A 144,179-nucleotide genomic window follows, 5' to 3' on the forward strand; every position below is an offset into this window, starting at 1 on the left:
AACTGATCTAAAGACACCAGCAGCCACAAGTGGTGATAATGACAAGACAGGTAAGAGAGACCAGGACAGTCTGCCAACTGTCCTGAATTTGGTGGGTGACTGTCCCGCTTAGTCAGGATTTGGTCTGACTGCAAGGACAGTTGGGAGGTATGTCCTACTTCACATTGTACTGCGTGTGAAGGCAGAACTGTGTGCACCTAATAGTAGTGCTCACAGTATTGCCTATGTATTTGTTGAAAATGTGTCTAATAACCATATTACATCATAGGAGCCCCCTGTCTTAAGTGCCTAGGGCCCCCTGAGACTAAGTCCAGCTCTGGTTAACAGGAGGGAGCAGATAGCTACTCCCAGTCCCTGGATAGGACACAGCCTGCAGAGCAAGCTGAGGAGCTCTAAGTCTCATGAGATTTATTAATCTTGTGAGACTAAGAGTTTCCCTGCTCACTCTACAGGAAGTTCCCATCCTGATGGATGTCAGCAGAATCAGAAGCATAGATAAGTACAGTGGACTGGGGGTGTTGTAATGTGCTTCTGGGGTGGAGGGGTGGCATGATAGGGAGGGCCTGATAAATGTAATGTTTTATTATAATGTATGTAATGTATGTATCAATGCCCCATCTTGACTACGCCCCCAACATAATGTGGCCACGCCCTTAGCGGCACCCAGTTTTTTTCATGCTCATCAACAGAGATGGGCCTGTATGCTTGAAATGCCAGGGCTGATTTTTAGTCCCAGTCCGGCCCTGCTCACAGTCCATTGACCTTAGCCATTTCTGACCACTCTGGAGCAACTAATGTAATGGGTGTAGAACTGTAGTTAAAGTTAGGCAAGAATCTATGGTAGTAATTAATGAACCCCAAAAAGGAGAGAAGCTGGGACATGTCTTTAGGCAGGGGGAGCCTTTCACACAGTTTCCTTTTTTCCTGACATTTGTGCAGTCCATTTGCATCAATAGTATGCCCACAGTATGTGACAGAGTCCATGAAAAACTCATAATTATCTCTTTTGACTCTGAGCCCATAATGTTCAAGCCGCTGCAACACCAGCTTCAGGTTTTGAAGGTGTTCTGTGTCAGACGAGCCTGTCACAATAATGTTATCCAGATAGCATTGGGTACCAAGGACCCCTTGTAACACTTGGTCCATGACTCATTGTCAAAGGGCAGGCGCAGAAGCGATACCAAACACCAAACAATTCCACATGTAAAGTCCTTTGTGTATATTAATGGTAAGGAACACCTTCAAATCATACTCTATCTCCATCTGCAGGAACACATCAGCTAGGTCACTATTACTAAACTTTTCTCCTCCTGCCAGATTTGCTGTTCAAATAACTGTGTGTAGTTGTGGGCAATTGAGTTGTCCGCTTTAAGGCACACATACAAAAGACAGTAACATTTTTATTGCACATTTGAATCACCTGCAGTCCACAGTTCCTTCCTGCTTTATGCCATAGGTCCTTGTCTCCGCATTATGCTCTATTGGCCCCAGCTCTTATCCTCTGCTTTATGCACCATTGAGCTTTACCCACAGCCACAGCTGTCAATAAGGATTGGGGCTATGGGTTAAGCTTGGCGGGTAATAAAATAGAGAGTAGTTCTGTGTGGTCTCCCTCCTTCCTCCATGGGAAAGAGCTGGGTGATTCATGCTCACTTCTTTGAAGCATTATAAGGGATGTTTAGGCAGGTCCTGTTATGCAACAGGGTGGTGAAAAAGTGTCATCTATTTTCCAGGTACACATGTGAACAAGCATTATCTCTATGGGGCACAATAAAAACAACAAGCCCAACAGTTCGATAGATGTAAACCTCTCTACAGGCTTAGATTTTGGCAAAAGCCTAATGGATGATTTGGCTCTGGGTAGGCTTTCTTTGCAAATTTTCTTTCAAACCTGTTAATACCACACTCATAATGGCTAAAAACACAGTCTAATAATTGGTTGTTGATGAAAATAAGAAAGCCTCTTGCACATTTATAAAAAGTGGCTACCAGAAAAAAGACAAATGCACAGACACAGACGAGCACACACATGCACAGACACAGACGAGCACACACATGCACAGATGAGCATACACATGCACAGGGCCTGATTAAGGGTTCTGGCCGCCCTAGGCTAATACGGCCGCAGCGCCCCCCCCCCCCCCCCCTCCCTCCTCCGAATATATAGGTGTATAGGAACACTCCTGAATATGAATGTTCAGGTGTATTCTCCAGCATTCAAATTTAGACAGATTGTGCCATTGTCTCTTACCTGTCCTTGCTCTTCTCTCTTGCAACTTTGTTATCCTCTCGCTGGCTTCTGGAAAGTTGGCGTCCTTTTTTGAAAATGCAAAAATGTATTATAATGCAAACCCTGAATGATTAGGCCCTTTAGTTAAAACAAAACACTCCATTATGGCCAGCTAAAAGTATCCCATTGGACAGGCATATATAAGCAATATCTGAATATTTGTTGTCAATCAAATACAAACCTCTACCAGCCCCATCTCACTAATATTTAGTATTCTAGTGATTGCTGAGACCACCCATGTGACCACCACGCAATCATGAGATTCTGCCCCCCAAAGCTGCTCTATTTTTTAAATACCCCCTGCAGCCATTTTCCTTAACCACAACCCCCCCCCACAGCCATTTACCTTAACCCCTGCTGCAGCCATTTTCTTTACCTCCCACCCTGCATCCATCACCCTTGCAGCTATTTTCCTTACCTCCACTCTGCTAGCTAGCTATCCCCCCCATCACATCAAAAGTCCCCCAGTCACATATATCAGCCCCCCTCCTCTGCCCTCCTTCATACATATCAACCTCTCTACCTCCCTATAGATTTTCATGGCAGCCCCCCCTCCCACCCTATAGATTTGTATGACAGTCCCCCTCTCCCTCCCTATACATATGCATGACAGTCCCCCCTCTCCCTCCCTATAGATATGCAGGGCAGTTCTCCCCCTCCCTATAGATATGCAGGGCAGTTCCGCCCTCCCTATAGATATGCAGGGCAGTTCCCCCCCCCTCCCTATAGATATGCAGGGCAGTTCCCCCCCCTCCCTATAGATATGAAGGGCAGTTCCCCCCCTCCCTATAGATATGCAGGGCAGTTCCCCCCCTCCTCCCTATAGATATGCAGGGCAGTTCCCCCCCCCTCCCTATAGATATGAAGGGCAGTCCCCCCCCCTCCCTATAGATATGCAGGGCAGTCCCCCCCTCCCTATAGATATGCAGGGCAGTTCCCCCCCCTCCCTATAGATATGCAGGGCAGTTCTCCCCCCTCCCTATAGATATGCAGGGCAGTTCCCCCCCTCCCTATAGATATGCAGGGCAGTTCCCCCCTTTACTTACCTGTAGTTGTGCCAGCGTCGCTCCTCTCCTCAGATCAGCAGATAGGAAGTGAAGACGTCCTGCTTCCTGTCTGCTGCACAGCAACAGGCAGCCTGGCGATTGGCTGTGTGTTGCTAACCACTGACCACCAATGCTTTTAAACGTCGAGCCCTCCACCCCCCCGCGGCGACCCCCCACGGCGATGTCCCCCCCCCCTCCCCCACCCCGGAAAAAAAAATGAATGAAGAAAAAAAAAAAATTAAACAAAAAAAAAAATTGTTTCAAAAAATATTTTTTAAAAAAATAAATAAAAAAAAAATACCCACAGTGCCGCGCCCCCCGGGACCCAGCACCCCAGGCTGCAGCCTGGTCAGCCTAGTGGTTGATCAGGCCCTGCACATGCACATACACAGATGAGCACACACATGCACATACACAGACAAGCACACACATGCACATACACAGACGAGCACAAACATGCACATACACAGACAACCACACACATGTACATTCACAGGCAAGCATGCACATACACAAACAAGCATGCACACAACTGCATATTCAAATATACTTTATACATACTTTGTGTAGTTTTTTGACCCAAACTTTTTCAAATACTGGTATAATAACATAGAGATAGAAGTAATACATAAACTGTATTTACACTTACAATTTGAGCTACTATACCACAATTGCTTTTTTGTGTGTAAACATTTCCAAGCAGGATCCTCACGTGCATACAGCCCAAATCAACCATCAGCAAAGCACAGTAATACAAACTGGTTTGAAAACATAAGGTTATAATGTGGTTCTTGTTTCTTTTTTTACACACGTGATTTAGAAAACCAGATTCACCAAGATATTTAATAGCTTTATTCAATCAAGCTTGTAATTGGAGCTATTTTGAAGATGATTGGATTCATCCGGCAATGTGGCAATCCAAGCCCTGTCTTCTGATAGCAAGCACATAATCTTTTAACAGAAAAAAAAAAGAAAATCACCTTAGCTGTAACTAGTAGAAATAGTGGGCTATGTCTTGCTAGAATACACAAATGTTCAAACACAGCATATATAGAGCAACAATAATTTAAAATAAAGATAAATAAAAATGTACATATCAATGAAGTTTATCATTGCTGTAATTATTATAATTTAACATATTTTCATAATAATGACAAAAATGCTTCATTTACTTTTTATTAAGTTTTGTTCTTATGTTTAAATCTAATTTAAATGTATAATTCGACAAATATACATGTGTAATGTTAACAGTGCTATATTTTGGCAATCCTTTGATCTTTTTAAATGCTCTTACAGGTATTTAGTGTTAAGAAACTATATAAAAAAAGATCATATGTCTCAGTGCTGTTTATTAATGCTTTGATCATAATTAATTTAATATCAAACTACCCAAAAAAACAATGATGTAGTTATAAAACTGTAGTGTGATTATTTTCTATTTTACACAGTATTTGTAGTCTTGGCAATCACTAGAACTTGACGTACAAATGTTAGAATGAAAGTTACATTTACAATGCTCTCACACAATTATCAAATCTAAAAATAAATCAGTCCCAATAAAAATCAGTTCCCAAATTGAAGATATGATGGCAATGCGGATTGAAAGCTTCCATACTATAGACCAGTGATGGGCAAACTTTTTCAGGAGCCGGCCAAATAAAAAAGAAAAACTTTAGGCGGGCCAATATAATTTATTAAAAAACTCAAATATCGAAATATATAATACAAATGTTTTGAATGGGACAGGAGGGTGTTATATAGCAGTGTTACCTCTATAAGTGCAGCGATCGTACAGACACAGCACTTATTTCAGCAGGTTGTTGCAGATCCGTCTTTCTGGTGAGCCACTAACTGACAACACAGCAGCCAATCGAAATCCGCCTTAGTATATGGCCCAGCCCATCTCTTCTTGCATGACTTTCAGCCATTAGGGGGCGGGCAGTTGTTTCAGTACTTGACATACGAAGTGTCCTTTTAGGAAGGAGGATGAAGTGTAATGGAGGAAATAGCTGGGAAGGCATAAAAAGGAAGGTTCTGACACACAGGGTCGGCCCTAATAATTTTATGCATATTTTAATGAAATTTTTTAAAATATTGGCGGGCCGGATAGACTCTCTAAGTGGGCCGGATCTGGCCCGCGGGCCGCAGTTTGCCCATCACTGCTATAGACTAACGTCTAATAAAGAAATAATGATTACCATAGCAAACGTCAACGTCACTTGTGTTTAATTTCTAAGGCTGTGATCATGCAATCTAAATATTTTACTGCATCTACAATGTTATTCCAGATATTTCTGACAGACTCTACTTCTGAAGCTCAGACTGTAACTATTGTTTTATTTCTTATCATAAAATTTATATTATAAATACAGAAGTGAAAGGGTATCTGAAGAAATTCTAACTGTAGAAGTGGATCTCTTGAAGACATGCATTTGTTTCCATTTACTGCTTGTCCCTAGAATTATTTTGCAGGACAAATTGACAGTTTCAATATTATAATTTAAATCATTTTAAAAATGTCACATAAGCAAAACGAGGATTCATAAAACTCATGTGCAAAGATGCACATAATTGTAATGATATCTATATAGAGTATGTTGTGAAGATAAAGAAGTTCAGTAGAGGTACACACAAAGCACGCACAATTCACTACTAAAGAGAATAGTTCTATAAATCATATTTTTCTAATAATTCCATCTGCCATGGACGTTTTTTCTCCGGAAAATAATCTGGGATTTGAATTTTTTTAAACTCTTGTATACATTTTTTCATTTCTTCTTCCACACTTGGCTTCTCGTAGACTTTCCTTTTAGAAAGGTTATTATCCCTAGACTTGCTAACAAGTGTTTCAAAGAGTTCACTGTTTCTTCGTTTATCTGGTGGTGGAACCCACTGGACATGACTCTTCTTTGACGGACGATCCAAAGTCAAAGTATTGGGTTGAAGAGCGCTTGACTGTTGAAGCATGGATGTGTTTTCTTGAGGGGTGCTAGCGTCAGATTGGCTATCACAGCTAGATGTCGATAGTTCATTACATGATGTTCTACTTCCACTACCTTTGTCTAATATGTTTTCTTGCTTTACTTCTTCACAGTCTTGTTTTGTAGATACTAGTTTCTGTGGGGATCCTAAGGAGACAAACCAAATGAAAAAAATATTTAAATATACGTATATAACATTATTGAAATCAATCAACTAACGTGCACCACCAATAATTAGAATTAATATGATTAATCATTTAAGTACAGGCCCCACACATACTCCCTCATGGTACAATAAGTCGTTGTATAACTAGTAACATTCAGACATTTCAATGATTTAAAAACCAATATGATCCTTGCCACGCTATAGTGAAATTTGTTTTTTTAGCACAGATATTAGAAAAGTGATTATTTGGAGCATATTGCTGTAATATTATTTCCAGATTTTGTTAGACTTCAATAAGTCTAACAAAAAGTAAAAACAAGATATATAATGGCAAATAAAAAACAATACATTATACAAATAGTAACATGAAAACAAATTTTACTTACTTTGAAATTTCCTCAACAAAGAGCAAATCTCATATTTTATCTCAGTGCCTCAACACATACAATCAATGCAAACAATTTAAAGAAAAATGCTTTACTCAAGGTTCAGCCTGCTGTCAATGCTGCAAGCCAATGACCCCAAAAAGTGCGCATCAATATCTCTCCCATACTCATGTGTGACCTATTTAAAAATACTTTAAGAGCATGTCTATATTGGGTATGGTATGTACCTAACTAACCAGTGCTCCTGACCAATAGACCAGCCAATGCCCATATTCAGCTCCCTCATACCTTACTCTTTAAAGATAAACAGTGATGTCTGGAAAGGTTGTTAAGGTGGTCAATGCTGTGACTATCCAATCAGGTGTTTAATTTTACAGAGGGCTAATGCTCTTTTGTGACATTGCATTCCTAGTTGCAAATACACCTATTTTTCTAGTTAAGGGCATGAATTTGTGGCCAAAATGTTAGTCTAGTTTGCCCTATCCAATAGGAGGAATTCGGCAGATGCACTGCAGGTGAGAAAAATAACATATTGATATTGTGAGTCTCCATTATTTAACTCAGCAGTAATCCCATGTTTTACAGGTAGTAATGCCAGTAGGATAATGTATACAGCAGTTTTATCTTGAAGACCTCCCTTGTTCTGCTTCAACCTTAGACAGGTATTGCTTTAAACATATACTTAACTACCAATTTATTCAAAGCTGCATGATGGCTTTTTTTGCTAGATACAAAAAAGGATATAAACAAATGTATCACATATTGTAATACTTGTAAAATAAATAAATAATATATTTATATATATATAATTAGAATTCAGTGCTTTATGAAATTACATCTTGCAAACTCACAGCAAGCTTATGCAACACATCGGCTAGCATTGTACTTTTCCTATAGCTGACTCATTAGCAATGTACCTCAAGAGACATTAAAACTTTTATGTTTTTCTTTCCAAAATATGGATTCAGAATTTTTCAGTTCTCCAGGTAATTCAGATCACTTTACATGGATTTGTTTTCAGGGATTAGAAGGCATTGAATAGCTTTTAATCACTTAAAGGCAAGACTAACATTCGTATTGGGTTGTGTAGTAATTGTATTCCAAACATAAAGTTAAATAATCACACTATTCTCATAAAAATTTAATTATGTGCAATTTCAGAAAAAATTAAAAACGATAAATATTTAATAGTAAATGCTGTAAGACAAAAAGGAATGTCACTATAAGGAGAGATATATTACGAAAATAAAGGGAATTCAAATTCAAAGAACACACTTGAACGTTAGTTTAATTTACAGTACATAACAGTTACATACAACCAATACCTTAGTCAGTAACATAATGGAAAGCATTTTGTAATATACAATATTAATATTAAAATGATGCACAAACCAGCTTATTATAGAGGTATGAAGAGCTGGAGACATAATTTTCATGGTATGTATTTGCTTTGCCGTTAAATGCAATTCTGCACTGTATTTGCAAATTTACATTTTGCAGAATTGATAGAACAGGACTGGGACAACAGTGCTCATTCATCTTGCTGTGTCGTGTGGTTGACTGAGAAAACATTAAGCAGATTCCGCTGTACAAATTTTGCGGCCAAATGCAGAATGAGGTAAATGTTGAAAATTCTATAGGCAATACTTTAATAGACTAATGTAAAAATAAACATGATACAGGTATAACTAAATGGTTACATATTTATGGTGTAATCAGGGGTAATTTTTATGGGGTCATGCCCAAGGCCTCACTAAATCACATTTACTAAGTAATTTTTTATGAAATTGTCCCAAGTCTGTTGTATCATAAATTTGCTAACAGCATACACATAGTAAACAGATATAGAAATATACGGTACCAGTAAAGGAGAAATAACAGCAAACACATTGATAATGTATAAAGTGTAAAAACTGAATATGGCTATGGTTATGACTACATTTAATCCTTTGCTTCTCCTCTTTTTTTTCCCACTGCATTTGGATAGAATTTAGTCACTAGCTAGTTTATAAGAAAATTCTAAAGTGGAGCATCATAACAATATAATAAACAAAAATTAAATTCTACAATGAATAACGTATGTGAATATATAAAATGCTTTGCATGGATATCTTATTGGTAGTATCACTGTAACTATTTCACTGTGTAGGTGTGAGGATTCAGCACTAGGTCCAGAAGACAACTGTCAGATAACAGTTCTCAATGGCAGCTACAAACACTGTAATCAGCACTCTGCTAAGAACAGCAATCTAGCCTTCACCTCACCTGGATTACTGCACAGCTTTCTTTACTCTGCAATCAGCCTTTCAGTGAAAACGTCAATCAGATCATTTATCTCACTTATTTGTAGTCTTTGTAGGTTCCTCAGCTCTCAAGAAAAGCTTTGCAGGAACAATGTTTTGTTTTGGACTTCTCTGCTTGTGATTTGAAGAATAGTTTTGTTTGACTGTACTTCCTATTCTATCTTCTCCAATCCTTTGACCTTGGCTTTGTTCACCACTATTCTACCTTCTCCAATCCTTTGACTTCAGCTTGTATCTCACTTGCAGTCCCCCCAGGCTAAGCAGCTTGGCTGGATGAAGTGTAACTCTGATTGCTACCCCAGCCAAGTGGCTCATTCCCGGGAAGCTAGCTGCCAGCACCGTGATTTTAGGTTTACTTCTTAAAGTACATTCATCCCCTACACACAGGCAGCTCTTCTGTGGACTGAACCACAATTCATGACAATGCAGTCAGTAAATTCACTTGAAACCAGTGTCGTAAAAAACACAAAAAGCACGGGGATAGTTATGTCAACCAAGATTATTAATTACTGGGGAAAGAAGGAACCATTGAGCTGTTGTTGGAAAGCATAATACCCACATCTTATTATGCAAGGTGTAACGAATGACAGTTTGAATGCTATAGCTATCATATCTGCTTAACAAATAAGATTATGTTCAAATCTATTAATTTGGTTCCTTTTCTGCTAATAATCAAAGCAGAAAATGTAATTTCATAAAAAAAAGTGCTGCCTTCATACAAATCATGTGCAATATGACCCCTCTAGATCCAAGGCCCTTAAAACAGTTCTGATAATAACAAGAGACAATAATGGAATATGAGGCACAACATGGTACCACTCGTATGGCTCTTTATAAGTGAACTCTATGGCAATCGTATTAATAGAACAATTAGCTGAATTAAGCCACGCTTCATACTGGTGGAAATGTTATATAGTATTACAAGTGGTTGAAGCTTTTTCTAATCTGCTTCCTTATGTACATATGTCTGTGTTTCACTCATGTTCTTCTCATTGCATATGAATATTTGCAACGCAATGAGAATCAAGGGTGACATTCAGATTGCACCTTCCATCATAATATTATAACTATTATTATTATTATTATTATTGTAGATTTGTAAGGGGCCATAGTGTTCTGCACTCCACACAGTCAAATAAAATATTTACATTATAGTGATTTGGTTAAAATTAAATTGTGTCTTCTTTTAAAATCATTTAACATGGATATTTAGATGGTGAATTAAAATTATTAATTATTTCCAAGATCATTTTCGATAATAGGATGACCTCCAGAGACATAGATGCCATTTGACCCGACATCATGTTGGTAGTTACCCCTACTAAAAAGTTTAGCACTATTTATACAATTAGACAGCATGTTCCCTTCAATGTTAATAAAATGTTAGTGAAATTATTATCATTTTATGATCCTGCTATGATGTATCTAAAGCAAATGAATCTCAGTGTGCACTGCTAGATATTACTTATTGTAAATAGTGCAATGTGTGTAATATCTGTAGCATGTTACTTAATAGACTACTTAGAAAGTGTATAATGTACTGTGAGATGCCACAGATGATAACTGAATTCAAAATCAGATATAGCAGAGATCAAGAGACACAGAAGTATAAACTTCATTCAAGACACAATTGTAGGGCCAAAAAGTTTTTTTTAAAACATTTCTCATTTTATAGGAATCATTTGCAAAGTACAAAATGACAGAGGCACAGTGCAAAAATCCTTGCAGGGCAGGATGGTGTTTGTGGAGGTGAAGTCTACACTGATTAATAGAAGGAGTTGTGCAGAGCAAAGACATTCCTTTCACAGCATGGACTAGGCACACCAGTAAGCCTTTGTTATTTGCTGTTCAGAAGGGCATACAGCCATTTACACTCCACAGGACTTGATTTTTGTAGCAGCTGTGACCTGGTGAAGATCAGGGGGTAAATGTATCAAGCTAAGAGTTTTCTGGTGGGTATGAAAAACCAATCAGATTCTAGCTATCATTTATTTAGTACATTCTACAAAATGACAGCTAGAATCTGATTGGTTGCTATAGGCAACATCTCCACTTTTCAAACCCGCTGGAAAACTTTCAGCTTGATACATTTACCTCCAGGTCTCATCCTAAATGGATCCTTAATGGATTTATTTCAAATCTTTAAAATTGCCCATTGTCAAGAAAACACATTTCTATGCTTATTTAGCCCAATGTTAAAAACAAATGCTTAAAAGACACAAATGTGACATATGTTATAAAGGCTGACCTCATGTCCGCTCACTCGTATGATTAATTTAAAACATAAATTGAGCAGTATTTTAGGAGAATAACTGAAAAGTTTGATTAGATGTTTTGCACAGTGCACCTCTTCTTCCGACTTTTCAACCTTCTCACAAACCTTGGCACTTTCTAGTTTGTGGAGGCATCTCTTGAGAACATAAGGTAGGCCTGCACGTTGATATAGACTGTAAGAAACCAATGCTTTTTGTGCTGTACATTAGGTTCGGTTCATAAATGAAATCCTGTGAATTTATTTACATTTATTTTTCTTTTTTTTATATCTACTGAACACCATAACAAATCTAAGGAGACTCATCCTTTTCCACCACCATACCTTCCAACGTTTCATGGTGCATAGAAAGGAAAAGATTGTCCAATGCCCTGGTAGTCCATAGCTACAAACTCATTTGTTAAGTCATGCCCCAAATGTGTTAGCTCCATTTGTTTCAGGCCTCAAAAATTTGGATGACACAATTTGCTGGCACCAACAGATCCAAAGTACAGTAGTTTTAATATTAACTAACAAGCCAGCCTGCCTTGATAAGGCAGTTAGAGATGCATGAGCTAGCCAAGTCGATACAGGGAGGAACGACAAGATCAGTCTTTTGGTCTTTGAAATATTGAAAATATATAAAATATGTTATAATAAACTGATTCCTTTTCCAGCCTGTCCACATTTAAATGGATATATATTTCACAGTATTTTTTTTTATTTTTTTAAAAAAAGTAAAATTTGAACAGTGTGTTGAAGTGCGAAGGTTGCGTTCAAAGTTCGGATTCACCGCTTGAATTGAAAAACGTTTACAATGGAGACATTTACGTTAGAACAAACTTAAACAAGGTCTTTCCTGTTTAGCTTTGCTCATATTAAGCTATTGATTTTGAGATCTCGATGTTTCTAACTTAAGAATCTGTCCAAGAAACCACCTTGAAACAATTTTATCTAGTCAGAATTTGACATCAGAAAAACTTCCTTTAATAATGAGAAATTCATTTGTTGTCTGTATGCAGTAAGGACAAATTCAGAAATGAAACAATATGGATTTTGGCCTCCAAGACTGACTTCAGGTTGACAGCTATGAGCATGATACAACTTACACAAGTCCAGCTGCAGGATAAATAATGTGCTGTGTTCGGTACTATTAAAGCAACTAGCACAGTAAGAACATCTGATAGCGGAGTTAATGTACAAAGCATACTAGCCTACTCTCCCTGAAGACGAGGAGACTCCCAAAATTCAGAAGTGCACACGGTCTCGCAAGAAGGTAGGCAACCTTCCCAGATCCTGCATTTCCTTTTTACAAAGTGGAGCAGGGTGGAGTATAGCTGGTCATGTCCTATAACGAGATGCACATCATCATGGTCCCGTTGCGTGTTGAATTTTGGCCCTACCCTTTGGGATCTCCTGGAGAGGGGATCCAAAAAGTGGCAAGTATAGTACAAAGACATTTTTCTTGACACTGTTCTAGGTAATGAGGTGCATCTGGAGTTTTTATAAAGCAAACACATTTTATATAATCTAATGTTGAAAAACTATTCAGTAACTTTTAGATGGTTCGTGCCTCCTAATTATGTTTACATCTGGCTGGTTTTGATAGAGACTTCCCACTTTAGACAAGAACAAACATGTCAACATAAAGCAGAATAATTAAAGAATTAAGTGCACTTGAAGTCACTGGGCAGGTATCACCCTGTACGTATTGCAAGACATAAAATCACTATGCTAAGGTTAAACTTTAATAAATGTTTACCTGAATGATAAATGATTGTTTTTCATTAAACTCAATTTTAAACAGAATATTGTTATAAAAAATATGCTTATGAACTTTAACTTGCCTCAAATAAATCTGCAGTTAGTTACTCATTAGCTCAAAAATATTCTATGTTTTATATAAATGAAAGGAAGTCATGGTATCTGTACTGTAAAATAATCTGTTACTGACACAACTTCTAAGAGGGACCGTAATATTTACAAAATATAAATATATTCTACATAAAAAGTCATCAGACAGAAACACATTTCATTACTGAAAACCCCAAATAAAAATATAGGCATGGAAATTCTGATAAAAGTATAATAAAATTAATATACACAAAATAGAAATTTCAAATTAATAAAACTTACACAAAATGTCAAAAATAATAAACTATGCTTACTGTACACTCATTTAAGTTTGTACAGTTAAGGACTTGGAAAACACCCATGTGATTTATATATTAAACCTTGCACACTAAATCACCAACATCAGCTGATTTTATAAATGCACAGTGTGCTTTACACTCTGCCTAAAGTAGAATTAAACTCCATCAAAGATGCATGTATTCATACTCATTAAAGGGATAAACAGGCATTTCATACAATCCCAGCTTCCGGTGAATGGGGACTGACATGATGATCTTCTGTAAATCGGGTGGTAATGTATTGTATATTCTGAAAACCAATTTACAGATGGAACATGTTTCATTTAGGTGAACATCTGTCATAAGTTGAATACCAGTTACAATCAATGTAGAGGACAAAGTTGATGCGCCACATTCCAGCATATTTGTGGGAGTCGACAGATTGCGCTAAACTTTCAAACCGAATGTGCTCCACCCATAGTTGTACTGAAAGATGATAAATGTTATGAGTTGATGAATCATAAAAAACATGCTAACATAAAGTGAAATAAACATGCTATTCTCCATGTGTTATCCACTAGCCATGGTTACTCAGTACAATTAAATAATACTTGTTAACCGGAATGGAGGACAGCTGGCTAATGTGGGACACTATTGCGTCACCATAGCCCACCCGTCGTGATTTGTGAATTTTGTCATTAAGACCCGCCCTCACCGGGGATCCAGGAGAGTGCCTGCTCTTTCATGTATTCGGGAGATTCGCCCCCGAAATTCATAAACCTCCCAGACATTCCGGGACAGTAGACAAGTATGATAACAAAACAATGTATTATTAACATAGGGATATGAATTTGTTCTTTTTCAATTTAATTGCAAAATATAAATATAAACACCAATAGGTGCATAATAAGTTTATATTTTAATTTCATTGGATAAAAACTCTACTCTAATACTGTATAAAAAGTGAAGTAGTCCATATCGGTGACATTCAGCGACGTACAGAGCTGTAAGTATGTAACACTGATTATGATCGCATAAATGGAAGCTTTAGGATTTTTTTTCCCCCCTGAGTTTAATACAGAATATATAAGATCAAATTTTTTCTGTTTAACTGACAAAAATACTTGAAAAACAGTTTAATGTGCTGAGTGGAATTTGCTAATAAAATAAATCTGCTTATTTCAATTATAATGTAAGATTTACTGCCTGAGGCTAGAATGAGAAAATTATAACAGCATATAGAAGATCAGAATCTCCCTAGAGGGAATTTATGGATTCCCAGATAAATCATGTCAATTTTACCATTAAATATTTATCTGATTTACTACTCAACCTACCGTGGTTTGTGCATCTGTCAGTCAAGATCCTAATATACCTATGAGCTAGATAACCTTAACTGTGTAATAGAATGTAATTACAGTACAAATAGCAAAGTCAAATATTATATCAAATATTGTATAACCTAATCCTCAAATGATTCCTTATATGTAAACCCTTTAAACAAAAAATCTATGGATGCTGTTTTTGGTTGTTCATTTTTTTCTTATAAAGATAACTAATTTTGATTGAATGTGGGTGTTATAACTTTAAAGCCAATTAGCATAAAATACTATTATTTGTAAATATATTTCAGTACATGTCCAGAATATATAGTAAGAAAACTACTTGCCGTAAAATAACTACAACAAAATGGCTGATTACTTACATCTTATTATTGATGCTCAATTTTGTTCTTTCACATACGATGAGATGCTAATCTCTCAGAAAGCCAAAAATACATTGGGTTGGAAATTTGCTCCTAAAAAGTAAAGCGTAGGGCGCTGTAAATATTAGGTACATAAATTTGTCAAATATTCTGCAGCAAAAAAAGTCTTTCTAATGCTGAACAATTTAGATTTGACAGAACACACTAATTTTAATGAAATATTACAGTAACATGATAATGCAATGCCATTTTATTGTACTCATTGAGAGGTCTCAATATTATTAAGGAAGTGATGAAACTGAATGACACCAATGCTATCAGCATTACTGTTTCCCCAAAAACAATGTGTTTTGCAACTACTCTGTATGAGAGACAATCTAGATTTCCTTAAACTGCTTCCACAACACATTATAGGCCTGATGCAGAGTTGACCATACGTCCATGTAAATCAATTGGATACAAAATGTCCCGAAAGTACGCAGAAGCCTATGCAGAGTTGCACATGTCCACACTTGCATTTCCCTTATGTTTCCCTGATAGCAACTCAATTAGCATTTACACAAAACTGTTTTTTGGAAATTATATATATATGTATATATATATATATATATATATATATATATATATATATATATATTTATATATATATATATATATATATATATATATATATATATATATATGGAGTAGTGTGCAAATTAGATTCATAGTATCTGATTAGTCAATTAGTGAAAGCTGTAGGGTAACGGCATTGAGTAGTTAAAAGTAAGGGGGTGACTTATGATTGGTTCATATAATATCCTTTGTGCTTAAAACTGAGGGTTGTGACAAATCATATTCCTGATGAAGTTCAAGAGAGCGAAACATGTAGGGTTTTGTCCTCACGATATTGGTCTTTTTTTTATTGCCAGATAATTGTGGAGCAGTTACATCTGATGATCCGGACAGCTTCACATGTTCCTCCTTGGTATCAACATCACCATGGACTTAGATAAGTGCTGTTTTTATGCCACCTATTTTAAGGGTCTTTAACCTTGTTTAAAATTCAAAATTGTCTTTTTTAAAAGATTTCACACATGGGCGGTTGGCTTCTTGATGTGTATTTCCTTCACAGATAATAAAGTGATTATAAGTGAGAGCTGAGGATCCTGCCCGTAGTACATACATAGAGCATTTGACAGATAAGCTTTATCTTTATTTGAAAAATGTACGCTGCTTTCATTCAATAGTTTTATTGATTGTACATTAATTACTACACCATGAGCGCCCTTTCTTCCTATATATCTTCACTTGCATCTGCTTGTGTCTGAAGAGGCATGACGGGGAAGGGAAGGGACGAGTAAGAGCGTGTTGGAGTAATTGGAATTCGTTTAGACCTGAATGCAAATGCAGATACATCTTTTAAAGCCGCATTATTTGCACCAGTCTAGAGATTGGAGGATGGTGCAAATGCTCGCTGGTGAAGATCGCCAGCACTAGCAAACTGCTTTTGATTGGTTGATTGCAGTTCTACCTCTGAAGCTGCTTTGTGTTTTCTTCGTTGATTGAGTATATATTATAGGATTTTTTGTATGAATTTAAAAAAATGTTTTTGTTTTTTGTTACCTTCATTCCTACGCACAAAGGAAGGTTACATCTACTGTATTATATGGTAAATGCATTTTTTCCTATGAAACAAAATGTTCAAAAGTTTTATTATGCTTACATCCTGGTCCTGTGTGTGTTGTGGGTGTAAGTACACCTGCCTTAAACTAGACGGATATGCTTGAGATGCTTTTGACTCAGCATATGCTATTTGTGTGTGCCTTTTTGCATTCAACTCTGCATGCAGTCATATAAGTGTAACTGGAACCATACAAAAAATACAAATCATTTACTATACTAACTTATTAAATAAAACAAAAACACAGATATGAAATTAAGTAAAAATCAAATATAAGTAACATGCATGTGTTCTTTATAAATATTGTGCTGTGCTGAGATACCCATTGCTGAAAAATGCACAACAACAAAATGCACCACAAAACACTCATCAATTAAACAAATACAGAGTTACAGGAGGAGACACATAACCTTGGGGGTAAATGTATCAAGATGCGAGTTTCCGGCGGGTTTGAAAAGTGGAGATGTTGCCTATAGCAACCAATCAGATTTTAGATGTAATTTTGTAGAATGTACTAACTAAATGATAGCTTGGATCTGATTGGTTGCTATAGGCAACATCTCCACTTTTCAAACCTGCCGGTAACTTATAGCTTGATACATTTACCCCCTGGAGTAATGTTTTCCAGTTGGGGGAGGGTAAGGGATGACTTTCTCAATTATTTAACCTTTAGGATTAGGTTCTAATTCTGGTATTCCAATGAAAGCATGAATCATTAATATGGCCACACTTTTAGCAATTTAGTGTTTTTGCTTCTGTGCAATCACATCAATATAAATTTGAGGCAAACATAATGCAATCCAATTTTAATGAGATCATACGTTCTATATTGTGTATCCATTGCAATTGTTTTTGCGTGTGTCTTGTCACATAAAAACTGAAATATGTGTGAAGCTCCACACACAGTTCAGTTTTAATGTGACAAATCAAAAAACATAATTTGCGATGGATGCACAATATAGAACAGTTTTATGTTTGTTAGACTTTTATCACACAATTATAATACACACCCTTCAATCAGCTTCAATTCCATCCTTTTGAAAATCTCCGACCTAATCTGACTGGACCTCAGATATAATGAATTTTGCCATCTAAATTTTCTTTGCATTAGATCCACCCTCATCCACTGATGGTTTGATTCTTTAGCAAGTTGATAAAAAATGATTGCATTGAATAAATACATTGTATCTTAATGGTAATTTTACCATCACCATTGAAAGTGTTCAATGACATTGCCGTGTGAATAACAGATATTACATTATGACATTAACAGATACCAATTGTCCTCTGTCTGTTCCTATATACAGCTCCCCATTTTCTCTGAAGCCCTTCTATTGGATTGTACTGCTGACTTACATAGCTGTCAACAGCTATTACAGAGGAAGAAAGTGTAGCTGCTCCCCAACCTTCTCTGGGTTTGTTCTCTATTACCCTGCTCACACTTTCTGTATCTTGAAACAGCTAATCTAATTTAAAATATTTCTAATAACATGTAAACAATTAAAAAACAGCTAATCTAGTATAAAACACTTCTACTAACATATAAATCAATTACCAAACTACATCAACATACATCACTTCACTCAAAATATTTCCCAACTCAACCCCTCCACTCTACCCAAGATCTGCACCTCATGTCCTCAACCACAACTTGCTCCTATTCTCAGATACAAGACTTTTTTGGGCTACATTTATTCTGTGGCATTCTCTCCCTCATACGACAAAACTTTCCCCTAACCTCCAAAGCTTCTAGAGTTGTCTGAAAGTTGGCCTCTTTTGGGAACCTTGCGAAACCTTCCTAGGCTATTCTACCTGGTATCTATCTCTCTACTCAGAGTGACACTTACGGTAACTTCATGGTTCAAACTCCTATTTCCTACAGATGTAAACTTGTGAGCAGGGACCTGTTACTTCCATGTTTTTTTTGGTCTGTTTGTTTTCGCTAGAATGTGTTCCTAATTGTAAAGTTCTTCAGGATATGCTGATGCTATATAACATGTTAATAACTAATAGTAATAAATAAAGGGCATAGCATGGACAGATAAAGTATCCATAGGTGAGAGCAATGGCCAGGGACTTATCAGACATGCCAGAGTCACGTGGCCAGAGCAGGTAATCATACAGTTAATGCAAAAGCCAAAACAGGTAAACAGCCATGGAGGGTCAATGACAATACAAACATAAACAGTACAAAGACATAACAAAGGATATCAGAGATGAATAAGGCTGAAATTATTCAAGCATGAGAAAAGACCCTGAATGAACATGCTCTCGGGCCTATAGCATCTTCCTTTACCCAAGGACATTGGACCCCCCAGGACTTGGATAGCACAAGGAACTTGGACACAAAAGCATGGAAAACTGGGGCTGACAGGAACAGGACAAAGAGACAAGGCAAGGTTAGCAACAGAAACTGCACAAGGCAGACACAGGGTAAAAAAACGGGACATGATACATGTGAACACAGGAACAAGAGGGAGATAGAGACTGGATAAAAAAAGCCGAAAACTAAGAGAGGAATGGAAGGCAAAAGGCAAAAATATTATAAAGATTAAAGCAAGAATGTAGCAAACACAAATCAAAAAATCCATTGATGGTATCAGCCACAAAATGCTTCAGCTACCTCCGATGTACTAACAAGCCTGACATATTCCTGGAGCTTGCTGGAAATTTGCTACAGTTTTGCTGTTAATGTACTAAAGAAAAATATCTGCAATGTGTTGCTATCTGGGTTGCAGGAGCTGCATGAAATTCAAGGTTTCCCACCTTGAATACAATCAAATACAAAAAGCAAATCATGCTCTCATTATATTAATTTGTAAATACAGATAATCCCTGTCTCTGTAATGGGTACAATTATCACAGAAGAGGAAGTTGCTCAATCAATTTATAGGTTCAAGGCAGGTGCTTGAAAGCGTGGGGTCATCCAAATGGAAAAAAGACAGAGAACATCCCCCAGCACACTGCTATAACCAGCAAATGAGTTGTGATTTCTACTTGTACTTTAAAGTGCAGAATTCTCAGTTGTACACATTTGCAAATGTATGTTAAGCCACACACCCCATCAAAATGCCTCTGCTAATAGGGTGTTCTTAACTCTAAACAGTGAGAGTCCCTATTTTTGGCCCATACATATATGTGTTATAAATTGAGAGCTAACTCACCAAGAGCTACACAAAAAGATTACAATTATATCAAAAATTGTGGTTGGATTCAGTAACTGTTTTAGAGCTGGGTTAATACTGGAAAGCATGCTCTTGTTGTGATAAAAACAGATAGAGACAGGAATCAAGGAGTATTGGCTCTATATGGCAGTATGTGTTAAAATGACTAAAGAACAAAGCTAATCAAATAGAATGTGTTCATCACAATTTAATATACTTTAAAAACGCATATATGTGATATTCATATTCCCATATGTGCATAGATTGTATCTTTGGATACATACTCCTCTGATGAAATTGTCGAACAGCAACGAAACTGGTCAGGATGGTTTTCAAAAACTTACTGCTTTCACATTAAGACCTTTGTATGATATTGGATTGATCATTGTCTATTTTGCTTATTGTTGTTAATACGTGACGGATTATCATTTGTACTACGCATTTCAGCTACTGGCCACAGACAGAGTTAATGACCACACCAGCTGTGTATCTCTTTAAAACCATCATGGATCTTACAAACTGCTACAGTGCCAATTATTGTGATCACCCAGTGTAAAATCCGGGAAGCGTGAAATTTATCGCCCACTGGCACTCGCCACTTCATTTGTAGCTGTCAACTGACTTACTATTTCAACTGCCTCTTTTCGGATAAGAAGCTGCTATCATTGTGTTCAACAGCGGTAACAGACCCTTACTAGATCGGGTCTTCATTGCCTGTCTGTGTATATTCAAATTTTACCAGTGTGGGGATTACATCTCTAGTCGACCTACTACCGGTAACTTGATTGAAACTAATGTCCTTTCAAGGGACACATTCACTGACTTTCTATGGTTGTAGTAGTTTCATATTGATGTGGTTCATTATTTATCAGATAATTTAGGATGATTTAATTCACTCACCATTTTGTGAGTGACAGCAATCTCACTCCATGATAGTGCTGAAAATGCAGCTAACCACAGGATGTGATGGCCATACCATGTCTGTATTGCGCAAGGAACACGTTTATTAAGGTTTCTGCCTTAATCGTCGTAATTTCATTGCTTTTTGGAGTTTGAGTGGAAGAGTTTCAATCGTTTTCTTACATTCTAAATGGTGTGTAAGCGTAAGAAACCTTAATCGGACATGTTAAACCGTAAGGCTTTTGTCTATGGAATTTCATAGCTTTTTTTAAAGTTAAAATGTTTCTGAAAACAAATTCAGAAACGTGAAGACAAAAATTTGATGGCAGATAAGAACCACTTGGCTCATCTACTTTCCACTATTATATTTAATCCATAATAAACAAGTGTGTTTAAGTTGCTCTATTATATTAACCTCTACCACATATCCACTAATGTTTTGGCAAAGTAATTTCTCCTCAGATTTCCTCTAAACTTAGTACCCTCCATTGCATGTCTTTTTCTCACACATTCCCCACTGCCCACCAGCTATGTGTTCATATGCATACATGTCACTGCCAAGGGCAGCTGCTTTTCTCATGTCACTTCATATGTACCACCCTCTCTCACATGACACCCCATTATCACTGTTATTCTTGTACATGTAACCTCCCTGTGCACCAGCTTTACTTTCAACTGTCACCACCTTTACACCAAAGTTTCTTTCAAATGTCACACCTTCGCACCAGATTTTGGTACACGTCAACCCTTATGCCCACCAACATTCTCAAACATGCCATCAAATATGCCCACCAGCTTTTCTGTCATGTGCCACCTCATATGCCCGTGAGCTTTTTTCTCATATAACCCTGTATGCCCACAACCCTAGTGAGGTGCAGTATGTATGTCCTGGCTGTAGTGAGGTATGGTATGTATGTCCTGGCAGTGGTGAGGTGTGGTATATATGCCCACAACCTTAGTGAGGTGCAGTATGTATGTCCTGGGTGTAGTGAGGTGCAGTATGTATGTACTGGCAGTAGCGAAGGGCAGTATGTATGTCCTGGCAGTGGTAAAGTGCAGTATGTATGTCCTGGCAGTAGTGAGGTGCGGTATGTATGTCCTTGCAGTAGTGAGGTGCAGTATGTATGTCCTGGCAGTGGTTATGTGCGGTATGTATGTCCTGGTAGTAGTGAAGTCACTCCCCCTCTTCTCCTCTCATCCGCTCCCCCTCTCCTCCTGTCATCCGCTCCCCCTCTCCTCCAGTCATCCGCTCCCCCTCTCCTCCAGTCATCTGCTCCCCCTCTCCTCCAGTCATCCACTCCCCCTCTTCTCCTCTCATCCGCTCCCCCTCTCCTCCTGTCATCTGCTCCCCCTCTCCTCCAGTCATCCGCTCCCCCTCTCCTCCTGTCATCTGCTCCCCCTCTCCACCAGTCATCTACTCCCCCTCTCTGCCAGTCATCCGCTCCCCCTCTCCGCCAGTCATCTGCTCCCCCTCTCCGCCAGTCATTCACTCCACCTCTCCGTCAGTCATTCGCTCCCCCTCTCCACCAATCATTCGCTCCCCCTCTATTTCTGTCATCCGCTCCCCCTCTTCTCAAAACATTGCGAAATACAGATTCCGATACAGGCAGGACGGAGGTGTGTGGGCTGCTATAAGGAGAGCTGTTCTGTTACTCGCACTTATTCAAAGCATACCTCATTGGCTTTGGGCACAGAACACAGACAATAGGTAGGTGAACACTGCAGAACTACAGATCACTTTTAAATCTCCCGCCCCAAGCTTAGTGCAGTGAATAAATTAACTGATGTCACTGAGGGGCGGGAAGTTTAAATAGGCTCTGCTACAGCTGCCTCTGACACCGCACAGACCCATTAAACTTTAAAAGGAACGCTGAGCCAGGGCTAAAATTTCTAGTGTGTGTCCCCCGCAGCCCCAAAACCCCAGCCATCTCTCCAGTATCCGGCAAATATGGTCAATTTCTTCTGCTAATAGAAGGAAAATTCTTAGCAAGAGAGAGTTCAGCCATATTTGTACTTTCAAGTGAAGCCACTCTGAGTACACCCAGCACACACCTCTATTTGACATGCGCAGCTTTATGAAAATTCTATAAAATCCCCTATCTTTAAAATGAGGCATATTTTTCCAAATTGTAAAAAAACTGTAACTTTGCCAAACTTGTGAACCCTCAAAGGCACTCCTCAGCCCTAATAGCTTTCTAACAAAACATACCCCAGGTCTTCAAACCTCCTGTACACTGAGTTACGCTCTCCCAAATAAACAGAAAAACTATGACTTTTTGCGAAACAGGAAGCAGAAAAAAAACAAAAAAACAGCGAGATTTTCATCTTTAGATTTTTCCTAATTTGTAATTTTTTATTCTTTATTTCTGAAATTTGGTATGCGTCACCAATGGATGGTTCTCCATTTTCATGCCAAATTTCAGCTTAATAGCTTTAATATTTTTTAAAATGTAGCCCCTCAAACACCATGTCCCCTCTCTCACAGAGTTAAAATTGCGGAATGCTGTTTATTAGATGCAACCTTAATATAAGGGCACGACTGTGTCCTTATAATATAAGGCGAACGCTGCTCCTCAACTTTATAAATGGATATGCAAAACACACAAACAAATTTAGTAAAATGTTTGCAAATTACACTTTCGTGTACTTCACTATTCCTACTGACTAGATTTTCCTAATTTATTTTTTGTTTGGTTTATTTATTTAGGTTTTGGGGGGCAGTTACCATTTATAATGACCTTTGCTATAACAAATTGACTTGATTTTCTATCTATTCGTTTATTTTGTACTTAGTGTTAATTTAATAGATATATACTAATTAATTTAAGCAACAAAGTGTAACTGCTATGCCACCTAAAAGGCAAATGTCTACTCTGGGATTAACTGCACAGCAAAAAGACACAGGGCGGAGCGGGATAAAGCACGAAGACAAACTATCACCGATGACCAAAGAGAACGTGAATGTGATTATCATCGCCATGCAAATACGTCTCCTTAGGAAATTGCCCGTCACAGAGAGAACAATCGAAGAGCGAGTCAGTGAACAAGATGCCACGTCATTCTTGATGTCGGTAACTTTGATGAAACAAATGACTTTTTTTCCATCAGTTTGACAGGCTTTTAACTAATATACACTATATAGCTAAATTAAAGTCTTTGGGAGCAATGCCTAATCATTTGATAAATGGCAATGGGAAGGTAAGGGTTAATACATCCAAAATAACACTCTTTAAATTTTCTCCCATTAAGATAAAAATGCCACACCTATATACGTTGTTTTTTCTGCATGATCTCTGTTAATTTTAAAAATCCCTGAAATTAAGTAGGACCCTAATCACACTGCCATACTTACAGTTAGATACTTACCAGTAGTTGGTATCTATTGGTATTTAGCTGGTATCTATTACTATAATTGATGACCGACAATACTGGCAAAAGGCTGATTAAGGCATATAGGCCTCCTGACCACAATTTTTCACTAGGTTCTGCTCCAAGTGATTCTACTGTCACAATATGAGTGCAGCACATTTACACACATTCTGTAGCAGGTTTGTCCACTACCAGATAGGGATATAACTTCCAGTGGAAATAAAGACCAGCATCCTATGTTAGGAGCCAGAAAGTGAAGAGAGATTTGTCTTCAGTTGCCATTATTACATTTTATTCCCCTATACATACCTGTTTTTTACTAAGTTATAGAAAACAAAAATGTGTTTGTCAGGTGTTGTCTCCGGACTTCCCCTCGGTGCTGGCAACGGACATCTGAATCTTCTTTCTGCCCGCATCCCATTGCCTAGCAACAGGACGTTCTTCCGGGTTTCGCAGCGTGCACATGCACAGTGATGTCTGCGTCCCATTGCTAGGCAACGGGATACTCTCCCTCGTTTGCCGAATCTGTTACCCTGCCTATCAGGGACAACTTCCTCTTTTTTTAAGGAACCTCCCTACAGCTGGCTAGTGCCAGAGTTTTGGTTTACACCAGCTCCAGCGTTCCTGTTATCTTTATCCTGCATCTGTGTTTCAGCTCCTGATCCTTGGCTTGACTCTTGAGCTTCTCTTTCTTGTTTATCCCTGGTACTGCATTTCCAGTTCTGGCTTGACCTTTGGCTTCTTCTGACCTCCCCTTGGATCATCCTTGTGTACTTCACTATTAGTTGGCTTTGACCCAGACCGTTTGACCATTTCTGTTCACTACGCTACCACACTAGTGACTAACTCGAAGAACCTTGACCTGCGTACTTCACGCAGCCAAGTACATACCTCCTTGAGGTGGTCCCTGGTGAACACCATGGGGTGCAGTAGACTCCGTGCCTCCCTGTTTAGTAGTGCCAATACCAGTCAATGGTGAATCCAGCATAAATATTGTGACAATGTTATATAATATTACTGCCATCTGTAGGCATTTGTATTTGAATATATTTTGGCTAACATCCAGGCAGCACCAATCCAATATAACTCCTCCATAGAATTGTCATAAGAGTGGGATAAATTACCATAAATAATAGCAGTATTTTGCATCAGTGCTCGAAGTGTGCCAGTATGAGACAGTATTACATACCGGCACTTCTACATTCGCACTGTAAGTATTATGAAGGGGAAAATGTGTGATGAAGGGAGCACAGTGTAATGAAAGATGAGTCACAGTGTAATGAAGGAGGAGTCACAGTGTGATGAAGGAGGAGTCACAGTGGGATGAAGGAGGGAGCACAATGTGATGAAGGAGGGTGAAGTATGATGATGGAGGGGCAAAAGTGTGAATTCACTAGTGAAAGGGAATGATAGGAGCAACAACAGGGATAGATAGAGAGGATAGTGTCATAAACTTACCTATAAAATATTACGATTTTACTATATTATATTAAAATATTTCTATTAGCATAAAAACATCATAATATCATGCACATGTGCAACAATGGGAACTGCATGCTAGTATTCAGAGACAATCAGCTCTCCATATAGGGAAAAGGTGGTCGACCAAACACTGAAGTGCTCTGATAATGCAACTACATGTACGAAAGTAAACACTTATTATTGGAATTCCAAGGTACAACTCAGTGGGACTGACTGCACACACTGAGGTATAGCTAAACAAAGAAGATCTAAATGTAGATTACTAAAAATATATGTTGGAACATTCTCAAGTAATAACAGTCACGGTAGGATAAGCACTGGAGTAAAAGAAGATGTATCCAATTTCCAGCCCGACACACTACATCAATGGCGTTTCGAATGTAAATAGCTCTTTATGTAAAGCAGATTGATAGATGCTGTTAATTGCTGTACAAGCACAGTCCAGTAAGAATAGCAAACAAATGATTATGTCCAATGTTAGGAGCCTGGATGCTGTTATAATCTTACCAGTATCTTAGCTGGCTTGTAGCTGGAATCAGGAGCATAGTGTATTACTCTTGTATAATTAACCTCCGTCGGCTTAGGAGGTGCAGCAGATGATTAACTTCTCCAGCTAACTGGGATATTCAGACAGGTTCCTACCTCTTCTTGTGTAGCGAGCTCCAGGTAAATAACAGTATATTGAGCGAAAAAGCACAGCTTGAAAATACATGCTTGATCCAAGGTGAAAAAGACCATTATAAATCCACATAGAGATCCAAAGTCAACACATGTGTCACAGCTAAGAATGGCTGACGCGTTTCAATGCTGAATTGCGATTTCCTCAGAGACATAGTCCTTGTGTGCTTGCACTTACTTATATACCTAGTGCATTCAATTATCAAACACCGGTTTAGGTTTAACCCTTCATTATCCATAGGTCTCAATATATTTATATGTATAGTTTAATACAATACAGCCCTTAATGGGCACAGAAAATCATATTATAACAATGCTCCTCTCGTATCACGGCCAAAATACAGGGGAGTATAGTACCATAAATATCAATTAAATCCCTAAAGGAAAAAGCAGACAATCTAAAAAAAAAAAAAAATCAATAAAATATATATACATATAAATATTGAATGTTATAAAGACCCAAGACAAAATAAATAAAAATAAAAATAAGAATAATTGCTTGTGGGAAAACCCAACTAAACCAACATCAGGCAAAAAAAGAAATATAAAAAATATATAAATAAAATATATATAAACATCCATGTCAACTAATATTGCAAACCAGTTATCGTGGGGGTTATTAGATTTCAAAAAGCTACCAAGTCAATTACATGATTAATATAAAATCTAAGGGAAAGCTACCATGTTAGTCACATATTGAAGACAAAAAGGAAAAAATATTTACAAATATGTGTAGAAGTACTGTTCGATTTATAAACAGCTCACTTCATTGTTTGGTCGACTACCTTTTCACTATATAGAGAGCTGATTGTCTCTGAATAATACCATGTAGTTCCCATTGTTGTACATGTGTATGATATTATGATGTTTTTATGCTAATAGGAATATTTTAATATAATATAGTAAAATCGTTATATTTTATAGGTAACTTTATGACACTATCCTCTCTATCTATCCCTGTTGTTGCTCCTATCATTCCCTCTCACTAGTGAATTCACACTAGTGAATTTGCCCCTCCATCATCATACTGCACCCTCCTTCATCACACTGTGTCTCCTCCTTCATCACACTGTGCCCCCTCCTTCATTACACTTTGCCCCCTCCTTTATCACATTGAGCCCCCTCCTTCATCACACTGTGCCCACTCCTTCATTATACTGTGCCTCCTCCTTCATAACACTGTGACTCATCTTTCATTACACTGTGCTCCCTCCATCACACTGTTCCCCTTCCTTCATCAAACTGTACTCCCGTAATATTTTATTTTTGTGTACGGTCTTTTGTGGTTACAGGCTTACAATTGCATTATTATTTTTTATTACATTATTTTATGTGGAGGAGGCAGACCTCTCGCGATTTGTGAGTAGTGTCCATAGCCATATCTAGCGCATAAGGGAATTTCTCTGTTGTTTTATATCATAAACTTACCTGTCCACGCTCCAGCGCCGCTTGCTCCCTGCTGTCGTAAGTCGCGTTTCCGGGTATTGGCAGTCACATGACTGCAACTCTGGACGGGGATTTTAAACTTGCTTGGCTATTTAAACTTCCTTCCTAAGCGTCTGGGAAACATCAAGGTCTAACGAGTTGTGGAGAGGTATCGTTGGGCCTTCCTGGTCAGACTCTCTCCACTCAGCAATGTAAAGACAGCTTTGTTTTTCCAATTCTCTTACAGATAGGGTCCTCCACTAAATCCCTGTCAGCTCTTCTCAACTCTGGAACAGCGAGTAATTTAATTTCGACCGCTTTGGTGAAACAATATGCCATTCCCCTTCTGCCCACTTCATATCAAGCTTTTGCTGATGCCTTTTGTGAACATGAAGCCACTAAATTACCTCCTCATAGAATTTGGGATTGCAGCATTGACCTCATACCCGGCAAACCCATTCCCAAGGGTCGTGTATACCCTCTATCCATTCCCAAATCTGAAGTATTGACAGAGTACATCCAAGAGAATTTAAAGAGGGGCTTAATACGTAAGTCTTCCACTCCCGCTGGAGCAGACTTGCTGGGGGTCTTTGCCCTTGCATTGACTATAGAGGACTCAATGCCATCACGGTGATTTCTGAAATGTGCGATCACATTAAAGGAGCTGTCATCTTTTCCAAGCTTGATCTCAGAGGGGCTTATAATCTCATACAAACAAAGGAGGGGGATATGTGGAAAACAGCCTTTAACGCGCGAGATGGCCATTTTGAATATCTGGTCATGCCCTTTGGGCTATGTAATGCTCCAGCGGTATTCCAAGGCTTTATGAATGAGCTCTTCCGAGATCTTCTATATCAATCCGTGGTCATCTACTTAGACGACATCCTCAGTTTTTCCAAAGACTTGCTATCCCATTGTAAACATGTGGCGGAGGTTCTGTCTCATCTTAGGGAGAATCGATTATTTTGCAAATTGGAAAAATACACCTTTGAACAGAAGCAGTTACCCCTTTTGGGCTATATCATTTCTGGGACCGGACTCCAGATGAATCCGACCAAATTAAGATCCACACTTGACTGGCCCCAACCCTTAAAGCCACTCAGCGTTTTCTGGGATTCCTAACTATTACCGGCAGTTTATTAAAGGATACTCCTCCCTGGTAGCACCCATCACAGCATTGACTCGTAAAACTGCCAACGCCAAGGTATGGTCTCCAGAGGTTATTGAGGCTTTCAAGAAACTTAAGTCTCTTTTCTCCTCAGCTCCCATTCTTGAACAGCCTGATTGCCAACGCCCCTTCTTCCTTGAAGTTTATGCGTCATCTGTTGGTACTGGAGCTGTGTTGTCCCAACAGAATTCCTCTGATAAACTCCATCCATGTGGGTTCTTCTCTCGTCACCTGTTACCAGCTGAAAATAATTACGGAATAGGCGATAAGGAACTCCTGGCCATTAAGTTAGCTTTTTCCAAATGTACACATCTCTTGGAGGGTGCACAATTTCCTATAACCATTTATACAGATCATAAAAATCTCTTATATCTAATGTCAGCACGTTTTTTAAACCCACGGCAAACAAGCTGGTCCTTATTCTTCTCTTGTTTTGACTTTAACATCACCTTCCATTCTGGATCTAAGAATATAAAGGCGGATGCCCTGTCTTGCTCATTCGATCCAGGTGATTTGGAGACTTTTGAGGAGAATAAACCTATTCTGGACCCCAACTGTATTCTTGCGGTTACACGTATCGTTAATAGAGGATTCTGGTGTCCGACCGTGTACCGAACCCAGAATCCCTTCATGCTGAGACCGCCTCCTGATTCTGTACTGTGCTGTCCGAATGTGTACCAGATCCGGTTGTCTAACTGCGAGTGCCTTACTCTCTACCTTCAACTACTATTTGTACGTCTCCTTCGCCAAGTGCTACATCCAGAGGCAGGCCAGGGGACAGCGAACTGCGAACTCATGGCTTCTAAGTCCATCCCGCCGTGTGGCGGTTCTTGGTGAACACCGGGGAGTTCATTAGACTCCACACCTCTGGTCGGCCAGCTCCAATCTAGATTAGCCCTAGATCCAAACAAATCCGTTACAGATAGATAGAGAGGATAGATAGAAAAGCAAGATGTGAGCCAGGTAGTAAGGGAGAGAAAGGGATACCTGCAATGAAGATAGAGGAACATAGGAACAGAAAAAAGAAACAGATAAGGGAAAGATAAAGGGTAACAGGGAAGATATAAGGGAAATATTTTGCAAAATGTATTATAATATTATGATGAAAAACAGTGTTTGAAGTGGGGCGGTATGTGCTGGTATATACCGGCAGTTCTTCTCCCCACTTCAATTAAGCTGCACACATGCTCTGCTACCCTGTGTGCATTAGACCTGCAGCTGATCCGTCCCCCTGTCCCTCTCTAACCCTATGTGTGTTTTTGTGTCTGTCTCCTCCCTGCTCTACGTGTGTGTGTGTGTGTGTGTGTGTGTGTGTCTGTGTCCCTGCTCCCCATGTGTATGTGTCTGTGTCAGTTTTCCTTGCCTTCCTTGTGTGTCTCTGACAAGTGACATGACTAGCTGCCGTCACATGTGTGCTGGCTTCCAGAGAGGCAGAGTCTCCTACTCAGCACTGCTGAATGCAGGTAAGTGTGAGGGAAGGGGGGTTATTTTCTTAATGCGATAAGGGAGCGGTGGGGGATTTGTCTTACAGTAATGAGAGAAGAAGGAGTTATTTTTTAAAGTATTGAGGGAAGGTTTGTTTATGTAATGAGGGAAGAAGGGAGGGGTGATTTGCCTTAATGTAATGAGGAAGAAGGGGCTGTTTTAAAGTAATGAAGGAAGCCGGTTTCTTAATTTAATTAGGGAAGAGGGGGGGTTGTCTGAATGTAATTAGGGAGGGGGGTTGGGTTTTTATTAATGTAATGAGAAATGACCTATTAATTTAATGGTGGACTGTGGGTGGAGGCTAACTTTGGGAAGTAGGAGGGCTATTTATTAAATGTGATTACAATTTATTTAATGTCAGGGATGGTTGAGGGAAAATGCTATTAATGTATTACCAGGGATGTTTGGAGGGAGGGAAATAGATTTATTATTAAATGGGAATAATATTTTTGGGGCTGGTTGGGGGGGAATAGGGCTATTTATTAAATGTGTGCTACTAAATTTACATCAGAACTGGTTGGAGGGGAATAGGTTTTTTTATTAAGTTTGAATACTATTCAGTTTATTTCATTTAATATGGCTGGTTCCAGGGAGGGGGGCCTAATTATAAAATGTGGGTGTTACTGATTTGACACCAGGGTTTTCTATATTTCATGTACATGTTTTTTCCAAGTAGGGCACCACCAATCCGGGATCCAGATAGGCAGCACCTGAGCATAAGCCACCAGCTGCCGCAGGTAGTGAAGACTGCAAGAACAGGTAAGGTGACATACTAATAAAAGCAAATAGCTATTTTCCTTTTTAAGTGACCTAACATATGACTTTGTCTCAGCTGATGTCAGGACCCTATAATTAGTAATATGTATTATAATTAGAAAACAACATCACCCCCACCCCCGCGCGCACGCACACACACACACACACACACACACACACACATATCTCACTTCCCCGCAATAGACATTTATATAAATAATATAGAAAAAATCTAAAGCATTTATTATATATTCCTAAATTCACTAGTGAGAGGGAAATATAGGAGTAGGGACAGGTTTATATAGATGGGAGCAGGGGGATAAAGGACATAGTGAGAGAAGCAGGGGGTAATTGAGAAGTGAGAGGAGCAGAGGATGAGGAAACAGAGGAGAGGAGGTGGATGGAGAGAGAGGGAGATACCTTGGATCACGATAGTGGCACATGGGCAGAATGGACAGATAATAGATAAGGGAAAGTTGAAGGGTTGCAAGGAAGACATGAGGGAGAGGTGAAGAAAAACAGGATTGATGGGGGACACAGGGTGGTTAGCCTTGCATTATTTAATGTTTTACAATATACTGTATACTGCAAAAATGCATCTAAAATTAATTTTACACCATCAAAATCCCCAAAAGCTCTAGGCAGCCCCCAGACTTTCATTTCAAATTTCCATACCTGCTCTTCTACATTCCCACTTTGACCACTGATGAAAAATATAAAGTACACAAAGGAAGTCATGAGGGATAGGTGGAGAGACACAGAGGAGACGTAATTGGACACAGGAGAAGTGGGGGATACTGTTAAAATGCATCTGAAAAGAATTTCACTTTATCAAAACCTCTAAACCTTCGGGGGCTTACGCTGCCATTCATTTCAAATTGACTGTTCTATACCAGCACTTCTAAATTTCCACTTCGACCACTGATTTTGCATACAAATTGTATGTTTCTCAATAAAATAATCGTATAATATATACATATATATATATATATATATATATATATATATATATATTTATATATATATATGATCATTCCATGTTATTTATTATATACTGATAACTTGTTCCTTCTACTTCTGTAATTTATATTTTAAGGGCATTGCGTGTGTTCTGTGGAAGTAAGCTACTTACAAGAATTGCAGTTTTCTACTGGATTAGTGCAATTTGCTTTGTATGCACTATTTTTGCTGACCTGTATGTCTAAAGAAGTTCAGTTTATCTGAAATTATTAACTTTCTTATAGAAGTCTCTTTTAACCCCTTTTTCTTTAATACTACAATACTGACACTGAGGTCACAATTCATACATAGCTGTATTATCCGTATTTGTAAAAATAATGCTTACTGAACTTAATTTATGTAAATGTAGTTTAATTTTGTGACATGTATTAAAATATAGTACATTGCAATTTACAGGTTTTCTTTTAAATTTTATTTTATTACGCTCCAAATGCACAGATATATAGCATAAGCTGAGCCTGATATGCATGATTCCATGAATTTGACGGGACTGTATGTAAGGCAGTGAACTTGTCATAAGCACGTCTAACAAAGCTCCTGACTCCAATGTTAGGCCCATTGATTAATAATGGAATATTCTATATAATATATGTATGTCTCTTTTATTGCCCTTAAATGGCAGATTAACAACTGACTTTTTACAACATTATATATTACTATAAAGGCTTGCTTACATGCTGAGTAATTTTACATTACTGCAGTGGTTCCCAAACTTTTTGATATTAATTTTTTCATGACACACCACTGTGTGCTTAAAAATCAGATATAATTACAGCTAATGGGCTTGAGTCATTATGGAGAACAAAGCATAAAAAAGGAGTAAAAAAAGGAGTAACTTTGCACCTGGGCAAAACCATGTTGCATTGGAGGGGGAGGTAAATTTAAAATGTGGGGACAGACTTATAGTTAGGGCATGTCCTAGATCAACTTTAAATTTCAGTGTAAAAATAAAGCTATCAAGTATTAGTGTGCTGCATGAAAAAACTGCCAGTATTTAACTTATGTGCAAAATAATAAACTAAATTGCACCCCTTGCATTGTAAGATGTTTTGTCCAGGAGCACACTTAATACTTTTTTTGCTTTGCTCTCCTTAATGACTCAGGCCCAATGTGTTTCATGTTCAATTAAAATATAGGTCACCTCTCCAACATCCTAATACTCAGAAGTCCTTCTGTTTTATAGCTTCCTACCACTTTTTATCCAGTCCAGAATAATTGTTTTTCAAAGATTAATCCTCTCTATAATAGTTCCTTATATGGCGAGAGATATGTCTGGTCATTCCCACTGTGGTTAACTGTTGATTTTACTATGTCAAGAGGCCAAAAAATCTGAAAATGTAGTCCATTCTGGTTAGCATTAATGGGAGAGTGTTCTAAATTGGTTGTGCAAAGAGAAGGCTATATCTCCAGTAATATACAGAAGTTGGGTCCATCCATACTTTGGGATGCATTCAAAGTTATTTTTGAGGGGTACCATTACAGTGGCTGGCATACAATTTTCAAATGAAATGAAACTGACTTAGACCAAAAGTGGCGAGGCCTAGAGCAGAAATCTATATTTTCATAGGCTGCTCTTTACCAGATACGCACAATATACTCAGGTGGATAGAACCCTTTAGGATGTAAGCTCTCACGAGTAGGGCCCTCTTCCCTCCTGCCTCTCTTATTCTTCTGCTCCATCTTCAATTTGTAAGCTATGTTTGGAGCTTTGAAGTCCTGGTATTTTTCACCTATTGTTCTGTATGTTTTTACCCTGTATGGTCCACTGTCTGTAATTTGTACGGCGCAGCGGAAACCTTGTGGCTCTCTATAAATAAAGATTAATAATAATAACAATAATAATAATAATAGGTACAAGTCTGAATGTCTAATAAATCACAGCTTACTATATGCACTAAGATCACAAATCAAGAATATGTATGATGTATGCTATGACAGTTTGAGGAGCCCAAAATGCAACTTTGTATGGAGATGTAATGTAATATGTAAGTTAAGCTGGCACTGACTCTGCCAAATTGTACTCTTAAGGACCAAAGTTTTGTTTTAAAACCAATTTTTTCTCTCTAGGAGTAGTGCAGGCTGGCTGCAGTCTGCACTTACTAATCTTATATTTGTCCAACTGAACTGTGTAGACTCGAAGAATCCCTTATTGAAAACTTTACATTTTTTATTGAAAGAAAAAAAAATTCCACCTATTAAGTTTATGACATGTAAATAATTTTTTTATGATTAAAAACCTATGATCACATTGACTAAAGACTGTCAGAATAATTCTGATGTGTTTTTCTTTAAAGGGACTGTAACTTTGTAAAATGAATTTTCTAAACTGTTCCTCGCACAGGGAAATGTATATATTAGACATATTTTTTTATATCTCTTCGTAGGTCTATGACCACATTTATGGGGTTATATCTGCTATCACTTTTCTTGCTTTGTGTTTTTTAATTGATCTAAAATTCAAAAACTTCATAAGAATCTTTAAATTTTAGAACCAATTCATCAAACTAGTTTGAGAATCGATATGCGGCCAGTTTGAGTATCACTACACATTGACTTTTATTAATAATGTAGCTGATAAATGAATTGGTTATAAACTATACATGAGCAGTTCAATCCCCGACCATAATAAAGCTTATATTAATTCCAGAGTAGAAAGAGCAGTGAACTGTTTGCACATGCATGGCGCAATAACTCAGGGTGAGAAATAGATGACATGCCAGTGACATTCTGTCTATCAGTGGTTTTCACATCCAAACCTCATTTACTTTAATCACATCTTTATTTCAGCACAGGTGGCATAGCTACAATTACTATTCTAATTATTCTCTAATCAGCTACTGTAGGAATGCTGTATCTGCAGTGGAAAGCGGCTACACAGCGATGGAACTAACAGTGCAGCAAAGTACATTGCTCTGCCAAGGACAGAAAAGGGCCATCGCAGCACAAATTTCACCTACATTTTCAGAGTTGCTTGACTGAATTTTCCTGGATCTTACCAGAGTTTCTAACTGCATTGTGCCACAAAAGCCAAAATACAACTTGCTGCATTGATATAATTATGTACATCCTTTGTGTGACATATATACATGCACACAGGCACCAGGCACCCAATCGTACATATATACACTTATATATATATATATATACTTGTGACACCTTGCAACACTGACACCCCGCACCGATCAGACACCAACAGCTGCTTGTTTGAAATCAAAATGGTGCTTTATTGTTCACATCACATTAACGGCATGCATTCTTGTCAGGATGACACCACTAAGCATTACGAGTTGCCTACACCTCCTGGTGACCCTAATGCTAACTATCACATTCCAGCTCTCTATCCACTGGCCGACTTATTTAGCATCAGTCACCCCTTGCCCCTTACAACTGAAAAGACAGGCTTAAAAACACAAGTTTTCCCCCTCTGGTCTAATTTCCTCATTAAACAACCTGTGTGCAGCTTTTCCCTGCTGACTTCCCAGGATCTCATCTGCCCCTATAAAGGAGAGGTGTGGAAAATAGTCCTCTTTGCCACTATATATATATACAGTCAAGTCCATAAATATTGGGACATTGACTCAATTCTCATATTTTGGGCTCTATACACCACCACAATGGATTTGAAATTACACAAACAAGATGTGCTTTAACTGCAGACTTTCAGCTTTAATTTGAGGGTATTTACATCCAAATCAGGTGAATGGTGTAGGAATTACAACAGTTTCTATATGTGCCTCACACTTTTTAAGGGACCAAAAGTAATGGGACAAACTAAACAATCCTACATCAAACTTTCACTTTTTAATACTTTGTTGCAAATCCTTTGCAGTCAATTACAGCCTGAAGTCTGGAAGGCATAGTCATCACCAGACGCTGGGTTTCATCCCTGGTGATTTGCAGGCCTCTACTGCAAATGTCTTCAGTTCCTGCTTGTTCTTGGGGCATTTTCCCTTCAGTTTTGTCTTCATCAAGTAAAATGCATGCTCAATCGGATTCAGGTCATGTGATTGACTTGGCCATTGCATAACATTCCACTTGTTAGCCTTAAAAAACTCTTTGGTTGCTCTTGCAGTATGCTTCGGGTCATTGTCCATCTGCACTGTGAAGCGCCGTCCAATGAGTTCTGAAGCATTTGACTGATTATGAGCAGATAATATTGCCCGAAACACTTCAGTTTTTATCCTGTTGCTTTTGTCAGCAGTCACATCATCAATAAATACAAGGGAACCAGTTCCATTGGCAGCCATACATGCCCACGCCAAAACACTTCCACCACCATGCTTCACTGATGAGGTGGTATGTTTTGGATCATGAGCAGTTCCTTTCCTTCTCCATACTCTTCTCTTCCCATCACTCTGGTACAAGTTGATCTTTGTCTCATCTGTCCATAAGATGTTGTTCCAGAAGTGTAATTTTTTAGATGTTGTTTGCCAAACTCCAATTTGGTCTTCCTGTTTTTGTGGCTCATAAATGGTTTACATCTTGTTGTGAACCCTCTATATTCACTCTTGTGAAGTCTTCTCTTGATTGTTGACTTTGACACATATACACCTACCTCCTGGAGAATGTTCTTGATTTGGCCAACTGTTGTGAAGGGGTTTTTCTTCACCAAGGAAAAAATTCTTCTGTCATCAACCACAGTTGTTTTCCGTGGTCTTCCGGGTCTTTTGGTGTTGCTGAGCTCTCCGGTGCGTTCTTTCTTTTTAAGAAAGTTCCAAACAGTTGATTTGGCCACACCTAATGTTTTTGCTATCTCTCTGATGGGTTTGTTTTGATTTTTCAGCCTAATGATGGCTTGCTTCACTGATAGTGACAGCTCTTTGGATCTTATACTGAGAGACGACAGCAACAGATTCCAAATGCAAATGTCACACCTAGAATCAACTCCAGACCTTTTACCTGCTTAATTGATGATGAAATAACGAGGTAATAGCCCACACAAGTCCATGAATTAGGTTTAGAGTCGATTGTCCCATTACTTTTGGTCCCTTAAAAAGTGTGAGGCACATATAGAAACCGTTGTAATTCCTACACCGTTCACCTGATTTGGATGTAAATACCCTCCAATTAAAGCTGAAAGTCTGCAGTTAAAGCATATCTTGTTAGTTTCATTTCCAATCAATTGTGGTGGTGTATACAGCCCAAAATATGAGAATTGTGTTGATGTTCCAATATTTATGGACTTGACTATATATATATATATATATATATATATATATATATATCCACAGTATGTATCATTATACATTGATAGAACTTAACAGATTCTTCTTCTATTTTTGATATAAGGAATTTACTACTTAACCCATTCCTGCATCTGAACGTAGATCTAGCTCATGGTAGGCTGGTACTTTGAGGACAGGGCCGGACTGGCCATCGGGCACTTCTGGCAAATGCCAGAAGGGCCGATGGCTAATTGGGCTGATCCGATGGGGGCACCATGCCCACCCGAGCAGCGCAGCTCACTGTGCGCTGCTCGGCGGAGGGAGTTCAATGTGATGTGCGGTCATGTGATATTAATCACATGGGACAGCACCTGTCACATGGTGCGCATCCCATGTGATCACTGGCAACAGCCGCACATCACATTGAGCTCCCTCCGCCGAGCAACAAGGTAAGTGTATATTACTGAGGGGAGCTGTGTATATTACTGAGGGGGGCTGTGTATATTACTGAGGGGAGCTGTGTATATTACTGAGGGGGGCTGTGTATATTACTGAGGGGAGCTGTGTATATTACTGAGGGGGGCTGTGTATATTACTGAGGGGGGCTGTGTATATTACTGAGGGGAGCTGTGTATATTACTGAGGGGAGCTGTGTATATTACTGAGGGGGGCTGTGTGTATTACTGAGGGGGTCTGTGTATATTACTGAGGGGGGCTGTGTATTACTGAGGGGGGCTGTGTATATTACTGAGGGGGAGCTGTGTATATTACTGAGGGGGGCTGTGTATATTACTGAGGGGGGCTGTGTGTATTACTGAGGGGGGCTGTGTATATTACTGAGGGGGCTGTGTATTACTGAGGTGGGCTGTGTATATTACTGAGGGGGGCTGTGTATATTACTGAGGGGAGCTGTGTATATTACTGAGGGGAGCTGTGTATATTACTGAGGGGGGCTGTGTATATTACTGAGGGGAGCTGTGTATATTACTGAGGGGGGGCTGTGTATATTACTGAGGGGGGCTGTGTATATTACTGAGGGGAGCTGTGTATATTACTGAGGGGAGCTGTGTATATTACTGAGGGGGGCTGTGTGTATTACTGAGGGGGTCTGTGTATATTACTGAGGGGGGCTGTGTATTACTGAGGGGGGCTGTGTATATTACTGAGGGGGAGCTGTGTATATTACTGAGGGGGGCTGTGTATATTACTGAGGGGGGCTGTGTGTATTACTGAGGGGGGCTGTGTATATTACTGAGGGGGGCTGTGTATATTACTGAGGGGGGCTGTGTATTACTGAGGTGGGCTGTGTATATTACTGAGGGGGGCTGTGTATATTACTGAGGGGAGCTGTGTATATTACTGAGGGGAGCTGTGTATATTACTGAGGGGGGCTGTGTATATTACTGAGGGGAGCTGTGTATATTACTGAGGGGAGCTGTGTATATTACTGAGGGGGCTGTGTGTATTACTGAGGGGGGCTGTGTGTATTACTGAGGGGGGCTGTGTATATTACTGAGGGGGGCTGTGTATTACTGAGGGGGGCTGTGTATATTACTGAGGGGGAGCTGTGTATATTACTGAGGGGGGCTGTGTGTATTACTGAGGGGGGCTGTGTATATTACTGAGGGGGGCTGTGTATTACTGAGGTGGGCTGTGTATATTACTGAGGGGGGCTGTGTATTACTGAGGTGGGCTGTGTATATTACTGAGGGGGGCTGTGTATTACTGAGGGGGGCTGTGTATATTACTGAGGGGAGCTGTGTATATTACTGAGGGGGGCTGTGTATATTACTGAGGGGGGCTGTGTATATTACTGAGGGGGTCTGTGTATATTACTGAGGGGGGCTGTGTATTACTGAGGGGGGCTGTGTATATTACTGAGGTGGGGCTGTGTATATTACTGAGGGGAGCTGTGTATATTACTGAGGGGGGCTGTGTGTATTACTGAGGGGGGCTGTGTATTACTGAGTGGGGGCTGTGTATATTACTGAGGGGGGCTGTGTATATTACTGAGGGGGGCTGTGTATATTACTGAGTGGGGGCTGTGTATATTACTGAGGGGGGGTTGTGTGTCTCACTGACTCGGGCTGTGTGTATTACTGAGGGGGGCTGTGTATCTCACTGACTGGGGCTGTGTTTCACTGAGGGGGGCCTTTGTTTCACTGAGGGGGGCTGTGATAAATGTAATGTTTTATTATAATGTATGTATGAATGCCCCATGTTGGCCACACCCACAAAACAATGAAGTCACGCCCTTTTCGGTGCTGCCGCTGCGCGGCGGCACAAAGCTTCTTCCATGCTTGAACTGAGGTGGGCCTCTGTATTTTAAATGTCAGGGCTGATTTTTAGTCCCAGTCCGGCCCTGTTTGAGGACCTTGATATAGATCTACCTCCTGTCTAAGCAAGGGCGTAACTTGAAACTAATGGGCCCAATAACAAGTATATCAAAAGGACTACTATAACTCTAAGGCCAGTTCCTCTCTATCGCTTATGAGATCTAGCCCATCCCAAAACATAACTATTAAAATAACTTATTAATCAAAATAACTTATTAATCAAGCTATAACTCCATGTGATGTACCTGTAAAAAATATAGCATAGAAAGGTTGCTGTATAATAAAATCACAATGTATTAATGTGATCATAACTTGAATTCCAAAACACCATTTTTCAGAAGCTCCTCAAACGCATATCAGTTCCATTCACCACTTTATCATGATTGTGGCTTGTCAATGGTGCTTCTCTCATACCCCTCAGTTTACAACTTTTGAGAATATTCAGAGGAGTCCCAGAGATTCATAAAATGGTTGTGTAGCTATAAGCAGTCTGATGAAGCAGTTCCTAGTTTGTACCACTAAATTACAATGTAACAGCTGCATTTCATGAAATAAGAATATGGTAACTTGTAACCAAGATATATTTAAAACTACATTAAACTCTTGCTGGAGACATTTAATAAAAACACAAACCACAGTTATATGTAAAACAATGCACTGCTGGCATATTTAATAGCACAAACTGAAGCAGACAATAAGCTAAAAAGAAATCATTTTATGCATTTTCATGTTTCACTGTCTCTTTATAATTTGCAGGAACAAACTTTTAAATGGATTCCCTTATCAGTTTTAACAGCTGAATACTATTACAGACATAGTTTAAACCTGCTTTCCCTGTAAAACCCATGGGTACATAAAATCTGTAAGTTGGCAGTAAAAATGTCTACTTGCCACTGTAAGGGATAATTAATCTAATTAATAAACGCAGCAGCAAGCTGCTATTGGATTTGACTGTCCATTGCAAAAAAGCAAAGGTAATTTATTTGCAACTACTATTTATATCAAGCAAAATGATCACACTAGTTTCCTTATTTGTTTTAAATAGCCATTTTCAGAGAGAGAGAGAGAAAGAAAAAAAAAAGGTCATCTATCTATCTATCTATCCATCTATCTATCTATCTATCTATCTATCTATCCATCTATCCATCTATCCATCTATCCATCCATCCATCTATCTATCTATCTATCTATCTATCTATCTATCTATCTATCTATCTATCTATCTATCTATCTATCTATCCATCCATCTACCCATCTATCCATCTATCTATCTATCTATCTATCTATCTATCTATCTATCTATCTATCTATACAACTTAAGAGATGATACACATAGTAAAGCAAGATTGTGTGACCTTTAGCGCAGTCAGGTGTATCAGCTGTATGGTGAATGCCATTCATACACCTGTTATTATAGTGATCATTGATTTACATTGTAATACCATCTTCCAGACTAAAAATGTATTGTGATTGGTCGTGAGTCCTAGAAGCAGATTGTATATGATATGATCAACTGACATTCTAGCCTGGGACTCTTTCACCTTGGTACACTTACTGCTGCCAGGCCTTAAACCCAATAGCAATAAATAAGCAGGGTTTCCCACGGGTTTCAATCTGATTTAAGCATTGAATGCACCAAACATATAATATAGAACTTTCAGTTTTGTCCAGTGCTTCAGTGAGTTTAAAGAAACTGGTTACCACCAAGATTATTGATCTCCATGATTGCCGACCGCCCAGTAGTTGCACCTAACTTCACTGCAAGCAAAACTTTCTTCTTTTATTTATCATATATGAGATTTTATGGTTTTAAATATACCGTCCAATTATTAATTTTAGAAAAATTAAGTATACATTTAGGGCCTGATTCATTATGGCACGCAAAATGAATGTAATGTGCATTTTTCTAAAAATGCACATGAAACGGGTACAGGGGCGGATTGGGAACTGTAAGTGGTCCTGGAAATTTTTTTTAAAATGGCCTAATGTGGGCAGGGCCAAATGAACTGTAGGTGGGGCCACGAGGGAATGTGGGGGCTGTGGGGTATTTAGAACTACTAGAATTTGAGTGTAATAACATTTACGAAAGCCTAGATGTGATGACTTAAGACACAGTGGGTAATTTCTAAAGTATTGCAGGGAAAAGCTACCAGTCCTGTGTTTGACAAATACATGAATGCTTTTTCATTGTCTGCAACTGGCTAATGCCTCTGTGGTCCTACTTGTTTAGTTGCCTACTAACACATCCTTCCAAAATTCCCTTGATAGAAACATATCTGACTTTGTTTAATAAGTTTAACTATTACAAAGCGTGTTGGCTCAATCGTATTTAATCAGTCTGCCAGAGCAGCATATGAACAGCTCACCGCACTGTTGCACCTTTCCCTGACATCATGAGATGCAAACCACCAGTCAAATCTGTCTCTCTATAATATATTATATATATATATATATATATATATATATATATATATATATATATATATATATGTGTGTGTGTACTGTCTGTTTCAAAAAATGCATTTAAAGTAAATCTTATAATAAATGGCTTTCCAGGTGCGATCAAGTTGAAATGCTTTAAGCATCTGAATCAAAACACTTCTTTTGAAACAACTGTGAGTGGTTTGAATTAATAACAGTGCAGGGAGGGTTGGTAATGAGATCAGTACAGTGGTAGGCTGAGAATGGTATAAGTGAAGGGGAGAGCTATTTCAAGGGATTGCTGGCGATACAGTAAGTGTAAAGGAGGCAAAGCAGTACAGTGTGAACCAGGACATACCTCCCAGCTGTCTTTGAAGTCGGACCAAATCCAGACTGAGACAGTCACTCAAATTCTGAACTGCCCCTTCAGATTCAGGACAGTTAGCAGACTGTCCTGCTCTTTCCTACCGCTTCTTGTCACTTTCACTCCCTGTAGCTGCTGGTGTCTTTAGCTCAGTTGCTGCTTGTCTGGATCCTGGAATGTTTTGGGCTCTATTTGGAAAAAATAATGGGTACATGAAATTTAGAATACTCCAACCAGCCCCAGCCTTAAATTCATAGCATTCATTTTCAATAATTAGGCCTACCTCCAGCCTCAACATTAAAATAATAGTACTCACATTTGATAAAAAGATCTCTTTCCATCCAACCAGCCCCAATATTAAATTAATAGTATTCCTATTTAATAAATAAACCTATTTCACTCCCTACAAACATTTTTAGCAATAAATTAATAGTATCTATGTTTAATAAATATAACCATTTCCCACAACCATCCCTGGTATTAAATAATTCATATTCACATTTAATAAATAGCCCTGTTACCCAACCTCAGCCCCATATTCATTTAATAGCCCTAAACCACGCCAGCATTAAATGAAATGTCCTATCACCTCACATTAAATTAATAGGGCCCACTATTAAATTAAATAGCCCCAATATCACCCTAGAAATAAATGAAAAGCACCACCATTAAATAATTACCTCCAACCCACAGTCCAAAATTAAAATTATAGCCTACCTCCCACCCAAATTACAGTAGACACAGTATGGGGGGGCAGCTATATTTCTGTTCTATGTGAAGGAATGGAGGGATTGCTATATTATTACAATGTGCAAGGGGATGGAGAGCTATAAACGTAAAAGTTATTAATTTATTGCTGAGCGGGTAATAGTTTTAACGCCACGTTAATTCGGGGGGAATTGAATTCCCCCCTTAGACTAGATCTATAGCTGGAGCAAGAGAAATGGCTGAATAACAAGTACCTTAGAGATGACCAGAGCTTGAACCGGACGCTGCTGCTTAAACTGCCGTAAGTGTCCTTTGCACTCGAAGATGAACTGGAAACTGCTGCCCTCTGTGGCGTATGGTCGTATTCTGGGCATGTGCAAAGTGATTATGCACATTATATGCAAAAAATCGCCAGTAACGCGAATAAAAGAATTAGGCCATTAATGGTTTTCTAAGTGTTTTCTTAAAATGGAATTACCAGGGCTCATCGACTAATATTGCATTTAGTTGCACAACTCACTCTGAAACTTAGCAACTGAACAAACACTTGCTTTCATTGTATAATTTGCACTAGACAGATAAACGCTCATTGCTGATTGATTGTCGTGGTTCAGTGCAAGCTGTGTGCCTAAATGCAATGTTCTATACCATAGGACCTATAGTGTGCAAAGGTACAATATTAGTAAGGCTTTTGCGTCATCATTCATTTGCACTGCTATTCCGCACTACATTTGTAAATTTGCATTTCACATATTGTATAGCATATAGAAAGACAATAATTGTCTATTCATTCTGCTGTGTGATGTGTTTGATGGTAGGGCTGGGACCACTTAAGGTGAAATTCTGCCACTGAAACATGCTAAATTTTGTGGCCAAATTCCGAATGAGGCAAAATATGTCACACAATTCATCTCTCGTTCATTGGTTTAACTAATGATTGAATGAAATTTGTGATTTTAGTAAAAAAATTGGAGGGAGACCCTAAAAAATGTGAAGGAAGACAGCACAATTATAATAAAACCAGCAGATAAAGGGGGGAGAGGGTTGGTGATTATAAACACATGTGATTACAAAACAAAAGCACAAAGGATCCTTAGTGATGAAGTCACCTATTGTTTGCTAGATAGAGACCCTACAGCTAGATTTCAGGACGCATTAGTGCATTTACTTAATCACCAAATAAGAATATTAAACAAGAAAGAATAGGAATACCTTAAAACCATTAGTCCCATTATACCAGTATTTTACCATCTGCCAAAGATGCACAAGGATCCCCTTAACATCCCTGGCAGGCCCATTATTTTGGGAATCAGCTCTTTGACGTCTAACCTTTCCCATTATCTAGATACTACACAGGCTTTGCAATCACTCCAGGGTATAGTATGGACATCGGATATGTGGCTCGCTTCGAGCGATATCACTTCATTATATACAATTATCGATCATGAGATGGGTATTGCCATTGTACACCAGTTCCTCACAGAGGATAATACCCTTAAGCAAGAACATTTCAATTGTATACTTCAAGGGATAAGATTTATCCTGGAACACAATTATGTGTGGTTTGAGGGTAGTTATTACCTACAGCTCCATGGAACAGCCATGGGGACCAGATTTGCGCCGAATTACGTAAACTTATCCATGTGCAGATGTTAAGATGAGTTCATCTGGTGTGGTCGGGAGCTGGGTGCGAATCTGGTCATAAATGACGTCCTCTTTATTTGGTGAGGCGATCATGCCTCACTACAAGATTTTCTTGGTTATTTGAACATTAATGGTAGGAACCTCAAGTTTACAACTCAATACAGTAAGGAACGCATAGAATTTCTAGACTTGAACATTTTTATTAAGGATAACAAAATTGAAACCAAAGTATACAAGAAGAAGGTCGATATAATAGCTATTAACTGGCAAGTAGTCATCACCACCCTAACTGGCTGGCCAATATACCGACTGGCCAGTTTACATGAGTACATAGGAACTGTTCAGATATACAAAAATTATGAGACACAAGGTTAAGAACTGCAAAAACAGTTCATAGACAAAGGTTATGATGCAACTAACGTGGAGGAAGCATTCAATAAGGGTAAGAACATAGATAGGGAGACTCTTCTCATTTATAAATCAAAGAACCTTAAGGAGAAACAAGCAGATATTGTTTATTTCATTACTACATATTCCAGCTAATCAGATAAACCGGATGCTAAGTAAACATTGGCACATATTAATGAAAGATCCTATTCTACAAACCATTTTGCCACCAAAACCAAAAGTGGTCTACAGAAAGGCCCCTAATTTAAATTCCAAGCTGGTTCGAAATCATAATCCTACTAAACAACGTAATAACACTTTGCTCAGCAATATACAACAACAACAATGGACTGGTTTTTACTACTGTAGAAAATGCATTAATTGCAGAAATTTGCACTATGATAGCACACAAGCTATCAGAACATTTGAATCTATGGCAATAAAGGAATCTTTCAAAATACAACAGTTTTTGACATGTAACAGTACAAATGTGATCTACTTTAGATTAAGGACTAGAGTCAGTATAATATGCACCTTTAATAAATTATACATATAAGTCATTGAGTATTATATTGAACTGCATGGATTTGTATGAATAATACTTTTCTAGATTTTTCATGGTCCATTAGGGTTCATTAGTTGAATCACACATGGGAGCGCTATTAAGATGTTGCAGTGATTGTGGTTAATAAGACATCATTGGTTTCATACTAATCATGCAATGTATAGGGCGCATATACATAGATTAAATCTTACTACAATAGGTTTTTCATGCCATTTTGGAAATTTTTACTATGAATTTTTATTATGATATTTTATTTTAGCTTTTTCACTATAAGCTTTTTTTGTAGTTCTAATTATGTTTATATATTTTTAAAACTGATCACATATTGGCTAGATTGCATGATTTTAACAAAGTTAAGTAAGAAACATGAGAATGAACTTGATATAACTGGTAGATTGATATGTATCTGTTTATAATGGAGAAGATAATTTATGCATGTAACATGGATTCACAACTCCCTTCCTCTAATATGCATCGATGATCAGAAAACCTAGAGGAGGAACCTACACTCAACATATGACAGGAGAGAGATCAGTGGATCAGCTGACTAGCAATAATAATGAGACAGCGGGCACACAGGATCACCGCCGGAGTTCACCGACACTGCCTGGACAAGTGTACCAGCCAAGCAGCATACCCGGTTTGAGAATCAGGTAATTAGATAGGCATCTTATATTACCCATGGACGGCTGCATATCCATGGTCCCGCCATCAATGCATGCAAACTGATTGCAACCTGCGTTTAGTATTAAATACACGTATTTAGGTTTTGCGAATTCCCGAATTCACCAAGGCACTGATCTCAAGATACATGTGCTGTTGAAAATGGGTGCAGGTCTGCTGTGCTTTACTACATAAGACGCTGTAGGATACATCCAATACCTATGTTGATTAAATATTCGCAAAAGAAAGCACAGAAAAAAAATATATTTTTTTTCTATGAAATACATTTATTAGTATGTTCTCAATGTCTAATGTGCATAAAATACATATTTACAGTTGCTCATCATTGCAAACACATGTTATAGCATACATACAACTGATAAGGAGTTAGACTAGCCCTCTAGATGGAGCAAGAGATACAAGTAACTTTAAGATGGCCAGAGCTGGATTCGAACGTGGTTGAGTTTATCACACTCTTACTGTACATTGACTACAGCAAAACACCCCTTCCCCGACCCGTTCCCTCTCCGAAATCGTAGACTGTAGTAAGTGTTCTTTGCATTCGAAGACGGAACAGACAGGGCTGCATTCATGGACCTATCTCCCGATTCTGGGCATGTGCAGAGTGATTTTACATACGATACGCTCAGAATCGGCAGATACATGTCTTGATGAATCAGGCCCTATATAGTCTTCTATTCTTTTTTGTTTTCCATTCTGCTTTGAGGGATATTTTCTTGCTGTTGCAATTAGAGCAATTAGAGCACTGTATTAGATCTCTCCGCCTATGGAGAGAGCCAATCAGCACCAAAGGTGGTTTGCAGAGGTCCTGACTATATTTAGATGCCAGGGTCCTGCTATATGCAGCAAATGGTGATTATACCTTACTTGTATTGGTATTGGTAAGTAAATTAGTAACATTTCTTTTTAGAGCAGAAAATCCCTTCAAGTTTGAAAAGATCTGTATAACACTAAGGGCCAGTCCAACAACATGGCAGGATAAATCCTCACACACTAGACACCTTTATTAACAATGCGCATTTCATGACAATAAAAAAGTTATCCTGTGCATGCCATGTGCCCCAATACAACAAAAATGTAAATGCTTACAGGAACATAGATATTTTCAATTTAACAATTCGTAACACTTAAATAGCCATGGTTTCACAACTTTCCTGACCAGGTCAATCTTTAAATTTTTGTGATGTCCTGATTTTACTGAGGATAACAGTTTGTTTTTATTTTCACATATTTAAGTAAATTTTTGTTTTATTTTTGCATAACTGCTAGTGCTTTGTTTTGGTATGTCTAACCACACCTTGTTACTTCTTCTTGCTTCATTTGGTGGCAGATTATTTTTGTGTTGCAGCTGTTTCCTCATTCCAAAAATATCCAGGAATGTATGGCTTATGGAACCACTTGTACATGTACACAACGAATCTTTTATAACACAATTAAATATTAATATATTAGTAAATAAATAATAGTGATTACAATATTGTACATGTATTATTGAATATTCTTTAAATGTTGGGGCATTATGTTATAGATTCAGTTTAGAATAGCCCAATATGAATGCTTCACATATGCACATGTAACAAGTTTACCTGTGCACACATTTATGTTAACGCCATGTGGTAACCATTATAGATTTTGATTGGATGAAGTGTATTTAAAAATGGCCACCATTGTGTTGAGATATATGCTTTACATCTGACACCTACAGTTTCGATAAGTTACTATAAACTTGCAAGTGCTTGATGTAACCATCAAACCATGTGTGCTTTTACGTACAAAATATATGTTTCCAAATACTGAGATGACACTGCATACAAATTAAACTGACAGGAAGAGCAGACTCAGTAGAATGAGAGGTTAATAAAAATATCCAAGTGGCACAGCCCGACATTTCTTAATAATAACGTAAGAAGATGACATTGAACGTAAATGACACAGTTGAAAAGAGAAGTCCAAGCTATATAGTAGGATGGCAATTTAATAAAAATATACACCTAAGCAAAGCCCGTCATTTCTTAATAATATTACAAGACGGTGGCATTGGACATATAAACGAAATAGATGAATAGAACAGGCTCAGATAAATATTAGGATGACATTTTAATAAAGAAGCCCAAAAAAGATTATGGTTTTTGAAGTATGGATGAGGGTACAATCATCTTCCTCAATTTGCTCATCATACTTATCACTATCAGCTCTGATATCAACAAGATCACTACATACTATAACAGCGTCAGGCTCTGAAATGTCAGATGTACAACTTGTGTCCCAAATGCCTTTTTTTCATTATTCTCCTTCTGGTTCTTGGATAAGCCTGTTTTGGATGTGAGAGACATGTATAATTAGAACTAGAAGGTGACTTACGAGAAGTTACAGAACATGACCCTGGTGGGCATGCACTTTTACACTGGGCAGTCTAATATGAGCAAAAGCATGACTATTACTATTACATAATGGCCATGGTCTGAGACTTTTCTTGCCACAGCAAGCAAGTAATCACAATCACTTTTGTTATCATGGTGTTTTACCTTAATGCTTAAAAGAGCTGTCGTTTTGAAAGGGATTATCAAGTGTTTTTTTATAGGGCTCGGGCAGACTTTCTTACATGAAGTTCACTAGTAGTAATTCTGCTAGTACTAGTACGAAGATATATCTGTTCTATAGATTGATTCATGACAACAACAGTGAAATAAATCAAATGACAATATTCTGTTTTAGCTACCACCACAAACGGTGAATGCACAATAAGGTAAAGAAAGGAGGGACTACATAATTGTTTCATAGCTTTTGTCTGCTCTCTGTTTACTGTCCTCGGCATATCATACATTTATTTAGTCTTTGGCATTTGCTTGCTTGGTTAAGTACTCTCTCTATCGGCCTGAGTCATTAAGGAAAGTAAGGCAAAAGAAGGAGTAAATGTTCTCTGGGACAAACCATGTTACAATGCAAGGGGTGTAAAGTAGTTAATTATTTTGCACATAAGTTAAATACTGGCTGTTCTTCATCTAGCACACAAATACATGATAGCTTTATTTTTACACTGAATTATAAAGTTGATCTAGGACATACCTTTTCCTAACTAGAAATCTGTCCCCACATTTTAAAATTACCCCCCCCCCCCCCCTCCAATGCAACATGGTTTTGCCCAGGTGCAAGTTACTCCTTTTTTATTCTTTGCTCTCCTTAATGACTCAGGCCCTATATGTTTTTTTCCCAATCACTGTGTATATTTCAGTTGTTTTAATTTGCTTTGAACTGCAGATTTAGCTGCACTGCCATCTGCTGCAGAATCAGAGCACTCCAGACTCTCTTCCATCTGTTTCCCAACACATAATGAGGATAAGTGGACATTGCAGAAATTGTTACTTTTAGCCTTGCTTTAATAGATGAAGTTTGCTAGAAATTCTGAATCAATTTGTACATCAGACACCCATCTGCTTGCATCACATTTCCTGGGCATCTATTTTGAACCTCACTGAATAGGTGAACCTTTGTGGTAGGTTCCAGACAGCTGTGAAAAAGGGACCATAACTAATGAGGACAATAAAACTACTTTAGGAAGAATATGTTCTGGAGGATGGGGGTAATGCTTCCAAGGTCTCAAACTGGTGTAACGGTAAATCCACTTTTTTACTGTGAAAGTCATACTAGTATGTTACATGAAGCTGAAATCATGCAAAAACAGGGCCCCCATGCCTGACAATAGTTAAGTCATTTATCAGGTTTAAGATATTCTAGGTTCTTATGATTAGTAAAGCTGGTAAACAGAACTGAAGATCCTTCCAACAGTTGTCATCACTCTTTAAAAGTAGCTTTAATGACAAGATGCATTGTTTGGATGGTAGTAATTTCCAGGAATAGTAGGCTCTAGGCTGGAGAATCATTTTATCTCATTGTCTTTGTGATAGAATGGCTCCTATGGATTTGTCTGAGGCATCTATCTCCTGGTTATGTAAGCTCTAGAAGAGCTAGGACCAGAGCTCTGTTAAAGGTTATTATAGAATGGTGAAGGCATGTTAAGTCTCTATAGTCCATTTAAAAGCATGACTCTTGTGGGCCAATGTAGTAATAGGAATCATATCTTATAACCGATCAGAATGAAGAAATGCTATTTATTGGTGAAGCCAATGAAGCGTTGAACCAATTTGACAACTTTTGGTATAGGACATTCATCAATGGCTCTGGTTTTGGCAGGGTTCATCTGCAAGCCTTGCATGTGACAAAGAACTCCAATGATTCTTGACTCAAAGCAAATTTTTCCAGTTTTAGCAAAAAGATTATGCCGAAGGAGATATGAGATGTATGAGACAGTTCATAGATGTTTTGAGCATTCTAAGAAAGACTGCAAATAAACCAGGATGTCATCCAAGTATACCACTAAAACTGGTCCAGTAAATCTGATAACACATTATTAATTAAATGCTGAAAGGTGTCAGGGTGTGATACTCACCTCTCCCCGTTCCATGCGCTGCCGGCCATCAGACACTTCCAGGTCTCGGCAGCTCCGATCACATGACCCCTCGGCGGGGAATTCAAACCCTGCCCGTCTGTATATATTCTGCACTCTGACACAAGCCTGTGTCAGAGCAACAAGTTGTTATTCCTGACTATTATCAGCTCTCCAGTGTACCAGACCCACCTTAACCCACACTACTCCTTTGGATTCTCCTCTGGCTTGACGGACATCGGATTTCGTGTACCACACCTGGCTTGACCCTCACTACTCCCTTGGATTTTCCTCTGGCTTGACGGACATCGGATTATGTGTACCAGTCCCGGTTTGACCTCACTACCCTTTTAAACTTTCCCTTTGGCATGACAGTCAACTGCTTTCGTGTACCAGACACGGCAGTGCCACACCAACCTCCGCAAGGATCTCGCTGTGCTCCGGACCCTGCCCCAGGTACTGCTTTCATATCACACACTGCTGTTTGTCTATCCTTTCCCCCACGTCTGTAAGCTCAGTAGGGGCCGTGACCTGCAATTTCTCAGCAGCCAAGCCCATCCTGCTTGCGGCAGTTCTTGGTGAAGACCTGAGAGGCTGCTAGACTCCGTGCCCTACTGAGCTGGTGGCAATATAAACTGAGGGACTCCCCTTGGCATAACACAGGGGCATTGAAAAGACCAAAGTGCATGGCACAGTATTTGTGAATGTCATGTTGAGTGAGGAAAACTGTTTTCCATTTATCAGCTGCACCTGAACCAGATTGCGTTCCAACCTGGTAAATATTTTAGCGGCTCAAAATCATTCCAGTAGCTCTGTAATTAGAGGTTGTGAATATTGAATCTTCATGTGATCAGAATCAAGTCAGTGAAGACAATGCAGTTGGTTTTTCCAACAAAAACATGAGGGTCCCCACTAGGGAGGTAGAATGCTGTATGAACCGCCATTTCAGGTTATTGTCTATATATTCTCTCAAAATTTGTAGTTTGGGTACTGATATGGAATAGATTTGGCAAAATGGAAATTGAGTCCCGATTTGAAGGACAATGGGACAGTCATATTGCCTATTTTTTCTGTCTGATATATATTGGAAAGGTCTGTAAAGTCAAGATAATATCCAGAATACAAGCCAATATCCAAAATGTGAGTAACTTATACTTCACGGCAATATATATGAAGTTATAGATTTTTAGAGCAAACCAAATAAAACCATGACTGGGTATTGCATAAAGGTTGCTTTGGTGTGCAACAGAAACGTTGTATTTTGGACTAAAAATAGATAAAGGGGACAAATTGGTAGAAGTCAGGCAGTACTCCTTTTCTTTGCTAGAGTCAGGGTTTCTCATGGCCCATGTCTAGATTTGTCATGCACTCATGAAGAAAAATTGAATTGTTATCCCAGTATATGCAGATATTTTTACTCCACTGCCAGGTTCATTGTAGCTTTGTTAATGGGCCATGGTGACAGCATGCCTGCAATGGGAATTGGATGATAAAAAGTGGAGGTGGCTATGGAGAGTTGACAATCTCTTTTCTTTTCCTCCCTTCATATCTATTGACTCTCTGTAATATGGGTATCAATAGTTATGCGCCACAATTTCTCCAATTTCTCATGAGGGTCCATGTATGTCAGTTTACCCATGCTCTTGTCAATGAGGCCTAAACGAAACTGTGACATTTGGCTGTGATGTTCCAGTGGGTGTCAACAATCCATCTCCAAAATTCGGTAGTATATTATATCAAGGATCTTGAACCTTGCCGTAACTTGGTTGAGATGCAAAAGTCTGGAAAACATGGGTAGATAATTAAGAATTAAATCTCCTTATTACAGATAGAGGGTTGCCCAAGTTGGGGAATTCCCTTTCAGAAATGTGTGTATCATCCCCACTTTCAGCGGATCTGTAGAGTAAGTGCGTGGCTTCATAATGAATAGCAAATTACATTGACTTCCAGTAATACATGAATAGGGGGTCCCGCTGAAGGAACTGGAGATGTCTACCCATGATCTAAAGCTTATCCAAATTATGTTGCATAAGGTTTTGTGTCTGAATTTGCTGGATTATTTGTATTAAAGATAGTTTGATAATATTAGCTACTCTGGAATTCATATGTGTCCAGTTTACTTTTTAAGGACTTGAATATTTTGTGATAGCAAATAGAAGGAGGAGGTAATAACAGTCTCAACTAATGAATAAATTCAATAGGTGATATATCTTTAAGTGCAAACAATGAAATCAGGAATGGAGAGTTGAAACTCAGGAAATAGAATAGTCCAAAGGATAGCCAGGGATCAAGAGCCAGAGAAGTAGTTATCCAAAGCCAAGAGGTTATATATAGGTAAGCAGTAAGAGGAAATAAAGTCAGGAATACTGGCCTAGAGAAACTGGCTCAATAAACTGGTGGTTTGCTAGTAATCATCTTATATGACATATGTCTATGACATATGTAATACCCAATGAAACACTGGTATCTACATGTGGAAATCTAGATATTTATTTCTACTGAAAAACTACAAAAAGAGGTTTTACAACATTATCATAACATATTAACTGCTGCACAGTTAGGGGTCCTTAAAACTCAGGAATTAATAAATTGACACAATTGGCGGGAAACTATCTGACAAACAATGCAACAATATGCATCTAGTTTGGGCTGTGACAAGAATAATATCCCTCACACTAGTAAGGTTTCTTACAGTCTCTACCTCTATACTTCTAGCTCTATACTGATTATAATACTATATTTGTAATTGTTCACAGATTCACCAAACTGAGTTATTTTGTTGTTTTGAAGGGCCTTCACTCAGTTCATCTCACAGCCTAGACACTTATTAAAGAACTTTACTACGTTCATGGGTGTCCAGAAGCTATTATATCAGACTTGGGCATTCAATTCACTGAAAGGTTTTGGAAGTCTTCTGTGATATGCTCCAAATAAAAAGTTTGGTTAGTTCACTGCCAACCAACCATAGCGAAACAGACAAGCAGATCGAGTAAACCAGACGTTAGAACAGTATCTCAGTACATATATTCATTTTTAACTGTACTGGTCTCAGTTACTACAGATAAATGCATTTGTGTATGATTGCTCTGAATCAGTCCACCAGTCAAACATTACGCTTCACCATATAAGGTTTCTACCCAAAGGTTTACCTTACTTCCTGGACTGGATTTTCTCTGTCAACTATTTCCTAAATGCATCAAACTATCCATAAAACTCATAAATCCTTAATCCATACTTTGCAAACAGCCTAGTGATCCTACAAGATCCAAACAAATAAGATTTGGTCTGCTCCATACTCATACCCAACAACCTAGTGGGTCAACCTTCGCATAAATTAGCAGAGTAATATTTTATTTCTTTGTAAACTATAAAGAGTCTTTCGACTTTTAATTTTGAACTCTAGTTGTTGAATTCCATGCAATGAATACATCTAGTATTTCATATATCCTTACGTATCTGTCCACCTATGTCATAACAGGACACAGATCATCATCATCATCATCATCATCATCATCATTTATTTATATAGCGCCAACATATTCCGTAGCGCTTTACAATTGGGGACAAACGTAATAAACTAATAAACAAACTGGGTAAAACAGACAAAGAGGTGAGAAGGCCCTGCTCGCAAGCTTACAATCTATGGGACAATGGGAGATTGACACATGAGGTTAAGTATACATTTTGCATCTTGGCCCAGCCAGACTGCAAAGGTAGGGTGACTCATAAGCTAAATGATCCTGTCACACAACAATGTTATTCCGGGGGTAGTTGTCTTGTGTGAAATTGTGTAACAGGCTAAAGGTAGTGAGGTTAAGATGGTGGTTGAGGAATATTATAAGCTTGTCTGAATAGGTAGGTTTTCAGAGAACGCTTGAAAGTTTGTAGAACAGAGGAGAGTCTTATTGTGCGAGGGAGAGAGTTCCATAGAGTGGGTGCAGCCCGAAAAAAGTCCTGTAACCGGGAATGGGAGGATGTAATGAGGGTGGATGAGAGACGCAGATCTTTTGCAGAACGGAGTTGCCGAGTTGGGAGATATTTTGAGACAAGAGAGGAGATGTATGTTGGTGCAGCTTTGTTGATGGCCTTGTAGGTTAGTAAAAGTATTTTATATTGGATTCGGTAGAAGACAGGCAGCCAGTGTAGAGACATACAGAGTGATTCAACAGAGGAATAGCTATTTGCAAGGAAAATCAGTCTTGCCGAAGCATGCAAAATAGATTTTAGGGGTTTGAGTCTGTTTTTGGGAAGACCAGTAAGGAGGGAATTGCAATAGTCAATGCGGGAGATGATTAGTGCATGAATTAAGGTTTTAGCAGTGTCTTGTGTGAGATATGTGCGGATTCTGGAAATGTTCTTTAGATGTATGTAACATGATTTAGATATAGAGTCAATGTGGGGAACAAAGGATAGGCGTGAATCAAGGATTACACCTAGGCAGCGAGCTTGTGGGGTGGGATTTATGGGCATGTTATCAACAGAGATAGAAATGTCAGGTATGCTCTTGTTGGCGGGTGGGAATATTATTAACTCTGTTTTAGAAAGATTAAGTTTGAGTTGACGAGAGGCCATCCAAGATGAAATGGCAGAAAGACAGTCAGTTACACGGGACAACACAGATGTCGAGATATCAGGAGAGGATAGATAGATTTGGGTATCATCCGCATAGAGATGATACTGAAAGCCAAAGGAACTTATTAGATTTCCAAGAGAAGCGGTATAGATAGAGAACAGCAGAGGACCTAGCACCGAGCCTTGTGGTACTCCAACTGATAGGGGAAGCGGAGCAGAGGTGGCTCCAGAGAAATTAACAGTGAAAGAGCGATTAGAGAGGTAAGATGAGAACCAGGATAGAACTGTGTCTTGAAGACCTAGGGATTGCAGTGTTTGTATGAGAAGAGAGTGGTCAACGGTGTCAAATGCAGCCGAGAGATCAAGGAGAATTAGGAGAGAGTAATGGCGTTCAGTCTTAGCAGTGATCAGATCATTAACAACCTTGGTCAGCGCAGTCTCTGTGGAGTGTTGAGAACGAAAGCCAGACTGAAGAGGATCCAACAGGTTGTTTGCGGAAAGAAAGCGTGTGAGGCGAGTGTAGGCAAGTCTCTCTAGAAGCTTGGAGGGGCAAGGGAGCTGAGAGATGGGACGGTAATTTGAGAGAGAGTTTGGGTCGGAGTTTTGTTTTTTTAGAATAGGAGTAATCACTGCATGCTTGTATAGTGATGGAAAGATGCCAGTAGAGAGTGAGAGATTACAGATTTGAGTTAGAGGTGAAATGAGCACAGAAGACAGGGATCTACCAATTTGCAAAGGAATAGGATCAAGAGGACAGGAGGTAGAGTAGGAAGATAAGAAGAGCGTAGAAATTTCCTCTTCATTTGTGGGGTCAAATGAAGAAAGGGTGTCAGAGGGTAGTGGGAAGGAAATGAGCTGATGGCTTGTTGAGGAAGAGGATACCATTTCTAGTCTGATCTTGTCAATCTTGTCCTTGAAGTAGGAAGCAAGATCCTGAGCACTGATAGTAGATGGAGGGTTCGGGGTGGGAGGATTGAGAAGATGATTAAATGTATTGAAAAGGCGTTTGGGGTTAGAAGCCTGAGCATAGATAAGAGATTGAAAGTATGTTTGTTTTGCAGTGTCCAGAGCATTTCGATAGGAGTGGTAGACAGAAGTATATGTGAAGAAGTCATTAGAGCTTCGAGATTTACGCCAGTGACGTTCTGCTTTACGGGACAGTTTTTGAAGATTTCGTGTTGCTTTGGTGTGCCACGGTTGACATCGAAGTCGACGTGTAGTATGAAGTGTCGCTGGAGCCACTTGATCAAGGGCCGTTGCTAAGGTTAGGTGAAAATGAGGTACTGCCATCTCAGGGGATGAGAATGTAGAGATAGGGGAGAGAAGGTGTTGGAGAGAGGTGGAAAATTGTTGAAGATTAATAGAATTAAGATTTCTACGAGTATGAGGAGGCTTGGTTGAGTTAGACAGTAGAGAGGTTAGAGCAGTGGGGGTGAGAGTGTAGCTGATAAGGTGATGATCCGAGAGGGGGAAGGGTGTATTAATAAAATTAGAAACTGAGCATAGTCTAGAGAAAACAAGATCAAGGCAGTGGCCATCCTTATGAGTAGATGATTCAATCCACTGGGAGAGGTCAAGTGAGGATGTTAGAGAGAGTAGTTTGGAAGCAGCTTTGGAAGGTGGGTTATCAATGGGGATGTTGAAGTCACCCATGATGATGGTGGGGATGTCTGAAGATAAGAAGTGAGGGAGCCATGCAGAGAAATCCTCAATAAATTGTTGGTGTGCTCCAGGGGGACGATAGATCACCGCAACACGTAGGGAGAATGGATTAAAAATGCGAATAGCATGTACTTCAAAAGATGTGAACGTGAGTGATGGGACATTTGGTAGAACTGTGTATGTGCACTGTGGGGAGAGAAGTAGTCCAACCCCACCTCCTTGTCTGCCTTCAGGTCTGGAGGTGTGGGTGAGATGGAGGCCACCATGTGAAAGTGCTGCAGGTGAGGCAGTGTCTGATTGCATAAGCCATGTTTCTGTTATTGCCAGAAGGTTGAGGTTTTTTGAGAGGAAGAGATCATGAACGGAGGTAAGTTTGTTACAAACAGAGCGTGCATTCCAAAGGGCACATTTAAAGGACTTGGGAAGAGAGGGGAGACAGGTGATGTGTTTGAGGTTTGCTATAGAACGGTAGTGTTCTGATGTATGTGTGTGTGAGGAGTGTGGGGGACCTGGATTAGGTGATATATCACCAGCTAATAGAAGCAGAGTGAGCGAAAGATAGGCAAGGGGATTGTAAGATGTGTGGCCTTTTATTTTCTGGCGACAGGTGGAGGCTGTACTTGTTAGAGATAATAAATAGGACAACAGTTCATGGGTGTTAAATAGAGGTGAGTGGAGTAATGCAGGTGCAATATGAACAAATTTGTGTGTTGGTGGAGGGGTGAAAGATGACACAGTCCTAAAGATCATGCCATGAAATGAGACTAAGAAAAGCAATTTGTGAAACATTGTGATAAAAGGGGTAAAAGCAAAAAGCAAGGGTATTTTAAGAATTACCTCTTAGCAGTATTCCATATAAATAGACAAGTAGTGCTGAAATAGGCTGTGGCAGATGTTGCTTATTGATGGGAGTAAAATCAAGTCAAATGTAGTCCAATGTTTGTCCAACTGTGTTGTCTAACTGTGCATTTTCGTCCACTTTGTGAGAAAATCCCACTTAGTGCAGAAATCACACACGTCTAACCCCACATACGTCTCCCCATATGCATTCTATTTCTGCTTATGTGCAACGTCTGCGAATAAAAAGATCCCACTTTTTCGTGTATAGGCACAAGTTTTCCCAAGCATCTTCTCCGTCATAGTTTGGCATCCAAAAAGGATCTAAGTAATCCTCTCAACCTACCTTGTATATGAAGTGAGTTATAGGAAACAAATCTTCCTGTCTGCCTTCTCTTCTTCCTGCATCAATCTGTCAGAAATATGGTAAAGACAGGTGTAGAAAATTGTCCAACGGCTGAATGCTTGTAGAGCAGACTCAGTAAGTTAATTGTCTTTGGCCCTGAGCAGTGCTGTGTCCCCTTCCTAACAATTCTAGATTACTTTTCTCCTGGTACTTTACACTTGGCAGATCTGATTTCAGATCTGCCAAGTAACTATACATTCTTTAGTAAATCACTCTTTTACTATGTGCTTATGTGGGCCTAAATAATTGTGTGTGTTTAAAAGAAAAATCACTCCAAGTAGGGTATGGACTATTGGATACTTAGACAACAATCATATATCATTTCAAGTGTACAAATATTTTCAAATAGTAAATGAGTTTAAATGTGTATAATGTACGTCAGCGGTTGAGGTTTTATTGAGCTTGGGACTGTTGCCTCACAATTAAGCCATACTTGCCCATTCGCATCACTTCTGCCCTCTCACCACCTCCCCTCTGGGATCTCTCAGAGCGGAGGTGTAAAAGTTTGTAAGTATGATTTAATAACCAATAATTATTATGCGCTCTATTCACTTTACGGATCAGACAAGTATAGTGTTTATTCTAAAATGGAGGTGTTTAAGAGTAGAACACCACTGAAAATAATCTGTGTAATATGCATATATTTATATCACCATGTATCTCTACTTTTTAACAGTAAATATCTGATGATAAGTGATTATAACAATTCTGCTTTTATTGTGCTATATTTAACTAAAAGGTTACACACTATATATAAAATAACTTTTTGAATTACAAGATTGAAATTAAAATACAGTGGCAAATCAAACATATAACTTAAAATTTAAAATATTGCAATAAAATACTGGTCATCACATGATGACAACCTAAAGTAACCCTGTAGAAATATCTGCAAGACAGATGAAACGCGTTGGGTCAAACCCCTTATTGACATCATACAGGAAGTAACACAGAACTTGCGTTCCACAGTGTAACATACACAGAGATCATTTTTCATCCATCCGCTAATCTGGATGCTGGGATAGGACTTATTGGCTGGTTATTACCTTTCTTCGAATCTGGTCATGATCTACATCTGAAAGATCAGTGAGTTCTTAGGCTACAAGCCCTGTTCCTATTTCAACACCTTTGCACCATCCATAGGTTTTCCACCGCTTATCCTTTCACCCATACTAATGTGGATTTTTCGATAACCAATGAATGGTTGCTTTAGGTTGGCATCACGTTATGACCGGTACTTTATTGCAAGATTTTAAATTTTAAATTATAAGTTTGATTTGCCACTGTATTTAATTGGTTATATAATACTTTATCAGGGAGGGAAGCCATGTATTATTGCAGCTCTTGCAAATTTGGAGGAGAGCGCGATCCTACTGTAATTTCGTAAGTATGATTTAAGCCAGTTATAAAGGGATAATTTTAATGGAATCCATATGTGAGGGGTGGGGCTTAGAGAAGTTTTCTTGTAGATATATTTATAACTGGAGCTGATAGCAAGGTCAAACACAGTTACCAGTAACATGGATTTATTATTGAACAACAGTTTGAAGTGCCTTCTTTCTATCAACACTTTTAAATAAAGTTTGAAAGCAATTTTCATTCTTTCACTTTTCTTTGTTTATTTTGCAATGCTTTTCTTAAAAATCAATTCTTTACACTAAGTGAATAATTTAAAATAGTTTAATTCTTCATAAGGCTGTGTTAGTTTATTAGTTTATTTTACTTTTTAAAACTTTTTTTTAGTTGAGTAAATAATTTGCAATTTCATTTAATAATGCCATCAACAAAATATAGCTTACTCTTCTTTCCTTTCTACTAGTCTTTTCTCTTTCACTTTTTCGTTTACCAGTTTATATTTAAACTATTTTTCATAACAGGCAATGTAGCGACATTTTGCACAAATCTAATTTTGTGGAGGAACAGACCGTTTTGCAGATGTGTGAAGTTCCAGCAATAATGTCATCAAGTTCCTCTTTTGCGTCGCCATTCCAAGGAATGGAATTTAAATTAATAGTTTATATAGTTTATATTCTTTGAAGTAGGGTATGTTTTTATTTGTAATTTCACTTTTGTAGGGTGTCTACAGGATACACTGTACTCCATCCCCCTATCTATTAATGAACATAAATGCAATTAAATTTGGATACTGTTTCTATTTTCTATTCAACGTACTCACTCTCCTTATATCCTACCCATATCAGTTCTTTGCCTACTCTGTTTTGCTGCAGTAGTGTTCTCTCTCTCTCTCTTGTGTTCTTATCTCTCTGCCCTGGACAATGGGAATGTTATTATCTCTCTGTTTTTCCGTAGTTTATTATTTGCTTTAGTCTCTTGTCCGTTATTCTCATATCCTACAATGTTTAATAAACTGCTTTTCTTACTATCCTTCCATGGCATAATCCTTAAAACTATAACACATTTCTTCTTGTCTGCATCATGCTCCTTCATCCATATTGCCCCATAACTACTCCACTTCCCTCTACTTAATACTACTTTTTATCTATATTCCTTTACTGTAACATCCTCAGCCTGTCACCAGATAATAAATGCTCACACATCTTACAGTCATCTTCTCTCTTTCTACCTATATTAATTGGTTATATAGCACAAAATCTGGGTCCCCCACATCCACAATAATCTTAAATTTGGCTCAAAATACTAAAGAAATTCAGTAAACCTCAATCCCATCACCTGTCTCTAATCCCTTTCAAAGTCTTTTATTGGATTCATGCCCTGTTTGTAAGAAACCTACCTCCATCCATGTCCTTTTCATCTCAAACAGCCTCTATCTTCAGGAAATAACAGAAACATGGCTCCCACAATCAGGCAACTGCCTCACCTGCAATCCTTTTACATTTTGGTCCCCATTGCACCCACATCTGCAGGATGGAAGCAGATAAAGTTCTACCAAATGACCCATCACTCATGTTCACATCTTTTGAAGTAGTTACTATGTAGGTTTTCAACCCACACTACTTGCATTTTGATGTGACCCCCCTGGACCATTCCAACAATTACTTGAAAATCTTCACCATCATCATTGGAGATGTCAATATCCCCTTTGATAATCCACATTCTCTATGTGCCTCCAAACTATTCTCTCAAGCTCCTCTCCCATTCTCTGCCAGTGGACTGACACTTCTACTTATTTGGTTGGCCACTGCCTCGATCTTGTATTTTCAGTTTCTGATTTATTTAACTTGTTTACCCTCTCAGATCATTACGTTATCACCTGCAACCTCTCATCCATTGTTTTAACTTATCTGCTATCAAACTCTAGCAAGCCTCCACATAATCACAGAGTTATCAGTTCTATTAATTATGAACAGCTTTTCTAATCTCTGCAACAATGCTCCCCAATTTATACATTCTCCACACCTGATATGGCAGTACCACATACCAAACCTTAACAACATGTGATCAAGTGACTCTTCACACTGTGCATTGATCGCACTAAAGTAACACAATGCCTTCAAAAACTTTCTTGCAAAGTAGAACAACATTGGTGAAAGTCTCGTACTTCTAATTACTTCCAAAAATGCTCTGGACACTGCCTAACTAATATACTCTCATCTCGGCTCAGGTGTCTTACCGCAAGTGCCTTTCTAGTACATTTAAATCTGTTCTCAACCCTCCCACACCCAAACATTTGACTACCATTAGTGCCTTTGATCTTGCTTCCCATTTCAAGGATGAAATTGATAAGATATGACTCAAAAGGGTATCCTCTTCTTTGAGAAACAACCTGCTCAATTTCTTTCCTGCACCCTGACATAAATTTGATCCCACAAATGAATATATGTGTATACATTGTTTCTTATCTCCTTAATCTACTCAAAATCCTCTAGATCCCATTTCTTCACAAATTAGTCGACCCCCTTCTCCTGTGCTTATCCCAGACTTAAATAAAATCATCTCTCCCTCTCTCTCCCTCTCCCTCTCTTCCTCCACGCAGTGATTTTTCCTATTCTGAAAAAAACTAAATTCTGATCCAAACTGTCTCTGAAATGACTGTCCCTTCTCTCAGATCCCTTGCCCCTCAACATTTCTTGAGAGCTTGCCTACACTCACCTCTCTCCCAGGGAAGGGCTGGCACAAATTTTAGCCCAGGGGCAAGACTAGACCTATGCAGCCTATTATGATGGTTTTAAAGGGAAAAAAATGCAGGTGGCCCAGTGACTCAGCCCAAGGTAGACCACTACGGGACAGTACCAGGAGCAGATGCCCCCCTGCCCCCAGAGCAGCCTGCCCCTGCTTTCTCCTCAACTTTCTTTCCTCCCACAACCTATTGGAACCTCTTCAGTTAGGCTTATTTTCTCAACACCCAACAAAGACTGCACTGACTAAGGTGTAAAATGATTTGATCACTGCTATATCTAAAGGCCATTCTCACTTCTAATTCTCCTGAACCTTTTAGATGCATTTGACACTGTTGTCCACTCTTTTCTCATACCAAGGCTACATTCCCTAGGCCTCTAGGGCTACATTTACAGAAGTCATACATATCTCATAGAAGACATTGCTAAAACTTAATTTTAAATTAATGCACTTATTATAATCTCTCTCTCTCTGTCTCTGTCTCTGTCTCTCTCTCTGTCTCTCTCTGTCTCTGTCTCTCTCTCCCTCTCTCTTTTTCTTTCTCTCTCTCTGTATATAACGTCATCAGATCGGGATAGGGATACCATCTCCTGGGGTTAGACGACTGTACTTCACTCACTTCAGCCAGATAAAGCACACTAGTCCTATGCTTCAGTTTAAATAGCCTCAGCTAGTTTTATTCACTAGCATGAAAACAAACAAAACATAAATAAAATCCTTGCGGTTTGGCTTAGTTAAAATAGAGGAACTTCCTCTCTAAAGTGAGGGACCTAGTGTCGCACACACATACAAAAAAGCAGAACTTATAGGTCATAAATTACGGTAACTCTCAGGAGCCATCTGACCTCCTCCCCAGGCATTGAGAGACTGAATGAACTGCTTAGCAGCCTTTTAACAGCACCTCATCAGGTGCAACTGCTGATTAGTCAGCAACTTGCTAGCTCTCTGGAAAACCTGAGATGGGCTATGTGAATGGATCCCACCCTTTTTTCTCCATTTATTCCCCAGGGAATCTTATATCAGTTTTTCCTAAAGCTGAAAACAAATCTTGAGAAAGTTTTCCCAAACACAACAATCTCCCTGGAGTTTTAAAACATACATACAAGCCTATGAGATATATATCTGCCTTTAATAACTTTCCCAGCGCTTATATCACATATCCCCATTACTTGTTTCAACTTGAGGGGTGGAACACTAGAAGACCCCAAACAATAAACTCAGGACATGGCATCTGCATTGAACAGTTGGCTTCATGATAGTAGCCGTTAGCCAGAACAACCAGTTGCCTAATACAGCACACACCAGTAATATTCAACCATTCATCCCACAGGTTGGAGTGCATCTCTCGGTTCAGTAGCTAACTCTGTTTTAGGGTGTAGTCTCTCTCACTATCTGCTCTGCTCCACTACAGCTTACACTCTAATGACTTACATGCCCATGTATAGCTGTGGAGTGAATTAATTGGTCCTATCTACATCTGTTACTAGTCTGGGGGGCTGATACATATAAAATAGAGTTTTTTTTCCCTAAGTTAGCACCCTTACTCACAATTACCTGAATGTCATTTGTATCTTCAAGACCTCTGTCTCGCTTTAGGGTCTCACTGGACTCCACCTCTTCATTTCACAGTATGTCTCTTGAAACTCAGAAACTCTCAAACCAATGCATGATTATACTCAAAGCAGGCACCATAAGCCTGGACACAGAAACTTGCTTGTTTCTACAGACATCTTCATGCACTTGTAAACAGTAGGGTCCTTCTGTCACTCTCACCGCTTACCTCACAAGTCACAATAGGCATTAAACTCACCCTCTCTTGTCTCTGGGGGCGTTAGAGTTGTAGTAAAAAAAATAATTGTACAAGCTACAAGAGTGTAAGTATTAGCTAATAAATTAATGGATAACTACACTTTTGTTGACTTTTTTCAGGGCCCCTTCCACCATGTCATCTTGACAATGTCACTGATTTGAATGAAAAAGCCATTTACACCTTTCCTTTGAATCATCATGCTAAAGACTCATTAGGCTCGGCACACTGAAATTGGAAAAGCTGCATATACATCTAGGAAATGACAAGACAAAGGAAAAGAGTTATATTTGCAAAATAGACCCTTTGGGTATATCTGCTAAATATGTATTTTCAGATGGACTTTAAAAACAACTTAAAGGTAAAAACATCTTTAATAAAATGACCACCAATATCAGCTTAAGGTGAACCTGACCCACTTACTCATTGAGCTGTTTAAAATATGGCATAACGAGATCTTTTCATACAATGCTTTTTCAGTGCAGTCTAATTTTGCTGATTTAGGACATATAGTAGATCATACACCGATGAAAAGGAAGATGTATCACTTGCTTATCTATCGAAGTTACAATCATTCCTAACTACATTTTACTAATCTTACATAATTATACATTAACATCTCTTTCAAGGAATACAGATATCTCATAAATTATACTACTAAGCAAAATGTTTGTTATTTGTTATTTGCAATAAAGTATATCATGTATTAAACTGAATTAATACTGATACCTTATATAATGAAAATTATAGTAGTTAGTAGTTATGCTGCAACAGAGGTCATTTAAAGTTGAAATCTACTGTTTTTAAGCTAAGTATTTATCTAATCAATTTATTTAATAGTGATATTTAATAATCAAATATCTCCAGCAGTAATAATGTTTCAATGGTGTTTTAAATTTGTTGTCCACTTGTTTAATACTAGTTCCTCATCCTTGTTCATATTCCAGCAGCAGCCATGACTGCATTTAGCAATGCACCAATGTCTGCAAATGTCCGACTCCCTCCTATAACACACAAGTGTTGTCCACTTGGTGAAGAGCCTTATTGCTGGTGAAAATGAGTGTTTTCATCATCACCCAATATATGAAAAGAGTTACTGCTGGCAATAGAATTGTTATCACCGGGGATCTTACTCTGCCAGTTATAACATTTTCTGGCTTTTGAATGAAGAAGTCTATTTAATGTGTACCATAAAATTGCAATAACACATCAAAATACTTTATACTCTGAATACAGTATTTTTTAATGTATAAATTGTTTTTAAATATGTTTTAAATATAAATTTGATCTATTTTTAAACTGTGTTTTTTTGTTGTGAAGCTGAAGCTGGCTCACACATGCACACAACTGCAGAGACTGGTTGTGCCAAGTGCCAAGGTAACCCTTTCCACTCCAGACCAGTGTAACCAGGACAGATGGGCATCACTCAGCAATATCTTTCTTTATAAATTTAGGTGATAAAATATCTTGTCTTCATCGAGGGATACTTAAAAATAAAAAGGCTCTTTAGACCCTGATCGCTTTGTTTATTGCTATATGTTCAAGGTAATACACTTGGGAGATGACAGCATGTTTAGAAAGTATCTAAACATAGAGATGGTGGGGTTTGTCTATATGCAAATTTTTATTAACGACCTCACGATGGACTAGTATCTGTGAGGAAAAGGGAAATGTAATCCTTACGGGTGGATATACACTGAGACAAAGACAACAATAAAGTATTGATTGGAACTGGAGTTCATCAAGTATAACATAGTTTGTGGGACGTCAAGTTGATAATGCAAATGCAGAAAGCACTAAGCAAAAAGGATTCCTATGATGGCATGTTTCAACTTTACTGGGATACTGAAACTAGTAGACCTGGTAAAGGAAGCAGCTTATTTATCAATAGTGAAAAACAATTCCCCATCTCAAAAGGTGAAGCAACTAGAGAAGGAACAGTACTGGACCTAGTATTTCTCTGATAGGACTCATCTTTTAGTTAAGTACGGTAAGGGTGCATTTAGGTAATAGCTATCATAGTATATGACTTGTGTTTTAAAAAGTCATTTGGGGGAGATTTACTAATATGCAGTTTATTCAAACTGCAGGTTTTCATGTGCTTTGATCTGCGGTTTTAAAACTGTGTGATTTGCAATCCCGATTTTAATAAATGGAAGATATACAAACCGTTTCATGTATTAAGCCATTGTTTGCCAAACTGCATGGCGAACCACCACTTATTAGTAAAAAAGAAAAAAAATCGAGGTGGTTCAGACAGTTGAGAATCTCAAATCAAATGCTGTTTCAGCTATTGTAACTGTCAAACTGGTAAGATTCCAGGAGAGAAGGCAACTATGAGCAGAGTCGTGTCACTGCAGATAAATAATCAAACAGTAATCAAACATAGTTCCACCACTCTCGTGAGGGTAGAAAATATAACTCCAATGCCCTGCTTTCTACATAGTTCCTAACGCTCCAGATTTTGGAGACTGTTGGAAGGTATGTGAGTAATTTTTCTTTACTAGCCCACATTAGAGGGCATAGTCAATATCAATTTTAAAGATTCGTCCCTAAAAATGTCTTCAGGTTTTTTTTCGACCACTTGCAATTCTTAGTGTATATTCTTACTCTCTGGGTTTTAAAAGTGAATCTCCATCAACAGAAGTATTTAATGTATAAAATTACATTATATTCATATTGGGAATGGGGATAGTAGTGGACCAAAGATCGCAGAGACTGCATTATTGGTAAGATGCTTACATTCACCGCTATCATTCCTGTAAACTGTTAGGGAATATGCCATGTTGATGCATTAAGCACTGAACCTGTATAGAAAGGAGAATTTTTACAAAAATAAGGGCATGACATCGCAAAACGCCATGTGCACTGTAAGGGTGCATTTTTACTCTTAAATGAATGACCCTGTATTCCAGAAACGTGCACAAACAAACACATGCAGGTCACATTTTCTGCTATTATTAGTATTATTATTGTTGTTATTATAGCTTAGGTTTGTTTTATAGTGATTGTCTACCTAAACCCCTATCTGTTTTCTGCTATATAATGTAGCACAATCCCACAGTGATCTGGATATTCCGCCATCTCTTGGACATTCTTGTCTTCTTGTTTCTAATCCATTATTTGTTTTTTTAAAAAGCCTCTTATCTCTGGCGTGGCAGTAATATAATGCTGTAAAAATGTGTGCAAAATTAGAATTTATTAACATGCAGAAGTTCATGTAAATGTACTCGATCACTGCTATCAAGAAGATGTTGTACTTATCTGCATATGGAAAAGAGTCTAATGTCTGATTACATTTTACTAAACTAAAACAGCTGCAGTATATATTTTCCAAGGAATATTCCTGAATGACTCACATTTAATATGGGATAATAGGAGCAAATTAGTTTTTCAAATCAACCTTTCAAAACAAGATGTATGATAATCAGGAAATAAGCATGAAATGTATATAAAGCACGTACAGGTGTACTGAATATTAATAAACAAGAATACATTTGGTTTGATATCAAAACCACACCCACTAAATTATTTCTCCTACGTGTTATTTATAGTAACATAAAGCCTCCCAAACACCAGAGATTTCTCAGAGATGACAGGACACCACTGATGGTCTGAAATTAAGACCTCTCAGCTAGCAATAATGTTAGAATATTGAGCCCATAACAGGCTCCTTAGTGATGTCAAGCATTAACTGAGGATCATGGCAGGTCAGAGGACTATCATATTCCTCTGCCCAAACCACTGAATGCATGTGCCCAAGATGGTATGACTCTATCATTCACACGCATTAGGCACAACAGAGCAGACTGTTGCCTGTTATTCCCCCTAGACTAAGCTCTGCACACTGTAATATACTTTCAATTAGGTCAAGTGGGGGACAGCAAAATCAAGGTCAGCTGAAATGTAAAATACACATCTACCTGTTTAGGGCCTATCAGTTTAACCACTTTCCATCTGTATATATTTCCATATACAATGGTCTAACTGTCTTGGTACATGGTGGTTTTATCCTACTGCTTTGATTGTAAAACTATCAAATTCCATAAAATATATGTCCTGTCAGGTGGCATGTTACATTAACGGCCAATCAAAATGACAACCATGCAGTATGCTCAAACCCGCTGCCTTTGGACCCAGGCAGACACTGATTCCAGGTCTGTGACAGGGAACCAAATCTAAAAAGTTCCAAATAACAGAGCAGCAAACAGAGGCTGCTGTACATAGTTTCAGGCTGCCTTCCCTGCTTGTCCGCCGGCACAAAAAAAATAAAGAGAAAAAAATCCGGCAGTGCCAGCGCACCACCTCCCCCTCCCTTCTTCCACCTTCCTACTGACGATGTCGGCTGTGACATCATTATGTCCCGACACTGTCAGTGAGCAGCGCGCAAAAGGAGAGGGAGGGACAGGACGGTTGAAAAAGGAGAGGGGGTTATTATTATTATTATTATTATCCTTTATTTGTTAGGCGCCACAAGATTTCCGCAGCGCCGTACACCATAAAAACAGTACACTATACAGGGTGAAACAGTACAAAACAATAAACAGAGATACCAGTACTTCAGGAACTCCAGGCAGGTTAAAGCAATAAACATGGAGCAGAAGAACGGGTGTGGAGACAGAAGGAAAGATGGCCCTGCTCAAGTGAGCTTAGATCCTAAGGGAGGGAAAACAGAACAGGCACAAGGGGAGCCAGATGAGGCAAGGGAGAGAGGGCAAGGGAGAGAGCGAGTGGAGGAGATGAAGGGCTTATGCGGATGGTTGGTAGGCTTTAAGGAAGAGGTGGGTTTTCAGTGCACGTTTGAAGGAGCACAGAGTAGGAGAGAGACGGATGGAATGAGGGAGGTCATTCCAGTGAAGGGGGGCAGCACTGGAAAAATCTTGGATTCTGGAGTAGGAAGAGGTGATAAGAGTGGAGGAGAGGCGTCGATCATTGGATGAGCGCAGGGAGAGGGCAGGAGTGTGAATGGAGAGGAGGTTAGAGATGTAGGGGGCTGTAGAGTGGGAGAGAGCCTTGTAAGTGGTGGTGAGGAGTTTGAAAAGGATTCTGTAGGGGAAGGGAAGCCAGTGTAAGGTGAGGCAGAGAGGGGAGGCAGAGGAGGAGCGGCGTGAGAGGAAGATGAGTCTTGTGGCCGCATTGAGTACAGAGCGGAGGAGGGGTTACAGGAAAGGTTGAAAAAGAAGAAGGGGGTGGGACAGCAAGGAAGAAAAAGGAGAGGGGTGACAGCGTGTGGTGGAGGAGAGGAGGGACAGCATGTGGTGGAGGAGAGGGGGGGCAGCATGTGGAGGAGGAGAGGGGTGGAGGAGAGGGGGTCAGCAATGTGGATGAGGGGAGGGAGCAGTGTGTGAAGGTGGAGAGGGGGCAGCATTTGGTGGAGAAGAGGGGGGACAGCGTGTGGTGGAGGAGAGGGGGGCAGCGTGTGACAAGGGGGCACCGTGTGTTGAACGAGGGGGAACCATGTGATGAAGGGAGCACAAACTAATTTGCCAAAAATTTTAAATCTTATTACAAAGAATACATATTCTTCATTTATATTATTCATAAATCAATTAATGTTTGCCGATTAATGTATTTATTTGTATTACTCTCTTTATTAAAGTGTATTATATGATTTGTATTAAAAGAAAAAGCAGTATTGAATGAACATATAATTTATAAAAGAGGATGGCACAATTTTTTTTTTTTGAAGGGGGACGCACAACATGCTAGCACCGGGCTTGCATACTTTAAACACAATTTAAGCATTGTTTTCCCCAGTGTAGGAATCAGGGCCTGCTTCTCCAATAGTCTAACTTGGCTGCAGACAAGGGTACAATGCTTTTGGCAAGGGGTGCAAAATTTTTGGGGTTGCAAAGGAGCTTATAAACTGAAATTAATTTTAAAATATAAGACAATAATTGATCACCAAAGAAAATGGTTAAGAATGAGTATAAGAGTATAGGAGAGACAAGTAAGGCGACAGGCGCAGCGTGACATCCCCCCTCCACCTTCATATCTTCACCTTTAGTAGCGCTCATTCATGTCTGATATACAGTCCTGATTTTAATGAAAACTAAATGAGTGTCACATATTACCACTATTATCTTTTAAAAATTCAAGTGACTTTCGAACACACAGACACATAAATATTGAGATAAACATTTTAAATTAATGACAGGTTAATTTTTGCCTACTGCATAATAGCCTGACATGGAAGGAGAGGATGTGCTATGAGTGTATTAGCCTAGGGCTGCCTGAACACTTAAGTAAGACCTGGTAGTAACACTGGGTTATCTTCATATCATAGCAACATCACTGGTACATCCATCAAGAGGGGCAGGCCAAGTAAAAAAGTAAAATGAAAGAGAAAAAAGTTAAATGTAAAAAAATAGAAATAAAATAAAAAAATATAAAAGAAAGATGGAAAACATAAAATGTCCTAATCACCTATCCAACTCCCTACTCAGCGCATCAAAACTGCATCAATCCATCATGTGAGGTGCAGATGAGGTACATAGGTGCCACATGCGCATGCATGAATGCATCAAAGTCATGCAGAATTTATTTTAACCTAAACACAGAAAGAAATCTCCATTTCCCAACATCTATCTGTACATTCCCTGCTCTATTTCCTCTTACTTCTACTTTAAATGTTTCTGTGCACAGGTGTTTGTAGGATTAATATATCCAATTGGGGCTATTTCTAAAAACTGCTAAACAGGAAAGGGAGGCAGTGTATCATCATTTCCCCTATTCATTTCCCCAATGAGGCATGCCACCAAGTTCACTCTGAAATGTATTCAAAATTGGCTAACTTCAGATTTTACTGTGGATCTCTACGGTACATGAAAATAAGCACAAAGACTGCAAATATACTTGCAACATCATGTACAGGAATCTGCTGTATATCCAGGTCATAAATAACCCCACTGATATGTATAGCCTTTAAACCAATAACGACCAACAGGCAGCTCTCCGAACCTTCAACAGGGTCCAAGCTCTTTCCTGCTTTATTGTTAGATTTGTTTGTTTATAGATGGTAACACTTGTTTAAATTGCCTGCATAGATGTTATTACAGGTGTTTATTTCTTTAATTAAGTGTATTTTTTTTAATTATTGCTGAGTTAATGCGCGGCCCTTTTGAAGGTTAGAGGCGCGCTCATTCGGCCCCTGAAGTGTTTTAGGTTGCTTATCGCTACACTAAGGTCCTCTCCTAGGCCCTACCCCACCTTCATCATCCTCATATATATGCTCTTTTTTTATTTATTTTCCGTTGTTACTGTATTTTGTATCATTTGGAACTCTGACTGCCCAACACTGCAAAGTTTTGTAACACCTTACAAATAAACAATAATAATGATACTGATGATTTAACGCAAGCACACATCCAGTAAAAAATAAAATTTCTAGAGTAAGATGTATTGTTTGTTAATCTGCACATATGACTTGATAGCGTACTGTATCTATTTCTACGAAATTGAAATCTGTGTACTTTCCAGGCTGTTGCATTGAATAATGCAACCCTGTACTTTGCTGATATTAAAATAATGAAAACAAATCAGGTCACTTCATTTGTATGAATATCAATTTACCCTAGGTTTTATAAATATAGATTAATAACTAGAATAAGCAATACATGAACATGAATATGTCCACTATTTCTTAATATTCCACCAGTCTCTCTCCAGAGTATGCAGCATGATAAATTAGACTTGTCTTGAGAACAATGTCCTAGGAAGCTTTCATGAGTGATAGTAATATTATCACTAATGTTTCGCATATAGCTCATCTGTCATGTCTAGATCACAGCCATTTACCAGATGACTTTATTTCATAGTTGAAGTAATATATTACTTTTATATCTGCATAGCTACTTACAACATATTGGTTCTCTGTTGGGACAAGGAGAAATGAAATTTGGCTTTGAAAATGCCCTCTGAATCTCTCATTGGCTGTTTAGCCCTTCATGACTAGGGTTTTTATACCTTTGGGACCAGACCTATTTTTAAAATTGTATGATGTGTCAATTAAACTAATAAATAAGTTTAAACACTTGTTAAATGGCTAGATCCCTGGGGAATATGGATATCAAATATGTGTACTGTATGAAAAGCAAGATATAATTATAAGGCCTCAATGCAAATATTAAAACATTCTATTTTTTTCCATCTTTTTTAATGGAATGCCTTTACCGGGAAGACTACGTTAGGTCCTTGTGGATTCAAAGCAACTGACATACAAGTCACTGTTGGATCCAGGTTACACTGGATCAAACTGTGCTGACAGGCAGAGGTCTGAGAAAGCTCTTTCCTGAAGCTCCTTTACCTATAGTACTTTCAGAGAATTCTATGATGAAATCATCTTTTTTATCATGGATTTTCTTTTATCAATACATTTATCAATGCTTCCATTTGTAGCAGAGCTCTAACCAGCCTTCACTTTAAATACTGTAAAAAGCAATTAGGCAGCCAAGAGTCATAAACAACAGTTTCTTCACTGTAACAATCTGTTTCAATGTATTAAATATCTGTAAAGCTGTTTCAGCCAGCATTGAGAGCACTGAAAATTGCTGTAATAAAACCGATGCTTATGTAGACTCAGTGTACAATGCAAACAGCCAACGAGTCAAGGGGTCACTCTCTCCCATTTCACTCATGGGCTCACCGCACCCATTGTGAAACAGCTAAGGAGGTAGGCACTCAATTTGGGGCCTGGCCATTACGACTACGGATCCCCCCTCAAGGAAGTCCTAAACTGACAATAGAATGAACAGGAGGATATTTCATATTATCCAATCATAGTTGTCAATTTAATTTCCAAGCACACACACACACATATATATATATATATATATATATATATATATATATATATATGTACATATATATATATTGAGAGATATAATTCCAACTTGTGTCAGGTGAGTCCCAGGTCTCCCATGGCTGCTAGTTCTTGGGAAAGACTTGCCTGCCTTTAAAGCTATGTGCAGGTAAGCCTTTATCTCAGATAAAGCAGCATAGCATCTGATCATGTTAGGATTGACCAGAAAGGGAAGACTTTGGCGTGAGTTGGTCAGCTTAACATATATTGCAATATATGGAACTAACATTCCCTGTTTTAATATAGAAAAGTAGCTAATACAGCATTAATTATGTGTTTGGTTGAGTGCAGAGTATCTCTGCTTTTTGTCTATATAGCGAGATAGAGAGAGATGAAGAGATAGAGAAGGTATCAGACAGCAATCAAGACTTGTAGAAAAATAAAAAATGTGTTCCATGTGCAGTAACATTTTGAAAGGTCTCGTTGCTGCTGCACATGAAATAAATATTGCCTAAAACACTACTTTGACTGGGACACCAAACCTGAAGTTTCATAGGGTGAGTCCCCATTTTGTTTAAATTGTATGTATATAGAGAGAGATGTTGCAGACAATATCTAGACACAGGAGGATGCGTGTTCTGAGAACAACAGACAAGACACAGGCAGGAATAGGAGTCATTCAGTTACATTTTCCATGCTGCCACTTCTGCATCCTCACTTCGACTACTGGGAAAGGGAATTTTTTTTCATGCTTTAAGCAACAAGGAATCACTTTCTCAAGATCTAAGCGATTGCTCAAAATGTTGAATACCTCTATATGTTTTTTTGCATTTAGATGTTTTTATCGGAGTGCACCTTCATCTTCTCTTAGGCTTCACTGCAGGTTTCACTGAAAATCACTGTATAATTTTCTTTTAATTGCTGTCGCCCCCTGTGTGTGCTGGCCTCATGTCCTACGTGGGCTGGCCATATCCCCTCCAGCAGCACTCACCGTTTCTTCACACCAGAATATGCTATTTTGTGAGCAACTATCATTGGTTTACCCATGGGCACTTCATGCCCCAGTCCAAAAATGCCCAATTCATTAAATGCTGGATACCATTCTCAACGGGATATTTGAATTAAACATGTAATATTCTATTAAAGATAATGTATATTTTGCAAACTGAGAAATACTCTTTTAGCATACAGCGAGGAAATGATATTACTCATTAACAGAAGCAAATTAGTATGATGACACTTTTAAGATATAACTGATTACTTTAATCTGATGTGTGTTGAAGGTAAAATAAAGGTCACTCATAGTTCATTAAACACTCATTAAATTACATTAAATTAATATTGAGAGTGAAAAAAATTTGCACAGCTTTTAAATGTTAAATGATGCTTAATTTGTGAACATATAACCAAGCATCCAATAATTTTTATTAGGGAGATAATTACTGCCTTCAGATGAAACTGCGTTATATCTGGCTGTAAATATGCTGCTAACTGGTTATTTCAAAAGCAGGTGGAATTGTATCTTAAGCTGACACTCCAAGGAATTAAACTAACTGCTTTCAAAGATCAACAGGTGTTACTACACATCCATTACAGGGATCAATAACACAATCCACTAATAAAATAGCAAGGTGAATATTGAATTGACAGTCCAGGTAATCCTGTTCTCCTAAAATCTCAAATAGTTTCTTAGGATGAAGTGTGTAAGAACCTCATTGTCCATATGGGGGTAATTCAATTGGCCGCGCTACTGCCAAAAGTAACGCGGCCTGCACATTATTACCGATATTACGGTAATAGTACATATAATTACCGTTAATACGGTAATCTGTAACGTTGGTTTTTGCTCACAGCTCAGGGAGCCGCAGGCAGAAATCAGGGTTAAAAATTACCATATTAACGGTAATAGATTGGGCGCCACGTTACTCGCAGCTAAGTGAATTCTCCCTATAAATTGATTCAAATGTTTTTTTATCCACCCAATGTGTTAACACAATTTGGTTAATGTACTTTTTGTCCATTAAACACATTAAATCTATTGTTGTTATACCCGATATTGTCAATTTTGCCCCCTCATGTAGCGTAGTTGCTGGATTCTGAATGAACAGTAGCCTCAAGCAAATATATGCTTGTCATGTAGAGAGATCTGGAACTACCTTCAACATTCTCCCAATATTCTCACTGTAAGTGTCCACCAATACCATAAAAAAAGCTGTTTTAAGTATGTCAGCCTAATTTTAAATAAATAATGATTTTAAGTTTTAACAAAAGGATAAAACTCTAGGACCGCCGCCCTGTCTGTCGCTTTTATCCCTTTAAATGAAATACTGATGGGTGGAAGTTTGCTGGCTTGTGAGGTACGCTCTTAGAGAAGATTAACACAACTAGTATTACTCGGTGGACATGTGCAGTGAGGAAATTGAGAGAACATTGAAGGGAGTTTTGAACTCTCTACATCTGAAGCATTTTTTTTTCCTATAATACTACATATATTTGCTATACTACTGCTGGTAAGGAGGAGTGGGTGTACCACAAAAAAATGGCCACCACTCTCCAGCACACTGTGTAGAAGGTGAAAGAGGGGCCTGCATCCAAAGTATATATGTTCCACCTGGTGGTGCTGGGCACTCCCCTGGATGGCACTAGATATAACCATGGGTGGAGCTAGACATGCCACGCTACAGCACCGCCTAGGTGTTACATGCACCATCAAAACTAGCCAAATATGGTGTTACGTCCACAAACAAAGAAGAAAAGAGATACATCTTTTATGGTACAATTCTATAAATCTTGGTTTGGTTAAAATTTAACCTTTATTTAACATTTCATAACACTTGTATGTCTTGTTCTGTCAGAATGTCACAAAAAAACAGCTAAATAGTAAAACAAGAATAGATTTTGGTTCTGATTTTGTTAAAAAATCCTCATGTGTTATTGTTTTGGAGTTAATAAAAAATTGTGAAAATAGGTGTTTTTGTTCCTACATACTATTTATAGAATTAACATTCATTTACAGTCATTTACAGTCTATTTTCTTATGATCCCTTCATAGCTGTCAATTTTCATCAATTTTAGCCAAAGGCTGCAGCAAGCTGATTGACTAAAATTAGTGACAGATTAGCGGCACAAATACATTGCAGTTTAATTGCAGTTTAATAAAAGATACAAACTCTATGAATCATAGTAGTACAACAGTGTGGTCACTACAGCATACAGCAACAGCGCAATGTTTTCTCTCTACTAAATACTTCACACTAACTGATACTGCCCCTCACAAAATGGCTTTCAGCTCTAAACACTTTGGATTTAAAGTGAAAGAAATATATTTGGTTTTTTTGGAGTGTGCTAATCACAGTCAAAGAACACCCTGTTTTTTGCCCACTTACGATCATCATCATCACCATTTATTTATATAGCGCCACTAATTCCGCAGGGCTGTGCAGAGAACTCACTCACATCAGTCCCTGCCCCATTGGGGCTTACAGTCTAAATTCCCTAAGAGACACACACACACATAGACACACAGACACACAGGGTCAATTTGTTAGCAGCCAATTAACCTACCAGTATGTTTTTGGAGTGTGGGAGGAAACCCACGCAAACACGGGGAGAACATACAAACTCCTCACAGATAAGGCCATAGTTGGGAAATGAACTCATGACCCCAGTGCTGTAAGGCAGAAGTGCTATCAACTTAGCCAACGTGCTGCCAATGATGTTACTGAGACTCACAAAATGGCTTCCAGCTAGAAACATATACATATTGTTTGGGGTGTAGTGCTTAGACTCATACAGCACCATGCTTTTTCCACTAAATATTTCAGATGTCTTTACTTTTAATAACAATTAGTAGCCACTACTCTAAACTCTCGGACACCCAATTGATCAGCACACAATTCTAGCAGTCTGATCTCTACATAAACTGCAGTAAAATCACAGCTATTGCTTGTTATATAAATTGCCTATTTCACCCTGTCTAAAGCTAGGTGCACACTACAGAAAATTTCTCCTGATGCGATATCTTTAATGATTCTACCAATGACAGAAAATCCCGAACAGCATGCCGATTCATGAGTACACACTAACATGATTTACCTTCAGACCTGTGCTCTTCATCTATTGTAAACATCTGCTGAAAAGATTGTGACTCTGTAAACTCTATGGAGATCTGCCTGCACTGCTGGTCACGAGTGCATACCCACTTCAGAATTTGCCCGACATCTTTCCATCGTTTATAGAGATTTTTAATCTGGTTATAAAATCAGATTAAATGATACGATGTGCTTTGGTACTATAAAACATGATCGTGAGAGCATACAGACTAATGTAATATCGGACCTACCAGTTGTTTATCGTGTGATTGGCATGGTAATCAACTGAAAAAAATTGTAGTGTGTACCTAGCTTAACCCTCTAAAAGCGATTATATGAGCACAGCATTGCAGCCACCCTCCTCCCTACATGTTACCTAAAAAAGCAGATGAGAACAGGAGAGCGGTATATATGTATAAAAGATATCAATGTGAATGAGTTCTCTGTACAGCCCTGCTTACTTAGTGGCGCTATATAAATAAATGGTGAGGATGATGATGATGATGATGATGATGATGATATCAATCCAAAACTCACGAGATTCCACATTTTACCATAAATTATGTTTTGCCTCGTTTCCAGATCCGAATTTGGCGTGAGAAACCAAGTCATGGCTCACTTCGACTCGGCACTGCAAAATTCGTATCTGTCAGAATTCACAGAATCCGAAACGCTCATCTCTAATATTTCAACAGCGCTCAACTTCATGTATTTGTTCTGTTATTATTCAGGTGCACAAATATGGTGCATTTCCTCAAAAAACCCTCCTTTTATGTATAGTCATCATGGAGCTTATCATACGTAGCTTCCAACAATGCTGTTAAGGTTATTCGAACCTGCTGTGTTATTGAGGTACAGATATCTACAATTATACTACTCTGATTTAACACCATTTATGTCCTATCCTTATTAAGGAATTGCATAGGTTTTGCATGTTTCAACCAGTCATAAGTTAATGCAGTTGCTCTATTAATATTCAAGGGTATAAAATGATAGCTTTATTAACATATAGTTACTCCCCAATAAACCTCCTTTTATTTATAGTCATAGTGAAGCCTACTGTTCGAAGCTCCCAGCAGCATTGTTAAGGTTAATGGAGCCTGCTGTTTAAACTCCCAGCAGAGTTATTGAGCTTTACGTGAAACAATGTTGACAGTTAACCTTAGCGTTCAATAATCATTCAGTATTCAGTGATCCACAACTGATTCTACCTAGATTCCCTTTCCCATTCTTATAACCAAAAGATCCTTCTATTAGTAATGAAAGATTTTTGATTTTTAGCGAGTAAGGACGGTAACACAGGTAACGCTGACACGCGTTTCGCTGTAATGCTTTAACAAAGCATTTACAGTCATCTGTGGCCGTTGGGTCTTTAAATGCTCAGCAGCCAATAAAATGTGTACACCACCTAGCCAATAGGCTAATTCATAATGAGCGAAAGCTTCCTTGTTACCCAGCAACCTATCCAGGGTCCGGAAGTCTGTTTCTATTGCCACAATCTGAGCTATTGATTCTTATAGCAGACATGAATCACAGTGTGTTTGTAAGAAGCAGTTGATGCAGGAATCAAAATTAGGTGAAATAATACTATTGTTTATTATAATTAACCCACGTGATGGCAGAATAGCAGAGCCCTTAGACTGGACAGTAATAAAACATAGTGCACAGCAAACAGTCTCGGTTACAGAATAAAAATAATAACAGTCACTATAAAAACAAAAGCAAAATCATTTAAGTGCAGGTAAGCTCAACTTGAAATTATAATATGGAGTGGCAGGCTGACAAGGTAAAAGCTGGAAAATGCAATGATGAAATAATCCATTCAATTAGAAACATCCAAGATCAGGAACCTGAAGAGATGCAGGAAAATAGGAACAAGCTGGTGGGTCACTGGGACAGTAGACTGGATCAAACTGGAGATCGGGATAACGTTCTGTACATAGGCTCAAACAATGACCAGCCATGAACAGAGCATAGGACAGGAATATAAAACAGGGAGGCAGGTGCATTGATCAGGCAAGGGGGGAGCAGGGTCACATCTAGGCTGGGACAGCAGGGACAGTGCCCTGGGGCATGGGCTAAAAAGGGTCCCTAATAGACAGCACTTTAACATTTATGCTAGTAGGCGAAATTGGACTTCATGTGTTATTTATGTTTGAAAGCAATGGATTTTGCTGATGTTTAAGAATTTAGCAACTGTTTCGACTTCCTGGGTTTGGGTACTACTTGTTTCACGGGTTTGGACACCCTCGCTCCGTGTATGGATATTTCCAACTAAATTATAGTTAAGTTTATATTTTAAAAGTATCCAGTTATTGGGCCTGATTCATTAAGGAACTTAGGCAAGAATTTGAGCAAGTTTTCTTGCTTAAGTTTTCTGGATAAAACCATGTTGCAATGCTTGGGGTGTAAATTAGTTTATTGTTTTGCATATAAGTTAAATACTGTCTGTTTTTTGATGTAGCACACAAATATCAACTTTAAATTTCAGTGTACAAATAAGCATTTGTGTGCTACATGAAAAAACAGCCAGTATTTAACTTATGTGCAAAATACAAAACTAATTTGTACCCTTTGCATTGTAACATGGTTTTGTCCAGAAAACTTAAGTAAGAAAACTTACTCAATTTCTTGCCTAAGTTCCTTAATGAATCAGGCCCATCATCACTACGCCATCTCGACAAATCACTAATAGTATAAAATTTTTACCTGCCTCTCCAATTGTTGATATTTATTTAAGTGTGTGCTAAACATTGTGAATGGCTGATAGTGATAATACTCCTGCAGTTCATTCATAACACATATCTTATGTATACATTCATAACATATATCTTATGTTACTAGTGTTTTTTTCTCTTATACACAAAATTACAGTATCTGTTAAACTGAGCAGTTTGGAATGGATAGAGTTAAAAACTGATCTTGTTTACAGCCGTGCAGGGCTGCAATGAACAGCAGATTCACTTTATGGCAGAGTTTTCATTAGATTAAGATTTGTCATTTGCAAGTTGCTGAATTTAGAGAGTACATTGGATAAGACACTTGCGACTAAACAATTCAAAACAGCAACAACAGGCTTTTGGCTACATATTATCAACTTCTATCTTACTTGAGATTAACTCCTTCTTTACCATGTTTATTATTAAGCCAATTGAACCATCTACACATTTTTATCCAATTAAGTAAAATCTGTTATAACCACTATTTGCAACAATAACAGAAGACTTATCAGAGCAATTTACCATTACATTTATGCCAGGATTGAGCATCCAATAAGAAGATGATTATGCCCCATTGAAACCTCCTTTCTCACTTGCTTTTTGTTGAAAGATGGAACTTCTGAGTTTCGATCAAGTTCCTCTCTGGCGAAGTTGTAGCCTATAGTCAGGGGCAGGCTGGACTGGGGCTCAGGAGGGCATCTGCCCCCCAGGCTGGTTCCATAAGGGGCTAACTTGGGCTGGGTCACGGGGTCACCTGCATATTTTTTCATTTAAAATAGGCTGCCGAGTCGAGTCTGCCCCCCCCCCCCGGGCTAAAATTTGCCAGCCCTCCCCTGCCTATAGTCTACAGCGGATAATACCATTCTGAGATGGCGATAACCATAGGGGTCAGGCTCTGAAAAACAAAGCTTTTCAGAACTTGTTAAAATTACTGCTGACCAATTATAGGGACTGCACTACTATTCTGCATTAGTTCTCCAAGTGCAGGAGATATCTCTAATTTTCTTAAATAGCCCTGATACCTACTTTTGTCTAAACCATGCAGAAACAGTAATTTCTGCATGGGTTAAGCTTGATAATTAGACCCGTAATATTAATTTTATTACTACATGAAACTAGTTTGTGTCGTTTTGCAAAGATGTTAGTCAAAATCTGTTTTTAGCAACTTACGACACTTCAGCAATATTCCCAATTCGCCAAAACAGGACATTGCACACAGCCTTATTAAATACTGATATTAGTGTCCCAGTTTGTTAACATGTGTGTCATGTTTCTATCATTGCTGTTCACAGCAGTGTGGTATATACTGCTCTATATCAATACAAAGTGAAAAAAATACTAAAAACATAATATACGATTTTGTCACAACATAATTAAGAACATTTTTTCCGTACAGTTAACCAGCATTAGAACATATTCCAAACAGCACTTCAAGCTTCTAAAGTTCAGCAATTACATTTTGTCCTAGGGCATGAAATCATTCAGAGTGCACATCTATCTCCAAATACTGAGATTTCAACAACAACAAATCTTATCTGAATTGCTATAGAAGTTGTACTTTTACTGGAAAATCCCAATGGGGAATGGAATGGTTTCTTGGTTTTTTATCTTGTTTTAGAGTGAACTTTTACTGTGAGAGTTCATCTGCTTTCTGTGTGTGTATAAAGCTGCGCTACCATCTACATAAAAGATTTGTACAAAGATGCCCTCCTTCTGGTCGGAGCCCTGGGGCTACTCCATGCAGCCATTTCTCCCAGTGATCTGCTGATCTGCGTGATGTACAGTCAAACAAAAAAAGTCTTCTTCAAAGCAAAAGCACAGAAATCCAACAGAAAACTTTGCTCCTGATAGAACTGACTTTATAGAGGCAACAAACAAGTAAGATAAACTGTACTGATGAACATTTCATTGAAAAGTTAATTTGAGAGTAAAGAAAGTTGTTCAGTAGTCCAGGTGAGGTGACCAGCTAGATTCTTGTTCTTAGCAGAGTGCTATTTACAAGAACTGAGAGCAGGTGTTTGTAGCTTTTATTTGGAATTGTTTTCTAACAGTTGTCATTTGGAGCTAGTGTTGTGAATCCTCACAGTAAATGTTTTCTGACAGCTGTCATCTGGAGCTAGTGTTGTGAATCCTCACAGTAATTATTTTCTGACAGCTGTCCCCTGGGTTTTCAGTTGGTGCTGTAAGAGGAATGTAGGAGCCCTGGGAAAAATGACTGCATGTAGCAGCGCCCAGGGCTCTGGCAAGTGAGAGATGTCTGTTAGTAAATTCTTTTATATAGGTGTTAGTACAATAGCAGTGTTCATAAAATTATAATTTTTTCTTAGTTATTAATTTATAAAAAAAAACATTTGATATGTGCTCCAATTTAAATAATATTTTCTTTCATTTGAAATCAAATATGATTAATATATTTTTAAATTAAATAACTTAATAAGTCCATAAAAAAAATAGTTTTGGGCAAAGTTCAATGAAATACAATAAAAAAAATTACTTCCCTTGCATGCTCCGCTCCCTGGACCCCCAAGGTCCCTTATGAGTTTACCAGTCCCATACTGCACTCTAATCATCCACAAGCACAGCTAGATCTGATGATAAATATGGAACATTGAACATCTACAGCAAACAGATTATCAATTCTCACACTGGTACTTTATTCATAACCATATGTAATACTTTATTCATGGATATTTTATTGCCCCAGGTGGTAATTTATTCATGAGCATGGCTTAAATGGTAAACTGGAGAGGTGGCAAAATAATATTCCTATCAAATTACTGAGATATGGACTTTCAGAGGTTTATCTAGCTGAAAACTCATCATTTGGCACATAGTGAAACACTTTCAGCTTACCTCTCATAACATCAGTAAAAGCATAACCCCAACACTTTGTACAATAACAGGGGATGAGCTGTCAGTCGCTTCAGGTGCTGTCAAATGGAAATAGAGAGCGTGCTCCCAAATCATCAATGATAGTGATTTTGTAGAAGGTAAGGTTTTTGTTCTTAGCCAAGGATTGGCCCTATAGGGAGAAGGGGGAACCTATAATTGATTGTGAAGGGGGCAAGATAGCATCAAAGACATCTACTTCAGGCCCCAGACTAAGTGGGTCCATTGTATGATCAATGAATGGCTATAGTGAGGTGAGCATCTATGAGAATCACATCTTCATTTGCAGAGGTTTCTAGACAGTCCCATGGTAGTCCTGATGGACAGGGAAATAGGCTCCTGAGAGGAATTAGAGTGACACAAGAGTGTTGTATGTATATTCAAATGTTCCGAAAGCTCTGCATAATCAAGATAGAAGGCATGGAAGTTGAAGTAGCTAACTCCATATAATAATATAATAACAAAAACCATGGCTTGGCAGCAATTACGGATGGTCTCACTCCACTTGTGCTCCATCAAGCATCCAGCGTTACCAGCCTCTATTAATGTGCCAGCAAGAATGGGACAGATTGAAGCCTTTGCAACAGAATATACCCTAGTATCCATTGTGAGAAGTCTGGTGCACTGCGTGGGTGAACTGGACTGGAGGACGCGTCTTGTGGCCTTCCCGCTCACCATTTTGCAGCAGTCCCAGAGGCTGCCTACCTGTCTTTCCCCACTGTAAATGATCCTTGGTCCTCTTCTCTCCCTGTATCGACCTGGTCGAGAGGCCAGATATAAAACAACAAAGGTTATTGATCTGATTTACCTAGCTTCACATTTGTCTCTTTCATTTCTGTTACTGTCTAAAGATGCCAAAAAGGCTTTTGACAGGATAGATTCGATGTTTATGCAGTGCCTGCTTGGTAACTCGGGACTGGACCTAACAACTCTTCACAGGATTCTTGCTAGCATCCTGTGGCCAGGATTAAAATTAATGGTGCTTTCTCTGATTCCGTGGAAATCACTAACGACACCAAAGATGCCCAGTGTCGTGACTTATATTTGTTTTATGCATGGAAGCTCTGGCTCAGTCTATTAGAGCAAACTTCAACATCTCTGGCATTTGTGTCGGTGGTGTTGATCACTCTTAGTGGACGATCTGTTAGCTGTGGTTACTCACCCAGTAGTCTCAGTTCCAAATTTGGTAACAGAGTTTCAAAAGTTTGGGACTTTTCCAACTCAAAATAAATAATTCAAAATCTGTGGCACTCAACATCACTACCCCCCTACCACAGTGGCTGGCCTACAACATTCTTTTGCCTTCAAACGGCACTTCATTCATCTTAAATATCTAGGGGTTATCATTAATAAGGATATTTCAATGCTGTACAAAGATCATTTCCATCCCATTATAAACAAAATCCATACTGAGTGGAAGAAGAAAAATTTTCTTGTTTAGGGAGGAAAAATATTATCAAGAAGAATATGGTCCAGAGGATTTATACCTCTTATAAACCCTCCCCATTCATATCACAAACTCTTGGTTCCTAGGTTTACATCGCTTGATGCAAGACTTTGTGTGGTGTAGGAGAAAAACATATTTTAAGCATGAAATACTGTATAGGCATAGACATTTGGCAGGTTTCCAACTTCTCATTTCTCCACTTTTTATGATGTAATTATGCTTGGCAGGATCCTGTAGTGGACGAAGTCGGAGATGGACAAACAATGGGTTGCAATAGAAGAATGCCCTCTTCCATCTCCTGCAGCCCTACTACCCTGGTTGCCCAAGTTACCTCTTATTCATCATCTAACCAATAGTCCTACCTGTGCTAGATGGGGTAAACTGTGGATACAAAAGTACATTTCCTAATTCTCCACTGACACCGCTGCTTGCCAGAGAATTTCGGTCAGAGTCTTTAAACTTTGGGCCCAAGCAGGGCTCACACATGTCGGCCAACTGGTGAGTGCTTTGGGTGTGGCCTCTTTTGGAGAGATTCAAACAAATTGGGCATTACCTAATTTCGAAATTATCTACAGTTAAAACATTTCTGGAACTCTGCAGAAAATCATAGGGAGACAGGTACAGAGCGAACTCTATTTGAACAGATGTGTATTGCACAAATGTTTCCAACTCATTTGCATTCCTACATCTACAAACTGCTCATAGAGATTCTTTTCTGCTTGCTCCCTAAATTTAAGAGGCACTGGGAATGGGATTTGTGTGGTCTAGCTGGGAAACGAGATGGGTCCACTATTTTCTGAATGGCACATGAGTGATCCATCAGCACAGGGATTACAGAAACTCGGTATAAAGTCCTCACCATATGGTACCAGCCCCTAACCTACTTTCTAAGTTGTGTTCAAGGGTACCCACCACATGCTGGAGGTGCAATGAGGCAGAGGGGACACCTCTACATATTTGGTGGGACTGTCTCAAAATACATTCTATTTGGGAAGGGGTGATTACCACCTTGAAATTTTTTTTAGGAAGTCCCTGAGAGCCCAAGTTTCTGGCTACTCAATATGATCCATATGCCTATGGCTCAGTTGAAAAAAAAAGCTTAGTTTAAGTACCTGAAATGTGCTGCTAAAGCAATGATGCCAGTTCACTTTAAAGTCTCCTTTCCCTCTGACTGTCAGGTGCCGCAGATGGACACCTTCTCTCCGCAATCCTCGTCCTGTTGCCTAGCAGCAGAACTCTATATCTACTCACCTGTCTGCAGCCAGCATGTCTTTACCGCCTAAATCTCCCTAACCCTATCAGGAGGCACCTTAGAGTACTTAAAGCAGCCTCTGACACATGTCTAGTGCCAGAGTATTGGTTCTAACCAGCTCCAGCATTTAGTTTATGTTCCTGTTCCTGACCTCCTATGTATTTGACTCCTTGGCTTGTTTGACCTCTCTTCCGGATATCCCTTGTACTTTGCTGCCCGCATTGGTATTGACCTTTGGACCGTTCCTGACTACTCTTGTCTACTCTCCGTGGTACCTCGCTTCCTTGGTTTTGACTCGGCCTGTTGACTACCCTCTAATCGCTGCACTGGTGACTTCCTGGGAGAACCGCGACCTGCACATCGCATGCAGCAAAGCCCAAACCGCCTTGCGGGGGTCCCTGGTGTACACCGGGGGTGTGTTAGACTCCGCGCCTTAGTAGCGCTAATACCAGTCAGTGATATTCCTTGTGTAAAAGTGTGACACTGACCTTAAAATAAATGTCAGGCTGAAATATTATATGGACATGGATGATCTTATATTATGATAATTTCTGCGCCAACTGGTGTCTCTGGTTGAAATTTAAGAACACTGTGCGATATACAGCGATATCATCATCATCAGCAGCCGCAGCTATTTATATAGCGCTACTAATTCCGCAGCGACGTACAGAGAACTCACTCACATCAGACCCAGCCCTGCGATATATATGTAATGGCCTCAATGATGGCACAATGTACTGATCCCGCCTTCCTTTGTTTCTATTCCCTATCATCTCCCTTGGCTGTCTTGTCTTGTTGTGTGTCTGGACCATTTGTACTATTTCAGCCGTTACCATCTATCCTCTCTTCTCTTCCTACTCACCCCCCCCCCCTCCATTTAATGTGCTACATTGTTATGTATCCTAATTGTAGTTTCATTGTTCTTACTAGGTATAGTACGCTCGTTTTACTGATTTTCTGACAGTGATCCATTTTACCTCAAGGTGAGAACCAGATGCTGAATACCATTTGTTTCGTTTTCCATGAAATTTGTTGTATCACTTTGTATTGTTCATAACAGTCTTTTTGTTCACTCGGATGCTCCTACACTTTGTACAGGATTAAAGAATCTAAAGCAGTATAGGAGTGGGTGTAGGCAGTAAACGATTGAGATTTGGCAAATTCTGACTGTTATGAAAGATTTCACAGGATCTGATATATACCATTAGAACACTATATACTGAATAGGTATTAAATAGCAGATTTTGTATTAGAGTAATAGTTCAAGAAAATTTCAATGTATTAAAAGGAATAAAGGAGAACTGTAATAAATAATTTCCAAAAAAAACTTAGAAGGGTTTCCAGTGTAAAACCCATGGAAATAAATGCTTATAAATAGCAGAAAAAATGTGATTAGTTTGTGTTCAAAAATCCCTGTATATCACATGGACACAGCATGACTTAACAGTCACTGTTACTATTTAAAACTATATTACTTTGTTTTATTATTATGGGTTTTAACCGCTGCCTTCTTCTTGGTAAATATATACATATTGGATCTTATTCATGTTCAGACATAAGTCCCTCTGCATGCCGTCATCTAGCGTGAAATAGCTCTGCACATGCTCAGAAATAGACCTTACAGCAATGAACGCAATTACATGCAATTCTTTTCTGAACTCAAATGGCACTTGCGAACATATTATTAGATAAAGGTAAGGTAGTCTTAAGGTCCCTAATAACAACAAGTGATGTAACTGATATAATGTGAAGTTTGGCCCATAAAACTAGTAATTGGTAGTGAAATATGATTTTTAAAAATATGATGTCTGCAGGTAGGCAAAATATCAATGTCTGCATGAAGTGAAAGACACCTGGGGGTATATTTACTAAACTACGGGTTTGAAAAAAGTGGAGATGTTGTCTATAGCAACCAATCAGATTCTAGTTATCATTTATTTAGTAAATTCTACAAAAGTACAGCTAGAATCTGATTGGTTGCTATAGGCAAAATCTCCACTTTTTCAAACATGCAGTTTAGCAAATATACCCCCTGAAGTGAAATCATTATTTACCATCAGAAAGGCTGATGGTAAATAATGAATTAATCACTAAATCTAAAGAGAAGTCTTCACAGAAAGGTATTTCATGTTTTTCTCCCTATATGACTAATAAAGTAAAGGATGGCTTGGCATAATATTAGAAAAATATGGTGAGAATATAAAGGAAGCTGTTTCCATCCCTACTCGGTGTTGATATTAAAAGGGTGCCCATCTGTAGTAGATATTATATGTGGCAAATGGCAGAATAGCTTATTGGAGGACCTGAAGGAACACAGAATGGCAGGACATTGGACACAGATGCTGCTCATGCAGAAATAAAAGAGGCCTGTACCAGATGCATAAAATGCTGTGCCTTGCAAGGGGTTATGCACGCCATGGAAGAAGATGCCAAAATACAGAGATTGGATATTCTAGAACTTTTTATTTCAAGTGTTGCAGAACAATTTTTATTTTTATGGGCAACAGTATACCTGAGGGGGAATAGGTGTTTTTACACCTTGGTATGTGCATAGGTTTTTCATATTGTCAATCAAGGCAGAAAGTTTTTCACTATTGTATGGGGGGACAGGAGATATGAGAGAGCAGTCTCTGTTTTCTCTCTCCTTGTTAACTTTTATGAATTTCTAACTGAAGCAATGTGTTTCCAATTGACCACCAGTTCTAACCCAATCACATATCTATATATATAAAAAAAGAAGCTTGTTGGTTTATTTGTTGGTGAATATCTTCAACACCCCTGCACCGATTAGGATGAAACCAATGCAAGGTAGTCCAGTTGGATCCTGGCCAGGTTTATTGGGGTTAGGGTCCCAGTCGGACATCCTGTTGGTGTACGCTGGGTAGAACTGTGACCCAGATGTTAGGACCATGGCTATTGATTAACCTTTAGAACCGGACTAGTAGAGGTCTTCACCTTTAGCAGCCGCATTTTTCGTAGATCTATATACGTTTGCAGGAACTCGGATGCCCCCAGGACTTATCTCTATGGTGGTAGAGGCTTATCAGAATAACCGTAGCACAGAGTAGAGAAGACTGGAGACGGAAATCCAGGGACAGGCCTATGTCATGGGTCCGTAGCAAGCATGAAGGTTACGGTACAGGACAGAGGTCGGGCTGGCAGCAAACAAGCAGGTCCAGTATTCGAGCAAAGGTCAGGGTCACAAGCAAAGTGGCAAAATCCAATATTCAGGCAAAAGTTCGGGTCAACAGGCAATCAGGCAAGGTCCAAAAGTTCAGGCAAGGTCACAACAGAAGATCAATCACAAATGTCAGAAGACAGAGCAGGTCCACAACAACACAGACAGGGAACACTATAACCGGCAGGGAGGCTAAGCCTTAAATTCATGGAAGAGCCAATCCAAAACTAGGAGGCACACCAGGGAGAAATCAGCCTCAGGAGGCTAATAATTAATTGAGACCCATTTGCGCACGTGCCCGGCTGTCCCTCCTGCCGGGACAAGGCAGTTTGACAGCTGTGGGACACGACTGTTGTCATGGAGATGGCTGGGATGCAACTAGACAGGCACACCAAGTCACGGTGCCTTGAGGCACCGCATCGGCTTGTATCACCAGGGAGCCTGTTCTGATCCTTTCACTGGATTGATTTGGTCGAAAACTTCCCAGACTAGTCAAATTGGATCCCAAAAGACATACTAGGGGTTTGAGGTCCTGGTCGGACCTTCGGTTGGTGTACACTGGGAAGAGCTTTAACCCGCGGAGCCTGTTCTGAGCTTTCCACTGGATGGATTGGGTTTGTTTGTCTGTCCGGTTATGCAGTCAGACATCCCTGCACCGATTGGGATGAAACCAATGCAACGTGGTTCCGTTGAATCCTGGACAGGGTTTAGGGGGGTTAGGTTCCCAGTCGTGCCTCCCTTTGGTGTGCGCTTGGGATAACTTTGACCCGGGGAGCCTGTTCTGGGTCTTCCACTGGATGGATTTGGATGACATCTTATATATAAAATTAATTGGTCTGTTTGTTTGTCTGTCCGGTTATGCAGTCGGTCACCCATACAACAATTGGGATTAAACCAATGCGTGGTGGTCCAGTTGGATCCTGGCAAGGTTTTAGTGGGGTTAGGGTCGGACCTCCTGTTGGTGTACGCTGGGCAGAACCTTGACCTGTGAAGCCTGTTCTGGGCCTTCCATTGGATGGATTTGGATGAAAACTTCCCAGAAGAACATTGGATCCAAGAAGACACACTAGGGGGTTGAGGTCCCAGTCAGACCTCCCATTGGTGTATGCTGGCCAGAACTTTGACCTGGGGAGCCTGTTCTGGGCCTTCCACTGGATGTATTTGAATGGCATTTAATATAAAAACAAAAACAACACTGGGCAACCACCTCATGGGTGTGTTGGAAGAGTTGCTAAGCTGCTATTTTTAAAAAAAAATTGAGTCATATCCAACTTATTGATAACGTAATAACCCAGTACATCTGCTAGTATATTTATAAAAATTCTGACCAGAACAGTGTGTTCTCCTTCTTTTTGCATGTGTTTCCTCTGTTTGCTCTGTTTTCCCTCACACCAAAAACATGCTGACTAAAATGTGTGTGGTGTTTTTTTGTCAGGGAATTTAGACTGTAAGGTCCAATGAGGCAGGGACTGATGTGAATGATAATATTCTCTGTACAGTGCTGTGTGATATTGTGGTGCTGTATAAAGAGATAGTAATAAATATATAATAGTGTCTACTACCTTCTGAAGGAAAATTACACATTCATCCTGGCATGTAACACCTTTAATTCTGAGATGTGGTGGTAGTTTGGGGAGCAGTGGTGATATAGCTGATTGCTAAGATATGGGTTACTGCTGTAATGTGGAAGGTCTGATGGGTAGTTCTGTAATGTGGTGGAGTATATTGATGTAATGGGGGTGCTAATAATGTAATGCTGGAGATCGTTAGGAGAAATAGGCCTTGTTAAATGTGAATGCTGCTGATTTAATATTAAGTTGTTTGGGGTGCCTAGAGTATTTGTTTTTTACTAGGCTCCCATGAAATGAATAATCAGGGTCCCAACATTCGAGGACTTGGCCAAGCAACAACTGAATTTAAGACACTAGCAGGTAGAGAAACCTGCAAGAACAGATAGGAGAGAGACTGTCTACCAACTTTATCAATTGTGGTGGGACTGTCTTGTACATTCAGGACTTTGTCTCGACTGCAGAGAGTTATTTCCCTCTTCATGCTTGTCTGCTGTAAGGGGGAGTCACATGCACCAAACAGAGGTGCAGGTAGCATTGCCAATGTGTTTGAAGGAGAAGGGGGTGGCTGATAAACAATAGCTGCACCCCTTGTGTACTGGTTATCCCACATCTGATGCATGTTGGCACCCACAGTGGCGGCTCGTCTCTTGTTGATTGGACCCCGCCCACTGACAATTTGGCCATATCTGCCACATGAGGCCATTTTCAGAAATTTTTCCAAGGCCACTTTAAAATTCCCCTGGAAACATGCATAGGTGAACATGTCTCTGGACACGGCGAGCACACAGCAGGCCTGAATCATTAAGGAAAGTAAGGCAGAAAAATTTTGTTTTCTCCTGGTCAAAACCATGTACAAAGCAAGGGGTGCAAATTAGTTTTTTATTTTGCATATAAGATAAATACTAACTTTTTTTTTCATGTAGCACACAAATACTTGATAGCTTATTAGTAAATTTCCTGTTGATCTAGAACATGTCCTACCGCAAATATAAATCTGACATCACATTTTAAATTTACATCCCGCTCCAATGCAACATGGTTTTACCAAGGTGAAAAGTTACTCATTTTTTATTTTGCATTACTTTCTATAATGAATCAGGCCCAGCATGATTAGCTCATAATGGCTTCAGGCCAGAAAAACAGGAGGACTTTGGGGATGGACTTTGTTTTATATATTTATTTATATATATATTTGCTTTATAGAGCAGCAGATTAGAAACAGGGGAATTTCTACAAAAATGAATTTCCTCTTTAAGTGACAGCAACACTGTAATCTACACATGTCACCGATTATGGATGAGTTTCGGTAACGTGACAAATTTTAATGGTATCATAATAATTTTGCTATAAACCTACATTATTTGTGTGCCTAGCATTGCCATTTTTAAATGTTTCCCATGTGCATAAAACATTTTTAAAAAATACAAGTGCTTAGGCACATTTAATAAACTGCGTGGAGGTCAGCTGGAGATTTCTAATAGTAACGTCCAAAAAATGACTGTGCATAGTTCTTCCAGCATGTTATTAGCTAAGATACAGTGGTTTGTGAATTTACTACACGCTCAGAGCAAGATAAAAATTTAGAAACATGCCAAAGACAGATATGCTAAGCACAGGGAGAAGGCAATTAAGCTGTCATTGGGCTACTAGTTCCATCATACACAGACAGCTTTGTCTTCTAGTTCAGTAGCAGTTTGTCAGCCAGCAGGAAAAACACTTGTCAAGGTGTGATCATGAACGGAAAAAAACTAACTTTGCACCACCAGAGTTGTGGCAAATAAAGTTGTTATGTGCCTTTTGTCGCTAACCAATAACGATTGTCGAACCTCGATTTGTGTTTCCAAAGCACAAAGATTTATTCGCAATAAGTAGAATAAATATGCTCAAGCGAAGTAATAGTAAATACAGCCGTTACTTATCGCAGGCGCTCTGGATCCAGTGCAGTCATTCAATCCTGAAGTCTGGGGACAAGATGTCTGCATACTGGATCACAAGCTGCTGCTTATATACACAATCAAATACAGTAATACAATGGAGATGGTATAGCTTGCATCTATTGGTCCAGGTCTCAGGAATGTCCAAGGGGTTGTCAATCATTGGCTGGTTCATCCTAAGGAATCCAAAGGAGGGGGTCATCTCTGCAGGGGGTATGCTCTGCTCTTTCCGCCCGGATTCCTTAGTCTTAAGTAGTTCATAATTCCCTATCATTCATAACTTGTGTATGCACTCTGCGATTCCCTCGCAGAGTGAACCAAACAGTAGGATATGTGACAAGGTTCATTATGATACCACTCATGATGTTATTCCTTCAACCCGTTCCGTGTATTTCACTAATATGCATGTAACTCTGATATAACATATAAATACTACTATATTTCGACATAACTGACTATGTGTTGCAATTACCATTAATGTGTACTATTTTATAAGTATGCGTGTTTGTGCGAATATATGGTAAAAGACCAATTACTGTTGCTGCCACGTGTAGTGGATGCGTACGCCCTTTCACGCCGTAGCGTGCCCTTGTACGTCGATGCGTACCGTACGCATCTTTTCAGACAAAGACAACCAAGTTTGCTAGACTTTAATTGATATGACTTTATCCAATTTGCTGACTTCGACAAAGTCTACTAATTCAATACTGAATACCAGGGGCATAACAATTGTGGATGCAGGGAGTGTGGAGTCCTGTTCTGATACTACACATGCACAGAAGCGTTCTCCTCTCTATTCAATTGAGAGTAGAGAGGGTTGCCCGCGAAGTGAGAACGACATCATCGAGCCCCTACCCTAATTTTGCTAAGGGGCCCAGTGGTGCACTGTTCTTTCTCTGCTGGATAATAATATGCAAAAGTACTTGGGGGAGAAAACATAGCAGATATAAAATACATTCTGAGAGCCATCAAAAATTAAAAGACGTATCATTCAAAATGCAAGGAGCGGCTGTAATTAATTACACAGTGTGTAGCATGAAAACAGACTGAAATTCCACAAAATGGCAATAAAAAGGCACAGATCTACAGTTGTGTGTAAATAGGTAATTAGTATAATGATTTTGCAGTAACCCACTGAAAAACATCATTATCTTTTTATGTTCATAATGTAATGTGTAGGGAATTATGTGTATTGATCCTGCTGAGAAAGGAATGAAAGTCATGTCAGCCCTGTTGTCATTGCATTAAACTAGCAATTCTTAGGACAAAAAGAATAATTATATAATCAGTAGATATGTTTTTATGTCAGCGCTTACTTTGTGCATAAGAAAGAAATGGAATTCCTATGAATACTGCACCAAAACTAATAAATGACTTGTTAAGTGCTACTCACACACACTTCATGACTAATCTGGAATAAGCATAACCAGCACTTAACAACCACTAGCCACCTCCAGCCCCCTGCATTATCTCTTGTAATGCTGGGTGCAACATTCATCATCATCATCATCATCAACATTTATTTATATAGTGCCAGCAAATTCCGTAGCGCTTTACAATTGGGAACAAACATTAATAAGACAACACTGGGCAATACATACAGACAGAGAGGTAAGAGAACCCTGCTCGCAAGCTTAAAATCTATAGGACATGCGACTCACTCTTCATGGTGCCCTGCATTGACTAATATACAATACAGAGAGCATTATGATCAATATACGGTTCACGTAACATTCTATTGACTTCTATACAATACAGAGAGCAATGTAGTTATACCTACAATCCAGAAAGCATTCCATTGATCGATAGACAAAGAGCATCTATGCCTCATCCTTGGAACACCCTCTTATCTCCCTTGCCCCATGTCTCTCTCCATTCATTACTCTTCTTCTCAACTTGCATCATGTCTGTTAATGTTTTTGTTTCGCTTATGTCTTATCTGCCACCTTGCTTCACTCTGTAGTGTCTATTTTGCTTCCTGTTTATTATTTTCAGATCTGGTCCTGCCATTAGTTATGTCTTACTATGCCTTTGTGTCTCATGTCTTATTTGTCATTTCTGCCTCATTTGTTTTGGTCCTCTGCCTGCACCCTTGTGGCCCTCTGCTTGCACCCTTGTCTTCCATATGTTTGTTCTTCACTTGCTTATGTCTGCCGATGTGATTCTCCCCCCCTAGTCGTCTAATCTATTCCACTTGTCTCCATTGTCCTGCTATACTACTTACATAACTGGTGCACCTACTGTGCACCTGATGTAGCCTACTGTCTTTATGAGCTGTACTCATATGTGTCATGGGAGCTCAGTCTTCTTCGAGTAATGTCATATTTTTTCTCTTCCAATGAGAACAGAGAATATGAAATGTCCATATATCATACGGTCCAGGGTCTGAATCCAGGGAATGTGCCAACCAAAAGAAAGGGGGAGTGGCCTGACCACAAAAATTTAAACAAGGTTAAAAATTATTACAAAAAGGTTTCCCCTTACATTTAGCCTCTCCTCTAATGGTCTAGCCCAAATTAAGCCCTTTTCTAGGAATACTAGTGATTTTTAGGTATTCATTTTTTACTGAACAAGTCTTTTAGAACATTCGTAAAGTTCAGGTGATACAATGCCATACAACACATTTGTAAAATCACATTTTGCATAATTTACAGTTTATGAATACAATAGAGACGACGGCGGTCAATTTATTCAGAGTGGCCAAACTGCTGCGGTGAAACGCGTGCAATTTTTCAGACAAACACGTAATGAGGAAAATATTTTTTATAACACTTTTGACAATTTTGCTCATCTCTACCTCTGGTAAAAAATCCTCTGAAAATAAATACTGCAGAAAGAAAATGTTCAAAGTTGACGTTCAAAACATTTTAAAACAATTTCCCCAACAATCTTTTTACAAAAATTTTTTATAAACTCTCTGGAGGAGTGAATCATTCATTATTTATACAGTAGAACTGATTATGGGCTGTGCATCTGTGTAGTTTAACTCTAAACACAAAGTTTGACAGGTGCAGGTGCACACTATACAGGGAAAGAAAATTGCATACTACAAACAACATTATAATTGTACAGTTTGCCAAGAAACCAGCTGAAATAAATAATTAAACTCACAGAATATACACCAGAAAGCTATAGCGGCATGACACATTGCACTAAAATACACGTGGCTGAAAATGCAACACAGTAGACTAGTTATAAGTCATATATTGAAACATTACCTTAAAATCTAGATCTAATTTAATGCTTGTTAAAATGTTAAGTGGAGATGGCTAAAACCTCTTATGTGGCAGCCAGTAATGGCAACGTAAATGCAACCTATAAAGTAAAAGTGATCTGTACAGATGGAGGAACAAGCTGGCTGTGAATTATTTATTATTTTAGGACCATCACATACTGTATTTTATACACAGTAAAAGTGTTTTCCTAGGTAATTTATTCACACCAATGTTTATTTCCTTACAAAATACAAAAAAGGAATAAAACAAAACCATTTGTGTCTCAGTAAAAAAAGATAATATAAAGATAAGACAAAAATGCATGTCCTTGCATTAACTTACATATGCCCATGCCTAAGCATTTGAACAGGATTTCCTGCCATCTGAGATAGGATTCCAGCTCCTTTGCCTATTCTACTTGTATGCTACATGAGAAGGTGCAAAGGAGTGTACAAACAATGGAGGTCATCTTTGGCGCACAAAATAACAGATGCACAGGACAAAATTCAGTTGGTTGTGCTGTGTAACCGGATCTGCTCAAGTGTGCCTAGATGTCCGCCAAAACAAGGAGGTAAGTAGAACTGGTATGCAGAAGATCAAAATTTGTAATGACTAATTGGAGGTGCTGGGCAGAGTGAGAATGTTGCAAGTATAGAGTATACACAGAGTTTAGTGCAGCAGTGCAAAAAGAAGATTCTATCTTATGCAGCAATATTAATACAATTAAAGGAGTGGACAGTATACATTCGTAGGGATTTTCTTTTCACTCCATGAAAGGAATTAATTTTTGATTGAGCTTACAGCTGGTCGAGGTCAAGCCTCACTCACACTTCCAATGGGGCGCATGTAGAGTCTTTTAATTGCAGTTTCAGTGGGAAAGCACATTTCTTGATGTAAATCAAACCTTCAAAGACACATAAATACCACATGTAATCAAGAGTGTCCTGATGTCCTCTCACTCCGATAAACAATGTAAGCCATAAATGATGCTAACAGAGCAGAACTTCAGGAAAAAACTGAAAAGTTTAATTCAATAGGGCATATTTATTATTAAATGCATTTTGAACACAATCCATTTAAATCCTTATCACAATGATAAGGATTGAAATATCGTGACTATTTATTAAAAATCTTCACTAGGAACAGCAGTCATGAAAAACTTCTGTTCCTGTGAAGACCTGTCCCCTATCTCCTCTATGGTCACCACTTTGCGATAGTAACTGGAGGGAAGAGCAGTAGGATGCATTGCGGGATCCAAAAATCTCTCAACCGCAATGCTTTCCCTTAGGCTTCAAAGGCTAATGCCAGCTTCAGCTGGCGTTAGTCATCGTGCACAAGTTTCCGCAAATCATTGATTTTCGGAACTTGTTAAATTGTGCAAATAGCAGTCCCCATATAAACCTTTGGGGACTGCTTTTGTATTCGAGGTGTCAGGGAATGCAGCAGGTATCGGAGAGATGCCCTAGTCATAAATTAAGGGGAGACGTTAATATGCCGTGAAAAATGTCTTTAATAACTATGCACCAATGAAAGGGGTGGATCTAAAGTTGTAAGTCTATTATACTTTTGCATAGTTCTTTTTTATTACTTTTTTATACGTTTGCACTTCTAATTTGTGCTTCTTCGACATTTCCAAAGTGAGGAAAGTAGACATGTGGGAAGATACTAAGTTTTTTGACCCAATTTTACCCATTTCACTCTGGCTGGCCACCCACGAGTGCCTTCCTAGGCCAGGGAAGCCTACCCAGTACCTTCTAAGGTTCTTATTAGTCACTCAGGCAAATGCATTTAGAAAGTAAATCTTATATCTAGGGCTAGATTTACTAAGCTGCGGGTTTGAAAAAGTGGGGATGTTGCCTATAGCAACCAATCAGATTCTAGTTGTCATTTTGTAGAAGGTACTAAATAAATGAAAGCTAGAATCTGATTGGTTGCTATAGGCAACATCCCCACTTTTTCAAACTCGCAGCTTAGTAAATCTAGCCCCTAGGGTCAAATTTCCACAGTTCTTTCCCCTCCCTGGGCAAACCCCTGGGCCTCTCCTTGTTGAACATTGGTGAGTCCTGGACTAGGGGGGTTGGAGAGGGGAGTGGAGATGAACTGTTCTTCCACAGAATCTCCCCTACCAGATTGTAGACCGAATGTCTAGAGTAGTCTTGTGAAACAATGGTTACAAATTAGCCTTCCCCATGACCAGTATCTTGCAACCTGATCCCTACCTATAACCCCCCTGACTTCACTTTAAGGACAATAAATAACAACCTCACTGCCACATTAACCATATACAATAACCAATATACATATTCACAACGAGCTACAATGTCCCCTTATCCACATGTAATTAGACACTGCAGTTGTACTCTGTTGAGCTGGGAAACAAAAGCAAAGGATATAAAAAGTACTTGCTATAATCCACCATATGTGAGAAACAAGGGACAGACTGGTTAAAGTGTTATCAAACTCGTTTCATCACAGCATGCATCTTGAGGTGCACTGGACAGACCACCTGGGTACACTAGCATACAACCAAGGTATTTTGCAGTATGCATCGAGAATGTTTCATAAATCACCTCTTCATCAAAGCAAAACTACCAAAGTATTCTCATTTATCTACTCATTTTAAAGAGTTATTAAATTAAGTAAAGGATAAAGGAGATAAAGGAATGTGTCTTAAGGGAGCCACACAAGCACTGATATAAGTGTAGATATGAGAAGAATTGCTGAATATCGGTACATGACATAATTGGAGTCTATAATCACACAATCTATCTTCTGCATTAGCCATATATTTTATTAAGAACATCCTGTGTATTTTTTTCTCTTGACTTTTCTCATTCTTTCAGTTTTTTTTCTCTATCTGGTAAAAAAAAACAAGTTTCACTTATGTATTGTGCTTACAAACCTCTGCCATCCCTATGCAGTCTATTATTCCAAATCCTACATTTTTCTCGTAGAACATGTGTGCCCCAAAAATGATCACATTCCAAGAATGCTCCAATCAAAATCAAATGCTTGAAAATGTGTCATCTGCACTAACAGGTCCCCAGGCTCCCATTTTATGCTGAACAGATGGATCTGTCAAATGTGACAATCCACATGGGTGGTACAATTGGAAGCTAACTCTGTCAAGTGTTCTAGGGTATAGCTCTAGCAGCTTGACACACTCAGCAACTAAACTGCTCAAATCACAAATTATTTAAGTCAGCTTTTTTCAAGATAAGTAGTAGTAAGAAAGACCAACAATTAGCATTTTTAGTCTAGTGATTTTCCAGCTATAAAAATAAATATAGAAAACTGCCAGCCCTAAGGGTTTTGCACAGCCTTCTTTTGAAAATCTGAGTTCACAAGTAATCTGAAGAGGTACACCTCTAAAATGAATTATTCAGTCAAGCAAATCAAGTGCAAAGTGCAAAAATAGACACTATGTGTCACGAAGAAGGTAATGGCACCTGCAAGTATTGGCACAGCTACACAAGAAGGCGTGGAGTCTAACACGCCACCGGTTTTCACCAGGGACCCCCGCAAGGAAGTTTGGACTTTGCGGCAAACGACGTGCAGGTCGCGGCCCTCCTAGGTAGCTCCTTGCGAGGTGGCGGAGATATTCGTGGTCGTACAGGCAGGAGTCAGGAACCAAGCTGGCAGATAAGGTACCAAATCAGGAAGCGAAGAATAGTCAACAGGCCAAGGTCAAAACCGGAGAATACAATGCAGGACAACAGGAGGATCCAAAAGCGAGGTCAGGGAGAGCCGGGTCAGTAACTGGAATCAGACAGGATATACATATATAGGTATATATAACTAACAAACGCTGGAGGCTAGAATAACTAGTTGCTCTGGCACCCTAGTGGTGTCAGAGCAGGGTATATATAGGAAGTGGCCAACCCTCACTGGTGGGCAGTGGTTCGGCGGTCAGACGCGCTGACCGCCAACAGGGAATCCAAATGCGCGTCCCGTTGCTATGGCGACGGGCGCGCATGCGCACAGTGCTGCCGGAAGGAGCGTCCCCGTTGCTTATCAACAGGGTGCTCCAAAGAGAACAGACGTCCGTTCCCGATTAGCGAGGAGGCGCGGGGACGGCGTCTGATACTATGATTGCATGCATCATGTAACAATGTAAGATGGTGTCACGAACGCCCAGCCTATCCCAGTTACAGCAATCTTAATACACCTTTTCTGCCACCACAAAGGATTTATTATGGTGTACTTACGTTCACTGAAACCACTTATTAATGTTTCACACTTAAATCAGATACTAAAATCTGTAGCCTCTCTGGGCTTCACCAGTTCGCAAAGAGTCACTGAGAACACGCTAGATTAAATGTATTTAATCTGAAAAATGTTTCCAAGGCGTAGTTACAAAACAATTAATAACAATACATACAATAAGTTGCACAAATACGTTTCAGAAAATAAAATAGGAAATAAAACCAGAGGTACTACTTACTACTTAAACTTGGGGGTATATTTACTAAATGGCAGGTTTGAAAAATTGGAAATGTTTCCTATAGCAACCAATCAGATTCGAATTGGTTGCTATAGGCAACATCTCCACTTTTCAAACCCGCCATTTAGTAAATATACCCCTTGGTATGTGTGAGGAAACACAACTGAGAAAAAAGGGACATTTTAGTCTTGATAGACTCCCTCATGAAAATGCACAATGCAATGTCTAAAGCAGAAGATTTTAAACCCTTCTTACAGGACTCTTCACCCCACCTTAGGAATTACATTTTCAATTAAGTGAGATTGATTTCCAAAATGTCACAGGGCTTTCGAAGTAAATTATTACTACGATATATGTTGGCACCTCAGAGAATCTTTCACCTCTGCTCTGCTTGAGTGGCTAGATGGTTTACAACTTTGGGGCTTCAAACTTCTCTGAGATGCTTATCTATCTGGCTATTTTTAAAGGACTCTTGGTTCATTGCACAGGTCATCTAGGTCAGTTAGCAAAGCATACCTTGAGAGGTTACATAAAATATACACACTGTCATACATGAATTCAACAGAAAATAACGATCATTAGATATACTACATAATCGTCACTGGTGGTATATTGGTAAATTTTGCCTTCATGCAAAAAAAGAGCAATCAGTTAAAGGCCATAATGGTTTTCTATATAATAATGTAAGAATTCAAAAATGTTGAAGACTTTTTAAGATTTAAAATGTAACTATTTGGTTCATATTATTCCTACTCTATTAGCAGAATGAAAATACCAAACATGTTACGCCCAGCTATCTGGAGGCTGGCTCAAAATACAGGCCAATGTAAGATCACAAGTAGGTCAAGAATGGATGCAATGGTTGCAAAAGGATAAGCCAGAAGCAAAGTCAGTAACAAGCTGGATTTGGTACACAGGCAAACAATCAAAGCTTCACTGAATGCAGCAGAGCACAATAAGTAGATTACAGACTGTACAATAATCTGGCAAAGAAGAGGATGAAGAGGATACTGTCTGAAATTGGAATAAGGAGGCGGAACCTTAAGAACTGGAACACTCAAACCAGTAGTTTACCAAGTGGTTGGAGCAGGCCCTACAGCCTTCATGTTCCCAGTTGCCACCACAAGTGTTAAGCCTGATTTACCGCAACATGTCGTAGCAGAAAGCAAGTTGAGGTGGTTCTTCTTCTTCTTCAACCTACTTTTACCTCCTTCAACTTCACAGTAATTGCTACATTTGAAAGTAGCCAGTCTTTGAGGAATTAACAGTGCCACATAATGACGAACTAGCAAAGCTAAGTTTTAGGCTGATAGGTGACTCTCCTGTACCTGATGATATCATGACTTTTATGATTAAATCCTAATCAGAAATTAAGGAAACAGTATATTAATATGGTTAGGATCTCTCCCAAGGATATGAAATGTTATAAAAACCTATGAAATCACTGTGTGCCAGTAAACAAAGGGTTAATAATAATAACTATGTAAACTATGTTTTATTGTGCAGCTCCACTGATGCTAACAGTTTGTAAATTCCTTTGTAATCACAAACAATAATAGTTGTGTTGCCTTCAACAGTGGACATGTATTTATAGGGAAAATATATCAAAAACATTTCTAAATAATCCATGTTTCAGGAAACCTCTGTATATTTGTAACCACTGGAACTAGTCACATGACATGTGTCATCAATAAGTAGCAGCCTCATAAGGAAGCATGAAAAAATTGTATCTCTCCAAGGGATCCATATAACATATTCATGTTTCCTATGCATATATGAGGAAAGAGAAAACCTGTTTAATATACTTATCATCATAACTCTGTTATGTTTTAGAATATACCTAAAATATGTACAGAACTTGGCTAGAGTTACTAGAAGTGGGAACAAAAAGAACAGTAAAACCAGTTTTATAACATATTGACATACCTACAAAGTAATCTCACATAGGAAATGGCTGGAAAGTATTTTAGGAATTATCAATATTTGAGGGACAGTCTGCTAATGAGGAACTGTCCACCTTCTACTCTTCTCCCATGCAGCATTTTACAAGAACAGTTTGTGAGTGTGGAAATTCTATTTCTCTTTTTATTCCTGTTTTAATAAAACTGTTTTGCATTTATATTTCTTTATGTCAATTTGTTATCACCATTTATATTCAATAAGCATTGTGATTTTTTTTATCATATTAAACACAATTTAATAACAACCTGTCTTTGTATTCTTAAATAATGTTTGTGTCAGATAGATCTGCATCTGTAGCAAAATGCTGTCCAAAGGCGAGAAGGATCTGAATACATACCACTCTGTCTTATACTATCTTTTATGTGTGGACCACCTTGCCACATTCTTCCAGTTGGATTTACCAGCAGTCACTATAGAGCCTTTACAAGCTGTGTGGCTGATTTTATCTGCGCTCCCTGTTCCTAAATCACAAGACTCATTGTCTAAATAAGAATCACCTTCTGCAACTATTTGTACAAATTCCTTTCCTTTCTGATCCTGATTGATGCTGGTATATTGTCAATAGTTCACAAAGGGTCTAAAGTTAATAATATGCTGGTATTAAGATTATAGTTCGGCACATGACACCACGGTTTTTTGTTGAGTTTGTTTTTATTTTGTTGAGTTTGGGTTTGTGGTGTGAAGCCCATAAAATAATGGTGTGCTGTATGATACATGATCCCTTATTTTCTTTAAAAACAATTATAACCAGTTCCGCATTGTGCCAGTTTCAATCACTTCCCAAAAAAATACTTTTACTCTCTTTACACTATGTCTCTATTACGCCATCTTTTGTGAAATAAAAACATTTTCTTAATCTAAAATTCCTGTAGTTTGCAATGTTCTTGCCATTTTATGTTTATTTAAACTATGCAATGCATCATATGCTAATAGTTGATGCACTATGTAAAGCAACGGGCATGGTGTATGGTGTTACAGCCCCTTAATCTAATCCTAACCGGTCTGCACTTTTTAGCCAGGAAGTATCAGTGATGGAACTATAACATCTCCTTGGAAAAATACTTCAGGGGCTAAATTCCACCTCCACAGGGAACACTCAGGAGTTGAGTGAATTAAGCTACCATTGTTTTTTCTGTTTGCTCCCTATTGTCCACTAGTGAGCTCTACAGGCAGCCAGGAGTCGGACCCAGCAGGGGTCACCTGAGGGAAGACAGCTGGGGAGGTCGGGGAGGGGGCTGGATAGTGTGAGAAGCCCACCAGTCAAGACCTTTTGCAACTCCCGGGCAGGCAGTTCACAAGGTGGGATTATGAGGTGATAAAAGAGGCTACCCTGGGAGCTGGACATGTATGTGACTGACTTTGGCCAAGAGGTGATGCTCTGCAGGAGATGTGCTGTGGAATCTCTCACTGAATATATTTGAACTGATTTCTTCACTTATTGGACCTGCTATCATTAAGGGTCTGTGCTGTATTTAATCCTGTTCTGCAGAATAAATCATCCTTCTATTTTTCCTCTAATACCGTGTCTGAGTGATTTCGGACAACGTATCTTCACACACTACATTTTCACTAAAGATGTCTGATCCTTTTAATTCAATCCTTATAATGGACACCTATAGGAATGAGGAAGGTAGCTAAGCATTCATTTAAAATAGACAATTTAACTGTATAACCTAATTTATAATCCAGAAGTATATGCCAACAAGTAAAAAATAAAAAAAGATTTCTGAGGTGGTCATAGTTTTTGTGAGAATTGGAACTATATTTACGATCTGTGGTTTATTTGACTTGGGGAGCTGCTCAAGTTCGGGGATTACTATTTTGATAGTCATGGCATTGTTGGCGACAGTAAGGTCTTCATTCATTGAACATAAGGCTAAAGCTGGATACATACCTAATCAATCTTACCTGAGATGCAATTTCTGTAACAATTTCACCAAAATTTGAAAGTCCCGATGAGCATGCCAATTCTATTGTAGACACCCCCACAATACACCTTCAGATCTGTGAACTTCATCTCTCATAACCATCTGCTGAAAAGATTGTGACCCTGTACACACTCTAGAGATATCTGCCTATGCTGCTGGTTGTGAATGCATACATACTTTCACATTTGCCTGACAACGTTCCATCATTGATCGTGATTTTTAGGAAGTTTAGAAAACCAAACCAACAGATGCGATGAGTTTTGGTATGATAAAACATGATTGTGGGAGTGTACATACTCTTGCAATATCTGAACAAATGATTGTGAATCTTGTGATCTACATGGTAATTGTAACCAGAGTAGGATCTAGATCTCCACAACGCGAATCAGCAGGCAGCATAAGTCCTGCATGATTTGCCATTGCCTAGGATATCAATAGGCACTTTCTTGCTCAAATGCATAGTAAATGTCTCTTGCGGAACTAATTTGTTCTTTTGGTCTCCAGTACCACCTCTACGCTGACGACACTCAAATCAATATCTCTTCCCCTGACCTTTCCCTGTACTGTCTCGTGTAACCAACTGTCTTTCACCCATGGATGCCCCAACACTGCCAAAAGCTCCACATGACCAAAACAGAATTTATAATCTTCTCTCCTGCCACAGTCAACACCTCCCCTCAAATCTCCCTCACTGTCAAGAGCACCACAATTGTCTCAGTCTCCCAAGCCCCACTGCCTTGGTGTCACACTTGACTTCACTCTCTGCCTTATTTATCACATCCAGACTCTCTCCATGTCTTGTCAACTCCACCTTAAAAACATTGCTATAATATACCCTTTTCTTACTCAACATGCTACTAAAACTCTTATCCAATCACTCATCATCTCATGTCTTGACTGCTGCAAACTCCTGCTATCTTGCATTTCCACCACCCATGTATCCCAATTCAATGCATCCTAAATGCTCCTGCAAGACTGATTTTCCTCTCACCACTCCACATCTGCTGCACCACTATATAAAGTCCTACACTGGCTCCTTGTATCTTCTAGAATCCAATTCAAATTACTTACCCTTACCTTCAAAGCCCTCAGCAGTACACCTACATACATCTCAAATCACACATCAATGCTGTGACCTACTGATGGAACCTACTCACTTACAGATATCTGCTATGCCCAATCAGGCTTTCCCACAGTCTTCAAATCTTTAGACACTGAAGACCCAACTCTTTTTAGAGATTGTCTTATCCCTAATGATACTATTCAAACTAATGCACCCTCACAACTGTCCCATACTCCACTCTGAGCCACATTTGCTCCTTTTGTTTCAACTGTGTCCTCTTCTACCTCTTACAGAATGTGAGTTCTCTAATGAGCAGAGTCCTTTATACCCTTTGTTTTCATGTCTGCATTGTATGTATGTCCTTTTTTCCCACGCTGCGGAACACTGTGGCGCCTTACAAGTCTATAATGATTATTATAACAATAATAATAATTGGCAGTACTTTATGATGTGCTAAAAATATAGTTTTCAAGCATTTTGAACAAATTCTGCATATTCAGCATCTAAAAGTAACATTCTTAAAAATGTTTATTTTCAAAATGTTAAATCAACGACAAAAAGTAAGGAAAAATAAAACAAACTCCCAAATTTCTGTTCCCCTTTCACATTTCAGAATGCCTTTAAAAATTCAACATATTCAACATACTGTGGTTGCTTTTTTTTTATTGATTGACACCCTCTTCACGCAATTTAGAACACGCAATAAAATGCATTTAAACTGCAAGTAGAAGGTAGTGCTAAACATATGCACAAACAAGTCAGCTTACCAACATATGAAGAATTGGAAAATAGTATTTATAATTAAAGGTATCGGGGAGATTGGCTGCATGTATAACTCAACCAGTAATTGTCAGTGTCAGGAAGGGAAACTATTTTATTTTAGCTATGTGGTCTTTTTCTAAACCAAGAGTATATTATGGTATGAAATTTGAATAGGTATTCCATTCAAATGGACAAAGATAGATAAAATGAGTTGCAGTGGCGGATCCAGGGGGAAGGGGGGGGCGATCGGGGCATTCGCCCCCCTAGCAGCAAAAAGCTAGGTCCCAGCCGTCGATTAAAACGGGAGGGGCGGGGCTAAGCACGAGCGGGTGGCGGGGCTAAATGTGGGCCAGCCAATCAGAGTGGTCCCAGCCGGCGGCAACAACGGGAGGGGGTGGGGCCAATCACGGGTGGAAGGCGGGGTTAACGCAGGCCAGCCAATCAGAGCAAAGGAGGGGGCGTGATTATGCAAAATCGCCCCCCCTAAACATAAAGTCTAGATCCGCCCCTGATGAGTTGTTGAATGTATGGTTTGGAAAAATGTTTAGTGATTTCAATTAATGATAATATACCAGATTTATATATACATATTAACCGAATATAGAGAGCTATATTAGTAACCATGTAAAAAGGAATTAATGTTCATAGCGGTAACAGTACATTAAACATTCTAATGTCATACAGTAGTTTGTAGAAACTGATTAGCTGAAGTAGAGAACATTTAGAAAGACAGGGTTTTTTTAACAACGAGTTGGGGCTATGGCCTTTTTGACATATTTAAGGTCAAGACAGACTAAAGACTATGGCAGTGCATTTTCTTTTGTAGATAATGCGCAGTTTGAGCTGTTTTTAGCCAGGAAAAGATAACATTAGTTGACCACTATGGGCCTGATTTGTTAAGGATGTAAACTTAAGAAACTCCTTATTTCTGTCTCCTGGACAAAACCATGTTACAATGCAAGGGGTGCAAATTAGTTTTCTGTTTTGCACATAAGTTAAATACTGACTGTTTTTTAATGTAGCACACAAATACTTGATAGCTTATTTGTACACTGAAATTTAAAGTTGATATTTGTGTGCTACATGAAAAAACACTCAGTATTTAACTTATGTGCAAAACAGAATTGCACCCCTTGCATTGTAACATGGTTTTGTCCAGGAGACTGAAATAAGAAGTTTCTTAAGTTAAGATCCTTAATAAATCAGGCCCTATGTATTTGAACAAAATGTGGGAAATTTGTAACTATTCTAAAAGTAAAGGTAATTATGTTTTCACAAGACACAGTTTGGTATACATCTAGGAATAACCTATAGGGTATATTTAGTTTACATAATGATTGTCTAGTTTTTGCCCTTTCAGGTAATGTGTCTGTTTTATAGAGAATCATTTTTCTACCTTTTAGTCTATTCAAACAAATATATATGTATGAATATATCATATTTCCTTTATGGAAACATTTTTGGTTTCCTAATGTAGAATAACCTTCTCAAATGATAAGCAGTGTATATATACTTTCATAGATAAAATGCTGATCTTGATTTTTTTGTTTTCATTACACTACCTAAGTGCTGATTTATTGTAAAGCTAATCTTAAAGATCCTTTAAAAGGTGCTTGTATCTAACACATAAACATAAGTCAGCATTGTATAACTGTAAAAGCACACTACAAATCTTGGAAGGAACATTTTGACTTTAAACAATAGTTTAAATATGCTATCTCTTAAGGGGCCTAATTCATTAAGGATCTTAACTTGAGAAACTTCTTATTTCAGTCTCCTGGACAAAACCATGTTACAATGCAAGGGGTGCAAATTAGGATTTTGTTTTGCACATAAGTTAAATACTGACTGTTTTTTCACAAATATCAACTTTAAATTTCAGTGTACAAATAAGCTATCAAGTATTTGTGTGATAGATGAAAAAACAGTCAGTATTTAAAATAAAATCCTAATTTGTACTTACATTGTAACATGGTTTTGTCCAGGAGACTGAAATAAGATGTTTCTCAAGTTAAGATCCTTAATGAATCAGGCCCTATGGGCCATAGTCTTTGTTCTCACCCTGTGAGATTAGAATGATCACTGTATTTTGTATCATTCCCTCATTGCAGTAAATATACCTAACTGGAGTAAATAAAGTTTCTTTGACACTGATATAGGTGTTCAAATATCCAGAGGATGAATTGCTTGCTTTATCAACTGGTACATTTTTTACATTGCACTGACTGGACCAAGACATTACAATATTTTTTCCTCTACTCATCGAGCTATTAGCTGTTTAAGTGTACAAATAACTAGTCAATCAATACATTGTCATCTGAAATAGTGCAAAAACATATTTTTCTGCAGTTGTCAATATCACCAGTCTATACATCTTCTCTAATTATTGTATTATATTATTTTCATGTTTATTGTACTGAATGTCAGTTACTTTATATAGAATTGGGTCTTGTTTGAAAAGAAGTACCCCCACAACAAGTGACACACTTTGCTTAAGTAAAAGTGGTGGTTTTGTAGATATGAGTCAAATATATGAAATTATGGACTCGCCCATATTGACAGTCCAGATGATAGTGAAATGCGTGAGTCTCTATCACCCCCTTTATCGTGACAAAGAGGGTCCTTTGTTTAGTCAAACCTTTGCAGACTTCGAAAACGAAATGTCAGGTCGTAGAAGTTGTGAAAACAAAGAACATTTGAATATACACTAAGTAGTCAGTGACTACTCACTGCAGCTTGAGTATGAGCATGATTAATCAGTGGTACTGAAGTAGTCAACTACAGAGGGGTGATGAGGAATATTTACTCTGGTCCCATGCCCAAAGGTAGTCAGATGAGGTTAAATTTACCACCAAGCAATACGCCTCTGGTTTCTGGCTTTGGCAAAAAACAGCCAAATGTGCTCAGGCAACGCATGATTGCAAAGTACAAGAAAAGAAGCATTGAGGTAAAAAAGCAATGCTGACGCATCCTCATCCAATTTACTTAAATACAACTTATTTAGAATTTTGTCAATCGTGTGTAATACAAAGCAATCTGTCCTTGCAGATTCTGGTGACACAGTCTCACAAACTGAAATGACATTAGCTAACCTATTTTCAAAAACTGCTTGCGAAGTTGTATCAAGTGTTGATGATGAAGGAAAACAGTCTCATAAATGTAGCTGCTGTTTAGCAGGAACATGTAAAGCATAAAAAATACCTGCCCCACCAACTGCATCTGACAAGGAAAGTAGCATTTAACATAGAGTAAGTGAAATTGATAAAGCAATACCAAACAGTGCCATAGCTGGTAGATCTCCATCACTTACAACCTTCCAAACAACTGGAAAGTCAGGTGATGGAGAACTACAACTACAAATACCCAATTCGGGCAAACATTATTTTAAAAGGACAGTTACCACTGCAAGACAAAAACCAATGGTTTGGATATTTTTCACAGATAAGGACAGTATGCAATGGTCAAGTGCTCAGTGGGCTTCATTAAGTGTTAAATATATGCCTTATTGCTTAAGATATGTATTTTTGTACTGCACATTTGCACAGAAACATCTTAGACTTGCAGTCCCTTATAGAGGTGAAAGGTGGCAGACAATCATAAGGTGATTATAGTAAAGGCATCAATTAAGATATCTGCGCTGCATCTTAGCTACTTGTGATGCTAAGGAGGCTTTTTTTTAACACACATGCTGCCACCAACTTATACCCTTCAGTTACAGTAACACTACTGTGCGTTCTCAAGAACAGGGACAGATTGCTTTGTTTTACACACGATTGACAAATTTCTAAATAAGTTGTAGTTAAGTAAATTGGATGAGGATACTATAGAAAGTGTGTATTCACAATAGCACTGCATCATTAGATGTGAGCACATCCCTAGATACGCCTCTTATGAGTCTCTTGCGGGAGTTCTAGAAGGCTGGTGCAAAGATATGGAATGATAATAATAACCAGCAGCAGCACTTTTTAACAGCTTTAGATTGGCTGCTTGTAACCTTTCCAGCATTGCAACTATATTATATCAAGTTGAGGTCATTTATTCATATTACTTGTTATCTCCATTTGGATCGCTGCAGTAAAGAAGATTCCCACTGGATTTTTTAAACAAATATTAGCACCTCCAATGGATGTGGAGGTGTTTGTATTTCATTACATTTTAAATGGAAAATGGGACTTTCGTATTTATTAATAACTATCAAGACACTATTCTGTCTTGTGTATATGATTCTTTATGACATTATTATGTTGTGCACAAAAAGGGTAATGAGAATTTACTACTAATACTGTGAAACCTAACCTCTATGGAAGAAGGATCAGAATATCAGCACTCGTCCAACATATTGAAAGTAGAATGAGCAATATTTTCAAAACTGTTCTGAGGAATATTTGAAATGTCTCTGTGTGTTGTATTCTTAGCACCATCATTTTCCACTGAACCAGTCCCAGCAGAGACAGTATGACATTATACCCTGCCTAGCCCAACTCAGTCACCATCCTCTGACCAATAGCAGCCCTTTCCCTTTCCTGGGAGCTTATGTTAACAGTCAGCAGGGGAAGCATGGGAAAAGACTTTGGTTTAAAAGTGGTGGTTATATGAAAGGAGACAGAATGAGGAATAAGACTGGGTACTGTGTCCCAGGGCTAGATTTACTAAGCTGCGGGTTTGAAAAAGTGGGAATGTTGCCTATAGCAACCAATCAGATTCTAGCTTTCATTTATTTAGTACATTCTACAAAATTACAGCTAGAATCTGATTGGTTGCTATAGGCAACATCCCCACTTTTTCAAACCCGCAGCTTAGTAAATCTAGTCCCCAGTCTGGCTGGAATTCTAAGAGTTCATGCATAATTGGACAAGGTTCTTAAGTCCTGGTGTGCTGGATGGATTGAAAGCAAAGTCACAGGGTAATCCAAGTACTTTGCAAATCAGAGGATTGCTTACCACCAGGACTCCGTAATATTTACGTTTTTTCATTTTCCAGAAGTATTTGCACCATCTGTTATTTGTTTCACTTTTGTGTATTTATGCATACCAGTTATATCAGTGTACTATTTGTATAGTCAGTTGTGAGTAACTATGCTACTAAATAAATAAGTTTTGTCCTAGTTTTCTACCAATGCAAAGTTACCCCCTTGCCCTGTATCACCACAGATGCATTTTGAAGTTTGCAAAATCATCATAATTTCAGAAATTGTAAAAGCTCATTGGAAGTGGGTAGATGATTCAGAGGTGTGATTTCACAAAACTCGCTAATCAGAAAAACTGAAGCAAATAGAAATAATAAAAAAAAAAAATGTTCCGCAAATTGCAAATTTTAAACCAAATATTTCTGGTGTTTTCTGCAACCATATTAAAATATGTGGTGGACAAAAATAGGTGGTTTGTTCTTATTATTTTACATGCCCATTGCATATTGTGGTCTCCAACTTTAAAGCTTGTGGGTATTTAACAAAATATAACTTTACAGCACTTCCTACATACACATGTGGATTACTCACTTTATTAATTAGCTGAATTCTCCCAAAGTAGAGTTTGTTTAATACTCACTTGGCTATGAAATTACTTATGCTACTGAGTGGATATTAGAACTGTCTGTGCTTCACTTTTTCATCTACATTGGTTTTATTCCCATTTTTTTTTAAATTGAGCACTTGCTTTATTTCATGAAAATGTTACCCAATTGATAATAGTGACTATCTCTTCTGGCAGTGAAATCAAGAGCATTTGCAAAGCGTCTGAGATACGAAATTTGATGTGTTTAGAACAAAATTAGATTCAACAAGTTAGAAACGCAGATGGTTGCAAAATGTTAACTAAATTGTAAACTATAGGAACACCCCAATTTTGCTTGTATATAACTCCAGTGCAAAAAACTTTGGACAACAGTGATGGTGCAGCACAATTTCTCTGGCTAGTTCTGTGCCAATTGATTTCCGGGCAGATGTGCCTAGATTTCTGACAAAGTGCATAGGAGCAAGATGGCAGCATATATAGAGGCACATAAGTTTGCTCTAACCAGTAAGTGGTATTGGCACACTGGTGTACCTACTTTTGTGGAGCAGTGAAGAAAGGTTACTTCATTTTGTAAAGTGAGATTATTAAAACAAGATAAAGGGTGAGTAGGGCACTTTTTTTTAGTTGTGCTGGAGAGGTGCACAGATATTTCCTCTCTGCAAAACGACTTGATTTTTGTACCAGCTTTAAGCTAGAGTAGACATTTTGTGCATTCCAGTTGCACTTCTATGGAGATGTGCATTTCTATACACAATATAATAAAACGGAAGTCCTGATGTCCTCTCACTGTTATTATTCAATTAACTCATGAATAAATAATAATTTAAATAATAATAATGAAAGGAGTGTTTATAAAGCAGTAGGAATTTGATGTAACATTTGCCCATATCTACAGAGCACCGCCATAAGAATTTTCCACCTCTCCACAAACCTAGGTGAACTTCTGGTTTGAGGAGGTTTCCCCCGACAGCGAAGAATAGTCATGCACCTTCATGTGCCCAGACCCTGAGACATATTGGTGCAAAACTAAGGCATATTGTGTTGCACATTCAGGGGCTCATAAAATTTTGTAAGATTATTATAATTATTAATATTAATATTTATTTATTAGACGCCACAAAGGGTCTGCAGTGCCGTATATGACATATACAGAAAGCAGTGATCCATAACACATTACATGATGCAGGAAGAACAAAATACAAAAGCCCATACATACTGCATGAATACAAATACTGGTAACATGGTAATGCAGATCAAATTATTTGCAGGACAGTGAGTGAGAATGATGGCAGTGAACAGCGAGAATTAGGCCTAGGCTTAAGTAAACAGGGCTAGGCAAGCAGGCCAAGAGGTACAGAGGGTGGTGAAATATTAGAAGGAGAACGCAAGGAAAGAGGGACCTGCTTGCGATAGCTTACATCCTAAAGGAAAGGGAGAGAGACACAAATAGGGTGATATGGACTAGGGGGGGTGAAGGGGAAAGCCAGGACAATAGAGTTAGGAGGAAGACTGATAGGCTTGAATAAAGAAATGAGTCTTAAGAGCACATTTCAAGCCTCTGATAGTAGAGGCTAACCTGTTGGAATGTAGAAGATCATAGAACAGCTGGGGAGCAGCCCCGGCAAAGTCCTGAAAGCGGGCGTGGGAAGAGGTGACCAGTGAAGTAGTGAGGCAGCGATCATTGGCAGAGCAGAGGGGTGGCAAGGTATTTAGGTAGAGATGAGGTTGAAGATGTAGGAGAGGTGGATTCATTGAGAGCTTTGAAGGTGAGGGTGAGGAGTTTAAATTTATTTTGGCCATGGGGAGCCAATGTAGCAACTGGTGGAGGATGACAGCAGAGATAGAGTAGTGGGAGAGAAAAATGAGGTGGTAAGCAGCATTGAGGATAGACTTAAGAGGAGCAAGGTGAGAGTCAGGCAGGCCAGAGAGAAGGAGGTTACAGTAGTCAAGGCAAGATGTTACAAGAGAGTGAATAAGAGTTTTGCTGGCTTCCGAGGGGAGATAAGGCCAAATCTTGGATATATTCCGAAGGTGGAAGTAGCAGGATTTTGAGAGGAACAGAATATGTGGTTTGAAGGATAGGAAAATCTTAAGGATGACCCCAAGGCATCTGACTTGAAGGACAGAAAGTAGGGTAGTATTATTAACATAAATAGAGGGGGGGGATCCATGGGAGGGGGGCTGATTATTTCAGTCTTGGAATTATTGAGTTGAGAAAATGCTGGGAAAACCACGATGAGATAGTGGAGAGACAGCAGGAGATCTGAGACATAAGGGAAGGGGAAAGGTCAGGAGATGAAGGATACATTTGGGTATCATCAGCAGAGAGGTGATACTGGAGCCCAAAGAAGTGGATGAGAACACTGAGGGAAGAGGTGTAGAGGGAGAAGAGCAGGGGGCCAAGAACGGAACCTTGGGAAACTCTGACAGGTAAGGGAGGAGGGGGGGATGTGGAGTCATGTGTTGAGACTGAAAAGGAGCAGTTGGTGAGGTGAGAGGAAAACCAGGAGAGGACAGTCTTACAGAGGCCTATAGATTTGAGAGTTTGCAAAAGGAGGGTGTGGTCAATGGTGTCAAAGGCAGCAGAGAGGTTGAGAAGGATAAGAAAGGAAAAGTGTCTTTTAGATTTAAAGTAGAGAAGGTTATTAGTGACCTTAGTGAGGTACAAGTACAAGTACAATAAGGGCATGTTCACATAATTGGGACTTGATAGCAGTACTACCAACTTCCATTTGGCTGATTTTGTATTGACCCGTTCACATGATAGTACGTAAATTCATTATATGCCGCTACCATTTAGTCATGTTACTCAATTGACATTTCCATTTCAACTACTGCACGAAAGAAGATTCACATTTGATATTTAAAGTAAAAAATCATCAGAAATTTGTATTTAATTTAATTTGTATTTGTATTTAATTGTATTTTATATTGAAAATGCAACTTTCACATTTATTTATAATAGTAAAGTCGCTATCCTTTCTTCTGTGTATGACACTTCATTACATTATTATATTGTGTACAAATAAGGTAATGCGACTTTAACATTTACTACTTACATTGTCAAGCCACATCTACACTAGCTTTATGCTATTGCAGAGTGTAAGTAAGTATACACTTGTATGCCTGACATACATCTGGCACAAATGTTATTATTTTTGAGTAGGCTCCATCTCAGGATTTGTCTGACAGACCATATGAATGCAAATATACATTTTCTTGTGTGCATTATTTCCTACGTATGTTCGTATGCATCCAACTCTACATGATCCCGTCAGTGCTCTCTGTAAAATAGGTCAAAAATGTTCACAGTTAAATACAACAAGTCTTAGAGCACATAAGTCATATGACTACAAAGCACATGGCAAATAGCTTTAGCATTGCCATTGTTTCTGCTTTGCAAGTGACAACCAATATGTTATAGAAAACTAACAAAACGTATTCAAGATAAATTTCTATGTGACAATGTGTGAAACTATTATAAATACACCAGACATTATAAAATTATAATAATAAGTCTAGATATAAATAATATAAATACATCACATTTAAAGCTTAAGATTCCAAACTTTTACTCACAGGATCCACAATCTGAGTATTAAAACGCACAGATCAACATTCTTACCAGTCAAAAATTTAAGCATTATATTATATATCTTTAAACACTGCAATTTTACACACAATATGTAATTAAAAAAACATGTGTTCCATATTTCTGTATATTTTTACTTTAAATGGCACATGACAAGATAAATTGATAATATATGTGAAATATACATATTTTCATTGCCCACCTTATACACAAATCATTAAATAAATTATGTTTGGTTATTAGAGACTAAATATAATGTATATATGAATGTATGTACATATATACATACAGGTACCTGGTATGGACTCTATTATCTATTGGGACCTAGGCTCTCCATAATTTGAAGCACCATGATGCACCATGCCTTAAATTTACTAAAATGCATTCTGTATTTTGGAACTTCCTGGATAATAGATTCATGGGGAGAGAGAGAGGGAGAGAGAGAGAGAGAGAGAGGTGCAGTGAGAGACAGGGAGAGGGAGAGGGGTAGGAAAAGAGAGAGGGGGAGGGAGGGAGGGAGGGAGGAAGGAAGGGTGATATAGACAGAGAGAGAGAGAGAGAGAGAGAGAGAGAGAGGGAGGGAGGGTGATATAGACAGAGAGAGAGAGAGGGAGAGAGGGGGAGGGAGGGAGAGAGGGAGGGAGGGAGGATGGGTGATATAGACAGAGAGAGAGAGTGAGAGAGAGAGGTGCAGTGAGAGACAGAGAGAGGGAGAGAGGGGGAGGGAGAGAGGGGGAGGGAGGAAGGGTGATATAGACAGAGAGATAGAGTGAGAGAGAGAGAGAGAGAGAGAGAGAGAGAGAGAGAGAGAGAGAGAGAGAGAGAGAGAGAGAGAGAGAGAGAGAGAGAGAAAGAGAGAGAAGATGAATTATATGCCTCAGTATAATAGCTTGATCTGCATTAAGTTTCAGATTTAGCCACTGGTCAACACCTAATCTACTATTACTCTTATCGCTGTTCTCAGCCTCAAAAATTTTATTCCCAAAGCTTTGTATTTTACTACCTTTTCTTAGAGAATTATAGCAGTAATTGCTACTTTAAGCTGCAGATATAAATTGTTGGGTTCCACAATTCCCCCTCTTTCATAAGCTGTGAAAATAGCAAATCACAGCAGAGTCGTGTACCCACCAATACTATTATTTCACTTAAAGCCTTCACAGCAAGCTAAGAATCCCATTAAAATGTTTCACGGCAGCTGTAGACTCTTGACAGAAATTCCTCTGAAGTATTTTCCTGTTTGTCTTGTAGCTGACTTACCATTAAAGCTAATTACTCTGGGGCCATTGTCCTTTATTATACACTTAGCGTACATCTAAAAGGTTTGGATTAGCAACAATCAAAGGCATGGTTTGCAGTCAGATGCAGATATGTCAAGCAGAGGTAATTAGAAAAGATACCATGAAAACAACACAAGTCATATTAAATAGCATGTTCACATCCCTAATTTACTTCAATATCTAACATTCAGCAACATTTAAAATATGCTAAAGTGGCAAGTTCAATTCTAAATAAAGTCTGTTGATTGTGCTTTCTTTTTGTTTAAGAAGGCATAATAAGATCAGCACTATGTGATTCCCATTGATACCAAGTACTTGTTCTGCTTTTACACATTTTTTTGTTTTCTCAGGTAGAGTGTGTTGATGTTATACTTAATGTGAACAGAATGAATTGCAGATATGGCTTAGTCCTCAGTGTCAAAGCCAAAGCACAACGTTCACACTAATGAAAACACAAAACCATTTGATGAAGCTGGAACAGCTTTTTCATAAACAGTAAAAGGCAATTATACTTCCTTCCCTGCCTGAGATTTCCCCTGGTTCTTTTTAAGTACTACTATTATTTCCCACACATTTGAAAAGAAATCACATACATCAAGCTATGTATACTTTATTTAGTGTGTGTGTGGGGAAGGGGGGTATAATGGTGCACACAGAGTGTATATCATAACAGCAATAAAATAAGTAAGTTATTGTTTATTTACTGTAGCATATACTTGACAGCTTATCATGGAGTGTTGACTGTTTTGTTTTATTTATCTATGTATGCTTGTATGTAGGTAAGTATGTATGCTGTTATTTAAATTGATCAAGACTTGTGGCTGCATTTTCAATAGAGTTTATTGCAGAAATGTAAGGGAAAAAAATGGAGAGGAAACATACGCTATGTTTTACTTTATTGCATCTAATTATTTGGTCAAACAGTGTGTATATTTATATAGGGTGATGTAACTTACTGAAAAAGATGTACTCTGTATAACTGCTCCATATTTTGTCATCCCTGTACTGGTTTACGAAGGCTGCCGTTCCAGTTGAGTTGCACGCTACCATGTGAAACCCAGCTTCAGAGAGCCTGTCAAAAGCTTGCTCCAGGTAAGTGAATTTCAGGTAGAACCTAGACGTGTACTTTTCTGGGGGGCGATCAGGGTCTCTACTCTCATTCAAGGTTTCTCCAAAAACTTCTTTGGCTAAAGCTATTCTACCACAAACCATAATCCTGGCAACTCTTCTGAATTTGGCATCAGCCTGGTTATCTCTGACCATGGTGTAGGAGCCTCTGTAGCCTATAGTGATGAAACCAGATTTCTTGTCCAGCGCTGCAGACCTGATCAGGTCACTGCTTTGTGAGTTCTCTTCAAGATCACTCTGACAGCCCTCATCATTCAGAGAACTCTGCTTGGTCACTTTAGGCGTGAGCATTTTCACCAGGTCGCTGAGCTGGAAATACTCAGCTTCCTTTAAAAGTCTTTCCTTCTCTGGGAAGTGATCTGGGAGAGAAAGCTGCTTATCCCGCAGATAGTCCAGTACATACCTAAAGAGAAAGCCATCCCTGTCTATGAAGAATCGTGCCCTATTGTCTCTGGGCAGCTCCTTGACGTTGTTTCTACAGAACATACTGTACAAAGTGCTGTCCGGAACGCTGGTAAGCGTGGAATGTTTTGTCACATAAACTTGGCCACCCACGTTCAGCTCCACCACGTCTGGAAAGGGAAAGGACATCTCGCTGATAGGGAGGATTGTATCTTTCAGAGCCATATCTCCACATCAACATGCAGAAAGTAATGCCTCGTAATAAACAGAGACCAGTCTCTGTAATATTTCTGGGACTGTGCCCCTGCTGTCAAATCGACGACTAATACACTAATCTGAGCGAGAAACAAGTGACTTCTATTCCGACCCACAAGTGAGCAACTATCAGCACCAGGGACAGCGGCACACAGCACTCAGCACTGAGAGCACTGAGCTGACGTCGCTGTGCTGGAGGCTGGGCTTCGGGAACTTTTTCCACATCTGTCTTTTAAAGGAGCAGTTTTCAGTTACGTAATCTTCTTGCTGTGTGTCCTCTAATGCCTTCAGTATATTAACCCATATCTATTAATAAATACTACTTATATCCTAAGATTGCAAGTTAAGTCAAATTTGCTTTGCTGGCATGACAATATCGTATATAAAATTATTTTGCAAAGTTGTTTTTGCATAATCTATTATATTTCATAATCTGTGGCTATAGTGTTTTCTCTAAGTGACTATAATTTGTATTACATAAGTATGTATACATTTATTAAAGGTGCGTGAATCTAAGGTTACAATATACTATACAGATTTGTCAACATTTGTACACTAAAAAGCTATATAAAATACAGTTTTATTTGTGATTTAAGGCAGCTATAACAGAGTGTAAGAGAGTAAAAGAGTTTTCGCTTGTAAAGTTACTATTTTTGTTAATTTATGCGGTCAATAAAATATAGGATTAGGTTCTGTCTACAGCAAGGGGGAAAGGTTTGAAAACCCCAACACTGGGTCAGAACTAACCAAATCTATTTAAAAACTGGCCCTAGAAGGGTGTGGGTAAAAGTCAGATTCTACCTAAAATTCACTTACCTGGAGCAAGCTTTTGACAGGCTCTCTGAAGCTGGGTTTCACATGGTAGCTTGCAACTCAACTGGAACAGCAGCCTTCGTAAACCAGTACAGGGATGACAAAATGCCAGATCCACACAAAAAACCGGACCTACACAAAAATCTGATCCACACTTCATTCACACAAAAAGCCGAATCCACACAAAAAGCCAGGTCAACACAAAAAGCTGAACTACACAAAATTGCTAAATCAATACTAAATTCACACAAAAAAAGCCAGATCCCTGTAAAAAGCCAGACCTACACTAAGTTCACACGAAAAGCCAGATCCATACAAAAAGTCAGTTTAACGCAAAAAACTGGAACCACACTAAAAAGTGGATTCATACTAAATTCACAGAAAAATCCAGATACATGCAAAACATCGGATCCACATTAAATTAACACAAAAAGTTGGATCCACACAAAATGTCAGTTACTGTTTAGCATGTGAAGTATAGGGCAATGATGTACTTACAGTAAATAGTATGAAGGGAAATCTGCTTACCCTTTGTGTGATCCCAAATATTTTGCAGCATCATCACATCATCATCATCACCATTTATTTATATAGCGCCACTGATTCCGCAGTGCTGTACAGAGAACTCACATCAGTCCCTGCCCCATTGGAGCTTACAGTCTAAATTCCCTAACATATACACACATACACACATACACAGACAGACAGAGAGACTAGGGTCAATTTTCATAGCAACCAATTAACCTAGCAGTATGTTTTTGGAGTGTGGGAGGAAACTGGAGCAGCTGGAGGAAACCCACGCAAACACGGGGAGAACATACATGGTCAGGAATTGAAGTCATGACCCCAGCGCTGTGAGGCAGAAGTGCTACCACTTAGCCACTGTGCTGCCCCATAATAGCATAATGGCATTTACATACATACTGTATTTATCCAACTAGTCTAGGTGGTCAAGAAACTAACTTGCCAGTCCTGGGGGTAAATGTATCAAGCTGCGAGTTTCCAGCAGTTTTGAAAAGTGGAGATGTTGCTTATAGCAACCAGTCAGATTCTAGTTATCATTTATTTAGAACATTGTACAAAATGACAGCAAAAATCTGATTGGTTGCTATAGGCAACATCTCCACTTTTCAAACCCACCAGGAAACTCGCAGCTTGATACATTTACCCCCTGGTGTAGAGAGAAGAAAAGAGGGGCATGCAGTAAATTCTGGGCACAGTTGCCAGTTGGTGTTATTTCTACCTATCAGGGTTGGTTGGAAAATGGCAGCATGGGTGCTGTGCACTGACTAGTCATTGGTAATAGTTTTCACATAAGAAGATTAAAACTCAATTGAAACCAATATTGTACAGCACCACACAGATACAGTATGTAACACTATCTCAGAGGGATGCAATGTGTTGCACCCTCCTACAAATGGATCATGTAAGACAGTGTTTCCCAACTCCAGTCCTCAGGGACCCCTAACAGTGCAGATTTTCCAGATCACAAGTGAAATAATTTTACCACCTGTGGATCTTTCAAAATATGTCAGTCAGTAATGAGTACACCTGTGCTCCAGCAAGGAGATATTAAAAACATGCACTGTTAGGGGTCCCTGAGGACAGGATATGAGGGAACCAGGGATGTAAGAGTTTGCTCACATAAATGACTCTGTTGTACATCTAGTACACTATTATTACACTAACGTTTACTAACCTTCTCAGAAGCTTCATGTTTCCTTTTGACTCAGAGTTGATTGTATTCCTCAGGGAGTTTTGCTGATTACATTTGCTTAACATAAACATAAGGGATTGAGGCTTAATACACTTATTAGCATCTCCCGTAATGATAGTTTTTCACTGTGTGTAAGCATATTTCCTACACCCAGAGTTGCTTTAAGACATCAGTTGGTTTAGTTTTCCTGTGAGGCATACAAAGCAAAAACACATTTAAAAAAATATTTTCTTTGATACAAATTATACTATGGGGGTTTCTTACATTTTCAGAATCTGCGCATTGAAGAAGGTCAGAGCTTGATTTCAGGTAAAGTAAGGGCTATGTAAAAATAAGGACTATAAATAATTCAAATAGTGTAGATGGTCTATAGTTACCTAGCCAACCACCACTAAAGTTCTGTCAAAAGTGAAGGTGCTATGTGTTCACCAAAGCATGTCCCACTCAAGTGCAGTCTGAGCCCCCCTCGTAATTGCACTTAGATCCACATAGATGTGACAGTCATATCAATAACAGAGCTCAGAAGCTTGTTTCAACTTTAATCTCTGTTGGTGACTTTATCTTTCCTTCACAGGCAATCCTTAGACAAATAGAAAGAAAAGAACAATAGTCGCTAATGGTGTATTGCCCTTTTAAACAATCTCTTTATTAAAACTTTAAAAATGGACACTCACATGTAAGTAGCAAATAGCAATTATACTCCTACCAGAAGCCACTGAGAATGAAAACATTTGCTGAAATAGGGGCATATGCAATTGGCCGTGTTACTGTCAAAAGTAACGCATCTTGTGCACTATTACCGGTATTACGGTAATAGTGCGCGTAATTACCGTTATTAAGGTACCTTTAACGCCGGCTTTCAGCTCGCAGCTCAGGGAGCTGTGAGCTGAAATTCAGGTTAGAATTACCGTAATAACGGTAATACTTTTAACGCCACGTTGCTTTTGTGAGTAACATGGCTAATTGAATATGCCCCATAGAGCCCCGGGATTATGCGCTGCAGATGGAAATTATGCTCCATTCGCTACTGGAACCAGTGTAGAAACGTATTTGTTCCCAGCCAATGTGTTTCACCCCTTATCTGTGGTCTTTTTTAAGGTAAGTGGGAACTAAAGTAATCGCTGTATTTTTATCATGAGCTCAACCAATCAGCAGCAATATATAGGTTTCCATGGTAACCGAAAATGAAACTTCTTTATTCTAATATTGTATCACTGTACATGTAAAAGATCCCATGATTACACCTTAATTGTGCACACAATCTTCATATTCTGTTCCTGGATACGCTCATTACATTACCATACTCTTTTACACTTTCCCTCTTATTACATGCTAACTTCAGTTCTTTAAACCTAATTTATTATATCTCACAGAGTTATATATAAAATATATCCTGTATCAATTATAAATTCATATTCACAGTGCAGATAAATATGTATAAAGACAAACCATACCAATACAACTTCAGGGCTTAATAAACCCTTCTGTGCAAAATCACTACTTAAAATGGCTGACCTCATACCATGCTTTGTTGAGAGCCCATGCTAACAGCATGTGGCTCCCTGGTGGCCATTTTTTAATCGCCTGTTTTATACCACTAAAGATATGTGGCTATAAAACAATGGGATCTTTCAACTATAGCAACTGGCCCAGTTCTTAAGTTATTATACTATACAACCAGTTTTCGCATTTTTCTTATTCAATCTCCAACAATACATTACAATACAACACTTACAAGCCCACCACAAATATTTCTTTATCCAACAGTCTCACAGGTTATTAACACAAAACCATGTAGTCTGTATCTTTATTTAGCAGTCATTACACATTGTCCACTAATCTCCCTTTGGTCTCACAGGGGGGGGGGGATGTCTACAACACACGTATATCATAGACACAGTCAAATACAATGTAACTATCTTTCCCAAGTAAGAATTTTCAAACAAACTTATTTAACTTATCTTATTTAACTTATATCTTCCTAAATAACAATACCTAACTGTATCTCTTACTAGTCAATCACTTACAAGCGAACACTTCTTAAAAGCTAGACCGCATGGCCTAGGACTCTGTCGGCCATTTTTAACAAAGACACCTTTCTGCAGTCTTCTTACAACACAGATATCTCACACATTGAGAATGGGAATATCAAAAACAAATACAAATAATGGCTTCATGCAACACAAGTGTTATCTCCCACAACAACCTGTTTGCTAACTTCCATCTAATATCACTTAACAATCTTCACTTAATCACAAACAATGTAAAGACATCTATTTCAAATCTTTACACACTATGTATTTAACAACTGACAATCTATAATATTATAATATCACGGCCACAAACATTTCAACAAGCCAAAGACAATTCCATTCAGACATCACATCATTACTGGCCAAATTATGTGATTGTTCCAATATACCAGACCTCCATGTTGTCCCAATGTAGCTCCTATTGTTTATAGCTTTACTATTAAAGAACTGACAATAAATATTGACAATATTTCTCATATCAAGTCTATTTCCTCATGTTCAAAGTATTACTAGAGCCCCAAAGGGCCCATTCTATACTTCTCTGTTCTTGTGTCTTGAGAGGGTAAAAACTGTGTCTGTTTCTGTGAACAGTCTTCTCCCCTTGTCTTAATAAAAGTTCATTACAAAAACTCTGTGGGAGTAGCTAATGCAGATGATTGGAAGCCAGGTCCATTCAAATGTAATGTATTTGGCTTCACGGTTCTCTTTACAGAAACGCTACGTGCCATATAATGTGGGGGAAGGGATTGTCCAGGGAAAACAGTTCTTTTTTGATAATGGCTAAAACGAGATGGAAAATGTTTGATTATATATAACTTTTTCAGTACACATAGTGTTTTACTATAGGACCCCATTAAATCTAGAAAATAAACCACTGTACAAAGAGTATATATCAAGACATAAAACTGATTGATAACCAAGATCCACTATTTCCGTTGCCTCACACCAGTCTTTGCAAATATACTCCATAAATGTAGTGACTTCTGAAGACTGTATGACTTCTAAAAAACATACTTTCATCATATCTTATATCTTATAAGTGCTGGTAATTCTTATGTAAAGATAGCCCAGCTAAAATAAGGGTGTGTACTAGTGCGAGACTATTGGGTAATTTCCCATAATTCAAATTGTGATGTTGATTTGAAATGTACATAAATAATATGGTGTGAGCCACATAAATATATCTAGCTGGAATGGTCAAAATGATTCTTAACGAAAACCTACTATGATATTTTGGAACAAGATAGGGAGCCTAAATTCTTTTACTAAAAACCCTTATGGGCCTGAGTCATTAAGGAGGGTAAAGCAAAAAACAAGTAACTTTGCTCCTTGACAAACCATGTTACAATGCAAGGGGTGCAAATTACTTTATTATTTTGCATGTAAGGAAATACTGGCTGCTTTTTCATGTAGCACACAATTACTTGATAGTTTTATTTTTACACTAAAATTGAAAGTTGATCTAGGACATGCCTTACCCCAACTATAAATCTGTCCCCACACTAAATCCCCCCCCCCTCCAATGCAACATGGTTTTGCCAATATGCAAATTTACTCCTTGCTTTGATCTCCTTGAGGAATCAGGCCCTATATGTGCAGATAGTTGCACTAATGCAATAAAGACTCATGATATCACGAGATTATTAGGTAATTCCCAAGACTCAAAATTCAACGTTGCCTGGAAATGTACATCAGCAATGTAATATGAGCCACACAGATGGATCTGACATCTATAGAGAAATAAATTAGAATTATCCAAAGAAATACTGCTTATTGGATGATCTTAGTCTCGGGCAAGATAAAAGATATTAATCTTCCAACAACATTTTAAATCATTATGTTAAAAGTAAGTAGAAATGAACTCACATGACATATGTTAACAATAAATGTATGATTCAGTAACACAATAAGGAAATATGCACCACTGTGTTAAAGTTCATATGACAGCAGTCATATCAAAAATAAGGATTATTACTATTAAGTTCAATTTTAGGATAGAAATGTTTTATACATTTGAAATTCTTTGTGTCATGTTGGAAAGCACCTCAAGGGGTATATTTACTAAACTTTGGGTTTAAAAAAGTAGAGATGTTGCCTATAGCAACCAATCAGATTCTATGATTTTATAGAATGTACTAAATAAATGACAGCTAGAATCTGATTGGTTGCTATAGGCAACATCTCCACTTTTTCAAACCCACAGTTTAGTGAATATACCGCAAAGTGTAAACTCAGCCTCTTTCAAAAAAATGGGTTGCTTGTGTTCCTAGAACACCATACAGACACAATGGTGACCAGGGAAGAAAGCTAATTTAGTCCTTTCTTTACTTGGTTGAAGGAAAGTAGAGGGAGTGACATTCTGATATGAATGATATTCTATGCCATTTTAATGTTGAGGCTATGTATTTTAATTTTAGGATTGCTTCCATAGAAGTTTGGCCTACAATTTAGAGGGGAAAAAATGCATTCAATTTGTTTATAAAACTATAAATTATCTGCTTGATTCAATAAAGGAATTGTGAATTGCTGACAAGTTCTTTGGGAACTGTCACTCTTTTTGACAGCAAATCACTTTGGGTCAGTTGAACGGTCTGGATTATGTTTAAGCTGTTTAAAGTAAAAGGTCTCATCATAAATAAGAAAACACACATATTTTTAAATATGCAAAAGTAAAACTACTTGAAGAAGACTTATTAAAGTGTTTTTTGGACACATTGTGCTAAGTTAGATGAGTAATTGGTTTTACATTCAGATACAATGCAAGAGCTGACATGCATGAGGGGGAAGAAAGATGCCCTACAGGTGAAAATAGAAATTGCGTATTCAGAGACAAAAATGTGATTTTACAATCATGAGAGTGGCATGCACATTAATATAAAATTGAAAGAGAATCAAAGGGACACAATTGATTGAAATTTATACCATTGGATTATCCGGAAATGCTTATCACTGTTAGCTCTTCCATAGCATACAAAATCTCTTGAGGAAATACATTAAATATAATTTTCTAAGCATATCTTGAAAATGGCATTTCATGGAGTTCATTCTGTCATGTTCTTACCCTACCAAGAAAAAAAAAACAGAATGTGCCCAGCATTTGATTTAGTTTCACTAACAAAGTTGATTTTATGCTGAGATACTCATGTCTGGGGAGAAACCTATTTGCACGGAATCTGACACTGTAGAAAACACTGATTATTACATTGAATGTAATTTAGATTGATAACAAGCAAAAGTAAATTGTGTCAAGTATGCTTGTATGTATTTGTGGGTATAACGTAGAGATGGGCATCATTTTCAAAACTGTTTATGTTATTCCACATTTTTCAGGGACGGAATGGGCTGGGGGGCTTGTATTGTACTGCCTGGACCAGCTTGAAAGAAATGGGGACTTTTCTCCTCATCTGTTCTTTTTGACTTAGGAGCAGTGTTTGGGACCAGCTACCTTATTGAAGGTGACATTTCCCTGTCTTTCCTCTCTCTACCCTCTCACCCTCCTCCACTTCAACTTAGCACCTGTGGAAATTTCAACTCTAAATCATTCCCAGGAGGAAGACAGAGGAGTCTCCCACAGCATTGTATATTTAAGATAAGTGCTTGTTAGTTAATAAACTGTGGCAACTGGTGTGTGTGTGTACAGTTTTAATATACTATGGGACTGGTATATTTGTGTGATTAATATACTTTGGAGGCTCGGTATGTGTGGGGTTAATATACTGTGTGGACTCGTGTGTGCGTGGGTTACTATACTGTGGGGACTCGTGTATGTGGGTTACTATACTGTGGGGACTCGTGTATGTGGGTTACTATACTGTGAAGACTCGTGTGTGTGGGTTAACATACTGTGGGGACTCAAGTGTGTGTGGTGTTTATATACTGTGGGGACTCAAGGGTGTGTGGGGTTAATATAAGTGGGGACTAAAGGGTGTCTGTGGCTAATATACTGTGCGGACTGAAGGGTGTGTGAGGTTAATATACTGTGAGGACTTGGCTGTGTGTCGGGTTACTATACTGTGGGGACTTGGGTGTGTGTCGAGTTAATATACTGTGGGGACTCGAGGGTGTATGGAGTTAATATACTGTGGGAACTGGTGTATTTGTGGGGTTAACATACTGTGGGGACTCAAGTGTGTGTGGTGTTGATATACTGTGCGGACACAAGGGTGTGTGAGGTTAGTATACTGTGGGGACTCGAGGGTGTATGGAGTTAATATACCGTGGAGACTGGTGTATTTGTGGTGTTGATATACTGTGCGGACACAAGTGTGTGTGAGGTTAATATACTGTGGGGACTTGGCTGTGTGTCAGGTGACTATACTGTGGAGATTTGGGTGTGTGTCGGTTACTATACTGTGGGGACTTGGGTGTGTGCCAGTTTAATATACTCAAGGGTGTGTGGGGTTAATATACTGTGTGGACTATTATTTGTGGGGATAATATACTGAAACCCAAAGGTGCGTGAGTGTAATATTCTTGGGAGATTATCTGTGTCTTTGTGTTTAAAATACCTTGGGTACTGATGATTGTGCAGTTATTATACTATGTGGACTGGTGTTTGTGTGAGGTTAATATACTGGGACTGGTATGTGTGTGTGTAATTGATATATAGTGTGGATTAGTGTGTGGGGAGAGTTAATGCTATGTGGGGTTTATTAATGTAATGTTGGGTTTGCTTTGGGGCTTTTAATGCAATGAGCGGTCTCTCTATTGAATGTGAATGCTGTTAATTTCATGTTGGGGCTGGTGAGAGGAAATAGGCTAATTTATTTAATGTGAATGCTATTGATTTAAATTTTGGGAAAAATAGGTCTATTTAATAAATGTGAATACTTTTTCATGTCAAGGCTAGTTGCATTTGAAGGAGGCCTATTTATTAAACATAAAGGCAGTCAATCTTTTATGTAGCAACTGTAGTTGAATGTAAATATCAGCAATATTAGTTAATGGACATAAAGCATGTGTATGATGCATTATTATTTGTACAATAACTTTTTCCAGTGTAGATGGGGAGAGATGGGAGGGAGCAGATTTACTGAATACCACCTCACTTCAGCTGCTGAACCCAGTGACTTCTAAAGTCAGTGCTGACAAGTGTTATTGCTGTTGACGTCTCTCTTCCTCCTTTTAGTGTTCGTCATCATCATCATCATCATCAACATTTATTTATATAGCGCCACTAATTCCGCAGCGCTGTACCTATTCATCTTTCTCCCCTTCTATCATTCTCACTTTATCATCCCCCTATCATCATGCCTCTTTCATCAAGCCCCTTCAATAATGTTCACTTCAACATCCCTCTTCTATCATTTCCCCTTCATCATTCATCTTTTATTAACCCCACCCCCTCTGGCATCATGACATCCTGTTCATAGGAGAACAATGAGTCCCCTCTGACCAGAATGTAGTCACTGCAGAGAAGAGCAGAGCACTCAGTGGGGACTGATGACCACACATCAGTCTGCTCTGAGACCAGAGACCCATGCAGCAGAATGGGACATAGTGCTCAGAGCTCTCTGCAATATACTTCTCCATGCGAATTCAGCCTGGTGTGCATGAATCTTTTGAAATGAAAGTATGTGTTAATATAAACCACGCCCATTGTTTGGCATAGCCATAACCCTTAAAATGGTTTCTATGCAATGCCACTATATACTCTCGTATCATTGTTTGATCCCCCCCCTCCGTACCTTGTGTCTTTCACTAACTTTGCTATTTGGCAGGTTTGTCCTCCATATTGATAAGCAATGGCTATGTCAGAGTGTCAGAGCCCCTTGAATGAGGTCTAAAATTGTTGATGGCCACATTTGCTGATTTTTTAACTGCATATGAATAAGGACCACACGGTTTGGATGCTGTGCACAGCATTTCATTATCTGAAGTAGTATATAATGTAATTCTAAAATACAATAAACATGGACTTTTTATTACAGTCACATCCAGGGGTTGAAGTGGAAATTTAGAAGTGAATTTGTTAGTCATACAATCAATGCAGTAGGGTATGTGGTACCCGACCACTATGTCCACTGGTCACATCTTTATGCAAAGATGTCTGTCTTGCAATAGAGTGGCACACCCCCAGTGTTTTGCTGTGATCCATTTCTTTTATTTTGAGTCAATGGGAATGTATGAGGAATACAGAACACACAGAAAAACACAATATCTAAATATGCATTAAAATAAGTATAGAAAGTAAAACAAGTTTATGTACATCTATTTACTATATTTTTCATTAAAAAAAAATATGCTAAAAATAACTATAGAGATCATTTACTAACATTGCATTTGCCAAACACTTATTACTACATTCCGTCATTGGGATGGGTGATCTCTACACTTCATTCACCATACAGTGCTCACATTCTCATATCCAAGCCATCCTTTTATTTCTAGTTTAGAGATAAAACATTATTATTCAAGTTAAAGCATTTTATAAATAAAAGCAAATGAGGTTCTAACTTTGTTTCTGTATAGCTATGTTTTTAATAAAGATGTTGTGTTCAGTAAGGCAAAACGTTATAGATTCACTATATCTGACTATTAAGGGAATTAATAACAAAAAAAATTGTTTAGAACATATCACACTCATCAAAGATAAAGTCACATGACAACTATTAAATAGAGGATAATAATAGTTATGTGGTATGTAATACTAAACAATAATATTAAATACAAATTACAATAAGTAACCTTCAGACTTATCAAAATGCTTCTGTTTATTTAATATCCTGAGGTTCTCATATGTCACTTTTATTTAGACGCTACTAACTGTATTAGCCATTTCTATTCACAGTACACATCGTGCTGGGAGCACAGCTGTTAATTGATAATGAAGAGCTCCAGATTCCGGATCTCAAGGGGCATCTAATTAGGAGGAGCACCTAGACTTGCTCTCATCTAGAAGCTATAGAATAAACTAAACTCTGTCTTAGTAAATTGACAGCATGAGTGCACAGAGACCTGTTATTTTGCAAATGATAAAATGACATTTTCAAATATAATTTTAGAGTAAAAATTGGTTTTAAAATGCTAGAAATATGTTTATGTGACATCTTTAAGTGCAAATATGGCAACTGTAGGCAAAAAATGTTATATGAAATATAATTACAAATAGTTCATTGTAACTAATTGCCTTTAATCTTCCTATTCTTTTAAACTCTTTCTTTTTTGCAAGAGTTGATCCATAAATAATAAAACACCTCTGGCAATAGAGGATTAGTAAGAACTCAATAATAATAGTGAGCAATGAAGGGTAGTGGATAGGCAGACAGGGGTCAGGGCAAAGGAATCCCATGCAAAGTCACCAACAGTAGCAAAATAATACAGAACTGAAGTAAAATATTTAAGCACTTTTGTAGATAGTGAATCCTGTTGCACAGATAAAGAATAAATCAAGTAGAGGGGTTCCAAGAGGAAGCCAGTTCCACTGATTGACCACAGGAAAGACACATGTAATAGCAATGAGATAATCAGTCTCCCAGAACAAGTGGCTTATGAGAAGGACAACTGCCTGTGATCAGGGACACCATACCCTGGTTGAGCCACCCCTGGAAGTACCAGTACCTTAAATACTGCAAGCAACCTCCAAACACTGCTAAGTTTTCCATTGAGTATGTCTCTGACATTGTTCTGTTGGCTGGACATTATCATATGGACAACAGCACAGGGACACATCTCCTGCTTTGTGAGCTGTAGGTAATTCTCCGGATCTGTTCTTACTGTGCATTTTGAAGCATTACATTTAAACTACAATTAAATTATGTAGCATGTAAATGTAGTTCTGTGGGTTCTAGTTTGTGTCAACCTAGTATGTTGTTTACTGGTGTCATTAAAAATGAGTGATGTATATATTAAGTAGGGGATCACAATCATTGTTAGGACCCATTTAAAATATATTAATCAGGGGGTGTTCTACCCATGTGGTATGAGCAGATTCCAGAGATGAAAGCCTAAACAGTGCTTCACTGCACATGCACCAGCACCACACATGGTCAATAGAGCAGAGTGGCGGTCTCGGGAGCAGATGTACCAGCATCACAGGTCCTACCCAAAAAGTTTGCTATGGGGAGTGTGATGAAGTGAAACACCAATGCTCATACGGTAACACCTCAGAAACATCTCTCCCAACAAAAGAATTTGCAGTTTAACAAATCTTAAGTGAGTCACCTAGCAACTCAGACTCATGGGGGTATATTTACTAAACTGCGGGTTTGAAAAAGTGGAGATGCTGCCTATAGCAACCAATCAGATTCTAGTTATCATTTATTTAATACATTGGTAGTTTAGTAAATATACCCCATAGTGTCTGAAATGGGAATTGTTCCACTGATGTTTCGTTCTCTATTTCAACGGGATTTATTATCTTATTACTAATGGTAGCTATATTATATATTGTTCAATTGGGTTAAACTGTACTGTACTGTAGCTGTTGGCCTGGTGAGAAACTGGATCTTTTTTTAAATGATATGCTCTTTATTATTTTCAGTGAAGCACAACACAAGAAGGGCATTGACAACGTGATAATTACTCATAGACACCGTCTGGGAGGGGAAGACACATTTTGAAGCTTCACCTTGGGAGCAATTTTATCTTAAAAACTGCCCTGTAGTCAACTGTAATTCTTAAAAACAGTGTGGTCAGTCTATTACCGTGATACACACAATTAATAACTTTGATAGAAAATACAACCCTATGAGGTTTTCATGTATATAGTAAGCTTTTAATATTCATCATTTACAGTAACATTGTTAAGAAATTAAATAATTATTACAATATCCCTCCATAAATTACAACAAAATATCAGCCTGATTAAGAAAGTCCTTGTGCGAACTTTGTCAGTGACTTCACTGAGTCAGACAAAGACAAAGGGATGTGTACCGCTAATGAGTACAAATGATTTGCCTTTGGGCTCCTACAAACAAGCGTTTATTATGCATAAAACCTGTTAAATGCGCTTTAACACTGATTGTCCAAAAAAGTAAGCAAATGACCTGAACTTGCTTTGCTTTGCATCAATTTTAACTTTGCCTGCGGCATTGACAAATGTTAGTACTTGGTAGAATATAATGGAGTTTTATGGGTGTACTTACTAAGTACATACGTAGTACACTATGTTTCAAAGAGACTTTTATAACAAGCTTGCAATGCTCTTTTATAAGCGAGGACAAAGTAAAAGGTTTTTATGTAAACTTTTAAGAGGCATTATATTTCAGCACCACTGGGTCAGGTACAGATTGGGATGTACGCCTGTTTGTGTACACATATATGCTCCTATGCTGACTTGCGTGATTCTGGCTCCTGGAGAGCCGGGACGGGGGAGGGGAGGGTTGTGCAAACACAGTTCCATTACACTAAAGGCATTATTACGAAAATGCGGCTCATGCAGAGCTGCAGAAATACACATATACAACTGTTAGGAGGCACATAGTTGAGGACTAATCCAAGCAGTTTAATTGTATGATGAAATGTATTAATGAACAATCTTCTGAAAAATCTTTAATCAACTTTTATTGCTAATTTATCTGTTATAAACTAGAATTGCTGTGGATATTTTACAATTAAGCTTTGTTTGTATTTAACACTTTATTAAGTATTTTGATTTTTTTAGTTTCATACTTAGTAATTCAATTTTTGATTAGTTTCCTTTTGGCAGTTTGAGACTTTAGATAGTAGCTTAAAGTTGCTTAAAACTTTTTTTTTACATTAGTATTTTTTTAAACAAGTGTATTTTTGTAAAAATAAGAATGATAGAAGGCTGAATAGGAGTGTCCTTAGCTCCACTAGCCCTTGTTAATGGTGACCTCTACGGAGCAGGTCAGACATCACCTCTTCTGATGCCCCCAGCAGGGTTTTGCATACCACCTGTCATACATGAACAGACAGGGCTGGATGGAAAATATTAAGTGTTGGGATAGGGGGCTCTTAATGTAATGACTGTGCAGACGTGGGCTATTCATTTAATGGTTGGGTTATGGTGGGTACTCATCATTTAATGGTGGGTGAGGGCTTTTTATTTATTGGCAGGGGCTAGTCATTTGAAGGTGGAGTCTTTTAACTTTAATATTTGCTCATGGTGGGCCTATTAATTTAATGTCTGAGTTAGTTAAGGGAAATATATATATTTTTTTAACTCTATAGAGTATAGGAAATGAGAAAATCAACATATACAAGGTTGATTTTTTTGTTACATATATAAAAACAGTAATAAATAAACAATAACAGCTTATGATCAAATTTTTTTGGATAAGGGATGGAGAGGAGGTGGGGGAAGGAGAAGACAAAAAGCACAGAAAAGGCATAACGCACATATTTTGGTAGCAGGTGCACTAGTATTCCATGTTCGGATTTGAGAGAAAAGGGCAGCTCAGTCAAGAAAAAGGAAAAAACCTAATTGTGAGATTGCTAAGCTCTAGATGTAGGTAGACTGTTTGCGTTTTTCTTGAAAGAGCCAGGGAAACCAAGCTTAATTAGAAAGGTCCGGCCTATCATGGAGCTAGTAAGCGATGTTTTCCATGCATGCAACATGCCAGATGCAGTCTCTGAATGCTGAAAGAGGGGATGTATCCACCTGCTTCCAGTGGGACGTGATCAATGATTTGGCAGCCGCTTGCACATGTGAAACAAGTTTTGTTGCTTGTCTAGATAGGTTCTGAGGGGGATAGGAAAGGAGAAAGACCCACAGATCTTTAGGGATCCAAGCTTCCATCATGATAATTCTGTATAGTTTGTCCCAAAACAATGATATCTTAGGGCAGATTCAACATATATGATATAAGGTTCCCCTTTACCACAATTCCTCCAGCAGGCTGGGTTCGCTGTGGTGAACATTTTACTATAGTACACTTTGTAAGCTGTTTCCTTAATAAGAGAAGAAATTAAGGATGCAAGATATTCTCTCCCTGATCTCCTGCCAGGTATCTTCATCGGAGGGGGGGGGGCTTCTTTTGGCAGATTGTCTCAAATGGGGTAAGTGAGCAGAAAGCTAATTGGGGAGGAGAGAATGGGCAAAATGTCGAATTTGAATATATTCAAAGAATTTGGGACTTAGTAGGGGGTACTTTTGCCTAATGAAATAGGTATTTTTTATATGAATGCTAATTTAATGGCAGGGCTGTTTGGGGGGATATGTTTTTTAAAAGTGATTGATATTCATTTAATGCTGGGGTTGTTTTGTGGGGAAATAAGTACATTTATTAAATGTGAATATATGTTAATATAATGTTAGGGCTGATTGGAGTAAAATAGATTTATTTATTAAATGTGGGTGCTATTGTTTTAATGTCAGGGCTGGTTGAGGGAAGTGAGGCCTAGGGTGTTCTCTCATTGCTAGGCTTTTCATATTTAATGTTCCTATCCTTTTTCAAAACAGAGGATAAGAGAAAAAAGAGGATTGGAGAAGGAATAAACCCTTATTAGGCTCCCCAGTTAAGTTGTTTTTGCTTACATCAAGCTAGAAGAATCCTCCATAGCTCTCACTGCTGCGCCTCCAGAGACTGTAAGATGGATAGTGGAGTGTATTCTTGAACTGACTCTGGATTGCTAGATCTTGCATTTTTCTCCAAAAGATGTTGCATTTTTTACGTTCAATTAGGGCCAATATTCTGACCTTTGTTTCCTGGTGACCTCAGTTGACCCTTTGTGCACACACTACACACTTGCTCATTGACATATTATCCATCTCACTCTCACACACTTTCCAAACCAATGATTTCCAGCTTGTAATGGTGGTTGGCCTTTTAGATGATGTATGACTTGCATTACTGGGATTGGAAGCTCTCTTGGTGCTTTTTTGTAAAATAAATTTAGCGGTTATGATACTGTTTGATATTGAATGATTAGTTTCACTGATTGTATTCTGAACTACACTTTATTTCACAGTATAGTGATCTTTTGGGTGGTGGGAGTTTGTGTGCTTGTAAGATGTGATTAGTGGTTATCTGCTGAATGGTGTTAAATCTAATTGCTTAAGTGATCTGATTCCTCTTTATTGTTACCACCACTTGAAACAACCTTGCAGGCACTCTCTGATAATTGTTTTTTGCAGGTATTTAGAAACATTTCATTGTGCACAACTGACAAATGTTTGCCGCCCATAACATTTTATGCATTCTAAATAAGTTGGATAGGGATGGATAGGAATGCATTAGCTGCGTCTATCTTTGCTTCATTAACACTAGCGTTGTATATTTTCTTGTACAATGTAGATAGCGAAGTACATTTGCTCTTTTTTTGCCGATAATAGATTTTGGTCAATTGCTTGTCAGATGTACTTCATTTGCCCCACTGCTAGAACCTCACATACTGTCCTCAAAGGTGTCACGATTTGATAAAGGATATGGACTGCCAATATGGGCTCACCACTCCATAACGTGATGCGCTTGACTATTAACTACAAAATCAGTGCTTTGGCTACTTTATTCAAGCAAGTTGTCATTCTCTATAAATTAATTGAGCATCAATACAAGTGGACTGGATAATATAACTACAAAGCAAAAGGCATCAAAATACAAGAGGACACAATGACAAGTGAACAGTACAGCAAAAGATGTGTTTTGCACCAGTCAAACAATACACCTGTTCATGTCAGAATGTATCGTTGTATTTGTGCCCAAATAAACCAAATTAATTGTGTTTGTCTCCAGCCAAAATGTTTATCTTTGTGATGAATGAAATTTGCCTTATTCTGTATTTGGGCAAAACATTTTTCCCATTTCTCCAGCAGAATCTAGCTTTAAGTTTTACGCACATAATTTCCCCAATCAGTTTAGTTCCACCTGGAAGAGGAGTTTGTTTATTTTGAAGCTTGTATTTGCATCCGATAAACCTTTTTTATTATACTTTTGGTACGTGGCTATTCACCACATTGTTTTTGATTTACCGCTGATACTGTATATACTACACTATGATTTTTTAGGTATTGCACTTACAAACAGGTGCTTAAGGATAAGAAGCAGCCTTACTGTATGTTTGCATATATCTATTTTGGCTTGATAGTTCACAAATCACCTTGTTAAGTTGTCACCTAGCACTTTTAGCTTATTTTTTTGTTTATTTGTGTTTAATTGTGTGTTGAGATATAAAATGTGATAATTCCTAATTTGTTCTTTAATTGTACTATAATTGGCCTGATTTTTCAGTTAATATCAGATCTTTTTCTAAATGATTTTGATAATAATGAATCAATAGAATTCAGCCAAAGTTCATGATATCAGTTCCCCCAACTCTGATTGTGATCACTGCTGCTATAGTGGGTGGTCGAACGGGGGCGGTATAAGATGCCTACTGTGCTGCTACAGCAGGAGTGCATCCTCTACGCCAGTGGTCAGGGAACAGGGGTAAATTACCCCAAATGGGGTAAAAATGAAATTCCTGGGGGTAATGCTGCCGATTCACATGCTGTCAGTTGGATTGTAGACCCCTTTAAATGTGAAATTGTTGTTGTACCAGAAGAGCCTCAGGGGTTGGCAGAGGCACTTCTTGAGCTTCGATGCAATAATGAAGCACATATTGCATTTGAAAACAAAGCGGATCTGTCATATTTTTGGATGTCAACAGCTGCAAAGACATTCAAAATTGCACATGAGAAGGCAGTCAAAAAGTTGCTGCCTTGTGCAACAACCTACCTTTGCGAACAAGGATTTTCCACTCTAACGAACATAAAAACAAAGCAGAGAAATCGATTGGACGCTGAAGACTGTATCCAAATTGCTCTGACATCAAAATGCCCCAATATTGATGCTCTCGTATCAAAAATGAAGCAACATCATTTCTCCAAAACCTGAAGTTTCTAAGTTGAAGCTTTCAGAGAAATTTTGAATAGATTTAATAACATTTTGGATTCCAATAATTAATAATATATGATTTCCTTCCTTTCAAATTAAGGGGGTAACGTCGGCGTATCTAAATATATTTGGGGGTAAAAGGTAAAAAAGTTCCCTGACCCCTGCTCTACAGGGATCCTTCTATAGCCACCCCTTGGTAGACCCTGCTACATGTCTTCATTTCTACATGCCATGCAGCGAGGGAAGTCAGAGGTACCAGAATAAGTTTCAAGTTATAAGGGGAATACAGCAGAAATGGGAGGGTGGTAACGACCAGAAAAAAAAAGAGACTGGTTGCATAGACAAAACAGAAGCAGGAAAGAGGGGTGTTTGGTAATGCAAAGACATATATTATGGGGAGATTAATTTGGGGAGGGAAGGTTTAAAAAAAAATCTAAAATTAATTTCATATTATCAAATTCCATTCACATTTTTTTTACATACAATACCCTTTTTCCACCACTAGATGTCATATTGAAGCAATGGACCTGTGCATGCAAGGAGAAGCCCAATCATGAGTGGGAACACAATATTATAAGTACATGTTCCTAAATAAATAAAACAGCATACTTGCACTATCCTACAATTCATAACAGCACAAATCTATTGAGCGCTGGACTATATCCTCCATTTGGGGGTATGACACCACCTCCAATAGGTCTCTAGCTTCAGACTGAAAGCATTGGTGATGTTTCCAGCACCCTTTGTGGTTAATTAAAAATAATGCAAAGTAGAATAATTGATCACATTAGACCTATTTACTAAGTCACTTTGTAATATTGCACTTAACTCTATTACAACAATGCAAATTTCTTTATTTAACTCTAAAGTATATATTTCTTTTACTGAAATGTTATTTTAATTGTGAACAGCCAGAACAACATGATTACTTTAATATAATTTCACATCTGACAGCAGAGTAAAATCCCTATTAGAAGTGCACACAGTATCATGTAGTAGCCTGATATGCTAGTGACTTTCTTTCTAAAGGTAGGTCTAAAAGTGCTTGGCCTTTAAATTACATGCATCGCCTGACCTCACCTCACATTCTTGTTCTCCGTTATCCTTCTATTCAAGCCTGTGTAAGAGTGTAAAATTTATACCCATGGCTTAAAAAGAGTTATTGTCACAATATAGCATTGTTATATCTAAATCTCAATCTCGACTTTTATGAGACGGCCTGAACAATTTTATTTAGCTAAGGCCAATGTAGTTAAATCTGCATTTCTTGCTCTCTTGCAACCCAGAACTGACAAGCTTATCTGGGTCAAGTCCTTAGATTTTTATGATCTTAAATTATTTAGAACAAATGTCTTTTTCTTCATTCTTAATGTGATTTTGATGTTCCTCTGTGGTTAAAATGTGTTTGTAAATTATGTACGTTGTACTGTAATTTAATTTGCAAAGGGCTAACTCCAGAGGCCAATTGAATAAAACAAAGATTACGGTGCGATGTACAAAAACATTATCATTATATTGTTTGGCGAAATCTGCATGGCATGTACACTGTTAGAATCATTGTATGTTTAAGCACAGGGTTGGGTCTACATCATTGGAGCACACCTCCCTACCAGTACTGTGTCCCCTCTTCACCACCTTGACTGCTGTCAGCTTGGTGGAGCAAGGACCAATAGACAGAGGGTCCCCACTGCTTGGAACCTCCACAAGGGATGTGATCAGAGGTGGAACTAGTGAGCTGCAGGGAGGGAAGTGGGAAGCAGGGGCCCACAGCTCGCTAGTTCCCCTTGCAGCAGGCCCCATTACCGCCATGGGCCCCTGTGCACCCCACCTGCTGCACCAATGGTAGTTCCGTCACTGGATGTGATGATTTCAGACCCATTCAAAGCTATGATTAACTTTCTTATAAAAAATAGGATCAAAGGGTTGTGAGAGTCTTGTAATGACAGTGATGCTCATAGTTTAGCATGGGTTGGAAAGCTCTACATAGTCACATAGAGGATCCTGGTGGAAGTGGAGGCACTTCTGGCTGGGAGAAGGTAAGTTGGAATTGGGAGGCAGGGAATCTTTATGCAAGAAGAGAGGATATCCCTGTTACAGGAGATGTTACTGTGCAAGGGGATATTTCATTGCAAAATGTGTAATATCAATACAAATAGGTTATTGAATGCCAAACGGCTTATATTCTCCCTGTGCACATTCACCTTCTACCACTTAAAATAAATATAACAACTTAATACCTGAAATAAGACTCGAACACAGGTTTCAACTTTGGCCCACTATGGTCACAGTTTTAATTGTATAAAAGATGGTGGCAACGAAAACAAATGCAAGTTTAGCTAACCAGTGTCACACTTTTTACGATCAGCGGATCCTTTTATAGGTTTACCTAGTTTGACGCCACCTACTGGGAGGCACGAAGTCTAACAACCCCAAATATTTTTATCAGTGACCCCCGCAAGGAAATATGGACTTGGCTGCTTTCGTGGCGCAGGTCGCGGTTCTCCGAGTAGGTGCTAAGTGAAACCCAGTGGAGAAACAACAAAGGAGAGGATATGAATTGGTAGTGGTGTACTGCGGTATACACAATGGAACTGGTAGGTCTAGGAGCACAGTGACCGAAGTACAGGGTGCAATGATCTGCGGCTGGTAGATGCTGAGATCCAGGGATGCTGGCAGCAGGGGAGTTGGATTAGAACATAGCAATTGGTAGCAGCAGAGTACATGAGAGTCCTGAGAATGCCTGGAAGCACAATACAGAAATACAGGCTGCAATAGTCTGCGGCTGGTAGATGCTGAGGTCCAGGGATGCTGGCAGCAGGGGAGCAGGATCAGAACGTAGCAACTGGTAACAGTAGAGTACACAAGAGTCCTGAGAATGCCTGGAAGCGCAATACAGAAAAACAGGGTGCAATAGTCTGCGGCTGGTAGATGATGAGGTCCAGGAATGCTGGCATCAGGGGAGCAGGATCAGAACGTAGCAACTGGTAACAGCAGAGTACACGAGAGTCCTGAGAATGCCTGGAAACGCAATACAGAAATACAGGGTGCAATAGTCTACGGCTGGTAGATGATGAGGTCCAGGAATGGTGGCAGCAGGGGAGCAGGATCAGAACGTAGCAACTGGTAACAGCAGAGTACACGAGAGTCCTGAGAATGCCTGGAAACGCAATACAGAAATACAGGGTGCAATAGTCTGAGGCTGGTAGATGATGAGGTCCAGGGATGCTGGATGAGAACATAGCAACTAGGTAACAGCAAAATTGCAGGGAACATGAAGAAAACATATCCACACAGGGTGAAAGACAACAAAGAATTGGCAATTGAATATATTTTTTCTTAGTCAGCCAATAACAAGCATTTTCCCATGCTGTCCAAGGATTTAGGGGGACATGCCGTACATTTTTTAATTATTTATTTATTTGTATTACATGGCACTATTAAAGTGGAGCAATGATGCAAGAGTAGGAACTCAAAGAATGTAGCGCCATAATATTGCACCTCTATGACACTCATAGTAACATATTAACATAGTTGATGAGGTTGAAAAAAGAAACAGTCCATCAAGTTCAACCTAGTTTGGATCTCCTGCGATCCCTCACTTATATTTGAAATTGATCCAGAGTAAGCAACCGCCAATCTGTTTCAATTGGGAAAAATCCCTCCAGACCCAATGTTGCAGTCCTATTATTTCCCTATATCCACTACTATCCTTCATTTTAATTAACGGTCGTATCCCAGGATACACTTTTCCACTAAAAAATTGTATAACCCTTTCTTAAACATATCTATTGAATCTGCCATCACATCCTTCCCTGGCAGTGAATACCATATCTTGACTGTCCTTACTGTAAAGAGCCCCTTCCTTTGCTGGTTGTGAAACTTTCTTTCCTCTAAACTTAGGGGGTGACCGCGTGTCCTGTGTATAGTCCTTGGGGTAAAAAGTTTCCATGAAAGTTCTCTTGACCCTTAATGTATTTGTACATAGTAATCATATATCCTCTTAGACGCTTCTTTTCTGAAGTAAAAATGCCTAAACTGGCTAAAGTTTCCTCATAACTTAATGACCCCATACCCTTTATCAATTTTATCGCCCTTCTCTGAACCCTTTCTGGTTCCCAGGGCCTGATTAAGGCTTTTGGCCGCCCTAGGCTAATACGGCCGCAGCGCCCCCCCCCCCCCCTCCTCCGAATATATAGGCGTATAGGAACACTCCTGAATATGAATGTTCAGGTGTATTCTCCAGCATTCAAATTTAGACAGATTGTGCCATTGTCTCTTACCTGTTCTTGCTCTACTCTCTTGCAACTTTGTTATCCTCTCGCTGGCTTCTGGAAAGTTGGCATCCTGTTTTGAAAATGCAAAAATGTATTATAATGCAAACCCTGAATGATTAGGCCCTTTAGTTAAAACAAAACACTCCATTATGGCCATCTAAAAGTACCCCATTGGACAGGCATATATAAGCAATATTTGAATATTTGTTGTCAATCAAATACAAACCTCTACCAGCCCCATCTCACTAATATTTAGTATTCTAGTGATTGCTGAGACCACCCATGTGACCACCACACAATCATGAGATTCTGCCCCCCAAAGCTGCTGTATTTTTTAAATACCCCCTGCAGCCATTTTCCTTAACCACAACCTCCCCACAGCCATTTTCCTTAACCCCTGCTGCAGCCATTTTCTTTACCTCCCATCCTGCATCCATCCCCCTTGCAGCTATTTTCCTTACCTCCACTCTGCTAGCTAGCTATCCCCCCCGTCACATCAAAACTCCCCCAGTCACATATATCAGCCCCCCTCCTCTGCCCTCCTTCATACATATCAACCTCTCTCCCTCCCTATAGATTTTCATGGCAGCCCCCCCCTCCCACCCTATAGATTTGTATGACAGTCCCCCTCTCCCTCCCTATACATATGCATGACAGTCCCCCCTCTCCCTCCCTATAGATATGCAGGGTAGTCCCCCCCCCTCCCTATAGATATGCAGGGCAGTTCCCCCCCTCCCTATAGATATGCAGGGCAGTTCCCCCCTTCAATTACCTGTAGTTGTGCCAGCGTCACTCCTCTCCTCAGATCAGCAGATAGGAAGTGAAGCCGTCCTGCTTCCTGTCTGCTGCACAGCAACAGGCAGCCTGGCGATAGGCTGTGTGTTGCTAACCACTGACCACCATTGCTTTTGATTGTCGAGCCCTCCACCCCCCCCGCGGCGACCCCCCCTCCCCCACCCCGAAAAAAAAAATGAATGAAGAAAAAAAAAAAAATAATAATTTTTTTTTTTGTTTAAAAATACCCACAGGGCAGCGCCCCCCGGGACCCAGTGCCCCAGGCTGCAGCCTGGTCAGCCTAGTGGTTGATCAGGCCCTGCTGGTTCCAAAATATCTTTTTTATAGAGTGGTGCCCAGAACTGTACTTTATATTCAATATGAGGTCTCCACAGTGCCGTACAAATGCAAAGTACAATACGAACAGTGGATCGTACAGGGTACAACAAAACAGAACGAGACGAGTAAAACCAAACTCCAATAGCTTCAAGCACAGCCAGAACAATGGCTAGGAGAAGAGGAATGGAGTTGAGACAGAAGGGAAGAGGGTCCTGCTCGTAAGAGCTTACATGCATAACGGGAAGACAAACAGACAGCAGGCACAAGAGGAGTCAGTAGAGGGAAACAAGCACAAGTGGAGCACGTACTGGAAACAGGGAGAAGTAGAAGAAGAAAGGAGACGTTCAGGTGGACGGCTGGAAGGCTTTGAGGAACGTATGGGTTTTGAGTACCCGTTTGAAGGGGCTCAGATTAGGTGACAGACGGATGGAGCGAGGGAGGTTGTTCCAATGGAGGGGTCAGCACGGGAGAAATCTTGAATTCTGGAGTGGGATGAGGTGATCAGTGCAGAGAAGAGATGACGGTCATTGGCCGAGCGCAGTGAAGTGGCGGGAGTGTGAATGGAGCAGAGGTTAGAGATGTAAGGGGCAGTGGAGTGGGAGAGGGCCTTGTAGGTGAGGGTGAGGAATTTAAATGCACGCTTCTTCCTTTGCATTTCTTCCCTTACCTTTTTATTTAGCCACATTGGTTTAGACTTAATTCTTTTACATTTATTTCCCATAGGAGTGAACTTATACGTGTATGTTTCCAACAACATTTTAAAGACAGTCCACTTTACTTTCATATTTTTTCCTTCTAAACCTTTATCCCAGTCTATGCACTTTATAGACTCCTTTAGCATATTAAAATTTGCTTTTCTAAGGTTTAAAGTCCTAGTTGATCCCTTATATTGTTGCTTCTGGAAACTAATTTCAAATGAGATGATATTCTGTTTGAGATGAGATGAGATGATCACTGTTTCCCAAGTGTTCCCTTACTTGAATATTTGATATTACATCTACATTATTTATTATTACTAGGTCCAGTATAGTCCAGTTCCTAGTTGGTTCCTCTACTAATTGGGACATGTTTTAGCATGCTCAGAAGCCTATTTCCCCTAGCTATACCGCAGGTCTCAGTACTCCAATCAATGTCCGGATAATTAAAATCCCCCATAATTAAAACTTGACCTAGTTGTGAAGCCTTTTCAATTTGCTGTAGAAGTCGAACTTTCTCAGTCATACTAATATCTGGCGGTTTATAGCATATCCCTATCAGCAACTTTTCTTAACGTTTCTCTCCACTGGAAATTTCCACCCACAATGCCTCTATATTATCACCAATATTCTCGGAAATAACTTCCTGAATACTTGGTTTTAATTCTGCCTTAATATAAAGTAAAGACATACTCCTTCTCCCCTTTTATTTACCCTATCCATCCTGAAGAGAGTATAGCCTTCTAAGTTGACTGCCCAGTCATGTGTATCATCCCACCAGGTCTCCGTAATACCTATAATATCATACTGCTCATTCATTGCTTCTAGTTCTAACTACCTCATTTTACCAATCAGGCTTCTTGCATTTGCAAGCATACAAGTCTATTGCCTCTCTTAGGTGTTTCTTTTTTATTTAAAATGGGCCTCTCCTTATCGGCTATGCTTCCCTTCCCCCTTCTCCACCCCTTTGACTCTTGTTAAATTCCTTTTTACTACTCTCAATGTCTATCCCATAAATACTTGCCTGCCCCTCTCACCCCTCCCCCCCGAAGCCTAGTTTAAAATCTCCTCCAACCTTCTAACCATCCTCTCCCCTAGCACAGCAGCCCACTCCTCATTCAGGTGCAATCCATCTCTACAATTAAGATGGCAACTGACCGAGAAATCAGTCCAGGTTTCTAAGAATCCGAAACCCTCCTTCCTACACCAATCTTTTAGCCCCACATTAAGCTCCCTAATCTCCCACTGTTTCCCTGGACTAACGCGTGACACAGGTAGAATTTCCAAAAATACTACCTTCGATGTCCTTGCCTTAAGTTTGTGACTTATGTCCCTGAAATCACTTTAGGACACACTTGAGTGATGCAAATCGATGATCCTTCTGCTGTTCATAAAAGTCACTAAACTTGTGACTGTGACCAATAGATGACTATTTTGACAGTTGCTGACACTACAATGAACACAGAGAAAGGTAATGCAACCTATATTGGTGGTAATCGTGAAAACGATTACCACCATTCTGAAACCGAGGAGTACTACACTTAAATTCCGAATATGGTAAAAACGATTGTAATATAAGCAGACTTACCTCCAAGCCGACAATGTAGATTCAATGTGACTCGAAGTTATTCCGACTAGTCAGGTGTCCGCCAGTAGATTTTCACATCACCACGACCTGTATCACTTTTAATTTAAAGCGGCAATGTCGGGCTAAGTGTTTAAACACTTGTCCTGCGGGGTCCTGCAGGGTCCTGCGGGGTCCTGACATTACCAATTTAAATTAAAAGTGATACAGGTCGCGTTTACTAGTCGGAATAACTGTGTGTCATCATTTAGTGTAGCACTCCTCGGTGTCGGAATTAT

The 144,179-nt window shown here is 38.8% G+C and overlaps 1 protein-coding gene across 1 annotated transcript; it reads right to left on the reverse strand.

Moving 5' to 3' along the window:
• Positions 1-4,428: 4,428 nt before the first annotated feature.
• KCTD8 (potassium channel tetramerization domain containing 8) lies at positions 4,429-118,045 on the reverse strand. Its single transcript, XM_075195148.1, has 2 exons — positions 117,065-118,045; positions 4,429-6,464 (listed from the first exon to the last, which is right to left on the reverse strand). Exons 1-2 carry the CDS (start codon positions 117,861-117,863, stop codon positions 6,004-6,006), a joined length of 1,260 nt encoding a protein of 419 aa, XP_075051249.1. The 5' UTR covers positions 117,864-118,045; the 3' UTR covers positions 4,429-6,003.
• Between the last annotated feature and the right edge of the window lie 26,134 nt (positions 118,046-144,179).

This window comes from Mixophyes fleayi, chromosome 1 (assembly GCF_038048845.1).
Source record: "Mixophyes fleayi isolate aMixFle1 chromosome 1, aMixFle1.hap1, whole genome shotgun sequence".
Taxonomy (NCBI): domain Eukaryota; kingdom Metazoa; phylum Chordata; class Amphibia; order Anura; family Limnodynastidae; genus Mixophyes; species Mixophyes fleayi.

What these genes read in the sequence shown, in the direction of transcription:
- KCTD8 (XM_075195148.1), bottom strand. Translation starts at nt 117,863, where the DNA reads ATGGCTCTGAAAGATACAATCCTCCCTATCAGCGAGATGTCCTTTCCC. An exon ending in TACAGAGTACATCTTTTTCA is followed by an intron (nt 6,465 to 117,064) that starts GTAAGTTACATC and finishes TTGTCTCCTTAG; the next exon opens with GATCCCCACAGAAACTAGTA.